At 41.1% G+C, this 144179-nt stretch overlaps 6 protein-coding genes across 6 annotated transcripts in view; 2 read left to right on the forward strand and 4 right to left on the reverse strand.

Moving 5' to 3' along the window:
- The first annotated feature begins 1757 nt into the window (after positions 1 to 1757).
- Positions 1758 to 77750, forward strand: MGAM2 (maltase-glucoamylase 2 (putative)). Its single transcript, XM_068549828.1, is given in 51 exon segments — positions 1758 to 1863; positions 3959 to 4038; positions 11745 to 11868; positions 11986 to 12095; positions 12415 to 12569; positions 13439 to 13610; positions 14785 to 14884; positions 15642 to 15754; positions 16987 to 17112; positions 19259 to 19335; positions 19337 to 19388; positions 19481 to 19579; positions 21810 to 21923; positions 22789 to 22845; positions 22847 to 22874; positions 25700 to 25817; positions 30670 to 30841; positions 31385 to 31501; positions 33510 to 33635; positions 33637 to 33668; positions 33814 to 33898; positions 34833 to 34893; positions 35116 to 35236; positions 35992 to 36080; positions 37060 to 37113; positions 39008 to 39174; positions 40245 to 40309; positions 40372 to 40540; positions 41505 to 41601; positions 42052 to 42164; positions 42613 to 42756; positions 44295 to 44423; positions 45688 to 45795; positions 47473 to 47535; positions 48347 to 48481; positions 50006 to 50090; positions 51294 to 51426; positions 55165 to 55167; positions 55374 to 55510; positions 55792 to 55826; positions 55931 to 56047; positions 56638 to 56786; positions 56892 to 56976; positions 57392 to 57448; positions 57870 to 57994; positions 59232 to 59320; positions 66364 to 66413; positions 69955 to 70128; positions 71444 to 72077; positions 76961 to 77089; positions 77701 to 77750. Coding segments are annotated over 51 exon segments (5730 nt in total).
- A 1895-nt stretch (positions 77751 to 79645) lies between these two features.
- LOC137768348 (putative DBH-like monooxygenase protein 2) lies at positions 79646 to 87755 on the reverse strand. Its single transcript, XM_068549829.1, is given in 14 exon segments — positions 79646 to 79684; positions 79686 to 79895; positions 80195 to 80309; positions 80845 to 80975; positions 82087 to 82146; positions 82274 to 82370; positions 82656 to 82747; positions 83069 to 83235; positions 83430 to 83532; positions 83720 to 83887; positions 84720 to 84803; positions 85045 to 85206; positions 86421 to 86567; positions 87474 to 87755. Coding segments are annotated over 14 exon segments (1857 nt in total).
- A 15364-nt stretch (positions 87756 to 103119) lies between these two features.
- Positions 103120 to 113381, reverse strand: PRSS58 (serine protease 58). The gene is made up of 7 exons (XM_068549831.1): positions 113373 to 113381; positions 113186 to 113268; positions 112241 to 112299; positions 109328 to 109466; positions 108849 to 109108; positions 103353 to 103489; positions 103120 to 103269 (listed from the first exon to the last, which is right to left on the reverse strand). The coding sequence occupies exons 1-7, from the start codon at positions 113379 to 113381 to the stop codon at positions 103120 to 103122; spliced, it is 837 nt and encodes a 278-aa protein (XP_068405932.1).
- Positions 113382 to 114279: 898 nt separating this feature from the next.
- Positions 114280 to 119553, reverse strand: LOC137768748 (probable inactive serine protease 58). The gene is made up of 5 exons (XM_068550324.1): positions 119514 to 119553; positions 118539 to 118695; positions 116687 to 116937; positions 114821 to 114957; positions 114280 to 114429 (listed from the first exon to the last, which is right to left on the reverse strand). The coding sequence occupies exons 1-5, from the start codon at positions 119551 to 119553 to the stop codon at positions 114280 to 114282; spliced, it is 735 nt and encodes a 244-aa protein (XP_068406425.1).
- A 7488-nt stretch (positions 119554 to 127041) lies between these two features.
- On the reverse strand, positions 127042 to 131081 carry LOC137768593 (trypsin-like). The gene is made up of 5 exons (XM_068550134.1): positions 131042 to 131081; positions 129437 to 129596; positions 128423 to 128676; positions 127731 to 127867; positions 127042 to 127191 (listed from the first exon to the last, which is right to left on the reverse strand). Exons 1-5 carry the CDS (start codon positions 131079 to 131081, stop codon positions 127042 to 127044), a joined length of 741 nt encoding a protein of 246 aa, XP_068406235.1.
- Positions 131082 to 134296: 3215 nt separating this feature from the next.
- LOC137768350 (uncharacterized) overlaps positions 134297 to 144179 on the forward strand; it is an 18147-nt gene continuing 8264 nt past the window's right edge. Inside the window, exons 1-3 of the mRNA XM_068549832.1 lie at positions 134297 to 134336; positions 137259 to 137312; positions 142999 to 143091. Coding sequence (XP_068405933.1) covers positions 134297 to 134336; positions 137259 to 137312; positions 142999 to 143091 — 187 coding nt within the window. The remainder of the gene's footprint in view (positions 134337 to 137258; positions 137313 to 142998; positions 143092 to 144179) is intronic.

Consider the following 144179-nt stretch of genomic DNA (forward strand, 5'->3'; position numbering starts at 1 on the left):
GGTTGATCGTGCAAGAGAGAAGAAGGATATTTGGTGGAATAAGATTTTTGAGAAATTCACAGGCTTTGAAATCTAGAGAATAGATACTAGGATTATACTTAGACAAGAAGAGAGAAAACTCTTTCATTGAGAAGAGAGGGGAAAAAATTAGAACTTATCTAAATATGGATAATTTTTATAGAGAAGCTTGGGTTGAGAAGCAGGAGGATGAAACAGTTTCTGCAAAATACTTGTCTGTGATGTTGGAGATAATATTGGCTGGAGTAAGAGTGCAGGTGACAGAGGTGGGGACTTGAAAAGAAGGATCAGTGTTTGAAATTTCTGCTGTGAAAAATGAGAGGAGCTGGCAAGATTGTCAGCCTGCAGGCCCAGGATGTTTGGGAGATTATAAACTCAGTGGCATTTACATTGGGCCAAGTGCATAAACCCAGAGGGCAGATATTTGGATGGATGGTTCAGTATAGCAGATTAAGGGAGCAAGGGAGATGAGAGCAATAATAGATATTGAGGTCTTAGGTCAGTTAGGGGTGAAAGCCAGGAGGGGCTAAGAGATTAAAAGGAAATGAAAGAGAACAGAAGCTTTAATGTGATCAGAGAATAAGGAAATGATACAATGAGAAGTTAAAAAGACATGAGCTTCTGACCAGTAATATATATATATACCTATATGTATATATGTGTGTATATGTATTATATATCTGACCAGTAAACAGGAGGTAGAGGTTAAAAGTTCAGAAGTGGAACCATTCTGGGGGATGATAAATTCCAGGGAATAGCCAATGTGTGGGGATGATGGGAATGGAGTGGTGACGAGTCGCTGAAGTTCAGGGCTGTCACGGAATTGTGAGGCATATATATGTATATGTGTGTATATATATATGTATTTATATGTGTGTGTATATATATATGTATATATACACACACATATATATACATATATATATATAAATTAGAGTGGAAAAATGAATACCTCCAGAATCTGACCTCATTTTGTAGATTAGGAAACACACATCCAAATCGTTGAAATACCCATCAGTCAATATAAAACTAGGGCAAGAATTGAAGTTCTTCAATTCCGAGTTCAGTTCACACCCTCCAAAATACCAAATATTTTAAAACTTGGATCTAGGCCTGATCTTTAGAGCTACTGTGAGCCACTAAATGTATATGGGTTTGTGTGCTGTGAACATACAAGGAAGCATGATGTTGAAGATCAGGATTAGGTTCATTTTTGTTACCAGATTCTTAAAAGGGTTAGTGAGCTCTAAACAGTTAAACACCTCAGCATCATGGCATGGGAATTGGAATACGAAGACCTGGATTCAGGTTTTGCTACTTTTCACCTCCATGAGTGGACATTCCTCTCTCTGCCCAGGGAGGGTGTGAAGATCAAAGTGGCATCTAGAAGTGCTTTGTGAGCCATCTCAACCCCTCATCTCTCTTTCTCCCATGCTCTATTCCATTCCTCCCTTCCTCCCTTCAGTTCTTTATGTCTGATATATTTTTCCTTAGACAGTACTCAATCCCTCTGCCGACAAAAAGGACAAGAGTCCTGCAGGTGTTGGATGCACTGACTAAAGTTAATTGGAGACACTGTGATGAGTGAAAACAAATACTCTCTGGATTACGTAAAGAGTAAAGCTGATAATCAACTCATCTTGCAAAGGAGTTCACATTGTAATCAGGATGCCTGTCTGTTCTTCTGGATTGGTGGGGTTTTGTGGCATACTTCAATCCTGTTATCTATGTCCATCTAGATGGCGAGGAGGCTTAGTGTATTGCAAGTCCTTCTGATCATCTTCATCCTAATTGTATTGGCTGTAGATATCCTCTTGCTGCTTTTTGTGTTGGAGAATCCTTCAGGTAAGGGAGATGCTTGTGGCTGCTGGATTGGAAGGATTGGAACAGAAGTCCCCTCTGGATGCCAAAGGCATCCTTTTATTTCTTCATTCTTCAGCGTGCCACCACATTGCATTATTCAAAATATACATCCACAATTAATTTAAATAAATTTCCAAATGGTGTGTTCTTTTTCTGCAACTAAACCTTGAATGCTAGTGATATTCGAGGTTTCACAAGTCCCATTTGATGCAATTTTAACAAGATGAAAAATTAGGCTCTTCAGAAGCCTGTTCTTCAACCTAGAGTCATGTCATAATAGAATCTTCAAGAAGAAAGAATAGTAATGGTGCCCAGTCACTTTACATTACGGAAAAGGAAATTGGGTTACAGGGGAGTTAAGGACTGATTAACTTGACCTAAATTTGACAATTACAATTAACCTCCAGCCCATATTCTGATTAAATAGCTATGATTTCTTCATAGATACTTTTGAAACTCTTCTCTCACAGAAACATCAAACAGAATGTCTTCTCCTTCGTGCACACTTTATACTCTAAATAATAAAATCATATATGCAGTACAAAAATCTATTCTTAAAATGAATTTGAGGTTTATTTTGCTTGATAAACTCACTTTATAAATGTAGATTTAGCATGCAGTGAAAAGGAACTGTACCCAGAGCAGAACCCTACCTGCTCAATCTGTTTTCACCACTCTTCACAGTAAACATTAAGGCACTTTCTAGGAACATTACTATGACTCTGTAAGATGATATGAAAAATACAGCTCAAAATGGATCACAGGTCAAAATGTAAGAGCCAAAACTGTAAAACTTTAAGAAAAAAAAAATAGGTATAAATATTTGTGACTTGGATTAGGCAACAGTTTCTTTGATATGACACTCAAAAAAGCATAGCAACCAAAAAAAAAAAAATAGGCAAATTGGACTTAAAAATCAAAAAATTTGTGTTTCAAAGGACCCTATCATGGAAACAAAAAGACAACCCACTGAATGGGAGAACATATTTGCAGATGACATGTCTAATAATGGTCTGGAATCCAGAATACATAAAGAAATCCTGCAATTCAAAATTAGAAGAAAAATAATCAAATTTCTAAAATGAGCAAAGAATTTAACAGACATTTCTTCATGGAAGGTCTACAAATGGCCAATAAAAAACTAGTCAATATCATCAGTTATTTGGGAAATGCAAGTCAAAACGAAATACCCTTCACACCAACTAAACTGTCTATAATAAAAAAAGACAGACAATAACAAGTGTTGTTGAGGATGTGAAGAAATTGGAACCCTCATCCACTGCTGGTTGGAATGTAAAATAGTGCAGCCACTTTGGAAAAGAATTTGACAGTTCCTCAAAAAGTTAAAGTTAACTATATTACTTAGCAATTCCACTTCTACCTATATAATCAAGAGAATTTAAAATGTATGTTCACACATAAACTTGTATGTGAATATTCATAGCAGAATTTTGTATAATAGTCAACAAGTGAAAACAACCCAAATGTAAATTAACTGATGAATAGATTTTGAGAAGTGTTATATTCATATAATGGAATATGATTCAGCCATGAAAAAGAATAGAGTTACATGCTGCAACATGGATGAACCTTGAAACCATTATGACAGGTGGAAGAAACCAGATGTGAAAGGCCACATATTTTATGATTCTGTTTATATGAAATGTTCAGAATAGGCAAATCCATAGAGACAGAAAGTAGATTCTTGTTTACCAGGCACTGGGAGAAGAGGGGACTGGGAAGTGACCACTAATGGATGTGTGCTTCTTTTTGGGGTGATGAAAATGTTCTGGAATTAGATGGTCGTGGTTGGCTGCACAACTTTGTAAAATACTAAAAGCCATTGAATTGTACATTTTAAACAGGTGAATTTTATGGCATGTGAATTATATTTAAAAAAAAAAAAAAACAACTCAACAAAAAGTAAATGTGTTTAACCCTTGGAGAAGTGTTAAACATTCTACGCAGCTACTAGTGATCACTGACTGGAGAATTGGCTGAAAGTCTGGAACTGCTTCCTTCCTGGAACTGTAATTACACTACTAATTTTCAACTTTGTCCTTTAATTTCTGTGCAGATACTTCATTTATTCCGGAGTGCCCAGAAACCCCCGAATCAGAAAGGATAGACTGCACCCCTGGCCAGGCGGTGACAGAGGTCAGAGAAAAAGGGTCCCTGCTGTTGGTCTGCTGGGTTTTATTGAAAAGAAATGAGTATGTGAAGTGGGGAGAAGGTGGTGATGGAGTGGATATGGGCCTCTGATTTGTTTGGAGTTCTTTCTTTCTTGCCTGATGAAATAAACAGCAACACTAAGAAAGTTAGGGAAGCAGCCTGGGGTAAAGGGAAGAGGAGGAGAAACTAACAAAAGTGTTGGCCTGTGGGGTCTAAAGTCCAGAGTGGAGGGAGAACTCTCAGTGTTGCTAAATGTGTCATAGTGTGATTCCAAGGATAGCCATGGAAAGGTTAAATGTTTGAGGGCTAGACTATGTATTTCTTGAGAATAGAGGCCATCAAGCACATATGGATGGCTGAGTCACTTGTAGAGCTCAAGTGACTTGTTATAACAAGAGTCATCTGAAATCATGTTATTGGCAAGCCATCCCAACGAACACGTGCTAAAAAACATAGGTTTTCTACCTGAGTAGCTTCCACAAGAATATCAACTATTTGAACCCTGCTTCGTTGTGACTTAATGACTTTATCATAAAGGTATACATATTTAGATTGTATTTCTTTATTCTATATTCTATACTCTATATCCCATAATATCCTATCGGGATATTAACTAGGACTGCATTAAATTTTAGGTGAAATATAGGTAATAATGACATAATAATTTTAAATCTTCCCATCTTAAAAACATAGAAAGTCTCTCAATTTCAACTCTTTTTTTATATACATGCATATTTCTCAACTGTTTTATGTTTCTCTTCATATACATTTTATTACATATGCATTATGAAGTTTTCTTCCTAGATATTTCATATACATAGTTTCTATGTCATCCCATTCATTATATTTTCTAACTGGTGCTTCTTTTATTACTAATGATTATCTTATATTTATTTTATATTATATTTATATATTTATATTATACTATATTATGTTAATTATATAATTGACCAACTTAAATTTCCTGTTGTTTCTAAAATGGTTTGTAGCTCTTTTTATTGTTATTAAGCATACAGTGATATCCTAGGCAAATAATCATACATAAGAATTAAATTTCCAGTTCATACATAGGGTATGTACATGTTTATCTTTGGTGATATTGCAAAAAAGTTCTTTCAAAGTATTTGTGCTAATTTACATTCAATTTACTCTAGCATTAAATATGAGTTAATTTGCTCTACATCCTAACCTACTCTTGGTGTTTTCTCCTTTTTCAATATAAACATTCTGTGGTTTTAATTTGTATGTTCCTCATGACTAATGAAGTTAAACACCTTTTCATATGCTGATTGGCTAGATGGATAATCGTATTTGTGAAGTGTCCTTTCCATTTCTCTTTTTGTCCAGTTTTTTTTTATTGGGCTGTTCATATTTTTCTTATTGCTTTGTAGTATTTACATATTCTGGATGCAAATCTTCTGTTTATATAAATTTTAAGTATCTCCCTATGCTGTTGTTTTACTTTTAACTCTCTTAATGGTGACTTTTGATGAAAATTAGTTCTTAATTTTACCAAACTCACTTTATCAATTTTATATAGTTAGTGCATTTTGTATTCTATTTAAAAATTTTTGCCTACTCCAACATTAGAAAAATATATTCCTATTTTTTTCTCTAAAAGCATTGTTGTTTTATCTTCCAAATTTGATCTTTAATCAATCTAGAATTGGTTTTTGTGTATGGTATCAGGTAGGAGTCCAGGACATTTTTTTTTCTTGAATTTCTAATAGACCCATCACCACTTACTGAAATTACCATCTTTTCCCCTCTGCATTGTAATGCCACCTTTACTAGAAATCATATGTTTTTATATGTGTGGATCTGTTTCTGGAATCTCTATTCTGTTCCATTGTTAGTTTGTCTGTTCTTTTGCCAGTACCACACTGCCTTCATTACTATAGCTTTATAGTAAGTCGTGATATATAGTTGTGTAAGTCCTCCAAATTATTCTTATTATTCTTATTATCTTATTATCTTATTATTATTATCTTATTATCTTATTATCTTATTATTATTATTATTATCTTATTATTATCTTATTATCTTATTATCTTATTATTATCTTATTATTATCAAATTATTCTTATTATTCTTATTATCTTATTATCTTATTATCTTATTATTATTATCTTATTATCTTATTATTATCTTATTATTATCTTATTATCTTATTATTATCTTATTATCTTATTATTATCTTATTATCTTATTATCTTATTATTATCTTATTATCTTATTATCTTATTATCTTATTATCTTATTGTTAGTTTGTCTGTTCTTTTGCCAGTACCACACTGCCTTCATTACTATAGCTTTATAGTAAGTCGTGATATATAGTTGTGTAAGTCCTCCAAATTATTCTTATTATTCTTATTATCTTATTATCTTATTATTCTTATTATTATTCTTATTATTCTTATTATTCTTATATCTTATTCTTATATTCTTATATTATTCTTATATTATTCTTATATTATTCTTATATTATTATTCTTATATCTTATTATTCTTATTATTCTTATTATTCTTATTCTTATTCTTATTCTTATTATTCTTATTCTTATTATTCTTATTATTCTTATTATTCTTATTTTTCTTCAAGATTGCCTAGCCTATTTTCTTCAAGATTGCCTAGCCTATTTTTGACTAGCCTATTTTTGACTAGCCTATTTTTGACTAGCCTATTTTTTCTTCAAGATTGCCTAGCCTATTTTTGATTTCTGAATATATTTTAGAATCAGCCTGTCAGCTTCCTCACAAAACCTACCAGACATTTGATTCTGATCACATAAAAGTCACAGATTAATTTTGGGAGAATTGACATCTTTACAAGAGTAAATATTCTAATCCATTAATGTGGTATATCCCTCTATTTATTAAGATTTTTAGTTTTGAAAGTTTTGGTATAGAGGATGAAATTTTTTCCAAAATCTTTCTAAGTACTTGATGTTTGATTTTATTTAAATATTATTTTTAAATTTTAATTTTTCATTTACCTGTTGGCATATAGATTTAAAATTGATTTTTTGAATATTTATTAATCTTGTAACAGAAATCATATTAAATTTACTTATTAGTTCTCCTAGTTTGTCTATAGATTCCTGGATTTTCCTTATACAACAATGTTACCTGCAAATAATGACCATTTAAGATTTTCTCAAATGTGCACTTTTTTTCCTTATAACACTAAAGATGCTTTTTCCTTCTAATTTTTCAATACAGTTTGGGATATCTTATCTGAAAATCAATATGCAACTTTAGTAGGTTTTAGGGAATGGAACCTTCCGGAGACTGATTTTAAATAAACCTAAGAAATAACTTTTCAGTAAAATATTAACTCTAAAAGAGAATTTCTAATTTTAGAAGAAGTTGGCTACACATGATTCACAGAATTAAAGCGTCTATCAGAGACTTTACTGAAAAAATCCTTGCATCAAATGGAAGTTGGATTAGATAATTTCCAAGTCAATTTTCAGTTCTCAAGTTCTATTAGTCAATAATTTCTGAGTGGAAAATGACATAAAAATCTATTTGGAAGGCAACTGGAGAGTATGCTTTAGAAAAGCTTGGTATTAAGGAAAGAGTAGAGATAGAGACTTGTTATGAGTCAACTGCCATAATCCAGGCGTGAGTTTATGAGGGTCTGTGTTATTGTGTGACTGTGGAAAGGGAAAAGAAAGAGATATGTATATCTCAAAGGTTTGACTTTTGGTGTCTGGGATACAGGTAATGGCTTAAACCTGAAATAGGAATGTTAGGGTAGACTGAAGGCGAAAGTGTTATGTTTACCTGACTGTACTGGATTTCTTTTGTTACTGTTGTTTTTTTTTTTTATAGAGGTCGATAAACTTTGGAACAATTTATGGCAATCCAACTGACCTTTTAAACTTTACAGACCTCAGACTCAGAGGTAGAAGGGGTACTTAAATGTCTGCCTCAGATTTAGGAAAATCAGCTACCCAGAAGTTATCCAGAACCCCAAAACTCTTTCTCCACTGATCCCCTTCAACTTTTTTTGTTATCTAAAGAGGAAGAGGCAGGAATGTCAGTTATATATATGTGGAGAATTAGTAAGTACATTTAAGAAGATTGTATGGTTGTAATGTAATTGCTTTGTTTATAATGGGCATGAAACGTTGATTTCTTATATTCATATTGTGGTTTTTCAGAGCAATTACATTAGATGTTAGCATCTAAAATACTTGTCAGAAAAAAAGACAGGAAAAAAAATAAAATAAAATGCTTGTTAGTACTTTATCTTTTCCAAATGAGTAGTATTGTGACCTATTCTTTTGTTTTTTAAATCACAAAATCTATACTTGGATATATTACTTTAATAAGAAGGATTCAGATGTTATAGTTAGGTACAGAAAAAAATAGGAAAGTCCTTATGCATAATGCTTTCTCTCTGCCTCCAAATCACCTACCCAGAATCAGGTCAATAGCTTGGTATGTATCCTTCTCTTGATCTTTCTATGCTTTTGCATACGTTATTTATATATTTTGCACATATATTTATATATTTTGGTTTTGTTTTAACATAAATTTAACTGTGCTATATAGCTTATTTTATAACTTGCTTTTTAAATATAGAGCATTATTTTAAAAATTGCTTGAGATGATCATATGATTTTTTTTTTGGTCAGTATTGTAAATTACATTAAAAGATTTCTTAATTTTGAACCACTGTAGCATTCACTTGACATAACCCTTACTTGGCTATTTTGCCTTAATTCTTTTAATACACTAATTAATTCGTATTGCTAACATTTTATTAAAATTTTACACATCTATGTTTTTTTAAGTGATATTAGCTTATATATTTTTATTTGATTGTTTACTTGGACTTTCCTTGTTTAGTTTGTTGCCAGAATTATTCCAGTTTAATAAAATGAATCAGGAAACTTTCTTTTTCCACCTTGTTCTGAAAATATATATATATTATATGAGAATATTTTATTCCCCAAATCATCTGGGCAAAGTATCATTTTTTTAGGGAAAGCTCTTTGACTATTTATACAATTTTCATAGTTAATGTCATTTCAGGTTTTCTGTCTCTTCTTATCTAATCTTGATTATCTAATATTATACTATTTGAAGATTTGAATTACAGTTTCACATTTATTGGTAAATATTTGTATAAATAGTTTTCTCATAATTCTTATTTATGTTAAGAAATCTTATGTACCTGTTGTCATTCTCCTTTTTTGTTCCTAATCTTATTTGTCTCCCTCCTTTTTAGTCAAAATAGGACGTGATAAGGTTTTGATATTTCTTAGGTCTTTTCAAAGAGTCTCCTTTAGATTTACTGATCTGCCAAACTAATACCAAAACATATCCTCACACTATAGTAATTATCAGTGTGGCATTATAGCAGGAATTGATACATATGCCGTTCGAATATAATAGGAAGTCCCCAAACACATATGCATATTGTGCATTTAAATTTAGTTTATAATAAAAGTGGAATTTCAAATCAGTAGTGGAAACAAGGTCTATTTCATGTGGTGTCTGGCTTACTTACTATGCTTGCTGACAACACCATAGCGCATGACCTTAGATGAATTTCATGTTTGAATTAACGGTTGTAGATACATGTTTCTTTTCTCTTTCATTAATTACTGCTTTTACTCATTAGTTTTTCATGTAGCTTTTATGGATTTATTTTATCCTTTTCTAGTTTCCTGTGTTGTATATTGAGTTGTTCATGATATATAACATTACTTTCTTTCCTTGATTCCCCCTTCCCTCATCTGTGTTCTCTTTTCACTCCTTTTGGAATCTTTTACTTGAATGTTGCTGTCTGAGTCCATTGGTCACTTGACTTACCCTTTCATACTTCCATTTCTTTACCTTTGTGTATTATGTTCTTGGATAATCCTAAACTTAATTAAAAATATTTTTGTTGCCTTGACACTTTTTTCTTTTATTGTTTCCTTTTTGTTATTCAGTCCAAATATGAAGGAGTTTTAAACCTTGCTGTTAGGTAGCTTAACTTTCAATATTCTTTGTTGCTTTCCTTAATGGAAGCAACAGCTGTGTATCTCTTCTGAAGGTGGTAATTATTTTTATTTTGAAGGCTCGTAATGTTTATTTCTATTAACTGCTTCCTCCAATTTGTTTATTATGTCTGTTGCCTTTCTATCATGATGTTGGTTTCTCTCAAATGTTCGGTGGTTCTTGACTGTCATCTTTCTATTTCCTTATGTACGACTGCCTGTCCTATTTACTTTAGTTCACACTGAGTATTTAGGAGAGAAGGAAAGGACTGCTAGAGAGAAAAATGGACACTTGCCTGGGGGTGGAGGCTGGGGCGGGGGCAGTTTATCAGCTACTGCATCGCCATACCTTCTGGCTCCCAGAATCTCTCCTCAGTCCTATAGCCTATGAACAAATACTTCAGATGCCCACCCATTAGCAAGAGCTGACCAATAGCTGTAAGGAATGTCTGACTGGCTGGCTAAATGTTCATTCTAGAGCTTCCCAATTAATTCTCCAAAACTATAGCCCAGGTTCCCTTCCACTTCTCCACACCTACCTGACTTGGAGCAGTTCTTTTTCTTCTCTTGTGTTTTAGGCTATGAATATATGTTTTCCCTAGAGTTGATAAAGTCGATTTTCTATGTTTCAGGAATTTCATAACTTTTTTGGTCTGCTGTATTGAATTATATTTTGCTGTTCTAAAATGGATTTGTCGTCTTTTTCTTAATGGTACTTCTCTCAATTCATGTAAATTTAGTTGGGTGGAGAGATGGATGCCTGTGCTTATTTCAACATTTTGGTTCAATTTGCCATTTATTTAATTTATTATATTATAACAAAACAAATTTTTATATAAATTAATCTGACATTTGTAGGATCTTTAGAAAATATGTCTCACCAAATAATAATAATTTAGAAAACCTATAATCAAACCACTCTGAGAAACCACAAAGTTTATTTTTACCTTGTGGACACTGTGAATTTTTTGATGTCACTGTCTGTCCCAGTTTGATCTTCATTTTCTCTGTTTTGCTTTGCTTTCCTTTTCATACTTCTTAGAAATGCATTTCTCTGTGCCATATTGCAAGCCATTTCCATGACTCTTCCTCATGAAAGTGCGAAGCGCTTGGTCCGGCATCCAGCTCACTGGTGGTGTGGATATTGGGTGCCTCCCATCTCATTTCTCCTCCTCAGTGTTCTTGTCACAATGACCTTGTGGGTTTTCCGAGTCTGTCATGCATTGCTGCTTCCTCTGCTTGGAGTGCTGCTCTGCTGACCATGGGTCTAACCCCTCCTGGTACATGAGGACTGGACTTACCTTTCACTTACCTGGAAGCCCTCCCCACCCCACTTACAGCCTTCGAGGCTGGATCCCATGGCTGGTATGTGTGTGTGTTCCCTTAGCCCCTGGGCACACTCCACTGCAGCACGCATCATACTGAGATTGTCTGGATTTACTACGAGACTGTAAGTTTGCTGAAGGCAACAACTGTATCTTATTTATCTGTATTATTAGTTCCTTGTTTGGTAGGTAATAAATGCATATTGGATGGCTGAATAAATGTATGAATAAAAAAAGAATAAATACATGACCGAATGGAATTATGACCTGTCATAAATTCTTCTTGGAATTTGGTTATAAGTAAGTAGATGACCAATACTTTCCTTCTTCCATTTCATGTAATGCTAATTCTGTGCCGTTGTTACAGGAAGCCTGCAGATGGAAATATAAGTGCTGCTAGAAGTCTGTGCCAGATACTGATGTCCCCTGGTGCTTCTTCCCCAGGAACTGGGGCTATGAAGTCAGCAATTGGGTTACAAATACAAGCACAGGTGAGCACTGCCCTAATGTTGCCCCAGGGAATAACTTTGTATGAACCAGATGAGTTAACTGCAAAATAAAGGCTAAAAGCTCCTCTCTCTCTCTCTTTCTCCTTCCCCGACCTCTAGTGTACACTGCCCAGTTGAGAAGGTTGCCATCCCCATCTCTGTTTGGACATGATATAATCGACACCCTCTTCAGAGCTGAATATCAGACATCCAATCGTTTTCATTTTAAGGTTAGTTTGATAGTTACCATTGAAGACATCTCTGCAGAAAGCACGGCCTCTACTCTGGGTTCAGATCATTTTTCTTTATGCACTGCATTCAGCTCTGGAGGCCGGAGGTGCCTCTGATTCTCTCTGCAGCACTCTCCCGATGGGATGGACAGACAAATTTTTATTTGATGGGGGACATGTGATTGGGTGATTTCCTTTTTACAAATCAGGAAACACAGGGTCGAGAATTAGAAGCTATTCTTTTTGAGGGTTATTCGAGAGTGAAAATCTTTTGTAAAAGCTCTACAAGGAAGTGTCCCTTCTGTTTTCCATCTGACAGATCACTGATTTCAACTACATGTGCTATGAAGTCCCCCATGAAAATGTTAAGCTGTTTGATGGGACTGCCGATACCTCCAATTTGAGCTATCACGTAGAAGTCATTCATAAACCCTTCAGCATCAAAATAATGAGGACCAGCAACAAAAGAGTCTTGTGAGCTTTTCAACACTCTGTATGTCTTTGAATGTACTTACTTCCCAGTGTCACTCATTCTGACTTAACTGCGGTCGGGTGAAGAGATTAAGTATGACTTGGGAAAATGTTTGAACCTGATGAAATGTCAAAGCTTTTGCTGTAAATCATTAACACCTTTAATCTGTCACGACTGCAGAACAAAGAATACTAAAATGTGATGTGCTCACTTGCTCAGTTATATAAATACACTTGTGATTCACATATACTATGAAAGAGGTAACTTTATTATTGATATTTTGGATTACTATTTACACTGGAACTCAGCTTCACTGTTTATCATTCCAAAGTATTATTTCCTGAGAAACTTACCATCAAGCACCTAAGAGCAGCTTAAGCTTAAATCATAAATTGTACTGGAGAAAATACAAGGATGATGTCAGTGAAATCTGTATTCAAATCCTAGCACACGTGAATCACCAGTCAGCTGTGTGATATTAGGCAAATTACCTCACCTCATCAGTCTCCATTTCCTTGGACCTAGGAAGAGAATCAAAATATCCACTGCTGCTCTGTGTACTGAGATGATATTCATAAAGCATCTAGAGAGGTGCCTGCAGGAAGTAGATGGACAGCAGATGTGAGGTTGCATTTACTCTCTTCCCTCAATCATCCAACTTGAGTTTCTGGCCTCACGTCTCCAATGCTGTGCTCCTCAAGAATCAAAGAATCCGAGACCCCTCAGAAAGCGCTTCAAAGGTAGCATACACGTGGACGATGATGACACAGAAACAGCTGTTCTCCGAGTGTACAGGGAAAGGAGCAGACAGTTTGCTGGCAGAGAGGGCTGTTTGGTGACTCCCGCTCTTGCTCCGTGGCCCTTTCTCCAGGTTGGACACCGGCCTCGGGCCCCTCCAGTTTGCCCAGCAGTTCCTGCAGCTCTCCATCCGACTGCCCAGCGCCACCGTGTACGGGCTGGGAGGACACGTGCACCAGCAGCACGGGCACAACGTGGCCTGGAGGACCTGGCCCGTCTTCAGCCGGGATGCCGCCCCCACCGAGGTGAGGTTCCCTTCCTCCTGCTGGCCGCCTACAGTGAGGAATACCTGCTCTCCTTTCCAGAAGGTAACCTGCAGAGTAAAGTATACCATCGAGTAAAGTAGCCTACAGAGTTATGTATTATTTTGCCCAATTTAGATCTGTTTGTGTTGGAGAATATTTGTTCTTAAGGTTTATAAACTCACAATCAGTAATATATCGATTTTTAAAAACATCTCACTATACCAGGGGTTCAGTTTCCGACATCACACAGGGATCTTTCGTAAAGCTTTCTGTATATTATGATCTCCATATCTTCTGTTCTTACAGCACCTACATTTATACACATTCTCTCTTTTTATACCAGTGCTCATCACAGCCCTGTGACAGATCAGTATCTTTCTAAAAATTTGAAATTTTTATACTACCTATTATATGTTAATTATAGAAAAATTAGAAAATACAGTTAGGCATAAAGAAGAAATTCAAAATTGCTCATAATATTATCATCTTCTGCCAACACTTTGTTGTAAATCATTGCAAATATTTTCCAATTAAAAAAATAATTCGATGGAAGTATAATTTATATACCATAACATTTACCTGTTTAGTGTACAATTTAATCGTTTTTAGCACATTTACTGAGTTGTGCAACCATCATCATAATCCAGTTTCAGAACATTTTCAGCACCCCAGTAGGATCCCTCATTCCCTTTTAGACTTAAACTCATCCCCATCCAGTGCCTACTTCAGCCCCAGGCAGTCGCTAATCTACTTTCTGTCTCAATAGATTTGACTTTTTGGACATTTCACATAAATGGAATCATGTAATATATGGTCTTTTGTGTCTGTTTCTTTCACTTACCGTAACATTTATGAGGTTGATGGGAATTCCCTGGCGGTCCAGTGGTTAGGACTCCGAGCTTTCACTGCAGGGGTCACGGGTTAGGTCCCTGATCGGGGAACTAAGATCCTGCAAGCCTTGCGGCTTACTAACAGTGTTCCATTGGGGGGATATACCGTATTTTGTCCATACATTTGCCAGTTGATGTTACTGTTTCAAAACCTTTTTGGTACAATACTAGACTACATCGTGTTGACAGAGTACGTGTTGTGCCTGGCTTTTTATTTTATTTTAGGGTGAATACAAATATTTTCAACATATACTACTATTATTTCTTTTCATTTTTGTTGTCAGGGCATGATTAATCTGTACGGAGCTCACACATTCTTCTTGTGCCTTGAAGACACCCGCAGCTCCTCTTTTGGGGTTTTTCTGATGAACAGTAACCCTATGGGTAGGAAGCATCTTTTTCTCTTGGCAGGAATATGTCTTGGGATGCTGCTTTTATAAAAACGATTTTCGTAGTGAGATCAATGTTTAACAGAAGGTGTATTGGACCTACAATACTCTGTAGAAATTGGAACCCCAAAGTAGGTTAAACTGTTTACGAATCCAGTTCATGCTGGAAGCTATTTTCATTGAAAACTGCTTCAGGGTTCTCTTTTGATGCAATGTTTCCCATAATATTTTGTAGGTAATAGGCTCCATTGATAGACACCTTCCAAAGATACCTGTAGATTTTAACATGTAAACCATGCTGTCTGTCTGTAGGCAACATGGCTGTATTTTGTAGGGTTTCTCATAGCCCACCCCTTCCCTACTGCAGAATTTCCTTCCTCCAGCTTCTGGACTAATGGTGCCGTAATAAGAGTTTATTTTTATTTTTTAATTGTAGTTAAGCTCATCTAATAAGGTTTTTATAACTTTTCCTTTAGGTTAAATCACTCACAAATCCCAGACATTTGTATTTTTATATAACCAGATTAAAACAGAATTTGTCCTTCTTTTTCTTAAAAAAAATCAATTCTTCATTAGTGTTTTACTCATTTAATATTTTGATAAACTTCAGCAATCAACCAAAAAAAGGAACATGTGTGATTTTCATCTCTTTAAAAATGAGACTGAGCCTGTTTTGGATAACTCAGGTATTCGTATTTCAGAGACGAGGACATTTCCAACTATGACGTTCTAACAAGTCTTAATCCTTTCAGAGGTCACCCTTCAGCCCGCTCCTGCTATCACTTACCGCACGATTGGGGGCATCCTTGACTTCTACGTATTCTTGGGAAATACTCCAGAACAAGTCGTTCAGGAACACCTGGAGGTATGAGCTTTCTGTTTAGATAATCATTATTTATTGCTGTTATTTCATGTACTCATTATAAATTAACAAGAGAAAAATAAAATTTATGAGTAAACTATAGATTCCAAATGCTGGGATTGTGAATCTTTCATTAGCTGTATGTTTATTTTGATGCACATTTGTTGAGTGCCTTCTGCACGCTGAAGAGGCACTGTGCAAGGCTTGAGAAATGCAAAAATAAGTTAGATGCCATCCATCCTGTGTTCAAGGAACTGATAGTCCATCTCTGTATGATCAGATATTCCAAAGATAAGATCTAAGGCCACGAATCAGCAAACTTTATTCAATTCATTCAACAAATAAAAATTTAGTGAAAAGAAACTATGTAAAAGGGACTGTGCTATTTATTTTTTGATTCAAACTGCAGGGCAGGAAGGAATTTTAGACACCATTTAGCCTAAATTTCCTACTTTACAGATGAAAACAATCAGGTACAGAGAGATGAAATGATTTGTTCAAGATGACACAATAAAACGTAGGAAATGTGATTCCAGTTACAAGTGAATTTATAATCACATAGGAGAAATATGACATAGCCTGAAATAATTATAATAGGAAATGCCTTATAATAAATGCTATTAATGAGATGCACATGCATTGTATGGGGATTTAGAGGCATGAGAGAGGACAGGGCAGTGACTCTTAGGGAACATGTAAGACGGGGCTCTATCTGGAATCTTCTCAGAATGTTGGCTTGAGCAACTTGTAGACTTGGATTTTAAACATAGTCCAGTATTTCTTCACCCATTCCACTCTTAATCCTATCAGCTCTGATTCGTTTATGCTTAGCACATACCACTGTCTGAAATTATGTTAGGCACTGATGGGAAAGCAGGAATCACGCTTGCATAAAGCATGCTTGCCCTTGCCACATCGGCAACGCTTAGGAAAGATTTACTGAGTGAATGAATGTTACCTCTTTCCCTCCCCCAATGCTTGATACTGTTATTCAAGCATTTTCTGTAAATCCCATTATTTTCTGATATTGCAGTTGTCAGGAATATGTTTAGGTAGTTATTAAAGAAAGATGTGAGTTGTAGAATTCTGCCAATTACCCTAGGAGATTACTCTTGGCTCCGACATTTTTAGATCTGAGTACTTCATAGAAAATGAAGTGGAGGCAGTGTTTCCTGTGTCAGACATGGTGCTACAGTGTGTGTTCTAAATACTTAGACACTTCTTTCTCTTTTCAGCTTGTTGGACGACCATTCTTGCCTCCCTGCTGGAATCTTGGGTTCCAGCTTAGTCGCAGGAATTATGCTGGCATTGACGGATTGAAAAAAGTTGTAAACCGAAATCGTGAAGCTGAGATCCCATATGTAAGTTGAAGCTTCTCTTATCATGTATAAGACACCATTTCTTATCTTTTATTTTTTGCATCTAATTTAATTTATTAGGAAAAAATACAGATAGATGGATAGGTGGATGGATAGATGGATAGACAGATAGATAGATAGATAGATAGATAGATAGATAGATAGATAGATAGATAGATAGATAGATAGATAGGCAGGCACACCTACTGTCAGAAATTTGCATGGTAAATTACCTATCTCATCATGGGAAGAGCACAATTTAAGGGCAGAAGAACATGGTTTTGAATTTTAGCTTTGCTCTTGCTGGCTTTCTGCAATATTGGGCTGATTAATTAATACCTCTGTGTCTTAGTTTCCTCCTTTATAAATGAGAATGTAAGACTCACTTTGGTGGGCTAATAGTGAAGAACGCCTTATACTATGCATGGAAAGCATATAGCATAGAGGATGAACTCTGTCAAAGTTAGCTGTTAATTTATAAGAGAAAGCAACACCTGGGATGCTATGATTACTAAGAGCTGCTGATTATAATAATGACTTACAGTAAGTGAGTTTCTCATAGTGACCTTGTATACTCCTCCGGATCTAGCCAACCCTGATTCTGAAAGCTCTATGGTTGTAAAGTATTTATGATGTTCAATGTCCCCTAACAAATAGATAATTTTAAGCATACAGTGTTTGATAAGGTTCTTCAGGAGTTGCATAACGTGGTTAAGGAAATTATCAAAGCAACTTATTTTGAGCTAGATCTTTGGAAGTGTGCTGCAGGCACAGATTTGTTTGGCATCTGAAGGAAGACTGTATGGGTGGAAATGACTTTGGCCTGATCTCAGAATTTTTCAGTCCCTTCTCAGAGTAGCAATGAGGGCAGGCAGGATGAATTGTTCCTGTGAGAAAACATGCCCACTGCGTTGTCCTGGTGTTAAGGGGAAACTGCTCATGTGTTTCATTTTACTTTGCCCATATCTGCTATTTGTAAAAACCCAATTCCAAGAGGAATCAGATCAAATCTTGTCATATCTTTGTTATTTTACAAAGTGCTTTCACATTTGTGGTTAACCCCCATTTATTGGTATTTTGTAGGTGAGGAAATGGAGACACTGCATGGTTAATAACTTTTCTAAGGTCACTGCAGCCAGCTAAGTGGCAGGACCAGGGTTCAAAAGCAGTTCTTTTGACTACATGTAGTGCTGGTTTCAATCTGTCCTCGTGCTTCTGATGGGAAGGGCTTTTTTGAGGTGTTGCTGATTCAGAAACAAATGAGCTTTCCTTCCACGGATCGAATCTTTCCCACCATGGGGCTGTGGAGGACACCTGGGTCCTAAATGCCGGCCCAGTATTACAACAGATGATGCTGCATTGGCAGCGCTCTAGAGCCACGTTTTCCTTCAGGCCTGTAGGCTAGAGCCTTCGAATGCATGCCTATATGAGGAACACTTACTTAGAAAACTTTCATATGTCTTTGGAGTATGTGGTAGATTGGAAAACAAGAGCATCTGGAATCCAAGAGCCTATTGCCAAAGCCCCAGCCCACCCCCATCCACCCATGCACGTGACCTTGGGAAATGTCACTTAACCCCTTCACACTTCAATCTTCTCATTAAGAATAACACCTGCTCCTCACAGGCTGGTATGCAAACACAAAACATATGCATGCATGAGAGTTTGGTTAATTAAAGCTCTATGCTTTTGTTATTTATCTTTATTAATTACGAGCAGTTTTATAGGGCAAGAAGACCATTTTTCTCCTCTTATGATCTATTCTAGCTTGATGTTTAGGTTCCAAGTTAGAACATGGTTATAATATTACTAATATACTCATCCACACACACATTTAAAGAGCACCTGTTTCGTGTCAAGCATCCAAGCTCTCAAGTTATAAGAATGAACAAGATCCAGTCCCTACCTCAAGTTCTTCCCAATACCTTATAACACGCCTCTATCAGGATGAAAAGGTAAACCTGCAACCTAAGAGTGCCAGCATCTTTCAAAAAGTGTTTCTTTACTCCTAGAGGGTAGCCAAGTCTGGGAAGTTCCAGGATCATTAAGAAATATGGCTTCAGTTTTCATGATCAAGGACCAGAACTATAATATTTTCTATCAGCATGGTCTTACTTTTCAGTTCTAACTGGCCAGCACTATCTTTCAGGATGTCCAGTCCTCTGACATAGACTACATGGATGGAAAGAAGGATTTCACTATTGATGGAGTGGCTTTCCATGGTCTCAGATTTTGCCAACGAGTTACATAAATATGGACTGAAATACGTAATTATTATGGTATGTTCAAACACTTATTCTGTTGCCTAGTTTTTCCTTTCAAAGTGGAAAAAGGTTACAAAACAGTATTTATTATTATATTCATTTATTAGAATCCTGGCATCTTAAATAACATTGACTACCAGCCTTATGTGAATGGAAGTAAAAGCAGAGTGTGGATCTTGGGGGACAAAGCCTTTGTCGTTGGACAGGTAATTTGTCAAGAAAATCAGAGTAAATTTCAATAATTTTAGGGAGTTTGTATTTTTGGTATGAAGATGGGTAGAAGGCAAGCTACAGTATCATTACTGTTTTCATGACTTTAGAGTTTTATTATTATTTTTAGGCCAGTAGATGTAATAGTGGAATGATTAAAATTCTGAAGGATTTATTTTTTTAATTGAAATATATTTGATACATAACGTTGTGTAAATTTAAAGTATACAACATGTTGATTTGATCCATTTATATATTGCGAAAGGATAGCTATCGTAGGGACAGTTAGCACCTCTATCATGTCACATGTTAACATTTCTTTTCTGTGGTGGGAAAAATTAAGATCTAGTCCCTAAAAAGCTAGACTCTGACCCTCTAATACTACAGATAATTGAGAAGAAATATATTATTAGAAGAAAATTCATTTATTCTTAAGGTCCTCCTGCCTCCCGATTTCTATCTCTTTTCCAAGACAATAAATTCAGCTATGATAGTATAGTAAGATCCTCTTAGGCTCATGTGAAACCTATTTCAGCTAATATATTTTTAATTTACAGGAGACTTTTGGATAGAGCTTAGTCTTTATTCCAAGGTTGCAGTTTCAAGCACTGGAGTAGGCTGCCTCGGGGCCTATTTTCAGGGCAGCTGAGCTTTTGAGAGTATTTTAAATCACGTAGGCAAACTTCTATATCAATTGTGGATGGGGTCAGCCCTAGATGATTGGATTATGTGGGATTTGCTAACACTGGTACTTAATCTAAAAGTTTATGTGACTGTAATTCTTGTTGCTCCTGAGCTGTTTACTTTGCTAAACTGTCTCTTCAGGGTTATCCATGCCCTCTTGCTTAACTGCTCACTTAATACCTATCATTGACTTTGTTGTTTACAACACTGGATTCTATTTACTTTCTTTTTCATTGATTCTAACTTTTCATGAAGCAATAGAGAAGTTTCCTTCCTTCTCCAAACCAATTCTTTGCTTTTACTGTATTGCCGGAAGTGAACTCTGTCTCAATTGAATTTCTAAAATAGCAGGTAGACTGATATTCATGTATAAGTACAAAATCAGAGGACGTGGTCACAGAAACTTTATTTTGGTTATCTAAAAGGTAGATTAGCCAGCCCTGTGAGTTGTTCCAGTAGTACTTATATTTGAGTGGTATATAATTAGGAATTTTCATATAATTCTAGTTACTTCCACTGGCCAATAAATAACACGAGTCATTTGAGCTAAGATGTTGGCAGAGATAGTTGTAGTGGAGGTATTTGGGGTTCATTTTAAAGGCATTCGGTTAGAATAAAGTTTGCTCACCCTGCTCTGAATAGAATGTTGCTGCAGGTGACTTTGCCACAAGCTCGTTCCCTGAAGTCTCAAATTACCTCTAATTATTATTTGGTGTCCCATCACCTAAAACAAAGGACCAGGAGTTCAATCCACTTAAAGGGGGAACTTTAAGCTCTCATCTTGAGGTTTAAGAGGTCTCTGCATATATATATATATATATATATATATATATATATATATATATATATATATATATATATATATATACACACACATATATATACACACACATATATATATAAATTATATATACATTATGTTACTTGAGTGTAAAGTTGTCTCTAAGTGACAACCTATAAGTTTTCTGGGAAAATGAGCAAGAAAATATACACAAAAGCTGGTATCCCATCAATTCAGAATTTACAATAATTTGGCTATAGCTATATCTTTGTCCTATTTGTGCAACATGTTAAAAGCTACACTTTGATAGGAATAGATAGGAAGAGAAGATAGGGTAGATCGTTTATATGCCAAAACCAACATATTATTTATAAACATAATTATTCAAAGTGGGTTTCAGATGACCTTTAATTGACAGCACATTAAACAAATTCAATCATTCTCTTCCAGAAGGTTGTGTAGTTAGATTTCCAGTATTTTAATGAGTTCTTCTCCCAATTGGCCTGACATAATGAAATTTTACATTTTTTTAAATAGGAAAAGACATTCTTATCTATTTAATCAGTTGTTTTTCCTTTCCTTTTTTCTTTCTTTGGTTCCTTGCATCTATTTTACTATTTAGTTTTTGGAAGAGAGTCACAAATTTTGATTCTTAAATGATAAGATGCATGGGGCTTCTAGTAGAAGAAATGGTAGCCAGCAGTAAATCCATAAGTAAACCGTCAAACAGACTAATTGCCACAGCCTTCTTTGTTCTCTAGGGGTATCCTGGATGGACAGTTTTTCCTGATTTCACTAATCCAGTTTGTACTGAGTGGTGGAGAGAGCAGTTCAGTGAATTTTATAAAGCTCTGGAATTTGATGGAGTGTGGATTGTAAATTGTTATTTCAGGATCAAACTTCTCGTAGAAATACATATTCCAAGTTGTGAGATGAACTTTGACCCTGATCTGTAATAAAATAGTTTGCTTGACATAGTGGTATTTAAAATCCTTTTACTTAATGCTGAATTTATATGCAACAAATTAGGCTCCTCAAAACTCTGAATTTTAATTCTGGATGTGCCACTAACTGGTTATTTCTTTTTGAGAAAGTCCTTTGTTTTCTCATGGCTTCAGCTTTTTCCTTTATTAACTACATTTTAACTTAAAAATATTGTTGTGTTAGAAGTTATAATTGTTATTATTTGTCACACTGACTCATCAAAATTTAAAGTTAATCATTAGAGAATAATTTAATGAGACTTATTTTTTAGGTAGGGATAGCTTGTGGGTATATTTCTTTCAAATTTAAAAAATTAACTCTGTTTTTCAGTAAAATTAGGCATCACCTATTTTTAATCTACTTTAGAGAAATAGATACAATCTCAAATATATCTTCTTCTTGCCCCACACTGAGCGGAATAAAAGAGAGAGGAAATTATAAAATAGAAATATTACCCTATCTTATGTTTTTTATAAGAATACTGAAGCAAATAACAGCAATAATAAAATCACAATATTTATAAGGTAAGAATTAGCCTTTGGAATGGTATTTCTTAATTAACTGATTGAAGTCAAAATATAAAAGGTAAAATGTGCCTGATACCATTTAGAGTTGGAAAGCACCTTAAATACAATCTAACCGAAAAGATGAAACGGAGGTCAAGGAAATTTGGGGCTTCTAGTTCGGTAAACGTTACTCAATAGCTAACTGTATATCAGTAACATTTTCCATTTTGTGTATTTTGTGTCTCTGTAGGAAATGGATGAAGTACCTAGCTTTTTCCAAAATTCTCATCATGAGTGTGAAATAAACCAACTTGAACTTTCCTCCTTTCATTCCTCGTAAGTTTTCACCTCTTCCCTAATGATGTAGGCATGAGGCATGTTTAAAACAACCTTGGTAGCACTCAGTGTGGCCAAGAGCAATTCTACTTCTCAGTTCGAGGGACTCCCCCTCCAAACACCCTGGCCACCCTGACCACTCCTCTGCTAGAGACCTTGCTCCACTGTTTGGTCTCTGATTACCTTTTTGCTGCCATAATCCAAGGGCAAGCACGTGGTGGAAGCCATACCTCCCATGGCTGTAGAGTTTTACATTCTTCCAACCTTTTCACCGTCTCCAAACCCCTCATACAAGTGGTTCAATGTTAAACTTTATAATCAGAGAATATCAGAATATATTAAGGTACAGACTAGCAGTAAATCTTTAATTTTGTTAACTTTTTTCTTTCTTTTTTTCTTTAGCTCATTAGCAACAGTTTAAAGCATGAGTGATTTCTTTTAAGTCCTCCTATTTTTTTTTTTTTTTTTTTTAATTTTTTTAATTTATTTATTTATGGCTGTGCTGGGTCTTCGCCTCTGTGCGAGGGCCCTCCCCAGCCGTGGCAAGCGGGGGCCACTCCTCACCGCGGCGCGCGGGCCTCTCACCATCGCGGCCTCTCCTGCTGCGGAGCACAGGCTCCAGACGCGCAGGCTCAGCAATTGTGGCTCACGGGCCCAGTTGCTCCGCGGCGTGTGGGATCCCCCCAGACCAGGGCTCGAACCCGTGTCCCCTGCACCGGCAGGCGGACTCTCAACCACTGAGCCACCAGGGAAGCCCCCAAGTCCTCCTATTTTTAAGGGCCATTTCTAATCAAAGTCAGTTTTCCAATCTCTGATTTTGAAAGAATGAGTGTGTGTGTGTGTGTGTGTGTGTGTGTGTGAGAGAGAGAGAGAGAGAGAGAGAGAGAGAGAGAAATAGTATAGAATAGATTATGCTGGAATCTGGAAACAAATGAACCCCAATATCTCAGTGGGTAAACACAATACAAGTTTACTTTACTCATATAATACTCCAGTGTGGGATATGTGGCTCTCATCCAAGCAGTGACTCAGGGATCTACTTACTTCCATAGCCTGTTTCCCCATCTTGGAGTTCTTTGTTTCCAGCTTTCCAGGTGAAAGAGAGGGTAGAGGGAGTCTTGTGGACACGCCAGGAAGTGAGGTGTATTTAATATGCTCACATCCCTTTGGCCAGAATCCAATACCATAGTCTCAGCTTAATTTCAAGCGGAAGTGTGAACTATACTCCCAGGAAGAGAACACAGGCTTGGTGAGCATCTGGCCAATTTCTGCCAGTTTATTCTGGTTTGTCCACTTCATGTGCATCCTGGGACCAAGGTGCAGCTCTTTCTTTAGCCCCTTTTGGTCACTGCAGGAGTGGAGAACTTTTTCAGGTGGAATCTTGACTTTAAACTATTTAACTTTTTGCAAAATCTTCTGTTTGCTTCCCCTGCTTATTCTTTTATCTTTCTCTGTCCACTCTATGTTCCCCCAATTTTTTTCCACTGTGGATCAGTTTATCATTTTTCTCTTTTAATCTCTTAATCTTCTTCTTAACCAAAACTGAGGGTTTTTTTCACAATAGAAAACTGCAATCCCATCACCTCCTGCCTACTTCTGTTGAGTACCCCATTCTCTACCTGCCAGCATTTTGTCTACCTACATATTAATAACCAGGAGGTTTGCCTCATAGCTGGTCTGCTTCTCACATTTTCAGGATTAGACAGTATACATTAGCGTGATAAAGATTTGGATAGATTAACTTTGACCCTGGGCAAATTTTAATGTCCTTTCTTATAATTGAAGTAGTTGTGAATCTCATTCCACCATCTGAACTGTGCCAGAAACAGAATTTTCTTTATGTTTTATGATTCAACTTAGTTTCTGACTCCAAACCCTGATTCTCTTGGGCTGGTGGGAAAAACTCACCCTCAGTGTTTGCTGGTTCCACCACTCCCTGGAGTTGTGCCTTATACTGAGGTCCTATGTGCAGGCAAGACTTCACGAAGGAAGGCCCCCAGTCATTGGTCTTCAAGGATAAGGGAAAAGAAGCGATTGCATAAATTAGGAGTTTAGGATTAGCAGATACAAACTGCTATGTATAAAATAGATAAACAACAAGGTCCTACTGTATAGCACAGGGAACTATATTCAATGTCTTGTAATAAACCATAATGGAAAGGAATATGAAAAAGAATATATGTATGTATAACTGAATCACTTTGCTCTACACCAGAAACTAACACAACCTTATAAATCAACTATACTTCAACAAAAAAATTAATAAAAAAAGAAAAAGAAAAAAAGGCAATTGCAGATCACAAGGCAGAAAATGTTGAGCATTTTAGACATGAGAAAGGGAAAATACAGTAATAGTAGTGATTTCTAGAGGCAGGATCTGAATTCTTATTCATGAAACCACTCAAATGTCTTATCTCATTTTAAGAAAACAAGTCTACTGGAGTGTGAATGCCTATAATATGAGTGCAAATGTTCCCTGCCCTCATATCTGTTCTCAATTTTTCTCGACTAAATGCATGTAGATAAATGCAGGTGCTTTGTTGATATTTAATCTCAGATTAACCATTCCTCTGAACAGGTTTCCTCACTTGCCCCCACTTAGCAGCATTCTTTGTGAGCGCACGGAAATGCAAATTAATTTGAAAGATCTATCTCAGGGTAGGCCCCAGATAGGAAGTAGCATTTAGGATATTTAAAATCTGGAAAGTATTTTTTCAGGTGAAGACTGGCGGGGAAGTTACGTAACCAGGAAGCACACGATTAGGTAGTCATTTTGTTAAAGTTGGTTGATAGGGATGTGCCTCTTGGATGGGTATTTCCCACAGGCGTTCTGGACGGCTTGCTTTTGGCGAGAACCCTCTGCATGGACACAGGGTTTCAAGGGGACTTTCACTATGATGTCCACAGCTTGTATGGCTACACCACGGCAAGAGCCACAGACTCGTAAGCACTTGGTTTTCCTCCTAATTCCAGATTTGGGGAGGTGGGTGGTGAAGGGTTTCTGTTGTCTTTCTTGTCTTTCTTAAGTGTATTTTTCAAATATTTTTTGTGCTTATAGGGATATAGAAACTCAGATCTTACAGGCTACTTAAGAGATTTTCTCATATAACCCCTTGGTTTCTGTGCAGGATTATTTTTGATTGGCTTGTGACTCAGGGACTTCATTGTTTCAAGGATACTCATAGGCAGTAACATACAAGGTATTTAGAGGCCCCAGGTGGACATCAGTCCTTGCTTGGGTCCTATTACTGAACGTACTAGGGTCATCACAGTAGGGTTGCCTGATTTAGCCAATAAAAATACAGGCCACCCCGTTAAATTTGCGCTAGACTTATTTATACTAAAAATGAGTTATTGTTTAGATGAAATTCAAGTTTACCTGAGTGGGCTGTATTTATCTGGCAATGCTACACCACACCCTCCCGGCTTCCCTCCCCCACTCCCTACACGCTGCCTGCTCCAGTCTCCCTTCAGTTCTCCCCTCTGCCCCAGAGCACATGCACACCACCACCACCAGCGGCACCACTCAATAGGAAAGTCTAACAAAGAGACAGATGTTCCCTTCAGTCCTTTTCGTACCTTGCCAGGTGGATTTTTTGCTGATGACATTGTAAATTGAGGAATAGCTCCCCGCAAACTCCCTCCACCAAGTTCCTTCCTTGGAAGGTGGTAAAGTACAATCATTATACCTAAGAGACCAAGAAATTCAGGGCTAAGCAGGCTCTAATTTTAGATTTGCAAAGCAGACAAGGAAACTAAAGTATCTGAAGAATTGTTGGGAATCTTCCAGTGGCTTAGGAAAGAGTGTCTTAGTCTTTCTCTGTTTCTTTCCTTTTGCTTTGGTGTTTCGAGAACTCCATGGTGGGGATCGGGCAGGGAGGTTTGATGTGCTTATTGGACATTTCTCAGCCCTTTTAGTACCTGACTTCCCTGAATCCTGAGCACTCTGTTGAAACTTGACTCCTTTGGTTCTCAAGCCATCACTCCCTCCTGGCACCCCTGCTCTCTTCCCAGCTGCCCATTCTCAACCTCTAGATCTGAATCTTTTTCATCTACTCTCTCACTATTGATAAGTCTTAGGGGTCAGGCTTCTTCTCCTGGTTTTTACTGTAATTTATTCTGATTTTTTATTTATTAAATCTATAATTCTACCTTAGAGCTCTCCCTGATTTTCGGACCCAGATATCCAAAACTACGTTCTGACCTTCTCTAAGTACTTCCGATACCATTCACCTTACTCTGTCACCTGTTTCTGCCCAGCTGCCACACTCTGGCTAATCATTTTTGAAGCTGTTAAATTCCCTATCTTGGCTGGTAGCAACACCATCCCCATCACCCAGACTCCCAAGGGAGAAACTTGGTGTCATCCTTGAGTTCTTTCTTTCTCTCACACCCTCACATGCAATCGGTCTTTGATCCTTTTGATTCTAAAACATTCCTATAACCATCGCCTTTCTTCCCCCCACCCCCAAACACTTCTTAGTTAAGGTCATCATCACCACTCACATAAAGCACTACACTACTCCCCTGACTACTCTCCCTTTCCTGACTTCAGCTTTATCTCCCACTAATCTACCCTCTATTCTTGCTACTCAAGGTGTGGTCCAAAGACCAGCAACATTAGCATCACCTGGAAATATATTAGAAATGCAGCATCTCGGGCCTCAGCCTAGACCTTGGAAATCAGAATCTGCATTTTAACAAGATCACCAGGTGTATTGAATGTATGTTAAAGTTTAAAAAACACTTGTCTATATTACTGCCAAAGTGATCTTTCTGAATCACGGTCTGTTCATTTCACTCCCGAACGTAAAATTATTTGTGGCTTGGTATTTTCTATACAATAAAATCCAATCACCTTAGCAAAACCTGTAAGATACTTTATAACCGAACCCCTTCTTCGACTCTTTCTTTCATCTTTGCCACTCCTCGTATTTTATGCTCTGGTAATATGTAACTGCTTATTGTTCCCAAATCAAATGCTCTTTCCTTCTTCCATGTCTTTGCACGTGCTGTGCTTTCTGCATGGGATGGCCTTCCCTGCCCTGTCCATTTTGCAAACCTACACTTATCTTTAAAGCCTCATGCAATCATTAAAAAATAAATTAATTAAAAATTAAAAAAAATAATAAAACCTCATCTCAGATATTAATGCTAGAAAAACACTGTCTCCTCTCTTCTTGTGCTGCCCTTCTTAATATTGCAATATGCTTAATATGCCAAAATCTTATAATTTTGAGGTATTCATTTTTTTTCTTGCTGGACTGTCAATTTCTTGAGGGCAAAGTTGCTCCTGTATCCGTAGTGTGTGAACTAAACACATGCTTGTTGAGTAAATGCCTGGCCTGAGAAAGAGAAGAAGGGCAGGCTGGGCCCCCAGGGGACCTAATTCTAGAGGCAGAGGCTGTGCCAATTTTGATTTCCAGCACCGTTTTTGCCCTCATGACTTTGTATTAATGCTGGATGATCCAGATGAGAGAGAATCCTTGTCTAGTAAATGCAAAGGTTTTTATTTCAATGAAAGAAAAGCTTCAAGAAGAAGGACACATGCTTCTGATTTTCTGTCTTGTCTTTTCTGGCTTCTTTCTCTCTCACTCTACCTTTCCTGGGAATTAAAGTAAATGAATAAGACTCAGTTTCCTCATTTTTTCAAATGAGAGACTTGAATTAATGTTTTCTATGGTCCCTTCCTGTTCTGATCTATCTGGACCCTTAGATGCGTCTGTCTAAGAATGGAAGGTAAGAGGGAGAGTGGATAAATGGCCAGGGCAGAAAGGAAAAGTAAGGAAGGGCAGGAAGAGGGAAAGAGAGTTTAAATTGCTTTATTGCTAGTGTCTCCATGTAGCAAAGTGCTATAACATCACGATGGGACTGATTAATACATTCTACTAGCTATGGTTAATAGTTAAAAGGTAACTATGACTGAGAAAGTAGTAGGTACCCTTCTTACTTCCCTGGGTCAGGCAGAATGGCCTAAATTCCCAGAGAACAGTGGAAATAACCATAACTTGGCCTTTGGGCGGGAGGCAAAGTTCGCTAAAAAACAGGTAAGTCTTTCATTCAGTGGGATCTGGGCATCAGGAGAACTAAAGTCTTAGATCTGATGAATATTTGACTCCACCTTAGCTGGAAGTCCAGTTTGGGGACAGAAGTTACTGATCTACCCAAAGGATGAAATTCACCTCCGCCTAGGCTGAAAGCAGAAGGCCAGATCCTCTCAGAAATCAGAACCTGACCATAAATAGGTCAAACCTGAGGGATGGAAAAGAAAAATTTAAGGATCTCTGAATAAGGTTTTATCTCTGAGCTGGAAAAAACAGTTATCTCATCTGTGTTACCATAATGGCCCGCCTCTAAGTAAACTGTAACCGCAGATAACTTCACCCCTGTTTCAGTTTCACACTATAAGCTAAATGTGTTTCTTTCATGACTGATGATTGCAGAATGCAGTAAACCCTCTAGCCAGCAGTAATAAAGGCAAAGTATCTGCCAGTCTATACCAAAGGAGAGGTGAGGATGAGAGCTGAAGAGTAGGTCCTCTCCTCCAATCCCCCATTTTTTGGTCATTAAATTGTCAGAATGGAACACTTCTCTTTCATAAACCAGGCTTCCAATTCAGAATTTTCTCCCTTTTGTCATTATAAGTCACTCTGCATTTATAGACTCTCCATAAAATCCTTAGGAATATGAAGCAGGGAAGCATTGGTGGTTGGGCTAGTGTCTGTGAGGAATTACCTGGTGCCTGGTGGTACCCTTTTCTCAGACCATGTATTGAAAGGAAGGATAGAAGAGCTTGCTTGCAGAGAGCTAGCTGTAATTGTGGCTCAAGTGTTACTATCTTGTAGTTGTATTATTGTTCAATTTTGGAATCTAAAGGAAGATGTGAACTGTTTAGTGTGGAAGGAGAAGGGTGGCAGAGGCCTTTTAGTAAAGTATCAATGTAAAAGAGTGTGCAGAATAAGAAAAGAACGTAGCCTACATCTAACTATTATGTTATCCCACCCCATCCCCGCATCCTGAAGCAATTATCTTTCTGAATTCTGTTTTTAGTTCCTTTGCTTTCTTTTCAGTAGAGTTTTATTTCATATGTAATATTTTATATGTAATACAATGAAAATATTCTATATTTTAGTTGTTTTTAACATGATAAAGGGTGTCGTATGTCATCCTTGACATTTCACTTGTCATTTCATTTGACATTTCATTTGTCATTCTCATTTCAATTAATATTATTGATGTTTTTGCATAGATTACAATTTTCTAATATTGGGGATTGCTAATAATAAGCTCTGAAGCTTCAGAGGAACCCAGGTGCCTGGAGCCCAGCTGGTGTACAAACTCTCTTCTTGGGCAAGCAGCGGGTACAGATTCCTGAGCTGGTGTTGTGCTGAACAGGATTATTGATGAGCAGCAATGCATGGAACCAAGGGACACTGGGAAAACTCTGTCTAGAGGGAGAAGGTCGGGCCGAGAACCCAAAACATGGTTCCAGGGTATTTTTGACCCAAAGAGCAGAGCACAACCAGATCCAACAAGATAGAGAAAAGATAATCAAGAGGACAGGGGTCTAGAGAAATTCCTTGGGGGGAAGGACTGTAGAGGTTTGTACTGTCATGTGAGATCTGAAACTTTATCCAGAAGCGGGAAAGAAGCTCTTAAAAATGCTAAACTTGTTTGCTTAGCTGATTCATGATACTTTGGTGTTCCTTCTGAGTTTGGTTGGAAAGCCCATTACTGCCCTGGGTATAGGTGAGTCCTAGACATTCACAGCTCCCTTGACTGTATTCCTTTTCAGGGCCATGGAGAATATCTTCCCCAAGAAAAGAAAATTCATCTTATCCCGTTCTACTTTTGCTGGATCTGGCAAATATGCTGCTCATTGGCTGGGGGACAGTGCGGCCCGACGGGATGATCTCTGATGGTCCATCCCCGGTATCCTGGAGTTCATCCTATTCGGCATCCCCATGGTGAGTTTCATTCTCAACCAAGGAGCTTTCACCCTTTGTCCTTTGACATTGTTTTCATTACCAGTCTTTGAGGGTGTCTGAAAACCAAGGAGCATATATTTCACTGTGATATGTATTGGAAAAACTAATTTTTATGTGTCGTGTGAGCTGCCTCCTGAAGGTCGGATGGTAAAACTATATCATTGGATTGTCATTCATGGACTCTCTGAAGTTAGGAAGGAGACACCATGAGTAAAATGTGTTACTATCACAGAAAAATCTCATCAGCAGAACATCTGTAAATACCAAAGTTTGAAAGTGGACGCTGAATATTGAGGAAGAGCCCTTAATACAACAATCAGTCTTCCTCTTGTCAGTAGATTCCTGATGCATACTTGCTTCCTTCTCCCATTTGGCTGAAGGCTTTCCCTGAAAGCCTGGGACTTCCTTAAACATGGAAGGATGGGAATAAGAGATGCTCTTTTTCCTTATCATATAGGTACACAGTCAATGCTCTCTCCTCTCTCACTGACCACTGTGCTTGTGTGTGTGCTAATTCTCCAGGTAGGTGCCAACATCTGTGGTTATACAGAAAATGTCACAGAGGAACTCTGCAGAAGGTGGATGCAGCTTGGAGCATTTTATCCACTCTCGAGGAATCACAATGGGCCTGGGTTCAGGGTAAGGTCCCAAGAGAAGTGATGGAAACTTCTTGGATTGTATGATCTACTTGTACTCAAAGAGGGATTGAAGAAAATCCTACAGGGTGGCCCTAAGTACAGGAGCAGAATAGATAAATCTTGGGTGATAGGCTTCAAAAGCAGGGTATCGGGATGAGGGTATATGGGGAATGGAATGTATATAACTGAATGGTTCCATTGTTGAAAACTCACCAACAAAGGTTGTTGTTAAAGTGTCTATGGTACTGCTATCGCTTCTGTTATCACCTTACATAAGATGAGAAAATGGAGTCCACTGGTGTTTTACTTCGGTTAATACAAGGGAAGCACCTCCAAGATAAGGGAGAGCAGGGAGGAAGGATTTAGGGAGGGACAGGCCAGTGACCTGAACGTTTTTTTCACCTTGTTACACATTCTCTTTCTATGAATGGTTTGGGAAATCACCCCCACTGCTTCTCATGACTCATCATGCTTTTATCCTATATAAAGCCATAGTTTTGATGGGCAAGTATATAGCTGTAGTTTCACAGTCCTTCTTTTTTTTTAAAAGTATATTAAATTTAATTAGATGTCGCTAGACTGTTTTCCAGAAAGACTGTAAAATTGACATTTCACCTAGTAGTGTGAGTCTCCTTTCCCCCTAAATTCTTTTTTTTCCATTGGAGTATAGTTGATTTACAATATTGTGTTAGTTTCTGCTGTACAGTAAAATGAATCAGTTATACATATATCCACTCTTTTTAGATTATTTTCCCATATAGGTCATTAGAGAGTATTGAGTAGAGTTCCCTGTGCTATATAGTAGGTCCTTATTAGTTATCTATTTTATATATAGTAGTGTGTATATGTCAATCCCACCTCCCAATTTATCCCTTCCCCCCTTTCCCCCCGCCCTGGTAATCATAAGATTGTTGTCTACATCTGTGACTCTATTTCTGTTTTGTAAATAAGTTCATTGGTACCATTTTTTTAGATTCCACATATAAGTGATATCATATGATATATGTCTTTCTCTGTCTGACTTACTTCACTCTGTGTGACAATCTCTAGGTCCATCCATGTTGCTGCAAATGGCATTATTTCATTCTATTTTATGGCTGAGTAATATTCCATTGTATATATGTACCACATCTTCTTTACCTGTTCCTCTGTCGATGGACATTTAGTCGAAGGCCCTCTTAAGGAGATGTTTATGGTAATACCAGGAGTGAGTAAGGTTTCTTTTACATCTTTCCAATTACAATGAAAATGAACATAATGAATGCCCATCATTAATGGGAAATTTCTGTTTCTGGGGCCTAAGAAAATTAGATCTCCCATCTAAAGCGTTCTTTCTTTGCTCTTTGACAAAATCTGCTAAAAACTGCCCTCATGAATTTTTTTGCACATGGTATATTGAAGAACAAATAGAGGTCACTGTCTTTGGAATAGAGAAAATAAAACATATTTTGATGGTGAAAACATTACAGACAAAACTAGGCATAAATTTTAAAATTGCAAATTTCTAAAAGTGTAAGGAAAGGGAGAGATGGATTGCAGATCATGGTGGTAGGCAATGCGGCTTAAGGCAATGGGTTTCAAATTCTTTTTCCGTAGTATTACAACTTTATTGTGTTATATGCCAAATGAAGTATTATCAGAAACCTTAATAAATAACATAAATTGGAGGAGCTCTAGAGGGAGCAGGGCCCACTATAGCCCCTTTATCTCCGTGGCAACTTCTGTGGGCTTCTTTTTCACCCTGAGGCTGTCATAGACTGGCAGATGTGTCAAATTTAAACTCTGCCACTTGCTTGCAGTTTTACATTGGGAAAGTCATGTAATCTTTGATACTATTTTTTTCATCTGTAAAATGAAAGAGCAGAACCAAGATCCTTTCAGTTCTGGAAATGCTTTGACATCCTCCAAATTGGAAAATATGACTACTGTCATCTGAGAAAGCTTCTTATCATAAGGGAACTTTAAAAATTTGATGGAAATATTTAGTAATTGCTTACATTTCCTTCTAGGACCAGGATCCTGCTGACTTTAGTGAAAACAACTATATGCTGTTGAATTCCTCCAGACACTGTCTGAACATCCGCTACACCCTGCTACCCTATCTCTACACCCTTTTCTACCGAGCTCATACCCTGGGGGGAGACCGTAGCAAGGCCCCTCGTCCATGAGTAAGCTTCCTGACCTGCAAAGAATCCCTTTCAGACCATAATTTCACTTACCTTGTTAGTAGCAACAAGGTTAGTTAGGACCCTGTTGCCATACAATGTGCTGCTGTCCTGTATTGGGACTTCACCTGCCTTCTCTGTTTTCCAGGTTCTACCAGGACCCAGCTACCTTGGAGGTGCACGAGCAGTTCCTCTGGGGGCCTGGACTCCTCATCACGCCTGTTTTATACAAAGTGTGTTTATAATCTAAACAATGGGGTGAACGCTCACACTTGTTCTCCTGGTTCTATAGCTGAATAAGCTGGGTACTGAGTATCTGTGGCTGCGTTTAAATATGAGTATAAATGAGAGAGAGAGAGAGAGAGATCGTGAAAGTTTGGAAATTTGAAAAATAGTAATTCTTGATCTCACTGTTTGCCAAGCAAAACAATCCCCATTTTGCAAAATTACCTTAAAGCTTGTTTCCTTAAGCACGTGGCCATGGTATTGATGGGGACTTTGAATGCCTCTGAGTTTGGGCTGGCCATCTGTCTGTGCTTCCCTTTGACCAGAGGGGATATGCTCCTAAAGTTGGGGTGGAGAAAGAGAAGAGGTGGGGAGAGGAGAGTGGCGGGAGAGAGAGGTGCTGGGCAAGGGGAGGGTGCTACTCTGGAGTCCCGGTATAAAGGACCACACCTACCCTTCCTAAGTGTGACTTGGGGCAGGGGTGAGTGGGGAAGAGTAGGGCGGGGTCAGGATTATGCGGATCCATTTATAAACATGAGAGATGGCCCAGGGACTCACGTCACAGGCCCTTGGAGCTGACGGTTCAGCCCCAACGTCTCATGGCAGGTCCTGCTAACTAGCAAGCGGTCCCCCTGCAAGGCTCTCCTGGGGGCCTAGCTGCTTCATTCTCCTCCCATCTGTCAGATTACACAGGTAACTCAGGGAGTGAACTTCCTCTGCTTCTCTCAGGAGCCTCCAAGCAAAACAAACTTCATTTCTAGGAACAGGTCTGCTTTGGGTAATCTGCCCAATTTTTCTGAGTATCTGTGTTTTACTTGTAGGATGGGATGATCCCAACTATCTCTCAGGATCGATGAGATGAGCACATGCCACCACGTGGGAAGGTGTTGTGTAAATTGTAAAGGGGTGTGCCAGTGTTGCTCATTATTGTTGTTTCCCTAGGGTGTGGACCACACAAAAGCACATATACCGGCCGCCATCTGGTACGACTGTGACACGGTGAGTGAGGCAGCCCTGCTTGGCTCAGAGACCTGCCTCTAGCAGAGAGCAATTCTAAGGCAGCAGTCCTGGGAGCTCGGGGTAGGATAATAGTACTAGGTTTTAAATTTAGTTGCTTGTGGGTACTTCCCTTTAAAATGAAGCAACTGAACTTGATAATTTCCAAGGTCACTCCTAGCCCAAGCAACATATTATCTGATCTTTTTTCCTTTTGTTGGTTAAGGAGTAGCCATAGAATGGAGGAAACAATTTGTGGAGATGCTACTGCCAGGTGATAGGATAGGACTTCACCTGTGAGGGGGCTACATCTTTCCCACCCAGCAACCAAACACAACCGCAGAGACCAGGTGAGCTCCTCACCCTTCTGAGGGGTGACTGCTCCGGTGCTCTAAGGGGCAGGGTGTTATGGGAGAGGCAAATAGGGACTAAAATTGGATAAACTAAGGGAAAACATCTCCAGTCAGTAATCTTCACTTCCTTTCAAGGTCGGCCCCAAATTGGCATCTTAGTCTTCATTAAGCAAGGGATAAATGTAGCCTTGGTTCCTTTACATTCCCATTGTCTTTCACTTTTAGATTGCATCAGATTAGAAAAAGAGTCAAAATAATCACTTGTGAGGATTCCCCTGGGGTCAGAAATTGTTCTCAAGTAGATTCCTTTAGGAATGAGAGAATGCAAGTTAAACAGGAGATAAGCATTAATTACCATATGAAAGTCAACATAGGTTCAAGGTCAAGAGCCAGAAAGTTTTAGAGTTATTAAGAGGGTCAAATGAAATATAGAAATGATTTAATGTATATAGGACACATAGAAGAGTGTTTTCCACTTGGTAAGCACCCAGTAAGTGCTAGTTGTTAGTATTATCACAAACCCAGTTTTCAGCAGGGACTACCGCCTTCTACTGGTCTTCTCACGCTCATTCACTACTAACCTCTGCGGTCACCCACACCCTGCTTCTGTGTTTTCAGACAGAGTCAGTATCTACTCAGTATCTGGGATTGACTCTAATACTGTCTGTCCCTGTGGCATGAAGGGAACTGGTTTAACATCGTTCTTTCTATCCCTTCTTCATTCTCTGAAACTGAGAATTGCTCTTTTACAGTTGGAAGAATACCATGGGACTCATCATTGCCTTGGACTATAAGAGAGAAGCAAAAGGAGAGCTGTACTGGGTTGATGGTGTCTCTAAAGGTAGACTTCCTTACGGTACCATCACTGTGCTTCTCAGTGAAAATTAGTCTTTGCAGGCTGCCCAGTATGGCACTAACCCTATTATCACCGATGCTCGTTTCTGTAGCTTAGAATCAATTTATTCTTAAAGTCCCGTTAGCCAAGCACATGCATTAAAATAGACCTCAAATGAGCAACTTCTATGCTATTGACTCTACCAAAGCAAGACATTATTGGATTTAGTTTATTCTTTTCTCTGGGTGTCATTATTAATGCCAAATAACACGTTTATTATAAATTTATTTATTTATTTAATTTTTGGCTGCGTTGGGTCTCTGTTGCTGCACGCAGGCCCTCCCCAGTTGCGGCGAGCGGGGGCCACTCTTCGTTGTGGTGCGCGGGCCTCCCACCACGGTGGCCTCTCTTATTGTGGAGCACGGGCTCCAGGCTCTTGGGCTTCAGCGGTTGAATAACACATTTTATTAATAGATTTGTAAAGTACTGCCTTGGTGGCTATTGAAGGGCAAGTATCTAATTTGTTTAGTGTGTTTTTCCACTGTGAGATTTCCATATAAATACCTCACATAAGCCTCTGGTCTCATTATATAAAAATCCTGCCCTATATAGAATTAGCATTTATTCATATTTATTGGCTATTTATTATTGTGCTGTGTGCAGGGCATATAAAGATGAATAAGACATAAACATTGCCCTGAGCAAGTCCTGGTCCAGCAAGATAGAGGGCATGTGGATGATTACAAATGCAAGTCAAAGTATTTTAAATGCCGACAAAATGGTACTACAAGTGCCATGGGGTTTAGAGGAGGGAGCAGTTGCTGGGGGTTGAAGTGGTCCAGGGAACCTCTGTGGAGATTGGCAAAAACAGGTAGAACTTGGGTGAGCAGAACTAGGTGGCAGAGACATTCCCAGGGAAGAGAAGAACACGCCCAGCTGCTCTGCTTCCTGTAGCAACCAACCCTCTTCCATCTTTCTCTTTTAGATGCTGTAACTAAAAAGAATTATATTCTGTATGATTTTTCTGTCACCTCTGTAAGTACTGCTTCTGAGGAACCCACAGTGCATGTTCTTTTCTGTGACTGCTTTTTGAGTTTTGGGTTTGCCGTAGATGCTTGGTCTTGTGGACTAAGGGCAGTGCCTCGTTGCCATGGTCCCAGAAAGGATTAACGTTAAAACGAGTTTTTAAATCTGTGTTAGATACATAAGCCTATAGAAAGTCAGTATGAGTTTGGTGAAGAACTTGTTTTTTTCTGGAAAAATAAATTATTGCCTTTGAGTTTTATATGCTGAGTCTGGGCTTCCAAGATATGTCCTTATTTGAGGGGTTGCGAGTGTGTAGGACGTGTGGGTCAGGGGTGATGAGGTGTGCAGTACCTTTCTGAGGTTCTTCCATCATGGCCTTCCTTTCCAGAGTCACCCAGTTTCTCTGCATCAAAACCAGCATTTGATGTTGTCACATTAAAAAAAAAAAATTAGCCATTCTGATAAAGGTGTAGCAATATCTCATGTGGTTTCAATTTGTATTTCTCTGGTGTTTAATGATGTTGACCATCTTTTCATGTACCTTTTCATTTGCCAGCTGTATATTCTTTTAAGTAAAATGTCTATCCAGTTCTTTTGCCCATTTTCTAATTGGATTGTTTGGCTTATATTTGAGAGTTTTGAAAGTTCTCTATATATTTTAGAAACCAGTCCCTTCTTGGATATATGGCTTGTGAATATTTTTTTCAGTCTGTAGGCTGCTCTTTTCATCCAGTTAACACAGTCTTTCACAGAGCAAAAGTTTTTAATTTTGATGGGTCTAGTTTATCATTTTTTCCATTTATGGATCATTCTTTTTGGTGTCTAGTATAAGAACTCTTTATAGGTCTTCAATATTTTCTCCTATTTTTTTCCTAAAATTTTTATAGTCTTACTTTTACATTTAAGTTTATTATCTATTTTGAGTTAATGTTTTTAATTAAAAAACTTTTTTTTTTTTTTTTTTTTTGGCTGCGTGGCTTGCGGGATCTTAGTTCCCCGACCTCGGATTGAACCCGGGCCATGACAATGAAAGTGCCAAGTCCTAACCACTGGACAGCCAGGAAACTCCCAGTTTTGAGTTAATTTTTATATAGGATTTGAGGTTTAGGTTGAATTTCATGTTTTGCCTATGGATGTCCAGTGGCTGCAGCACCATCTGTTGAAAAGTCTGTCCTTTCTCCATTGCATTGCTTTTGCAAAAAATCAGTTGGGCATATATTTGTGGGAGGCCTAATCTTTTTAAACATCAAAGCGTCCCTTTTTTTCTTCAGTCTTCAGTTCTACCTTCTTTGTCATAGCTCAACTTTGTCACTTTTGAACTGTGGTTCCCTGAATAAGTTATCTAACTTATCTGGGCTTCAGTTTCCTCATCTGAAGAGTGGGGATCATTACAGCCTCAACCTCATAGTTTGCTGTGAGAATTGAATGAGATAACACATGTAAAATGCTTAGCACAGTACCTGGCACACAGTTAAGCATTCATAAATTTTAGCTATCATCATTATTGTAAAAAGAAAAAAAAATTATTTGGGCACTGTTTTGTGTGTATGTGTATGTCTATACCTTTGTGTGCCCATGGGTCTCTGTGTGTATTTGTGTCTTTTTGTTTGCTTTGTGAGTACCCATCTTGTCTGCTTGAAAATTCCATGATGTCAGGAACATATTTTGAGTAATAGAACCAATAAATAACCAGTAAACCAAAGCAAGCACATAATATTACTAAAAGAGTACAAAAAGACTGTTAAGAGTCGCGCTTGAAAAATTCCCTGGGGACCATCTCCTGGCACCATTTAGAACCTCAGAGGTAAAGGATCTCTTAGGATCTCAGGAAGAAAGATACAGAGTGGTATTTGGGCACAATTAGAATGTGATATACCTGGTCTCTAAACTGACTTTTTTTCCCCCAGACCGTGTACAGGCAAAGATTATAAATAATAATTATATGGACCCTGACAACCTCACATTTACAGGTATCATAATCTTGGGAATGGACAAGGAACCTACTAATTTTACTGTCTTCCTTAATAATGCTGCCACCTCCATTTCAAATGTTGTCTACACTCATTCAACAAAGGTGGGATATTGTTCCGTCCTGTGTTGCCCTTGCCGGCAGCGGTGGCCTGAGCTTCTGACAGCCAGCTTGCCCTTGCTCTGTTGACTTTGGGCGGTCACGGAGACAACTGGCTTGCTCCAGCAAAAAGCTCCAGCACTGCGATGTAAGCACAGTTTACTTGGTTCTAACTAGAGTAGTTCTAGATCTAATTACAGTGGCTCTCATTAATGCAAGTGAAATATTAATCTTAGAGACTCTATGTAAATATGTTAAACAGAGAGTGTATCTATTGCCCCGACTTCAATAAGGATTTTATTTTCTATTAGTCCTTAACAAGAAAAATTAATTGATCAAAGGTTTAAAAAAGCTAATTAAGTGATGCTTGTTTTTAGAGAAAGGAAAATACATGTTCTATTCATTGCTCTCGTTAAGTAGAACAGGAAACTCAATTTAATAAATACAACAGATAACCATATAGAAATCAGTTCTATATACCCTCATTAAGAAATAATAACAGAAGAGGCAAGAGAGAAGGGCAAAGATTCTGAGGAGAGTGAAATGGCTTCTTACAGCCTTTGCTTCTATTGAGAGTTTAGACTGAAAGCCTTTTCACAATGTTAAGCACGAAAGGAGCTGTCATTTCTCACACCTTATCCTGCTGCTGAGTGGAATGCAGTGAAGGTCTGGATTTTGCCTGGGGCTGAAGTTCCCCATCCGTGTAGAAACTGTCACCTGTGTGTGCACATGTGCCTTCAGCTCTCTCTGACTGTACGTCTGACTTTCTGTCTGTTACCTTCTTTGGTAAGAAGTTCTTTGGCCAATCCAGAAAAGTCATTCTAAGAGTTGCACGTTTTCTATTGGAAAATTTGCTTCTACCTTATCCATTTATTCATACATTTATTCAAGCTGATATGGCAGGCAAAGAGAAGTAGAAATACAGAGATGAGGAAGATGTGGTCCTTGTCCTCAAGGAGCTCACGATCCAGTAATGGAGTTCTCAGTCTTGCAAAAGACAGAGCACAGATAAAAATGCAAACACAGGACCTTGGCAGTGAATTTTGGCCATTGTTATCACCTGGGTCATCTCACAGTATTTGAATGTGGATCCAGATGTGCAATCACTCAGGAAATTTCTGAATCAGCTGAACATCCCCATGTAGCCCGTGTTTACGCTGGCCTGTGCCCAGCTCTGAACTGACGTCTGCCCTTGTGTTGCAGTTGGGACTCCCAGCTCCCCGGCTTCACCTTCCATGACATGTTCCTTTCCATCTCCACGCACCTCCCCTCTCAGTACCTCTATGGCTTTGGGGAAACGGAGCACACAACTTTCAGAAGAAACATAAGCTGGAACACGTGGGGAATGTTTGCCTGAGATGAGCCACCAGCGGTAAGCACAGAAGAATAAGATTATCACTAGTTTCTCTCTATGTAAATTTATTTTAAACCCTATGCCCATGTATTCATCAGCTCCACCTTATATTGATACTTTCTGCTCTCAGATGAAATACACCATATGTTATGGTCTTCTTTCTCTTCTGCCCTAAACTATTTATATCTATTTCCTATGGACTATGGATTTTACTTATTTCATAAACTTTTTTTAAAAAATATTTATTTACTTTTTGGCTGCGTTGGGTCTTCATTGCTGTGCGCAGGCTTTCTCCAGCTGCGGTGAGCGGGGGCTTCTCTTCGTTGCAGTGCGCAGGCTTCTCATTGCGGTGGCTTCTCTTGTTGCGGAGCATGGGCTCTAGGTGCGCGGGCTGCAGTAGTTGCAGCTCACGGGCTCAGTAGTTGCAGCACACAGGTCCTAGAGTGCACGGGCTTCAGTAGTTGTGGCTTGCAGGCTCAATAGTTGTGGCTCACGGGCTTAGTTACTCTGCAGCATGTGGGATCTTCCCGGACCAGGGATGGAACCCGTGTCCCGTGCATTGGCAGGTGGATTCTTAGCCACTGTGCTACCAGGGAAGCCCCTATTTCATAAACTATTATTTAATATGTTTTACGTGTCAGGCACACATAGAATAAGACATTGTTTTATTTAATAAAACACTATCTTTTTCTCCAGAGGCTTGTAAGCTAGTAAGAGAGAGAGATGCAGAAATAATGGTAACACAATGTAATCGGTGCTATAATAGAATCATATGATAATAAACAGGGAAGGCATAGGGGGAGAGGGCATTTAGGTTTTTACTTGGGATGGAGGGAAGGGTCAAGGAAGTCTACAAAAGACATGACATTGTACTGAATCTTCAGTACTGAGTAGGAGTTTGCTGTTTGGGTTATGATGTGAAAATTATTTCTTGGATTTTCTTTTTTTGATTACCCACCTACGCTCCCCACGACTCTACCAGTACAAGAAGAATTCCTATGGTGTCCACCCCTACTACATGGCACTGGAGGAGGATGGCAATGACCATGGAGTGCTCCTGCTGAACTGTAATGCCATGGGTAAGACAGAGACATGTTCCCCCGTGTACCACCATGAAGAGCTGTGACCACTTTTTTGGGGATCTGGAATATCAATAGAAATAAACTCAAGGGCAAGAGAAATGACCTTCCATTCGTTTATTTTTCAAGTTTTACTAAGAGCGCTAGGCCAGGTATTAGGGGTACAATTTTGACTAAACATTGTCCCTACTCTTGTATGACCTTATTTTACTGTGACACTTCAGCTCTCTTTCACAGAGTGATATAAGTTGTTGAGACTGAGATTATGTTTGAGGTACCTGAAAATCCGTCTCTGATTCCACTGCATGAGAGAGGACTTTCTAGAGGAGGTGGGCATTAAAGTAAGAGAGTGAACATAGCAAATTTTAGAGCAGATTCCCTATCTGGGTGATTTACAGTTCCAAGGATGCTCCTCATCTTCTATCTTTTTTTTTTCTTCTTGTTTTACAGATGTGGCATTCCAGCCTACTCCTGCCTTGACATACCACACCACAGGAGGGATTTTGGACTTTTATATGGTTTGGGGGCCAACCCCTGAGCTTGTAACTCAGCAATACAAGGAGGTTGGAAGTTATTCTATCCATTGATAAATCATCCAGTGTTTGTTAGGTATTGCCACGTTCTTAGCACTGAGAAAGGCCATTTGTTTTTTCTTAAGGCCCTTGAGTGTCCCTACTACATTATTGCTGTCTTTTCTGAAAGTCAGGATTTAGTGTTTAGGGGCTATAAAGGCATACTGACATCCCATACTTCTCTTAACTATTTGCTAAATAGCCTTTCTAAGAATCTCTAATCAGTGATAATCACTGAGTTCTCAGGTTTCCTAGAGTGGATGCTGTAGAATATAGGGAAACTTTCTATCATTCTGCATTTCTTTGACTTTATTTTTCTTGAGTGAGGCCTCTTAGATCAGACAGCTTCATAGAAGAGCTCAAGTTGCTTCTAGTATGAGCCAATCATCTTTTCTTTCCAAAGAAGCCTACTTAGATCCATTTTTCTTTTTTCTTTTAGTTGATTGGTTGGCCAGCAATGATTCCCTACTGGGCCCTGGGATTCCAGCTGAGTCGCTATGGATACCAGAATGATGCTGAAATCTCCAATTTGTATAATGCAATGATGGCAGCCCAGATTCCCTACATATGAAACCCTCACTCAGTCTGTGGTTTAATTAGTTGTGGGAACTTGTGGCTAATTATAGATTGAAAAATCTTCATAGAAATTACCGATGACTACTTTGGTATAAAGAAAATGTAGCTGTGGAGTTAGGAAACATTGCTTTTTAAATTTATTTCATGCTACCCTTTTAAATCAAGTGTTCAAAATTGAGAGTTGCATAAATCCTTCAGCAGTTTGAGGTGTGCTTGGGGGACATTGTTCCTGCCTCTTGGCAGGAGTATCCTGCAGTAGCCATGGCTGGACTTTAAGGCGTGACTTTGGGGACTTGAAAACCATCTCAAGGTTATGATCATTTTAGGAAGTTGTACTGTGGCTATTCTTGGAGAGGATGGATATAAAGTGACAATATGAAAGAAAGTGAAAAGCAAGCCTTCACTTTTTCCTAAACACATACATGCACGTAAGCATATCCTGCAATGACAACCTGTCCCCTAGATAAACCCCTCGAAGTACAGTCATTTGCTCTCAACAGGCAGAATTCCATAAATAGCACATTCTTTCTCCTCTTAAAATGATCAGTTTCTCATCACGCATTCTCTTTGTTCTCAGTTCACCTCCTGAGATTTTGGAGGACAATTAATGATTGGAAGCTGAGAATAAAGTAAAGTGTTATGATGTTCTCATCAAAGATAATTTGAAACATTCATCCAGGCTTAATTTTTCCTTTTACACACTACTATTCTAGATACTTATTAAACATAAATTAGAAAAGACAGGAAAATTAAAAAATTTTAAGAAATCCATAGATCTACCTCACTGAGACAATTAATGTTAATAACGTGTTGGTTCATTCTTTTCCAGGCCTTGGCTTATGCACAAATCTCTGCTCCCTTGAACAAGTTTTACCTAGAGTCTTAAGGCAATACAGGTGATTATCACCTTCAGGTTAAAAAGAAGCATCTTTTCTTCCCCCAACTGAATACTAACCACTTTAGCCATTATTCAACAATCATGGATTGAGTGAATTTCACGTGCCGAAACCTGGTACAGAGAAGAGGGAAGACAAGCTTCTCACCTAAAGGATCATCCAGTCAAATGGGGATGGCAGAAGTATATACATTCTAAAAAACTATTAAAATACTGTAGTTCTAAATGTGAATAAATTCAGTCAGGTTTACTGGAGGGGAGAAAAGAAACAGATACACAGTCTTTTCTGTTTCTCAGGCAAGTCTGGCTTTCTACCCTTGAACATTTAACCACCCTTTGTTTGGTAGGCTCACCGAGTTTGCAATTTGAAGAGTGGAAAAGCCATAAATTGAGGGAAGGAATGGGGGGAATTCCAGTTGGAGGAACAGAAGGAGAAGGAACGGGGACAGGTGAGCTGGATGCAGGAATCAGAAAGTAGTTTCCATCAGCGGAATTGAAAAGTCAGCCTAGGGGAGAACTGAGATAAGAAATTCAGGGAGGCCTGGGCTGGGGCCAGCAAGCAGCAGTACTGGAGCCTGGCCGAGCAGTCCGTGTGCCCCGAGGAGGCCCTGCTGCAGGATCCCAAGCATCTTGCTTGTTCCTTTCTTCAGCATGTCCAGCATGTAGACATCGATTACGTGGACCGGAAGCTGGACTTCACCCTCAGCCCCAACTTTCAAAATCTTGGCCTCATGATTGAGCAAATGAAGAAAAATGGCGTGAGATTTGTTCTTATTCTGGTAGGTATTTAGAAAGATTAGATCCCGTTTTCTGTGTCTATGCTCATGGTTCAAAGATGGTACCACCGAGGGAAACTGGATGAAAAGTATGTAAGATCTCCCTGAACATTTTTGTAACTTGTAACTGCCTATGAATCTACAGTGTAAAATAAAAGTATTAAAAAGCAAATAAACAAAGGAAGAAAAAGAACAAATGAAAAATGGCTTTAAAAAGATGATACATAGCAATATTTAGTTTTCATAACTGAGTGTCACTAGTATGTAATTAATAATTACTGTTCTTTCAGTAGAGTTAGAAGAACTGTGGACTGAAACACTACATACAGCAAAAAAATAAAAAAAGAGCTTCACTGTTTTAAGCTGTGTCTCAGAGGGAATAGCTATATCTTAGTCTCATCTTTACCTTAGGGGGTTCAAAAACCTCTTCAGTTACCATTACCATTACTCAGGAATTGTGAGGCTTAGGGGACTTATTTCTTCTTAATTAAACTCACAAACAACTGAGTTAAGATCCAGAAGATCAGTTTATTATTTCGCATTGGAAGCTATATCTTGACAAACACAGAAGTAGTTACCTGCAAATCGCCCTCCCTTCTAGCTTTTAAAAATTACAGCATTGTTTTCTGACTTTTGTTCATTCGTTCAGTCAAGTATTAATTAAACACTGGGTCTTTGAAAATCACTGTTCTAAAAAATGTGTGTGTTTGTGTTTATAATCTAAATAAGAAACATCGTTTTTCTTATAGGGGTTTTATTCTGTTGGAGGGAGACAGCCAATAAATAAACATTAAAAAAAGATAGTTTCAGATATGTAGTGACAATTCCTATGACAATTGTGAAATAAGATACTATTATAGAGAGCAGTTGGGGGTATGGGATGGAGTGAACGGGGAAGGCCACTTTAGATAGGTAAGCTGGCCCACAGAATAGAAGAAAGGCATTTCATGTTCTTAAGGACTATTGCTATTACACTGTGGAAGCACAGTAAATTGGTTTTTTCCACCTGAGGGTAATGTCTTATTAACCTGGTTTATCTCCAAGAATTGTTTTCAAACATCAGCATACTTTTTTCCTGAAGACTGTTATAGAGAAACATCAATATATTCTTTTAGCTCTCAATTATCCATGGTGTGTGTGTGTATGTATGTGGTGTTGTATTGAGGTTCACCATTTCTTTCTGCACTGTGAATTGTTAAAAATTTGGAGGGGAATTTTCTTGGGGATGTTTTTCTCATGTTTGCTGTTTTAAACCCTTTCATTGCAGGATCCAGCCATTTCTGGCAATGAAACCCAGTATCTCCCATTCACCAGAGGGCAGGAAAACAATGTGTTCATCAGATGGCCAGACAACAGTGATATTGTCTGGGGAAAGGTAAGGCTTGGGAGAAGGTGCCTATAATTAATCAGTATCACAATGTCTTGATTAAAAGAGGCTAATAAATCTTGGCAAACTATATTGGGTAATTTACAAATTATGAATGAGTAGAAATCTGATACTGATTAGCTCAATAAACATTAATAAGACCAAGATTTCAGGTCTAATCCTCTAAAATATCAGTGAGCTTTGTTTTATCGTCTGGAAGTATTCCAGTGCCACACCCGTTATGTGTTCCAGCTGGTCATTTAACAAACATAAAGAATCCCTTTGAGAATGACTCTTTTTTTTTTAAAAATAAATTTATTTATTTATTTATTTTTGGCTGTGCTGGGTCTTCGTTTCTGTGCGAGGGCTTTCTCCAGTTGCGGCGAGCGGGGGCCACTCTTCATCCCCGTGCGCGGGCCTCTCACTATCGAGGCCTCTCTTGTTGCGGAGCACAGGCTCCAGACGCGCAGGCTCAGTAGTTGTGGCTCACGGGCCCAGTTGCTCCGTGGCATGTGGGCTCTTCCCAGACCAGGGCTCGAACCCGTGTCCCCTGCATTGGCAGGCAGATTCTCAACCACTGCGCCACCAGGGAAGCCCTGAGAATGACTCTTGAAGTCTATCTCCCAGTCACTCGCTCTCATCTTTGACCCGGGATGCTTAATCAGTATCTAAATAAATCACTAAATGCAACAGATTATTCTCCTTCTCTTATCTCCTATCATTCCCTTTTGTGGCCTCAAGCCTCATCCTCATTGTTCGATTCACAGCAACAAGATTTTAAGTGAACTTCCCGACCCCAGTGACAGTAGCTCTTAGCCAGGATTCAAACTGCTCTGTAATTATCCAACGCTACTTCCTCTTGCTCCGGGTACATGCCGTGCTCCCTGTGCCTTTGAATGTTTCCTCCCCAGTTTACCCAAATAGTGTCTGCACTTCAAGACCAACTTAAATATTCCCTCTCAGGAAGCATACAAAGACTAGTTTCATTCTCCCTTTTTTTCCCTTTTCTATATTGTTGCCCTCAGAGAGCATAGCATACAACTTAGCACTTATGTTCCATCTGTGAACTCTGAGAAAACAGGACTATTTCTTACTTAAACCTCAGCAGATACAGATCATAGAAGAGTGCCTGGCATATATAAGTGATCACTAAGTGTTTGCTGAATGAATGAATTAATCAATGTATATAGTTAATGTCCTTCTAATTATAGATGAAATTGGTTGATCCTATGGATATTTTAATGCTGCATATACCTGGGGTCCCCAGTAAGTCATGATGCTGCTTAAAAGTATTGAGGCCAAGTTTATGGGTTGTGAGCAGAAATCAATCGTATTCCTTTAGAGTCACACACTTAACGTTTGTTTTTTATAAGGGGAAATTTGTTATAGGTCTATGATAGGCATAGCAGCGAGAACTGAATAATCATTTGCAAAGTGATTTTACAGAGGATATGCTTAAAACGGATTTAGTTATATTAAAAAATAAAATTTAAAAAATTTATGGAATGAATTGAGAGACCCCAACCTATTTTAACCTAACAGAATTTCATATATTCAGACTTTACAATTTAATTAACGGCAAATATCCCCCAGAATTGTATGGAGATGCATGTCTAACATGTGAAACATCTCATGGTCTGTGTGCAATGCCTTTTAAAGGTTTTAATTTTTCTTCTTTTTTTCTAGGTTTGGACAGATCTGCCCAAAGTGAATGTGGATGGATCCCTTGACCATGAACCTCAGGTTAAGGTATAGTTACACACAGATTTTTGTCTACATGGACCTAAACATCTGGATACTTACACGTTCTATCCTGATGTTTGGTTAAGTAGCTCTAAGTTGAGTGTACTTGTAAACTGGTAATTTGTTGGCAGAAAAAGATCCTCAAATGGAAAACTCAACACACAACTAAACTGGAAATGTGTAGAAGGAAATCGTAAATGAAATACCTTCACGTGTACACCTTTAATGGATTGTGTTTTGTTTGAATTTAATGTTGCCTGAAAAATAATGAAGCAGAGTCTAGAATATTTTTACTGGAGAGGTTACAAACAGATTGGGTTTTAAAGAATTGTCTACATGTAAAAGAAAATGTAAGCCAGTTGAAAGGAGTCATGGCCTTGACTCAGCACTTGATGCCACGTCGGCCAGGGCATCCAGCATCCCGCCACACTGCAACTCGTGCTTCCCTGCATGACTGATCTCCTTTATTTGGCCAGTGTAGAAAAACCATCTGTGCTCTGAAGTTTGATTGTTTAGACACTGACGGTTAACTTTCCAGTTCATATGATGAAATGCCCAGTCGTAAAACAAATCCCATGTTTAAAAGGGACTTAAGCCTATCTAACCTTCTAGGAAAATAGAGAATGAAGTCACCTTCCCTGATGTCTTTGTGTCCACAGTAAACTCTGTGCAGTCGCAGCTGCAGACCTGAGGTTAGGGCACCCACTGAGTAGGCAGTGCCTTGCACAAATACCTGCTGGTCTCCCCTTCCTGGTCCCCACACGCCCCTTCCTGGACAGGGTGAGACCCCACGTGACAGCACGTGTCACCCTTACAGCTGTACAGAGCCCACGTTGCTTTTCCTGACTTCTTGCGGAATAGCACGGCTGCCTGGTGGAAGAAGGAAATAGAAGAGTTCTACAGAAACCCTCGAGAGCCAGAGAAGAGCCTGAAGTTTGATGGACTGTGGATTGTAAGTTACCCTGAGTGCTTTTCCTTTGGAAATATTTAGCAGTCAGAACACGGGGTGACAATTCAGAGCCTAGCAAAGCAGTGAGCTAGGGCTGCAGCAGTGGAAGAGAAGGATGCTGTTACAGAACTGAGGTGCTGGGACCACCGGGAAGAGCAGAGAGGATCGCATGTTTGCCCAGGGACATACTGCCTGATGGAAGTCGGAGCCCATGGAGGCAATGTGCCACTGCTGGAGATGCTGCCAGAGAAAGAAAGAGGGACAAATACCCTGGCTTCTCTTAGCCCCACCCTCTAACCTCTTGCCAGTGCTTCCCATTGGCCAGACCTACACAGAGGCCAATGCTAAGGGAGCCTGAGAGCCCATCCTGTGATACAGGGTAGAGCCGGGGGTGGGCAGGGCACGAATCAGAGGAAACAGATGTTCACCAGAGCGCTGGTAAGACTCCTCTGAGGAAATGGCTTCAAAGGCCTGTTCAGATGCTCGTCAGTTGGGCTTAAGAGCAGGGCTTCCTGAGATGTCTCTGGGACACGTGTTCAAAGGCTCCTCTATTTGTGTTTTTCTAGGGCTGGGAAGATATCAGTGTCCCAGTTTCCTCCTCCACTGTCCAGTGGCCTGAGATCCCACGCATATTCTGGGCCAGCTCTGAAGAGCTTCTCAGGTCTGGGCCAGGCTGAAAGAAGCCTGCGATTCACCCAGAGACAAACCTCTCAGCCCACTGGCAGCCCTGGGGCCGCCTTCAGGATAGGTAGGCACAGAGCAGACACAAGAAAGGACACAGATTAACCCAAACTGTGAAGAGATGGGGGTAGCTCTGAGGAACACAGATCCTGATAGCTTTGTGGTACTTGTTCCACCTGGGGGAAACTGGTAGCTGAATACCTCATATAGCCAACAGTTCTTCTAAATAACTGCCTTCCCTTTTAGTTTGTCCTATTTAAGATAATCTAATATATAAAAATGTAACTTTTTCACTGATAAAGTAGGCAGTGAGCAGTCACCTCAGGAATTGCTGTTTCTTGCGTTTAAGTAATAAATCCCTGCAGCTATTATTTGATTTCCAGATTTGTTTCTGAGTTACCTACAGCTTTTTAGGACTGTGTCTAATGCAGAAAGCAAGAGACTCCTCCTTGTGTTGGGTCCATGCTGATCTCAGAATCAGTCTAAGCTATTGATAAAGAGTAGATCATAGTAACCATAGGCCACGGATAAAAAGTGAGTCGTCCACGCAGAGAAAAACAAAGATGGGTTTGTTGTGTGGGGAGATGAATCAAGAGGAGATTTTCTTAGGTCATGATTCCAGCATAATTTCAGTATTTTGCCACTATCAAACAATCCTCACGAGTCTAGAAATGCCAGGTAAACTAGGAGTTTAACGCTCTTCTTAAGTCCATTTGGGCCGACGCCTGAGATTACACAGAGTCAGTGAAGCAACCAGCTGATGTGAGGTTGACCTCGTCAGTGTCATCCATAGCAAGGGTGACATTCCTCTGACATGACGGAATCTGTTTTGCTAACTCATTGCAGGACATGAATGAACCATCAAACTTTGTGAGTGGATCTGTCAGGGGCTGCAGTGATGACATTCTTAATAATCCACCCTATGTGCCACGTATGCAAAATGATGACTTCATCAAATTACTCCCCTACTCAAAAACCCTGCAAATTTTCCTCTTATTGTCAAAGTGAAGCCTAATTTTGGCAAAAAAACCACTCTTCAACCTGACATAAAATCCCAAATAGAATAACCTTGAATAAGTGCAAATAAATAACTAATCAAGCATAGAAATAATGACATGATGTGGTATGAAAGAAACCAAGCAATGATGTGCATCTGATTACAGAGATGACTATGAACTGATTGCTGAAACTCCAAATAACCCCCTACACACTACCCACCTACCCAACTGCACCACACACACACAGCACACATACACAGCACACATACATACACGCACACCACACACACACCATACACACCACACACACACACACATACACACACACACACACGCTCTTTTGATTAGAGGTCAGAAACCTAGCCCCTGCATTCCTTCTGCCCATGTTCACAGGTGCTTCATGAAAGACATTCCCTGGTCGTCCTGTGGTACAAACAGAAACAGAGAATGTTAGGACCTTGGGTTCAAAGGTGTCTTAGAAGGCTGAGCTCTCTCACCTTACAGGAATCTAGGGAAGGAAGTGACTCACTTATTAAAAGCACTGTACCAGTAATTCGTGGGATGGACTGTGGAATCCAAGTTACTTGACGTGTGGGTCACAGTTATGCTTCCTATTGCTCACTGTCTCCTCCCTCCCTCCCTCCCTCCCTCCCTCCCTCCCTCCCTTCCTCCATCCCTCCCTCCCTCCCTCCCTTTCTTCCTTCCTTCCTTCCTTCTTTCCTTAATTTAATATTTATGTAACAGGCAAGTGCTGACAAATTGGAAAGATTTAGCAACATTAATATCAATACAATGACCGAGGTAAGACCCATCCCTTGAGAACATTACCATCTAGCGGAAGAGACTGTCTTAACAACAAAAGAGTTTATCGTGTCATAACTGGGCTATGACGCCCTCCATAAACGTCAGTGTTGGAGCAAAAAGAAGGGTGCCTTTCTGGGCTCCATACCCTGTTCTTACCCTTCATTAATTAAAAAGCCACAGGACACTGATTTTATAGACAAAAAATTCTTGAAATTGGAGCCGTCACTGGTAACAAGGTTGTTGATTGAAGAAGAGAAATACCAAGGTGATGGGCATTTCTAGTGAATCTGCAAATCACATTTTTTAAGAAGTAACTCAGCATCTCCTCCCAGATTTGGAGTCCAGGGACAGGGGCCTGACCAGCAAGACCCTGTGCACGGAGAGTCAGCAGCTCCTGCCTGACGGCTCCCCGGTGCGGCACTACGACACGCACAGCCTGTACGGGTGGGCCCAGACCAGACCCACGTGCGAGTGAGTGTATAATTGGCAGCAAGATCATCTTGCACATGGTTACTTTTACCTTGTCATATACACTGTGCTTGTATCTACATGATGCCGGTCAAAATATCAGGCACGGGTGCCCAAGCAACCAAAATACCTTTAAGTGTATTGATCCAGTAAGTTGCTAATTTCACCGATTTAAACAGAGCAGGTGCTGTTTATCGCTACAATGGCAAATGTATTGCAATATGTAAATGTACTGAATTAGCATAGTTTACACCTTAAATTTATACAATGTTAAATGTAAATATATTGATACTTCAGTTTAAAAAATACAGTGAGCAGTTAGGTTGTGTTTAGTATATTCACAGATTTGTGCAGCCGTCACAGCAATCAAACTTTAGAACATCTTCATCATCCCCCAGAGGGAACCCTACACCTGTCAGCAGGCACTCCCCACCCTGTCCCCACCCCCTGCGCACCAGCAGCCACTGACCTGCTTTCCGTCTACATGGTTGCCTGATCTGGACATTTTATAAAAATGGAACCAAAAAATATGTGGCCTCTTATATTCTTCTTATTCAAGATTGTTTTGTCTCGTCTGGGTCTCTTATACTTGATATGAATTTTAGGATCAGCTTGTCAATTTCTGAAAATAATAATGATTTTGATAGGAATTTCATTGGATCTATAGAACAGTCTGGGGAATACTGCCATCTTCACAATTTTAAGTCTTCTGATCCGTTAACATAAGATGTCTTTCCATTTCTTTACATCGCCTTTAATTTCTTTCAGCGACATTTTATAGTTTTCAGAGTATAACTTTTTGGCCATTTTTTTTTCAAATATTTTTCTGCCCCTTTCTCTTTCTTTTCTCCTTCTAAGTTTCCAATTATGTGTATGTCGGTACATTGGATGGTGTCCCACAGGTCCCTGGGGGTTCTGTTTACTTTTCTTCATTCCTTTTTCTTTCTGTTACTAAGACTGGATCATGTCTATTGACCCATCTTCAAGTTAGCTGACTCTTTCTTTTCCTAGCTCAAATCTGATGTTGAACCTGGTCCCTCTAGTGAATTTTTCATTTTACTTTTTGTATTTTTCAACTCCAGAATTTCTATTTGTTTTTCTTCAGTAAGTTCTGTCTTTATTGATACTCTCTATTTAGTGAGACATTATTGTTGTCATGCTTCTCATTAATTGTTTAGATATGCTTTCCTTTAGTTCTTGAACATATTTGTAATAGCTAATTTAAAGTCATTGTCTACTAAGAGCCCTCAGCAACATTGTCTGTTGGCTGCCTTTTCCCCTGTTTATATGGCGTCTTTCATGTTCCTTTGCATGGCTGAATTTTTTGTTGAAAACTGGACAATTTAGAAAATAAATTGTAACAACTCTGACATAAAATCCCTCACTGACTCCCAGCAGGTTTGTTGTTGCTGGGTTTTTGTTGTCGTAATTTTTGTTGTTTTTATTGTTGTTATTTATTTGTTTAGCAACTTTTCTGTCTCATTCTGTAGATTCTATATCCTCCTGCAATGTGTGGCCACTGAGTTCTCTGATATCGCCCCTTTTTTAGATCTTTTATTTTTTTAAGCATTGCTTCCTTGGGGACACCCCTGGATCAGTAGAATTCGGTGGTCAGCCAATGATCAGTCAGAAGATTTCCTTCATCAAAGCAAAACTTAACACTGGACAAAGTTAAACAGGCAAGGGAGGCTTTATTAATGCTATTACAATAAGAGAGAGAGAGAGAGACAGAAATCAGAACTTGGTCTGAGGTCAACTCCGTTGAAACAAAGGTCTGGAGAGTTTTTGAGAGCTGGGGTGGGGAGTTTCTAGGCCATTAGTAAAATTAGCTTTTACTAAGTTGGCCTTACTCAGAGGAAAAAGTAACTTTTTCTTATCTTCCATAACAGAGGTAATTTTACAACTTGAAGCAAGGAGACCCTGCTGAAGTTAGGCTCCTAGCCTCCTAGGGGACTCTGGATGGGGCACTGTCCTCCTTGCTGATTACATTTCAAAGGGATGGCTCCCAGGTCCATGACAAAGATGTTCAAGGGCTGGAAAACTGGGGAGGCAAGAGGCTTTTAAAAAGATTTACATCTCAAGGGGCAGAGAAAGAATTTACAGTTAAATGTATCTAAAGTAATGCTCTAAGAAAAGGGAGGGCAGGGTCCTCAAGTCAGGAAGAACCCAGCCTAAAGCTTAGTCAAGCTGAGGGCAACAGTAAGGCCACCTTGGGCACCTTAAATGCCTTGTCTCTATATCTTGCCTCTATGAGAAAACATACCTTCACACTTAGGGAAGTTTGTGAGCCAGCCTCACCTTTCACTCCTGCTCACTTAGGGGCTCAGGGTCAGCCAGAAGTGGGTCCTGGAACGTTCTTTTATGGTTCTTTTCCGAGCGTGTGCACAGCCTTGTGGATGTATATAGTCTAAGAGCTTTTCCAAGTTCTTCATGGTTCCAATTTTCCAGGATTTACTTTTAAATTCCCAGCCATACTTTTCTTTGCCTCAACTGAAGCCACAGACTGAGCGCCTGGGATGTTGCCAGTAAATGGTTACAGTTTTGGTAATTTCCTGGTTGGAATTATTTTCTCCCTGCTGAGTTGAGCTCTGAGGCAAATCAAGTGGCCATAACACCCTGGGAATAGAGATTTTTCCTGGGGACTGGAAGTTAGGAAAAAAGTATTTATTGTGCTCTGGGGATAGTGCTTTTAACAGAGCTCCAAAAGAGGTCAGAACTCTGTTGGCTGCTGGCTTTTGGTGCCAGTGAGCTAGGGATGGGGCGGGCTGGGACTAGCCCCAAGTTAAAATCCCAGAGACCTCACTATCTGGACAAGATTTAGTAGTTTTTCTTGGATAGACAATTTTCATTTCTTTCTATGGCTGGTAAACTTCTAGAATTCTGACATGGCCAGTGACAAAGTTCTTTGCATCATTCGCATCCACCCTTACTCTGTATCCCTGCCTTATATCAGACCTTCATTACCTCTCACTGTGTGAATGTGTGTGTGTGTGTGTGTGTGCACACGCACGCACTCACACATCTCCATCCATTTTTGGATTTATTTGGGTGTGAAATATTGGAAGTAACCTAAATGGATTAGTTTTCACTATAGCTAGCTTCTTTTCCTGACATCACTTATTGAATAACTTATCTCTGTCTATTGATTTGTGACGCTTTCTTTAGCAAATATTTGGTTACATCATATACTAGCATCTATCAATAGATTTTCTCTTTTGTTGCATTGATTTTTCTCTCACACATTGTTTTTATTTTCTGCCTAAAGCTGCATACAGAAGACCGACCTTCCATCGGGAGAGATAAACATCTTTTATGTGTATTTGCCCCGTGTGCAAAATTTATCCTACTTTTTGAGGAGTAGCTTAGTAGAGAGCATATTACCAAAAAGAGCCATAGTCGTATATACTTTTATTTATTTTTAGTATTTATGCCATTTTATTTTATTTTATCTTTACAGTAGGTCCGTGTTGGTTATCTATTTTAAATATAGCAGTGTGTACATGTCAATCCCAGAAGTCATATATACTTTTATATGGGTCTCAGATCTGCCTCCTTGCTCTTTAAATGACTGACAAATTATCTACTTTGAGTCTCAGTTTCCTGACAGTAAAAGGAGGCCAAGGTTGTAAGACCGTACACATGAACGTGACCAATATAATACCTGAGATAGAGTAATCATTCTATAAATATGTTCTACACGTCATCCCACCCCTCCTCTTACCTAGAAGTAGACAGCTAGTTAATTAGACTTTCTTTTTCAAGAAAAGAAATCCACATATTAGGTGATGCTCTATCCCCATTTGTTCTCCTGGGAAGTTCACTGGGACTCCAAGCATCACTTTTAAATAGCAGATGCTCCAGGCTGAAGCTGCTCTCTGTGATAAAGTCCCATGGCTGTCCAGCCTCAAATTCACCTTCAGCTCAGCCCCTTGTTCCCCTCCGAGCACAGCTGTGCTGGAGGTGACGGGACAGCGAGGGATCGTCATCACTCGCTCCACCTTCCCCTCTTCTGGCCGCTGGGGAGGACACTGGCTGGGTGACAGCATGGCCGCGTGGGACCCGCTGGAGAAATCTGTCACTGGTGTGTGGGCTTATCCCAGGGCCTCTCCTGGTGGGGGGGGGGGTACTGGGGTGTGTGCTCTTCAGCCGCATCGGTTATATCTAGTCATCATCCACGTGGTCAATAAACGCAACAGGAGCTGAGTTCTCTGTGGGTGTGAGTCTTAATCCACACCCATCTTTTGATATTTTCATCATGGGTGGCCTAGAGCTTTCAAATGCGGTGTGGAAGAGACAGGTCAAAACTACCCTTCCAAAGGGCTGCTCTTATGTGCCCAACAGAGCTGTATCTTCTCATTGCAGGCATGATGGAGTTCAGTCTCTTTGAAATCTCTTATGTAAGTCCTACTGAGGCCATTACTAATTCCCCAGTCAGATCTCAGTGTGTCTGCAACCCACAAAAGTCCCACCTAAAACGTGCTCTGATTCTACATCTTCTCAGACAGGAGCAGACATTTGCGGATTCTTTGGAGATGCTGAGTATGAGATGTGTGTTCGCTGGATGCAGCTGGGGGCGTTTTATCCATCTTCCGGGAACCACAACACATTCGGGACAAGGGTGAGGGAAGCAGGTTATGTTGCAGGTGTTCTGTGTCCTCACATCACAACTTCCTTTTAACCCTCAAGAGCATCGTACTTATTTGTATGATGAAAAAATATAAAAATCACCAGCAGCAGCTCCATTGCTTGTAAAACTCTCAGAGTTCAAAACCCCAGAATTACCAACAATTTTCAAGAATATACTTTTTCTCATCTCTCAGGGGATTAATGCCTACAAGGAGAAAAGTGCTTATGGCTCTCTATGGGGCTAAAATAAAAGAGGCTCCTTTTGCTTTTAAGAACAATGGATTTGTATTTTGCTTAAATCTATCCAAGTTATGTCAGTGCTGTGTAGAGACCCATCTCTCTACACATGTGCGGCGCCAAGGCTAGACCTGTGCAGATACTGAGGGGTCCATGATGAAGGGGAGGAAGCAAGGAGATCCAGTTTAGAAAGAGGGCAGATGTAGGGAAAGAGGAAGCTAGAAATGAAAGGAGAAAGGATGTGTAACCTACATATGGGATATGTGCCTGCGCTGGTCCTTTTCTCATACCGCTAGGATGGAGGAAAGAGGAGGTGACCTTTCACGTGCTCCTTTATCCTTTTAGAGACAAGATCCTGTGGCCTGGGACTCAAACTTTGAGATGTTCTCAAGAAAAGTCCTCCAGACCAAATACACCCTGCTGCCTTACCTCTATACTCTGATGCATAAAGCTCACGTTGAGGGCAGCGCTGTTGCCCGACCCCTTCTCCATGAGTGAGTAGAGCCTGTTACCCAAGCGGCAGGTCTGGGATATCTTGGGAATAACCCCCTGCACCTGTCATAACAGTATGGGTGGATTTTTCATATTTATTCTTTAAGGTTTACAGAAGATCGCACAACATGGGATATAGACCATCAGTTCATGCTGGGCCCTGCCATCTTAATCAGCCCTGTGCTGGAAAATGTGAGTTTTTCATCACAGATCAGACACCCTCCAATCACATAATCTAAAGTGCAGGAAGGGCATTTTACAGATTGTCTTATACAGCTCACTATTTTCAGGCAAATGCATTTCTAGAACTTCTAAGGGAGATCTTTATCTTTTTTTCAAGGTCTCCATTAATGGAAGCTTTACAACCACAATTGATTCTCATTTTAGTGTCTTGTCACTTTGCATCCTTGCAAAATCTACCTTTTTAAAAATTTTATTTTTCTGTGTGTTTAAAGAAGAATTTCCTAGGTTTTCTCTATAAAACCTTCCAAACTCTTAAAGTCATTAATCAAATTCCTTTTTTAATCTTAAGTTACAGAGGTACTTTTAAAAAGTTAAAATTAAATTATTGGAATATTCATAATGACATGTTGATTTTATGTTTCAGAACACTTTTCAGGTCTATGCTTATTCTCCCAGAGCCCGTTGGTATGACTATAGCACGGTAAGAACCAACATTGTTTGTGAAGAACCAGGTTGGTCCATGCAGTCAGAGAGAGGAGCCTGGAACTTTCTCCTGACTTCCAGGCACATATTTTCTAAGGCAATAATTTCCAGCCTTTCGGCCATGCAAGGTTTGCTTAAATAAAAGTATCCATAAAGCCTAAATAGGTAAAATCTGACACCCATGTTACATTGACTCGTCCCCAACTCCCCACCTTTTCTGGAGAATACAGAGAAAAGACTAGATTTTTGAGGTTTTAGCAAAGATGAAAATCAGAGATTTTCTCCTTAGATTTGCAGTATTTTGCTGATTTTCCAACACACTTCCTTGGAAAGGAAGGACTTGTAATAAAGCATGCATTCATTTTATCTTTTTTTTTTTTTTTTTTGTCATCATTCCTTGCCTGTTTTCTCCCTTCTAGGAATCTGGCAATGAATCGGCCGGTGAGTAGAAAATCCTGGAGGCTCCCCTTGACCATATCAACCTTCATATCAGAGGAGGCTACATCGTGCCTTGGCAAGAACCTGCGATGAACACTCACTCCCGGTAAGGAAGGGAAGCAGTGTCTGATGGCCTCACTTTGCCATAATGACGCAGCCTTACGGGAAGTGGCCCACCTTGATGGAGGCTCTGTGGATAAACTAAATATGGACGGTTTCATTGATCTGATTCTGTGAGTACCTTCCAAATGGGATCTGGGGGAGAATGAATTCATGAAGTCATCCTTGGGGAGAACTCTGATCTGTAGCTCTGTGTCAAAGGTCCGGGATGAAAGTTTTCCTGAGGGTAGCAGCATGTACCTCTTTACACATTATTTTAAAAATTGGGAATATTAATAAGCTCTTTGATTTGTGATGTCTACCCAGGGTTTTAGTGCTCATATCCAGATCTACTTTGGTGAACTCAAGGAGAGATTATATATACATATATATTGGATTGGCCAAAAAGTTCGTTCGGTTTTAAGTAAGACTAAAACATATATTTTCATTTTCACCAAGAATTTTATTGAACAAGGTATTCACTAACCGAACGAACTTTTTGGCCAACCCAATATATACACACACACTTATACATAATAAATTAAAGAGAGCATGTTATATCAAGAGAGACACACAAAACAAGGATAGTAACAACTCAAAAAGAGAGAAGTTAACTTTCACCCTTGTGCTGTAAAGCATGGTTTCCTAAGAAATAGGGCTCTGAACTGAGTCTTGAATAATAAATAGAATTTGAATGTATGAAGACAAGAGAAAGAGATGTTCTGGGAGGATTAAAGAACTAAAGATGAAAAATGAGTTGAATTTGGAGGATAGTAAACCATTCAGTTTAACTGGAGCACTGATAAGGGAGAGGGATAAAAAAAATAAAATTCAAGGAGGTTAGTATCAGGTCATGGAGGGTTGTAAATGCAGGATAAATACATTGCATTGTGTTATGTAGCAATCTGGAAGCTGCTAAAGGCTTTTTTTTTTTTTTTTGCAGGGGAGGGTGGTCTTCTTCCTAAAGAAGAAGTAGCTTCTTATATTGCTTATAATATGTATATAAGTAAAGTGTATGTATTTGATTTTTGCAAGTTGAAGTTTTATCAGATATTTCATTAAAGTGTAAATGTTTTATTCTGTTAGCTTTTAAGTATCTTTTATCTCACCTTATCTGTTTTTAGAATTTTATGTGTATTTTTAATGCATTTACTTTTTTCTGGATGAATAATATTTTCAACAGACACTGTCCTTCATTCTTACAACCTACAATCTAGAGAAAAAAATAACTCTTTTTTTTATAGCCGACAAAAATATATGGGATTGATTGTTGCTTTGGATGACAATGGGAGAGCTGAAGGTCAGCTGTTCTGGGATGATGGACAAAGCATTGGTGAGTATGAACTTCCCAGGACCCCCATACAGCATTCAGCAAAACCATACCATAGAGGCTCAGGATATAATTGTCATGAACTGAAAACCTGTCTCTATTTCTACTACTATTAATAAAGCAATGCTGTTGGGAGAATTTTTGCAACTTTTGCCTGCTCATTTATATTACGTTGTAATTGTAATAGAAGGGTATGTGTTCCCTAACTTTGTAGGTTCATCAATCTGATGTTATGGGTTCATCCAGGGTGACTTATCTCTGTATAACTGTCTTGCTATGATAAAAGAGTGTGGGTGCAAATATCAAGCTGACCATCCTTTCTCAGTGGTTCATAGACCTGCCTCTATTATTTGGGCCAGCCGTCTAGAACCAGGCACCCTTTTCCTCCTAAGTAGGCCCACTCAGGAGACAAATTAGAGCTTAGAAAATTTCTTGGTGTCCCAGAAATAAGGAATTAAATATTGTCAGTGGATACTTATATCAATGAAATAGTGCTTTGTATGCTTTCTTTCCCCAATCTAGGGATATGACAGTTTTACCTTAGATAATTGGTGATCATCACTATAGTCAGAGCACCCTCTTCCTCAGGCATTTCTATAGATTTACAGACACACTGTCACCAGCTGATGTCCATTTGCCAATACCTGTTACTGTGGACCAGAACATTCTAATCTTGTAACATGTAGCAGTTACTGAATTTATATCTTATTTTTCAATAGTAAAATATTTCTAAAGGTTTCCTCCTTTTGGTTTTCTTCATTATAAGGGTAAATATAGTCTCATGAAAGAAAACATTTTAAAGATAAAAAATTAGGAAATATCATTACTTAAAATAATCCTTAATTTTCTATATTGCTGAAAACATACTGCATACTTAATTTGTGAATCCTGTTTCTTTGCACTTAACATAATGACACAAATGTCTAGATACTATTTTATACACCTTATAAATACCCTTATGATTATCACATTCCGTTGAGAGGGTATACCATAATTTATCTAACTTTCTATAGTTTTTCCCTATACAGGGTACAGGGTGTTCTCAGTTTTTATTGTTATAACAACCATGAATATTAACCTTTGTTCATACTTCAGATTATTTCCATAGGGTAGATTCCTAAAAGTAAAATTATTGTTTTTTAATCAACTTGATTGTGTTGTATTTACGTAAGTAAAGTGTATCCATTTTAAGTGTACGGTTCTATAAGTTTTGACAAATGTATACAGTTGTTGCATAACCACCACCACAATAAAGGTACAGAATATTTTCATAACCACGAACCCCTTTTAATTCTTTCCAGCAAACTGCCCCCCACTCCCAATCCTCATTTCCAGGCCCTGACAACCACCGGTCTGCTTTCTGTCACTATAGATTAGATTTGTCTTTTCTAGGTTTTATGTAAATCGAATCATACAGTGTGCGCTCTTTATGCGTTTAGCTTCTTTCGCTTAGCAAAATATTTTTAAAAATTTATCCATATTATTGCACGTAAAAGTTCATTACTTTTGACTCCTGAATAATAGTCCATCTTGTGGGAGTACCCCAATTCATTTATCCATTTACTTATTGATAAATATTTTAGTTGTTTCATATTTTTTTACCATTAGGCACAATCTGCCGTGGTTATTTGAGCGTAAGTTACAAAATGACCATATGTTTTCACTTCTTTTGGGTGAAAACCTGGAAGTGGAATTGCTGGGCTGGGTCATATGATAAGTGTATGTTTAACTGTTGAAGAAAATGCCAAATTATTTTCTAAAGTGGCTGTACTATTTCCCATTACTAACAATACTAATTTAGAGTTCCAGTTTTCTACATCCTCACCAACACTTGGTGTTGTCAGTTTTCAAAATTTTAACCATTCTAGTAGGTGTATAGAGCATCTGTTTATGGACTTGATTTACATTTCCTTAATGTTGAGCATCTTATAATGTGTTCATTGGCTATTTGTATACCTTCTTATGTGAGGTATCAGTTTAAGTCCTGCATCCATTTTTTATTGTGTCATTTGTCTTTTCATTATTGAGTTCTACGAGTTATGTATTATACCAGTCTTTTATCAGATATATGATTTGTTCTCCCTGTCAGTGACTTGCCATTTCAATTCCATGATGGTGTCTTGCAAAGAGTAAATTTAATTTTGATAAAAATCCATTTATTCATGCTTTTCTTTTATGATTTGTGCTTCTTGTGTCTTGGCCTAAAAAGTGTTCTGGTATCAATTCCAACATATATGTATGTGGGTGTTTCTCCACACCAGCAAGCAATTCTGGGACACCAGCTGGATGTACTACAATTCAACTCAATTCTGACACTAATTACCTGGAGATAGTGTCAGATCCCCCTGTCAGTGCCAGTCAGTTTCACAAGACTTCCTCCTCCTGCCTTCCCCTCCCACTTCTGATGCCAGTTGCAAGTTTAGGTTGTCACCTGTGCTTCTGACTGACTGGCTATAAATCAGAGGTTCCCATGACCCCCTCCTCAGGTTTGATTAATTTGCTAGAGTGGCTAACAACCTCAGAGAAACATTTTGCTTACTAGTTTATGGGTTTAGTATACAAGAATACAACTCAGGAATAGCCAGACAGAAGAGATGCACAGGGCAAGGTATGTGGGAAGGGTTGCAGAGCTTCCCTGCCCTCTCCAGGTGTGTCATCTCCCCACATCTCCACGTGTACACCAGCCCCTAAGCTCTCTGGATCTCATCTTTTGGGGTTTTTTTTTTTAAATTTTTATTCGAGTATAATTGCTTTACAATGTTTCTGCTGTACAGCAAAGTGAATCAGTTATACGTATACATATATCCACTCTTTTTTAGATTTCCTTCCCTATTAGGTAACCACAGAGCATTGAGTAGAGTTCCCTATGCTATACAGTAGGTCCTTATTAGTTACCTATTTTATACATAGTAGTGTATATATGTCAATCTTTGGAGTTTTTTTTGAAAGCTTCATTACATGGCTGTGGTAATTAAATCACTGGCCATTGCCTATTGATGCAATCTTCAGCCTCTCTCCCCTCCCAGAAGTCTCAGGATGGGACTGAAAGTTTCAACCCTCAAACCACATAGTTGGTTCTCCTGGCAACCAGACACCATTCTGAGATGCTTTCCAAAAGTCATCTCGTTAACATAATAAAAGACACCTTGATTGCTCTCATGACTTGAAATGCCAGGGGTTTTAGGGCTCTGTACCAGAAACTCTGATGAAGACCATATATATATTATTTATCATAAATCACAACATCACCTGGCCTAACCCAAGGTTACTAATATTTTCTCCTATATTTTTGGAAGTTTTACAGTTTTAGCTTTTACATTTAGAACCATCATCTCTTTAGTATTAAATTTTGTATGTATGTAATACTCAAGGTTAATTTTTTCCCCCATATAAGTGTCCAGTTGATCAAGCACTACCTTTTTTTAAAAAACATATTTATTTATTTTCTTTTATTTTGTTGGCTGTGTCAGGTGTTAGTTGCGGCATGCGGGATCTCTCCTTGCAGTGAACGGGCTCTTCACTGAGGCGTGCTGGCTTCTCTCTAGTTATGGAGTGTGGACTTTCTCTCCCTAGTTGTGGTGTGTGGGCTCCAGGGCACGGGGGCTCTGTAGTTTACGGCATGCAGGCTCTCTCGCTGAGGCACGCGAGCTCAGTTGCCCCGCGGCATGTGGGATCTTAGTTCCCCGACCAGGGATCGAACCAGCGTCCCGTGCATTACAAGGTGGATTCTTTACCATTGGACCACCAGGGAAGTCCCCAAGCACCACCTTCTTGAAAACAGAATCTTTTCCCCTATTGTATTATTTTGACACCGTTGTTAGCTATCAATAGGTTATACGTGGTTGAGAGTTTATTTTTGGATTATTTGTTCTATTGATCTATATGTTTATCCTTATGCCAATACCATACTGTCTTGACTAATGTAGTTTCAAAATTGTTTTGTCTATTGTAGCTCCTTTGAATTTCATATAAATTTTAAAGTCAACTTGTCAATACCTAACAAAAAAACTTGTTAGAATTTTAATTGAAATTGCATTGATTCTAAAGATAAATTTTGGGATATCTATCTATCTATCTATATCATCTTAAATTACTTAGGTATTCTTTAATTACTCTCAGCAACGTTTTGTAATTTTCAGTGCATGGGTCTTACACATATTTTAAGTATATCTTAAGTATTTCTAAGTTTTCGATGTTGTTGCAAATGACACTTTAAATTTCTCTTCTTAGTGTATGGATAATACATTAGATACATTTGTTGTTCATTTATAGGTGGAACTAGCTAAATGGAGGGATACAAAGGAATTAGATTACTTCTGTTTTCAAAGTTCCATTCAGTCTTTGGACTTTTTTTTTTTTTTAAGTAAACTCTGTGGAGAGATATGTGACATGTTGGAATTTAATAGATCTGGCTTTAAATACCATTTCAGTCATTTACTAGTTGTATGTCTTTTGGAAAGCTTTACGGCTGTATATCTTTCTGCCTACATTTCCTCAGCTTTTAAAATCTGCAAGATACTACTTATCATGTAGATTTTTTTATGCGGATTTAGTTGATTTAATATAGAGAGAGCATTCCTGGCACATGGGTGCTGAATAAAATGTATCATTAATGTGCAAGATAAATAATAAAATTCCATTACAAGCTTTTAAGATATCTTACATTGAAACCACGGTGGTTAACATAACAACAAAAAGCCCAAAAGTCAGAGAAAGGAGGTTAACCAGCCACCCAAACCAGGCTGTAAGGGAGTGGGACTTGAACCTTATAAGAGAATAATATGCCCCAATGCCAATTTTTAAATTTAAGAACTGTATTTATTAATGGGCTAAGGTGTTCCCATCTATTAGGAAGTACATATTTTTTCCTTCAGTGAAGTCTATGTGAAAGATGAAATTTCAATCAAGAATTTGTTTGGTGAGCAAAAAATTATAGCAAAAGGAGTTAATGGCCAGTACCACACTGTCTTGATTACAGTTGCTTTGAAGTAACTTTCGTAATCAGGAAGCAAGAGTTCTCTAACTTTCTTCTTTTTTAAGAAAGTGCCTTTTTTTTTGAGCAGGTTTTCTCGACCTTGATCATATTGACATTTGGGGCTAGATAATTCTTTGTTATTGGTGGTGGCTGAACTGTTAATTATACAATGTTTAACAACACCCCTGCCCTTTACCCACTAGATGCCAGAAGCGTTCCCCCAGCCCCATGATGTTAACAACCAAATATGTCTCTAGATACTGCTAAATGTTTCACCAGCAGAATTACTGCTGTTTGAGAACCAATGTTTTAAGGGAATCTAGAGTCCTTTTATATAGCTTGAGCTGATTAGACTAGATGATTGATATTGTATTGGATTTATAGCACCACAGTTAGTGTGTAAAATCAGCTCCCTATGAGCAATATACTTGAAAAATATGAGGGAAAAAACCAATTTTCTATAAAATTGTAGGTTCCTACAACAAGTATATTTTAGCCTCAAAGTTAAAAATCAATAGTCCCTGAAAGTTTTAAACTTTTTACACTTTTTAAGATCTATAGAGAAGCATTTTGCCCTTTTCACCAGACCTAGAAACTAAAATTTAAAATACGAAGATACAGTATAAGTATAGATTTGATTTAATTTTTCTCTTAACTGATTTGTAATTATTTGTTAAACTTTACTTAGATTTAAGGAGATTCAATAGCTAGGTCAAGGTTAATCTTAAATCACCTGTATTAACAGAATCCCATTCTTTAAAAATTTTAAATTAAAACTGCTAAAAGAGGCTATGGTATTTGCTTAGGTTATATTTTCTAGCCAAAGCTAAATTTAAAAATATGGGTTTATAATTGTTTGTTTCTACAAGAGTGTAGGTAAGTTAGAAAACAAAGATCATTATTGGTTCAGGGAGAGACTATGCTGGAATATTGGTTAGAGATGGAATGTTGACAAGGGCCAAGAATAGAACATGAAAGGAAAATGACTTCTAAGAAACAGGAGTTAAAGGAGCCACATGAGGAGAATGAGTAAAGTAGACATCAACTAAGGACTATTTCAAGGAGGAGATGTGTGGGCAAAGAGGCTAAAAATCTTGAACATCATGATGAGATATTTAAATTTAATATACTCTGTCACTGGTGATTTTGAAAGGACCAGATTTGGTGAAAAAAAAGAAACACAGAAGCTGAAGAGTGGTCGTTATAGGATTGAATTATGAGTTGAGCACCCAGACGTAACAAGCAGAGGCTACCTTTTTTGAGACATATGACACTAAAAAGGAGATGTCATGGTAGCTTGGTATAGAGAGCATCAGAATGGAGTGCTCTGGAGTATAATTGGGACCTGTAAGAGCAGCAAGAGTATGGGGAAGAATTGATGGCATAAGTTATATACAGGGAGGGGGGCTTAGGATCTGGAACACTGTGGAAGGATGAGCTAAGAGTAGGGAGAGAAGACTAAAGAAGATGAAGATGATGATGACTTTGGTGATAATCATGAAACAACAAATTTTGAGCACTTATTCTGCACAAGTAGCATGTTGTAGACCTCATTGCTATGAGCTAGGTGCTATTATTATCTCCATTCTACAGATGATGAAATGTTAAGTAACTTGCCTGAGTTTGCACAGTAATACAAAAGTGGAGATATGAATCCATGTCAATCTGACTTGTGAGCCTGAATTCCTAACCACTCTCCTCAGCTTTGAGCCTTTCTCATCACAGCCATGTGAATTCTCATGGCTGTGTGCTTGCCGTGTAGGCACAGAAAAAAGCAATCAGTAGCCTCCATGCTTTTTCACCTATGCCGTCTCTTCTTAGTTCAATCCAGATTATCTTGTATTTACAACCTCCTGATGCTCACCTCAAAACACCCTCTTCTATATGTACATCCCCACACTAACCTGGGGTAAAATATTCCCTCAGCTACTATCTTTAGTGCTCCTCAGCGAGGTCATGATTATCTTGATCAGTAATTGTGATCCCACTGAAATATTTTCTGACTGTATGCAAGATTATCTGCTATTGTTGAAACAATGAGTAGTTGCTTATTCTTTCTTCTTGTTTGCAGATACCTATGAAAATAGAAACTATTTCTTGGCAAACTTTATAGCAGCTCAGGTAAGACTGTTTTATTGAATTTTATAAATCCTTTCCCAATTAGCTACAGATTAAACATTATCAGTGAACTGTATAAATATAATATCCCCCATCTTCCTGCCTTTACATTTATAAATCAGGTCTGTTGACATTAAAATAAGGAAGAAACAGTTCTTATTTTGACAATTGTCCAGTATACCATCACTCTATAAAAAGAAACTTGTAATTCATATAATGCTGGGGAAAAACTGAGTCCTTAAATGTATAACATGTTTTTAGGAGATGAGACATTTTCTGGCTGATAAAATTTTGAAGGATAAATGCTAGATCAGCTATCTGTTGCACAACAATGGTGCATAAAAAACAACCTCAAAACTTCAGCAGCATGTAACAATTAATGCTTATTTAGCTCATAAGTTTGCAGCGTTCAAATGATCTAAGCTGGACTTGGCTGATCTTGACTGGCTCATATCCATGTGCAATCATTCATGGGAATGTTAGGCTGCTTGGATGATCACCTGTCCGGAGGGGGCAGTCACATACTGGAGAGTCAGCTGGCTCTTGGATGATCTAAAATGGCCTTATGGGCAGGTCTGAGCGTGACCTATTCATGATTGTGCAAGAGGGCAAAAATAGAAGTGGAAATGCCTGAGTGCTTTTTAAAATCTCCATTTGCATTAAGTTGACTAATAGGCAAAGTCACATGGCCAACCCCAGAGACAAAGGTGGGATAGAATACCCCATCCAGAGAGGGAGGGCATTGCAAAATTACATGGAAAAGGGTATGGATAGGGAGGGGTGAACGATTGGAGACAATAATACAATCAATCTACCAGGCATGTTAAATGATTCCATGGATAATCTATATAGTTCCAGTTAGAGTAGGAGGATCATTCTCTGTCAAACCAATAATCTGCTTCTCTGTAATTTTTTTTTTTTTTTAATAAATCTATTTATTTATTTATTTTTGGCTGCGTTGGGTCTTCGTTGCTGTGCGCAGGCTTTCTCTAGTTGTGGCGAGCGGGGGCTACTCTTTGTTGCGGTGCACGGGCTTCTCGTTGCCGTGGCTTCTCTTGTTGCGGAGCACAGGCTCTAGGCGCGCGGGCTTCAGTAGTTGTGGCACGTGAGCTCAGTAGTTGTGGCTCGCGGGCTCTAGAGCACAGGCTCAGTAGTTGTGGTGCACGGGCTTAGTTGCTCCGCGGCATGTGGGATCTTCCTGGACCAGGGCTCGAACCCGTGTCCCCTGCATTGGCAAGCAGGTTCTTAACCACTGTGCCACCAGGGAAGTCCCGCTTCTCTGTAATTTTTACCTGTGGATTTAACTAAGGAATAGTATAACACAAATCTATTGGGTTTTTTCTACATAACCGTGCTTCAAGTATCTGCAGGTATCTGTCATATATTTATTCTGTCTTCTCTTCTTGGAATTACACATCTCCAGGCTAACTTCATACTTCCTCTGTTTTGTGCTTATACTGGTTTCCAGATTTGATTATTCTGTCTGGACTAAAATTAGTCTAGATTTCTCTTAAAGCAGGGTGCCCAGGATTGAGAGATTATTTTAGAGCTACACTATGGTATACAATAAGATAGCCACTAGCCTCATGTGGCTATTGAGCATTTGAAATATGACTAGCTTAATTTGAGATATTTAAAAGATTATAAAATATCTCATTAATATTTTATGTTAAATATATGTTAAAATAATAATATTTGGGATATACTGGGTTAAATAAAACATATTTTCAAATCAGTTTCTCCTATTTCTCTTTACTTTTTAAAAGTGTGGCTATGAGAAAATGTTAAATTACATGTGTGGTTTGCATTACACTTATATAGGACAGCATGGACTTCCTACTGCAAAAAAGACAACCTCAAAACCTCAGTGGCATGCAACAATAAACACTTACTTAGTTCATTGCCTAACTCTTATGTCCTTTTAGCTAGACTCTGTTTTCTTACTGTTATTGCTTCATACTATGTTAATTTTTTAAACACATGTATCAAATTGTTTTCATAGACATGATTATTAGGTCATGCCGTCTCCATCCTGCATTTGCCTTTTTGAAACTAAACGTAAGACTCTGTATACTAATTAAGCATGTAACTTCTCTGTTCTCAATTTAAGAAAAGATGAATTGAAGATTATATGTTTTTCCTCTGAACATATTGTTTTCTAAGGTCTATAATGTTGATCTGGAAGTCCTGAATTTTAGTTCTATTTCTACTGCTAAATAGTTATTCAACCTAGGGAAGATATTTCTCCTGTTTAATCTGTTTCTTAATTATAAAACATTAGGTTTCCCATAAATGGTGTTTACCTCTAAAACCCCTCCTTCTGTTACTCCAAAGTAGTGATAAATGGATTCTTATTTCTATGTGATATTTGATGGAATTTTTCCTAAGGATCAGTGGCTTGAAGTGAAAGACAGCTTCCCTTGGGTGTAATTGTTATCATCAATGGTATTCTGGCTGGTATGAGGTTATGGGGGTTGGGGGCTGATTTGTAGCATTCACTGATTTTCTGTGGTGTAAATACTCCAATCATTTTAGCCAATTTCAAGCTACTGACTGGCTTGCAAAATTCCAGGCAATTATAGGCTCTCCCAAATCACTAAGAGCTAGCTCCAGCATACCCATTTACTTCATGTTATATTCCCTTTTCTTCATTTTCTCTAGCTTGCTATCAGAGTGGAGGAGTTTATAGCTTCACTCTATTACAACTGGCTCCTTATTGATTGCCTAAAATCTTCATCATCTTATCTTACATGCTTAACCAGTAATTTCTCTGCTTAGCACCCTTTGTTCTGTGCCTTTATTCAGTGTGTCTGTGCCTCCCTCCACCTCATTCCCTTTTCCTATTCATTTTGTCTTTATAAACTCCATCCATCCTCCCAGGCCTTCTGAAGTTGCATGTCCTTCCTAAGTCCTTTCTTGACAACCCTATTCCCACAGTGATTTTTTTCTTTCTCTTAACACCCATAACAAATATTCATGATGATTTTCATTTAGGCCTTAATCATGCACCACCTCATGACTTCTCTCACATTACTGTAACCCTTGCGTCGATACTTAAAGCAGTTCATGATTTAGATAAGTTCCTATATTTGTTGCAAACTGTCCTTAGCCTAGGGACTGTTTGCCATAATTCTTTGTTCAACCTGTGTTAACTCATGCAGTACTATGCACATAGGCCCATCATGATTCCAACCATATAAATGTCCTTTAACTATGTGGCCTTGACCTTCTCATTTCTTCTCCCAGAGCCTCAGTTTCCTCATCTGTAAAACAAAAATAATGATGCTTTCTTTTCAAAATCATTGTAATAATTAGTAATAATATAGGTAAAATATCTTTCATAATGTTGATACACAAACCTATTTTTGGCACCTCAAATTTATTGTCACAAGTACTCAAGAAGTTGGTCTCCATGAAATATTTAAGAAAAAAAACAACAAGCCAGTACAATAGTAATTTGAGATTTTTAAAAACATTTTAATGTGGAATAAAGTCTATTGACTTATATATTATGTACTTTTTCCTCTTTATACATTCTTTGAAGAATGTATTGCAAACCCAGACTGTACACAATAAGTATCTGAGTGACTCTAATTCACTGAAAGTTGAATATACTAGAATCTGGGGCATAAACCCTACTTACGTAACACAAGTCACTTCCACCTATGACAACCAACAATTCACAGTGATAAATTTCAAGAGTGACCCTTACAATCAGGTATATCTCAAAGGAATATTATCATATCATACACTAATTTTATTTTTTTTGCAAAGTTATTAGCACTATTATTATCATTGTTATATTTACTTATATTTGAAAGGTTATAGATATGTGCAATAGATATGTAGTTGCAAGTGTTGAACCGTATTGTAACATGCACATTAGTGATCTTCCCAGTATAGTCCAGGGATCAATGATCAATGGGCTGATGAAATCCTTCCCATGTGTGTCCCAAAGAAATTGTGCTATGTGTTAAGGTTGGTCTCCCAGGCTAGTGCAACAAAACTTACTTATTTCTGTGACAGAGGCTAAAACAAAGGAAATAGTGATCCTCTGAAATTGTTGGAGATTTTCCCCCACTTTTCTAAAATTACTCATATCCCTGGTCGAATCGATAGATCTTATATGTTTGTGAAAATTGGCAGTAAACTGTGGTAATCATCAAAATGAATATGTTCCACCAGTGGTGTGAGATAAGATTATCTGGTTAGTAAAACAGAATGACATAAATAGCAGACCCTACTGGGCCCTCTAGGGGGAGTCTGCTTTGGTTACTAGAGCCAACTAATGGGAAGATGAATTACCCGTAGAGGTACCCACAGAGGTAAAATACCCCACTATAGAACACTAGACCTATTATAAATATGGTTCCTAACACATAGGGGGTAGTCTAGAAAAGTGACAAGCGTTAGTTCCTGTTTTCTAAAAGGTGAAAAAAAGAGTGTCCTGCTGATATTTGGAGTTTGGAAAATGACCCTCTTGAATACTCACATAGATTTTCTCTCCATGGTCTCTTCTCGTTAGGTACTTCAAAACATTTTTCCTGAACTATACTGAATTCAAAACCACCCATTGCAAGTTATTACTTCCAGTTAAGATGATGCAGAAAATCTTTCAATACCTTTTTTTGGGGACACTTTGTAGCATGTCAGTTGCCTATTATGTGCTAGGTTCTATATTAGGTGTTGGGATGATGAAACATGAAAACAGGCAGGTTAAATCTAGTGACAAAATAAAGAGACTTTTATAAACATTGGTTTCAATCAAAACTGCAAATACTTGTGAGCAATATGGTTCTGAATAAATGAAGTGGAAAGAAAGATTCCAGCATAGGGATTATACACACAGCACGTGTCTCTATATTTATCTGTCAGAACCATTGGGGCCTGAAATGGAATCTTCATATCCTTCTGTTACTGTCTGGGAAAAGAATGAATACATCTTTTTTTGTTATATTGTAATTTGAGGCATAACTTAAGTGTGATGTTTAAGAAGTTCTAAAATACCAACTTTATCTCTTCTTTTCTGGCAGACACTAACTATTCAATTGACTGATAAGATTATCAGCCTGGAAAAGTTAACTGAGGTTGCTTGGATTCACGGTGGTCCTATAGTTTCTACTACACCTATGACAAATACCTTCCCAATGAGTTCTTTATATCCTTCTACTACTAAGCCTACTACTTCTGAGACTATTAACACTAGTTCTTCTACTTCAAGTACTATTACTGAATGCACTACTGTTACTCTTCCTGTCACAACCGTGCCTTTCCCAACAAGTGCTGCTGAAGTTTCAACTGGTACTACTGTTCCTAATACCACTACATCTTCCCCTGCAAATACTACTGCTGATAGCACTAATGTTACTCTTCCTGTCACAACCACTCCTTTCCCAACAAGCGCTGCTGAAGTTTCAACTGGTACTACTGTTCCTAATACCATTACATCTTCCCCTGCAAATACTACTACTGATAGCACTAATGTTACTCTTCCTGTCACAACCACTCCTTTCCCAGCAAACACTATTGAAGTTTCAACTGGTACTATGGTTCCTAATAACACTACATCTTCCCCTACAAATACTACTGCTGATAGCACTAATGTTACTCTTCCTGTCACAAACATGCCTTTCCTAACAAGTGCTGCTGAAGCTACAACTAGTACTAGTTGTCTTCTATTAAACCAGACATTAAACAGATTTACAAATTATAAAATAATGTCATTCTTTTCACTAACTTTTTTTTTGCTTTGGAAAATATAGTGGTCTTTCATTAAAAATATATTATTTGTGTCAACATGCACTTGATTTTTTTAATAAACAAAGAAATAAATATTTTACTAATGACTCAATTTTAATTTCGAATGCAGCAAATATTAGTAGATATAATCCACCCAAACAAGGCACAGGGTCTTCACTAAATTTGAAAGTAAAGAGATCCTGAGACCAAAGAGTTTGAGAATCACTTCCCTAGGACAAAAATATCCTAGTTTCACTCTCAGGTCCTGGTCAAATATACTATGAAAATGAAACAAAACAAAAATCATCATTCTAAACTTTATCAATGGACTTGAGCACAGGCTCCCTCACTTGTATGTTTACTGAGGGAGCTCCAGGGCACTTGTCTTATTGGCACCACAAACCATGATCCCGGACAAAGAGCTCTGCGTCCTAAGGCACACGGGATCCTGCTGCCAGCCCACCACACCGGAGCAGATTCATTGGCTAAAGGCATGCCTGAAGGCACTTGGGATTTGGAGCACCGAGGGGGAATTTGTTCAACCATAGTTCTATAGTTACTGAACTCCAGTCCCTTTGTGTATAGAAATGGGCTGTAACCGCACGTGTGGAATTCTGAAAAGGGAAGTACTCCTGAAAACAGAACAACAGCCAACAACAAAAACAACAAACAAAGAGCTTTATTTAGAATAGATAATCAACAAGGATCCACTGTGTAGCACAAGGAACTCTGCTCAATATTCTGTAATAACCTAAATGGGAAACGAATTTGAAAAAGGATGCGCATGTATACGTGTAACCGAATCACTTTGCTGTGCATCTGAAACTAACCCAACATTGTTAATCAACTATATAAAATAAAAATTAAAAAAAACAAAAATGAAAAATTATGATCACAACAACAACAACAACAAACACACACGAAAAAGAAGACCCGGGCTTACTTCAGACATTTGAAGAAACTTGAGAATTGAAACTCCAGGCCATGTACAAGATGTGGCCCTGGAACCAGGTTCAGAAAACCGGGAGAGGGAAGAGGTGAAAGCAAATGTCAGTTTGCTGCGTCTGAGTCTTGAGCTTTGCTGGTGCCTGTGCTTACGTTAGTCCCTGACACATACGGTCGCCTCCATCGGACCAGTTCTAAGAGCACCACCTGTTCCAAGTTGGCGCAGAGGCCACTGCTTCAGATGGATTCCCCTTTCCTTTACTTGCCTCAGATTCCCCATCTACCAGGTTGAGTAAACATTGGAACTGCAATGTACATGGAAATGCTTTTCAGTCTGTAAAATGCTATACAAAGGTTTATTATTATTATCATTATTATATAATTGCCTTGAGTGTTCTTATATCTAAGCTTTTTCTTCTTCTTCCCCTTGGATTTCCTGATAGCAAAGCAGTTTCTCCTCAGTGCAGATACTTTATAATAAGGCTATTCTATTTTTAGTTTTTTTTTTTTTTATAAATTTATTTATTTATTTATTTATTTATTTTTGGCTGTGCTGGGTCTTCGTTTCTGTGCGAGGGCTTTCTCCAGTTGCGGCGAGCGGGGGCCACTCTTCATCGCAGTGCGTGGGCCTCTCAGTGTCGCGGCCCCTCTTGTTGCGGAGCACAGGCTCCAGACGCGCAGGCTCAGCAGTTGTGGCTCACGGGCCCAGTTGCTCTGCGGCATGTGGGATCTTCCCAGACCAGGGCTCGAACCCGTGTCCCCTGCGTTGGCAGGCAGATTCTCAACCGCTGCGCCACCAGGGAAGCCCTATTTTTAGTTTTTTAAGGAACCTCCATACTGTTCTCCATAGTGGCTCTATCAATTTACATTCCCACCAACAGTGCAAGAGGATTTCCTTTTCTCCACACCCTCTCCAGCATTTATTGTTTGTAGATTTTTTCATGATGGCCATTCTGACTGGTGTGAGGTGATACCTCATTGTAGTTTTGATTTGCATTTCTCTAATGATTAGTGATGTTGAACATCCTTTCATGTGTTTGTTGGCAATCTGTATATCTTCTTTGGAGAAATGTCTATTTAGGTCTTCTGCCCATTTTTGGCTTGGGTTGTTTGTTTTTTTGATATTGAGCTGCTTATAAATTTTGGAGATTAATCCTTTGTCAGTTGCTTCATTTGCAAATATTTTCTCCCATTCTGAGAGTTGTCTTTTCATCTTGTTTATGTTGTCCTTTGCTATGCAGACCCAGCAATCCCACTACTGGGCATATAGCCTGAGAAAACCATAATTCAAAAAGAGTCATGTACCACAATGTTCATTGCAGCTCTATTTACAATAGCCAGGACATGGAAGCAACCTAAGTGTCCATCGACAGATGAATGGATAAAGAAGATGTGGTGTTTACATACAATAGAATATTACTCAGCCATAAAAAGAAATGAAATCAAGTTATTTGTAGTGAGGTGGATGGACGTAGAGTCTGTCATACAGAGTAAAGTAAGTCAGAAAGAGTAAAACAAATACCATATGCTAACACATATATATGGAATCTAAAAAAAAAAAAAAAGGTTCTGAAGAACCTAGGGGCAGGACAGGAATAAAGACGCAGACATAGAGAATGGACTTGAGGACACGGGGAGGGGCAAGGGTAAGCTGAGATGAAGTGAGAGAGTGGCATGGACATATATACACTACCAAATGTAAAATAGATAGCTAGTGGGAAATAGCACAGGGCGATCAGCTTGGTGCTTTGTGACCACCTAGAGGGGTGGGATGGGGAGGATGGGAAGGAGATGCAAGAGGGAGGAGATACGGGGATATATGTGTATGTATAGCTGATTCACTTTGTTATAAAGCAGAAACTAACACACCATTGTAAAGCAATACTCCAATTTATACTCCAATAAAGATGTTAAAAAATATATAAGGCTATTCTGAGTCTCCTTTTTCAAACTGAAGTTTTGTAAAGGAAAGGTGTTCTCCAGATGTTCCCCAGATGTGTCTCTAGTATGTCCCAAACTGTGCTTCTGGGGAAAAGGTTTTGTTTTTGTTTGTGCTTTTTTTTTTTTTTTTAGCTGGGACAAAATGTTTCACTGTTAAATAATGTCCATCTTTCCTCACTTTACAAAATAATAGGTTAATGGATATAGTTATCCTAATTTTATAATATTTTTTCTATAATTTTTCTTAAGCTTTTTATACTTGCTAATATTCACATGTTGCCTTCTAAAGAGATCTAGCTGAGAACAAAATGTATGAACAAATAACAGACAAGAACAATTTTGACATAGCCAGTATAGTTCATACGGACTGTGTGTGTGTGTGTGTGTAAGTTCATGCACATTATTTTATATGGGAAACATCATATTTTCTGCCAGTGAAATTAATCCAAGGGTACACTATAGCTTGCAGACTGGAGGTTCTCTGCTCAGAGTGGTCAAAAACTCTTGCTTGGAAAAGCTGACATTTTTCTAAATTGACTTTTTTTTCTAGGTAACTGTGTGCCTTTAAAAAAAAAGTTGCTCCATTTTCATACTCTTTTTGTATAGATCTTATGCTTGTTTCTTTTTTTAAAATTAACATATTTATTTTGAAATAAGTGTGGAGAAAAGTTGCAGAAATAGTATAAAAACTTCATTATATTCTTCACCCAGATTTCCCAAATATTATCCATAAACTATAAATTATTTACCATATTTCCTCTCTCACACACGTGCACACGTATGTATAATTTGAGAGTTTGTAGACACAATGTCTCAACATCACAAAATGCTTTAGTGTGTATTTCCTAAAACACAAGGACATATTCTTACATAACCACAATATAATCAGCCAAGTCAGGAAGTTAACGTTCATACAATGCCACCATCTAATGCACATATGTTAGTCAAATTTCACCAATCATCCCAATAATGTTCTTTACAAAAAACACTAAACAACAACAATGACAACAGCAACAGGTAGTAATTTGGATGAGGAGCACATGGTGCATTTACTTTAACTGGATTTTTGTTTTTCAGTTTGCTGTGGAACTATACCTCAGCCCCTCTTTTTCCTTCTTGATTTTGACATTTTCACAATTACAAGTCAGATCTTTGTAGACTATTCCTCATTTGGGGTTTGTCTAATATTTCCTCATGATTATACTGAGGTTGTACATTTCTTGGACAGATATAACATAGAATTGATGTTATGTGTTTCCTGGTACGCCTGTCAGGAGGCACGTGATGTCTGTTTGTCCATGATTGGTGATGTTAATTGGCTTACTTCCTTGAGGTGATGTCTGCCAGGCCTCTCTATCGTAAAATTACTATTTCCTCTCATCATAATTAATAAATATATAATGAGATACTTTGAGGCTATGTAGCTATTGGGTTACTCTCCTATTTTGTCACCCATTGATGATTCTTGTCTGATTCAATTTATTACTATACATTTATTAAATGGTGATTTTCTAACTTCACATTTTTTTCTCTATATTCATTACTTGGCATTAAAAGAGCTCTTCTTTCTTTGCTATTTATTTTTTGAGTGATGCTTGGTAGATAACTTCTTCCCTGAGCACCCCCAGATGCACCCCTTCTCTGAGATCCCCACACACCCTCACAATCCAGCAACTAAAAGTCTAACTCTTGGAAATCAGGGGGCTTCCAGGGCTCCTCTTCACTGGCGTTCACTTGGACTGGTCAGTGCCTGTGCTGTGGCTTCAATATGTGAAGCCAGAATGGGATTCCTGCCCATCCAGGAAATAGACCAGTTAAGAGCAACTGAACTTCTGGTTCAGTGGTCCTCAATCTCGGATGCATATTGGAAGCACCTGGAGAATTTAATCATTCACTAATGCCTGGACGCTTCTCCCATCACCCAGGTGACTCTGATATGCTGTCAAGGTTGGGTGTCACTGCCGTGGTGGAGCAGTGGAGCTGGGGAGCTTTCTTGTTCGTCTCAGCTAAGTATAGCAGGAATTTAAACGTGATGAGAATTCTAGCAAACAGGAGTAAGAAACTAAGTTATCAGCTTCATGAAGGAGAGGGAGACAGAGAGACAGGGGAAGGAGGAAGAAGCAGAAGGAGGAGGAGACAAATAGAAGAGATGGGAAGAGAGGAGAGAGGGAGGGAGAGAGAAATGGGGCAAAATATAAACAATGGATAAAGCTCATTATAGGGCATATGGGAATTCTTGCGACTTTCCTATAAATTTGAAATTGTAACAAAATATTCTTATTCCTCAGGAAAGACCAGATCCTTGTAAACATTAGCCTGTGGGTCCTCTGGTCATCACAGAAAAAACTAATGAGGGAATAAATCCTTTATTTACTCTCCACATTTAAGATGGGGTTTTGAGTAGAGGAGGTGAGATGGAAAAAGAGTTACAGTCTCAGAGTCACTCAGAGCTGACCTGAACTTAGAGACCACTGAGGGATGAGGAATGACAGAGACCCATCGGCCAGAAGGTTCTAGGAGGAAGTTGGGGTCATCCCTTTCCACCTCAACTCTGAGCCCTTCTTTTTGTAGCGTATCATTAGGCTTTCTGGAAACTGCAATCACAAAACACATGAACTGGAAAAAACGCTTGAGGTCATCTGATTCACGCTCCTACCCTGTGTAGGAATGTTTTCAAACATTTCCCCAGAAGTACTGTCTAAGACCCCCGTCTAATATATATGCATAATATCAATATAAATGCATCCCTTTTAAATATAGAAACAAATCATTCTCCATAGGTTGATATAAACATAGTTCCTCTCTGGAGGCAGTCAGCAGCGGGGAAAATGATCCGTGGCACTGGGAAAGACTCAGAGGCGGATGCTGTGAACCCAAGGAGAAAATGGCCAGCCGGGGGCACATAGAAGCTTCACCTCAGCTCCACAAGGGCGGGGGGGTGCTTGTCCATTTCCTTTTCATTTTGGTGGCTTCCGTTCTGACCTAACGTCAAGCTCACGGAGGATGCTCAGTGAATATGTGCATGGCGACTAAATGCTGAGATCAAGAGATGGAGAGGAAAAGAAAATGAAAGAAGGAAGGCTTAATAAGAACCAGAACTTGAAGTGGGTACGGAGGAGAGGAACTGCACAGGGCCATGAGCTATACAAATGGAGCATTAGAAGATTCTGGCTGCAGAACCTTGGAGTAGCTGCCCAGCTGACTTGAACTTGTCAAGACAGACCCGAGAATAAGGCTGTAGCACAGACCGAGGTTTGTCATCAGAAACCCAGCCAGGACGTTCTTCTTTTTGTTGTCTTTTTGTTTTTACCTAAAAGATCGAGGTTGAAAGAATTTGCTTGGGGGGCTTGGAGTAACACAGATTGGAATAGAAATGTCAGACTTATTTGTTAATTGGGCAAACCAGAGAGAAAAGGTCTCTTTCGATTGTTTTAAGTTTCTATCTAGATTCATTTTTATCTGTGTGTTTCTTCATGCTGTAGAATGTAATTTGTGCACTTCAAACTGCTGCCAAAGGGCCTCAACCATGTTTTAAGATTATTACCTAAAGGAGAGCCTTCATTTCCCTTGAATGATGACAACAGAGAAGCCCAGCAGTGAACCCAGATGATCCCTCTGGCTTCGGGTAAGCTGTGTTTTCTTCTTTGCTCGGCCCCTCAAGCAGTGGCAAGGAGTTTACGGAGGCTAGATCCCTGATCTCCAGGGAATTAGGATCCCTCTAGATACCTTGGAATATTCAGGGTAGGGGTCCCTTCCAGAAGTTAGGAACCATGAGCAAGGCAGTTCATGGACTAGCATGCCCTTGACCTGTTCCCAGAGCCCAAGTCAGCCTCCCTGGCCAGTTAGGCTCTTGACACCTGGTGATCTGAGTGTTGAGAAAGTGATACTTGTTGAGTAAATAAAGATCATCTGACAGTGGAGGTACAGGTGAGGCAAGCAAGGCCTGCATTAGATGTTGCATTTTGGGCCACCAGGCCCTCAGATGCCTTCTGGATGCCTTATCCTGAGCCATTCAAGAGACCTCCCAGCTGCCTCTCCTGGACCGAAGGCTCAAAGGAAAGAGATGGCAACAGGAAGCGGGTTGAATTCTATTTAATTTGGTGTCTTGAGCTTTGTTCCTTGTAAACAGAGCACCTTCCTTTACTGCAAATCACACATGTGGCTTGCTGCCTCTGCCTCACAGGGAGGGTTGGACAAAAATGTCAGAAGAAAAGAGAAACCGGAGCCCCTTCAGGGCCAGCATGGGCTGAGGAGGGTTTACAGGGCTCCCCCTCTGCATTCAAGTCCCCTCCTCCCCACGCGGCATCCCCTCAATCAAGCTGGGGCACTGGACTGCTCAGAGATCACCCAACCTTGAATCTAGATTTTGTTAGAAAATGTGTGGTCCCACCAATGCTTCTAAAGCTTTAAAGGATGGATTGCCGAGCTTGTCATGGGAAAGGCTTTATGGACTCTGTGCCATGCCCAAGCCTGTAGTTTCATGGCCAAAGTCATGAGAAGGGCACAGATGGGGGACTTTGGGGGCCAAAGCAGAGGGGAGTTTCTGTGTTTGGTGATAAGGGGAGGCCTGAGCAGGGAGGGGCCTGAGTATGTGACATGAGGAGATGGTATCAGGCTCCAGCCCGCAGGGTGGCTAGGAGCCAAGACACGGGCCCCCTGACCAAACAAGAGGGCAGTCAGGGGGAGGCGCCTTGGTGTGGCATTGCTGGAGCCCGAGAGGGCCATGGGGGCAGCCCTGAAGCCTGCAGGGGTTCTGTCCTGGGGCTCCACCAGGAGGAGGCCTCTGGAGGACTCCAAGCAAGGACCCCGGGGAGCAGGGATGATTTCCGGAATCCAGCCTGTTGTGTTTTCCACTAGCTCCTGCAGGAGAAGGGAGAAAATGCGTGAAGGTGGAAGCATCCCCACCTCCTTTCCTCTCCTAACACCTTACTCGGTAATCCCCAGTCCTTGCAGCCTCACAGGCTAACTGGGAGACTACCATCCACACCCAGAGCAGCGTCGGCCCTCTTTCTGCTCCCTCAGCTTCTCCTTCTCTGACCCAGCGTTCCTGCCATTGTCATTCATACCCCTCATTCTTCTCTTTTCAGGCCACGTCCAGTACCCTCCCACACCCCTCCATCCCTAACCCTGGGAGCGTGGTGTCTCCTGGGACACTTAACGTCAATGGTCTTTATTATCACTGTCTGCTGGGCCTCCTTGCAGGGCTTCTCAGCCTTTTTAATGTTCTCCGGGGTCCACTCCACCTTGTTCATGGCCATCATGCCCTCCATGGAGCTGTCATGGGCAGGAAGAACAGACACTAGTTGAGGGTTGACTGAAAGCTTTGGCAAAATGTGTATAAAGTAGCCTCACTTTTGTTAGCATGAGCTCCATGTTGGCATAAACCATAAGGAATGTCTTACAGCTCAATGGCACAACCGTGAGCTTGGCAGAAGGAGAAATATCATCAGAGCTCAGAGAAGAAAATTTTTAAAAGTGAAAAAGAGAAAGTTCTGACTCTTTAAAGAAGTGTTTCTTAATCTGGGGGCCATGAAGTCCAAGAAGGTTGATAGGGTGACTTCAGGGAAACTATAAATGTCCTGAAATTATATGTGAAATAGGATGTGTCTGCAAAGATGTGCATTTTTCTTGGAAAGGAGTTTCAGCGCTTTCATCAGAGTCTCAGGGAGGCCCCTTAGTCCCAAGTAATTAAGGGTCACTACTTGAAAGTAAACAGTCTTTGAATCAGGTAGTGCATGAGAAAAAGGCAGACAAGTGATCTAACTTCTAGAGGTCACTCTTGAGGGTCTTATCTTCCAGGATGACTCGCTCTGATGCCTCCTCCCCCAGCTCATGGGCCACGTAGATGATGTCAGGGTACCCCATGCAGCTGGAGATGTTGTTTTGGGGATAGTAGAAGAGAAAGATGAGGCACATCTCATTAACGGTGTTGGGACCCCCCTGGAGAAGAAGAGAGAGAGAGAGAGATGGAGAGACAGAGACACACAGGCATGCAGAGAGAGGGGAACAAGGTAGGCAGAAACTAGATTAGGTGATCATTCTACCAATGACACTGTTTTCCTTTTCCCTTAACCTTGAGCCAGCTCACTAATTGTTATTTACTACTTCTCACCACACTTGCTTTCTCCTCCTGTGATTCTAATTGGTGGACAATTATTGATATTATTTCCAAAGAAATATCCCATGTATCTTCCCCATCCTCTACATTTCCATTGCTCTTGCCCTGGTTTGAGAAAAGATGGTTGAGAAGATGAGATAAGATACCAAGTTTCCCGAAAAAGCCACTCCCTTTGAGCTTCCCTGGAATTCCCCATCTCTACATGTCAAAAGCAGGACCCACTGAAATATGTCACATGTTCAGTTCACTGTAATAGGACCTGATGATTTTTTTTCCCTGTGAATTCCCCTAGTGCATTTTCCCCATTCTTCTCTTACGGTATATTTTACTTTCTAACTTGTGTTGTAATCATTTGTATGGCTGTATTTTCTTCCTTGGAAGCGTGCAATCCATTTTGAATCCTACAGGCACTGAGCCATTCCTGACACACAAAATATGGGCTCCTTGTGACCATAATAATAATAATAGCTAACTCTGACAATCTACAAAAAGTCGGGCAATGATCTAGATGTTTTAGGCATGTTAATCAACTCTCCCCCAAATCTTATGAGGTAGATAGTATTAATTCTTTTAAGAATTAGGAAACTGAGACACAAGGAATCTGAATAATTTGTCTAAGGTTATAAAGTTATTAATGATCATGTTGACATTCAGACCTAGGCAATCAGGCCCAGAGTCCACGCTCTTAGACACTATCACATGCTTTTCTTTCATAATCTTAGTGGGTCGTTGACAGAGAAAACGGGAATCCTTGTACCCATCTTACAGTCATGGGGATGCGAGAGCATGAAGCCCCATGTGCCTAGGTAATACCATTGGAGAAAGAAAGGGGCTTCAGCTAGAATAATCTGAGTCACGTGATAGCCAAGGCCAGGGATGGGGCTCTATTCTGAGGCTACCGTCATTGACCATGATGGGGAGAGAGGTACTTACAAAAGTCAAGGAGTCGCGGTCCAGCGTCTGGTAGTGACACTCTACCAGCAATTCATCTCCCTGTGCAGAGCGAAACAAAGGCTCAAAGTAAGACACAGAGGGACTGGTACAGTCCTCTTGGCTAACAGTAGTGAGTGCTGACCCTGGCTTCCCCCGACGCCAGCCATGCCTCCCCCCAGGCTCCCACCGGCTTGATGGCCACTCGAGAAGGTAAATCTCGAGTCTCCTGCAGATTGAAGTCATAGGAATCATCTTTACAGATTGTTTGGAGTTGTGTTCCATTTCTGGAAGGGGACAAGGGGAGGGGACAGGAATAAGGAGAGGATGAAGCAGGGAGGGGGTCTATCAACAAAGAAGCAGCATGTGCGGTCATTCTGTGGGCACAGATTGCCCGTAAAATGAAAAAGCTCCTCCCTCCACTGTCATATTCCTGTCATCACTACTCTAGGGATAGTTCTAGCTTCTCCGACTCCCAACTGAGCATAACATCATGCCGCAGAATAAATAATTATTGCTAACATTTATTTCCAAATACAGAAGGGAGAGCTTCCAATCTGTGTCTTCCTTACCTGTATTGCACAGCCTGCAGAGTGAGGCCAGCCAAGTGGGTGTGGAGCAGGTAGCCGCAGACCTGGATGTCAGGCGCCGGGGCCCCGTTCATCTGTGGCAGGGAGGAGACCACCTGGCTTGTTAGGAACTCTCGTCTGGCCCCGCTCCTCGGTTTCCTCCTTTCATATCTGACACCTTCGTCTTATGACTGAGACACACACCCCTTTAGTCCCTACTGGACCTCCTGGCCCCTCTTCCTGCCCCGCAGCCCTGCCTCCTGGCTCCCCCGCCCCATTCAGGTGAGCGATTTTCCTGAGCACCGGGCAGTGGTCATTCTCCAAGTCTGGGGCTCAAGCTGTGCCTGGTGGGTCACACCAGATTTGCGATGGGGAACCGGGAAGATCAGGGGAGGAGGGGTGCCTCCCGGCTTCACCTCTTCGAACTGCTCCGTCTTACACAGCCCGTAGGACACGAAGGACTCGGCGCCCGGGGGTATGAAGTGGATGGGGAAAGTGAAGAAGCCCAGCTGTAGGACACCCATGTCATATTTGCGCAGCTGCGCCGTGAGGTACACTCGAATCCCCGAGGAGTCGTACACATCTGGTGCAGGAAGGACCAGTCACAGGATGCAGGAGACCGTGTCGCACGGTGGGGAGAAAGAGGCCCTGGGAAAGCGGTGGGGGGGCGTGCTGCAAGCAAAAGGAGTAGGCGTGCACCCTGCATCCCCTTCCCGACACCTAGAGGACTCAGCCAGCCTCACCTGCTGCTCTCCCGTAAATGCTCTAGGTGCTCACCAGGAAGGCTGTGGAAATTGCTGTAGTGAATCTCCAGTCGGACCCACTGGGGGTCCAAAGGCTTCCCAATAGAGATACCCACGTCACCTGGAAACTGGTAACTCTGTTGGATGGAGGGTGACTTGGCAGCAAGAATGGCTGGGAAGTAGGTGCAGGGACCCGGGCCCGCCCTTGTCTTTTGGCCCTCGTCTGAGACCTCCCATCTCCCCACCTTCCATCAATCCAACAATCCCAGTTGCCCAACCACACGTGTCCCCTTAGCCGCTGATTTCTCTCATCACACGACTCACTGTGCCCCCGACAGCCCAGCCCACGATGACCTGCGAGCAGAGGGAGAAGGCGGGGTGGGCCCCGTAGCAGTCGCTGATGCCCTTGGGGAGAGCACTGGCCTTGCCGCAGGCATACCCCACGATGTGGTGCACCATCGTCTCCTTGTGATGGACCAACTTGGGCTCAAACTGGGCGGGGGACGCAGGACAGAGTGTGGTCAAGATCTTCTGGGTCATGTCCTTATGCCCCCTATTCCTTTTCCCCAAATAAAACTATGCCCAGTCCCCACTTCTCTCTCTTTCTCTTTCTCTTCTGTTTCCTCTGTTTTTTTCCTTCCCCAACCTATCATTTCCCCTGCACTCAGTCTGACTCCTCTCTCAGCCCTCACCCTTTTAAAATCCCTTCCTGAAACCACAACACACTTGATCCAGCCGGGAACATCCCAAGACTTTCTACTTTCCCTTAAGAACCTCGTCAGTTCTCTATATTTGAGCATGTGATTTGCCTTGTTGGATTCACTCTCTAAAGAAAACAGTGGCTCCCACACATTTGCCACTCATTGTAAGGTCATACTTTTATTTGTTCGATCAAAATTGAAATCACTCAAATGTGAAGTCAGGTGACCAATTTGAGTTTCCACTAGCCAGACTTTCCCGACTTGACAGCCTTTGGCCGCGTTTCCCAAGCCTGCACCTCCTCCTGGGCTAAGAGAACACAATTCTGGGCCCAGGGCAGGACTTATGCTTTGTTCTTTGCAAACACTTATTAACCAATGAGCGTCATCAAAATCGCTGCTGCACTGTGGGGCGTGAATAAAACAGTGCCGGGAGCTATAGTTCTGGGCTCAGGAAATCATGAAACTGACACCTTCAGCAAACCTGGCCTGGCCCCCATGTTCTCCTGACCACCTCCTTCCTGCATCCTCCCAGCAGTTTTCTGAACACCATCTCTTCAGAGTGAACCATGCCCACTGCCTATCTCAACCACCTTGACAATGTCCTGAAGTCTGTTTCATGGTACCTTGTAGATATGGTGCTTCTTGCTAACGATGGGGAGAGGGAGGAAGGTGCAGGCATACGTGGTGTCATCCTCTGGGATGAGGAACTGGAGGAGGACACACAGAGGCTGAGCAGGTGGTACGGAGGCTCCCGGAGAAACAGGGGAAGGGACAGGTCGGGGAAGGGCGGCCACTTGAGGGCCAGTTTGACCATCCTCGGGGGACCGAGGGGAGTCAGAGGAACCTCAGTTCCAGGAACATACTAATATTGGGTGCAAGAGGAAGGTCTGGATTGAGAGGAAGATGGGCAGTGGCTGGAGGCGGCTGGGTGGGGAGGAGGGGTCTTACATCAGTGATCTCCAAGTCATGGATGATGGTGTCCTCGGGGACATCGAGATCATCGGGGTGGACGATTTGGAGCAGGAAGATGGACTTCACAAAAGTACACTCCCAATCCAGCTTCAGAGTGGCATCTGGGCCGTAGGCGGCAAGCACCCTCACAGTGTCACTCTGGGGGTGTCAAGGGCATCGAGGTGCTGCAGCCCTTGAGCAGCACTTTGCACACATCCACACCCAACCACCGACACAAGCCACTTGCTCACATCGACAGTGGAACTTATAGGGACAGAGTAAAGGGACAAAGTAGGTGATTAAATAGTTAATCCCACAAGGGGATTGTAAGTAGAGAAAAAAGTATGGCGGACCCCCGTAAGTTAATGATTACTCAAGAAAGCAGGTTTACTTAACCACAAAACCAAGCAGGCTTGCTTAGCAACAAAACCATGCCACAGAAGCATGAGACATGCCCCAAAACAATAAAACAATGGTGACATGAGACCCACATCCTGCCCAGTGAGCTCAGTAAGTTAATGACCCCTAGGACATGCTCTCTGCACGCATAAAAAACAATTTATGGAAAGGTGACATTTCAAAGTGAAAGACCCTCACGGTACTGAGACCTGAAATAATTTTTCCTTAGTGCCATGACAGTCCTGGCTTGACAATGTAGGGACAAGAAAACTCCCCTGCCCAACCTGGAGGAGGAGCTGATGATGGAAGCTTGTGTCTACTCAAGAATGAGGAAGAAGTTGGTCTTCTCCCCCTCCCCACTTTTCCTTTGATTGTAAAACTGTAGACCACTAAGTTCTCTGGGGCGGCACCCTCTCGCCCACCTGATGGAAGCCTCACAAGCTTCCTATTCTAATAAGTCACTTCTTATCTATCACTTTGCCTCTCCCTGAATTCTTTCTGCACTGAGACATAAAGAACCAGAGCTCCTTGGAGCCCCCCCAAAACGCCACCTAGGGGTTTCAGAAAGGAGAACGCTTCAGACTGGGGGTCAGAACTAGTCAGGTTCCAGTTCTGCCTAGAGGCTGACTTGCTGGAGATGTTGAGTAAGTCACACCCCCTCTCATGTCCCCTCTCTGAGCCTGTGTCCACATCTGGTTCATGACACTGAAGTTCAAGGAGATCAGACAAGGTTCTTCAGGAGGGGACACTAGGGAGGGTGGCATGGGGCTGTCAGTGGGAGGCCACCTGTAGAGGGCTGGTGGAATCAGAGGCGGCAGGATTGGGGCCGTGCCTGGGAAGGCTGAGAGAGACGAGGTCCCTGGAACCGAGACTGGCTGCCTGACAGGCACGGCCATTCCAGATTGGGGGTGACTTCACCTCCTAGAAGGAGAGGCTGCTTGTGAGCAAATGCTCCTCTCTCCTCCCTCTTTTACCGTGATGTCTTGGTCATGAGGGTCACAGGAGCGGAAGGGCCTGGAGAAACGCATGGTGGTATAGACGGCGTCTTCTGTCAGTGCCAGCAGCTCCGCGTCCTGGCTCCCGTCCTCCTCCAGAGCGTCTTCGTCCACCAGGTGCTCATCCTGGGGTCCAGGGAAGGTCAAGCGGTAAGAACCAGGAGCCCTAAGTGGTCACGGATTCCGAGTAGTCTGGGTCCATTTAGCCCCCCTAAAGTACCAAATTAGCAGAACCCAGGTCTGTATTATTTATTATAATTTGCTCCTAGGACAGAGCATGGCATTGAGGGGGGATTCGTGGGGAAGAGGGATGGACGGTGTCTGATGGAGTTTAACCACTTGACCTTGCTTTACTTCTCCCATTTCAAATCTCGTCTCCATAAATCCTAATATTCCTATATCCCTAAGTCTTAAAAGCTCACTTATTCTCTGACCTGTCTATGCTATTCCTCTTCTCATGGGGGCTCTTAACATGGACACTTCGCCATATAAATGAAGTTCAGATTGAGTGAGACTGGGAGACGGGTGAGCTGCGTCTTCATCTGTAAAATGGGGTAAGAAACCTCATGGTGATGCTGTGAGGTTTAATGTGCAAAGAATTTGGACCAATGCCTGCTTAACCAAAAATGAGTAACAATTTTAAGCTATTATTGTTGCAGCTGCTGATGTTGTTATTAGATTATTTTATGCTGCGGTCTATTTGACTGAGCCTAAAGGTAACTGAAGATGAGGACTGTGTACCAAACAGCTTTGACTCTCCCCCCAGTGACCTGCACCGAGATCGTGGTCCAGGACTCGCTCTCTTTCAGTCCAATGGCTCCATTCCCTCGGCAACTTAGAGACATGCAGTCTGGAAGACCTAGCTTCAAACTCTCCAATGGACCATTTCTGTAGGGAGAGGTCAGACATCAGTTGGTGCTCTGGGCCTGTGCCTGGATGTGTTTGGAAAATGCGGATCCTTCCAGGACTCAGAGCCACCTTCCACCCAGCAAGAGACCCTCACGCTTGGGAGGGAGTCACCCTCACACTCACCGAGAAATAGACATTGCCATCCGGCGAGACTCCTCCAACAACCAGATCGCTTCCCACTCTGGTGTAGCGATTTGTGATACCCAAGCCCACCCAGCCAGCTGTCCGGACCTGGAGCTCAAAAGTGATGATCTCAGCCTCAAAGTCCCAGTGCAGGAAAATGACATTAGAAGGATCTAGGAACGTGGAATAACGCAGACGCGATGTGAGGCCCAGGTGGTTGCCTTGAGAGGAGGTTGGCAGGGCCGTAAGTAGGAGAAGCCAAAAGAGAAGGGCACAGGCCATGGCTCCTGGGGTCTGAAGCATCTCTCCTTAGATGGACACTCAAGAAGTACAGACTTATATGCAACCTCTGCCTGTGCCAGGCACCGTGCCACGGGGGAGGGACAGACTGGGGCTCTTCTGATCTGATTATCTCTGGGTTCAGAGTGGTGCCACTTACATAACTTGGAGGTGTAAGGTGCCCAGAGAAGGTTGCCCTTGCCCTGGAGTAGGGACCTGGCATGAAATTCTGGGGAATGAATCACTCAGTCTCCTCCATCCTGACCCAATACCAGTGTCCTACCCATAGGGACCCTGCAGAATCAAGGAGGTTTTGTTTCTCCCTGCCTCTCCCTCTATTTCTCTCTCTTCCTCCTTCCATTCTCTCCCTTTCTGCCCCCACCATCCCTGTATCCTTGGATGTTCTTACTGAGCGCTCTGGCCTCTGGCACATGTCCCTCACCCCAACTTCTTATGGGCATTTTCTATTTTGTCTCTACATAGAAGTGATGCCCAGACAGGGAGTGGGGGTGGGGCTCCAAGCGGCCCTGCCTTCCAGCCTCCCTACAGTTCAGGAGGAGAGGAGGTGTTGGGAGGGGGGAGGGGAAGGCTGTGATCTCCGTCTCCTGGAGGAGTCTTTGCTACTAATCCCTGGAAGGACATGTCGAGGTGAAGGACCCATAATCAGCTTTCCAGATGGGCACGTCTGGGGCAGCTTCGAGTTTCTGCACATCGCTGGGGAGGGGCAAAGAGGAGGAGGAGGAGGTGGGGAAGGAGAGGGAGAAAATGGGGAATAAATGTGAATTTGCCTTTGGGATGCTCTGCACTTTGCCCTTCCTCCCACAAATTGCCATTTGGAGAAGTCACATTCGGGGACCCTCCACTGGAGTCTTGGCCCACTTCCCTGCTGGCAAGCTCTTTGGTACGAGGCAAACAGTAGAAACGCAGAGGAATATTAAAATATCAGAACACCAGAGTGAAAAGGAACTTTAGATCCACTTGATTTTCCAAAAATTCCAGTCCACTTAATTTTTTGATGAGGAAATGGAAACATCAGGGAGTAACATGCATAGTGCCTGAACCCCCGTCCCGTCGGTGGCAGAGCTAACTGCGAGACCATAGGGGCCCTGCCCCCAGGATGGTGCTCTTTCCATTATTTCCTTAGGTCACAGACACCCATAAGACACGCAGCCCCCTGGAGGCATCTCTACCATGGCTTGTCCCGGTGGAGGGAGCTGGTGTCATTTGCTGGCTGCTCCTTAGGGAGGGGACCAAAGTCTCTAATCCTAGACTTCTTTCTTCCAGTGTGAGTGACAGAGCTGATAATCATTTGACCCTCAGTGTTCTTCCTCCATCAGACAGTGGAGAGGATCTGAAAAATTAACAAGGATACATGCCTCGAGGGCCTCCTCCGTCACAGAATCCGGACCACACATCTCCACACAGGAATCCAGCTTAAGTGAGGGTGGGAAGAAGCTGGCACCTCTGTTTACGCCTCCATTCAGGCCACGCCTATTCTTCTCATTACCTGTGGAGCCCATCAAAGCTGGTAAGGATCCAGCTGAGGTTGCTTGCAGCTGCTGTGAGCACCTGAGTAGTAACTGGGGCGCGGTGGGGAGAAAACACCGTTCCCAAGAGGGCAAGCATACCGCCCACCTCTGAGCAGGCAGAGCAGGTAGGAAGCTAAGCAGCCACCTGGAAGGAAGAGGCTTACTTTGGCCCAGGACGGGAGCCTGGCCAAGGCCAGAGGAGGAGCCTGAGGAGGCACCGACCTTGAGGAACCGGAGCCGGGGAGGAGATAACAGGGGTGTCAGAGACACTCTGATCCCAATCGCACTTGGGGATTAAGACAAATGCAGAAGGGGGCCGGGAGATAGGACTGCCAGCCCTGTAAACCAAGATGGGCCCAGGATCCGTTTTCCTGCAATCTGCTCACCGGCCAGAGTGCTGGCCTCAGGGAGGACCAGTGACCACCACAGCTCAGGGAATCTCTTCTCCTGGGTCCTGTCTGTGTGGCTTTCCATGGGGCTTTTGCCGACTTTTTCTCCTTTTCTTCCCCAGTTATGGCTTTCTCCCCTCTCCCAGCCCCCTTTCCTTTCATCATCCAAATCCCAGAGTTGACTCCCTCGGCAGCAAACCTCAGGATTAAGTGCACGAGTCTTGTGAGGACACACCATCTCGGCGTGTCCTTTGGTCTGGTGTTCAAGAGGTGTGATTTGGGCAATGCTTCACAGAGCTCATCTCTCTCCCTCTCTGGAGTGACGGATGCGGCTGGGAATAGGTAAGGGGGCCAAAGACAAGAGTGACTCAGCACATGAGATCAGAGCAGAGGTTACCTGAGGGGAAGGGGACACGGGGGTGGGTGAAACGGGTGAAGGGGGTCAACTGCACGGTGATGGATGGTAACCATACTTGTGGTGGAGATCACTTTGCAGTGTGTACAGGTGTTGAATTATAATGCTGTACACCTGAAACTTACATACAAAAAAATCAGATTCCCGCCTCCCCCCCAAAAAAGGGAATCAGCACATGTTACTTAGAATGTAGTGCAATTGACATTTTGTGCGCATTTAGATTATGCAAATTTGAAAGTGTGATATAGAAAATATTAATGAAGTTACACACGGAATTGTACATAATGAAAATCTGTATTTTTAAAAAATCAGGAACCACACAGTTTCAAAGCTAGCGAGCCAAGTGAATTGGAAACTGTATTATGCCATCACCAAATGCCATCAGTGACTGTTATGTTTTGCCAGACTCATGTGAACTGTATTGTTGCATGTATTAAAAGTCCAGCAGATTAGAAAAAATGGTGACTCTGGGAGGCACAGACCCCCAGGATGCCAGGCCGCTGCTGGGCCCCGACATACAGACTCTCTCGGAAGATGGGTCTGCGGCCTCTCCCTGCTCTAATTCCCTTCTCCATTTATGGAGTGTCCTGACACCAACTTGAATGTTGTGCAGCCCCAGGTCCTGAAAGAGTAAAGTTTGGTTGCTAGACCCCTCTGTGTCTCCATAGTTCTGTGTATAAAATGCTGAGGTTGTAGCCACGATAGGTGTGGGTCTTTTAAATCTCATTTCCCAGATCATTGGTTACCAAAACACGAGGCCTCTCATCAATGTTAAAAAGTTACGAGAACTTGTGATTTGAATCTCAGTTGATTACTAAGTGATAGGAGATTAAAGACCAATAAAAGCCACTATAATTATGTTTTTATCGGAAGTTTAAAATTGCAATAATAGAGGTCAACTCATTAAGCGATTAGTCTCTGCCAAGTTTTATCCTCAGAAGTGTTCATGTATGAATCCACTTACTCCTATGAAATGGCTTTCATTATTATCTTCGTCTTACAGAGGAAGAAACTGTAGTCCAAGTTCACACTGCCAGGAAGTGACAGCACTGTGAGTTGCTGGGAAAATACAATTAAAAACAAAATCCCCTCCCAACTCAGAGAATCTCTCCACAAAGGTAGAAGAGAAAGAAAACAGTTTTATTATTGAATAATCATTAAGTCAGAATGTGATACACATCACAAGCATTTTGTTAAGAGATTGCAGAGACAAAAAGAAATTTCAGCCTATCATACAGGCCAGCAGATCAAAACCACTACACACGTGTTCTCAAGATAAGCAATAACTAGTCCTCAAATGAGAGGACTCGACAGGACCTTTTGTTAATCCACAGTTCATGCTGAAGTCACTTGGTAATTGGGCTGTCTGTCTGTGTTTGCAAATTGGCTTTACCAAAGGAGAAATAAACATGTTATATCTTTATGATGAAATCATTTTGCAACCCGGTGCCAGCCATCTGCTTTAGACTAAGTTAAGCTCATCTTCCTTGATGTTTATATTCTGAAGAGATGGTTGCAGGTCCTTGAGAAAGATATTCCTGGGTCTTAATGCTGGCAAGAGGTGATTTAGCTTTTAAGAAGAGTGTATGCATTTCAAAGAGACAGAGAAAGAACTTACAAGTTTTCTAAAGTAAATTCTCTAAGAAAATGGAGGGGAGGGAAGTCTCTCCCCTTATTTTCAACAGGAGAACTGAGCCTCTTCCGTTTGGTTTGTATTTGCTTTTACAGAGGAAAACACAGGTCACTGGAGATGAGTGTCCATTGCCGACCGCCCAACACTGACCCGCAGCAGCCTCTATGCCTATGAGAAGATTTCTGTTCAATCTGCAAGTGTGGCTTCGTTGCAATGAGGTATTTTAATTCCTTGCAGAAATTTGAGGCACGGATTCAGTTTGGAATCTCTGCGAGGCAGCTGAGAGGGTGCAGGGCCAGGTACCTTCACTAAGGCCCTCAGTGAGCCTGGGGGGTGTGTACGAGTGTGAGTGTGTGTTGGGTGCCGAAACAGGAAACTCCAGTTTGAGGTTTGAGCCTCAGTGAGAAGATGAGATAAGATATTGAGTTTCCTGGAAAAGCCACTCCCTTTTGAGTGTCGGGCCCAGAGAGTCTCAGACACTAATCGCCACCTTACAGGCCAGGATCGGCTCTCCTGCCTAGGCTGTCCCTGTCCCACGGCCCCCCGTCCCACTGCCCTGCTGGAGAGGCCCGGGAATGGCCCCGTTTCCTATCCTGTGGGGCTGGGTTCTCATGGCTGCAGTGAGCACAGGTCAGAGGCCAGGCAGAGACAGCCACTCGGTGCATTGAGGGGGGGAAAAAGGGACTGGGGCACTGGGGCCCCTGTAGGTACAGAAAGTTTTGCTCCCTGATCCCAGCTCTACGAATCTCCTCGCCCTGTGAGAATACCTGTCCTGTTCCCAGGAGCCTCCTCTCGGCCTTACTCATAGGACCCCCTCTTCAGGATTTGGCTGTAACTAGTTATTTCTGACAGTGACCACTACCCCCAGGACCTTTAGCCTGGCCTGCTTGTGTGTTTCAGACGCCGACACAAGCTTGGTGGAGCAAAGCCCCAGGTGGGTCCTGGTACCTCGCGGACAGGCTGAAACCCTGCGCTGCATCCTGAAGGATTCCCAGTACCCCTGGATGAGCTGGTACCAACAGGATCTCCAGGGGCAGCTACAGGTGCTGGCCAGTCTGCGGAGTTCCGGGGATGAGGAGGTCATATCCCTTCCTGGAGCAGATTACCGGGCCACGCGGGTCGGTGACAGAGAGCTGAGCCTACACGTGGCCAACGTGACCCAGGGCAGAACCCTATTCTGCACCTGCAGTAAAGACACAGTGAGACATCCTTCTTGGGCAAATGAATAAAAACCACCCCTGGTTCCCAACCACAGACCCAGCCTCCTCCTCCTCCTCTGCCCTGACGGCCCTCCCCAGCCTGCTTCCTCCCCACCCAGAGACTCCCTTCTGGCCTCTTTACTACAAGCAGACCTCCCCTGCCACTTTCCCATTGCGCTTCAGAGACACTCGGCCAAATGGGCACAGCAATCGACCCATGGGCTCTGCAGGGCTGGGGGCAGCCTTGGCTCTGCCACTTGGGACTTTGGGGAAGACCTCATCTCACTGAAACTTAGTTTCTGTGTCTGCAAAGTACAGACAGTAACTCTACCCAACTCAGAAGGTTGCTGCTAGGATTAAACGACACAGTTCAGGTGAAGCCTTTAGGAAAATACAGAGGCATGTTGGAAGCACTTAATCACTGTTAGCTATTTTCTCCACAGTACGTGTGTATAAAAAGCATATTGCATTTCAGTACCAGAGGGGTGCTGAAAAGAAACCCCGAGAAATTCTGGGAGCTCAGAAAAGGGGTGGAGTGAATATCTCAACGTATGACCCCCCCACTCACACCCCTGGAATAAATAAGCACACGGTTTTTCCGATTAGATCCACATTCTCGGCACTCAGCACTGCCTAAATTTCTCACACCTCAATCTCAAGTCGATCTTTCTAAAATTAAGATCCACAGAGAGGGCCTGACCTAGAAAGGACCAGCGTCTGGGTTCCGTAGCGGAGGACTTACCAAATATTGACCTAAAAGCCATGGCTCAGAACTGGGTCTGCAGCCTGAGGAAGGGCACACGTGGAGTGAGGGCCGAACGTGGAGTGAGGGCCGAACGAGGAGGCTCAGCCCCAGACAAATGGCCGGGAACCGGCGGGAGAGGTGTTATGAGAGAGACCCCCATCCTGAGACCCCTGCAGAGATGGGAGACCGGCCTGCAGCTAATCCACTCTGCTTCCGGCTCGGAGCTTCTCCATCCCAGGCGGTGTGGACCACGTGAGCAGGTAACTGGGGTGCAAGGTGGGAGGGAGTGAATAAGGAGGCACTTCAACGGCAGCCCCGTCGCTGATGGCGGGGTGGGTGGGTGGGTGGTTTGCGGTGCAGAGCTGCAGGCACTTGCTCTTTCCTCAGTGCTTGTGGGCAGTGAGAAGTTTTTTCCATCAGGGAGCGCCATCTGCCCACGGATCTCCGCGACCTGCACCAAGGGCATGGCAGCAGCCATAGGTGTTGGTCTTCTCTCAGCCCCTTTCAGGTGTGGTGGCGGACACCTGCCCGGCTCTAGAGGACAAGGACAGGGCTGAGGAGGAGGTCGAGAGCCTGGCCCAGAGCCCTGGGGGCCTTTGGATACCTGTATTCTCTCATTTCTCCAGGAAGGGTACCTCTGTTTGAGAATATCACTGCGAGGTCCGCAGTCAGAGGCCATCAAGAGGCGGTTTAATACAGAGGAGATGGTAGGGCAGGGAGGCCCTGGGCCACCGGCTCTTAAAGGAAAGCTGGGGCCCTCTGCTGGCAGTTCTTAAAACAACTACAGCCAAGCATCTGGCTGGAGTGATGGAAAGGACCATGGCTCTGATGGGTTCCCTTCACCCTCAATCCCTGAGAGCTCTCTGGCGACTTCCTGGATGCAATTCTCTCTCAGACCATGAACTATGCCTTAATACTATTGCCTGTATCCTTGATTCCATGGTGATGAAACTAGCCCTCGTACAATGGCAGATGGTAGGGGTTCAAATGATGCTTTTTGACTGAATGGATAATGTTATTCCCTGGTTACTCAGATAGGAAATATTGATCAATGTCCTGTGAGTCTCCCGTCTTCAGGTTGATAAGAGTGATTTGTCCGTGTCTTTGCAAAGTATATTTAACTTCATTTTCTCCTTCAGTACTTTCAAATGCTCTATTAGGCAAGTACATACCACCATTTTTTTAAAAATAGGGAAACGGATGCTCAAGAGTTTGGGTGACTTGCCTGATGTCACATAGCTAATAGTAGTAGAACCAGGTCTCAAAAAACAGGAATTCTGATTCTACGTCTAGGACTCTCAACACCTCTCTCTGCATAATGAATACATTACTACTGGGATGGGGGAGGTGTTACCTGGCAGGCAGCTTTGCCCCCCTCCAGAAAGCCGATGCACATAACATTGCTAGTGATTTGGGAATTCCCTGGTGGTTCAGTGGTTAGGACTCAGTGCTCTCACTGCTGGGGCCCAGGGTTCAAACCCTGGTTGGGGGAAATAAAAATCATTGCTGGTGATGCCATCAGGAGAGGCTGTTTGGCGAATATGGTCAGAGAACGCAGGGAAGTCTACACACCACATGGAGCAGGTCAGGTGAGTGGCCCGAGAAGAAGAGTGAGGAAACGGCCAAGCTAGTCACCCAGGATTCAGGATCAGACTGGAATAGACAGAATTGTACTGATTAAATCTAATCACTTGGAGGGAAAAGTAATGTATGTTCTGATTGTGTAAACCAGCTTCTGCCCCATAGTTATCTTCACGGTTTGGATTAGTCTGAAGATCGTGGAATTGAAGGACTGGCACGTGAATACAGTCACCAATGACAGCCGTCTACTTGTTCTCCTTTGTCTCAGTCACTCTCTCAATCAATCCATCAATGTATAAAAATGCCTGCTCAGTTGTCAGTATTTGACTAGATAGGGTGTGACTTTCAAGGAGTATGAGGCATATTTCCTCTTTACTTCCTCCAAATTTTACCCCCTTACTTCCTTCCTTATTCTTTCATTTAGAAGGTCCTCAGAGAGCAGAAAGCATGAGCTCAAAATTTCGCTTGTAGTTCCGAGCAGCAAAGAAAGGAGTTATATATCTTTGTGTAACATCTTGGTTATAATTCAGACTCCTGAGCCCCAAGCAGAAACACAGCTAGTATTTAAGACCCATATGCCATCGTTTCAGGGCCCCTGAGTAGGGGAGCAAGAGGGGGTCTAATGTGAAGGTAGGGGATTAAATACAGGTGGGCTTGGGGAGAGGGGAGTTGATAATGAGTTAATAATTGTTAGGGTTTCAGGATCCACGCAAGGGTCCCTTGAGCTTAGGCATACACACAGAGTGCCCTGGTGGGAGCTTGTTGATGATAAACTGGGATGAACTGGATAAACTGGGTTTGGGATGAATCCTGACATGTTTGGACATGAAAATAGTTTTCATTCTTTTTTTTTTTTAAGATTTTTTTTGATGTGGACCATTGTTTTAAAGTCTTTATTGAGTTCGTTACAATATTGCTTCTGTTTTATGTTTTGGTTTTTTTGGCAGTGAGGCATGCGGGATCTTAGCTCCCCGACCAGGGATCAAACCCGTACCTTCTGCATTGGAAGGCAAAGTCTTTACCAGTGGACCACCAGGGAAGTCCCAGCAAATAGGTTTAATTCTAATTGAAGAAATAAGCACAGATGTAAAGAAATGGTGACAGATTCCCAGTCATCCCTTGGTAAAGGCTTCAGTGGAATTATGATTTCTTGAGTGCCTACTATGTGCTAAGTATTATGCTACGTGCCTTACATAAGTTATTTATTCCCAACAATCCAGAAAAGTATTATGGGTCCCATTTGAGAGATAAATACACTAAGGCAAGAGAGGTTAAAGTACTTAATTACTTGCCCAAGGACACACAGCTAGTAGCTGTTGAAGCTAGGATTAAATACCAGCTTGGATCCCAAATCCACACTCTTTCAACTACACTAACCCTAGGTCACTCTTTGGGGGAATCTAGAAATTAGATGAACTTGCAGTGGAGGGGCAGATGGTAGGAGTCAAAGAGGGAATGGGGGTGACAATAACGGGGGGAGTCAGCTAAGCTAACACCAAAGCGTACTGAAGTGAGGGTACAAGGGCAACCAGGCAGGCTGTCAGGGCCAGGTGGCCAGTGGAGGCATGGCAGGCCAGGGAAACTAAGTGTATGGCAGGCACTTAGCAGCAGGACGTTCTGACAGCAAGAAGCTGGCCTCTTATGGGTTTCTAGCACCACCTGGGGAGAGTAAGGCAGAGTCCTAGGCTTATAGGAGCCAGAGAATCAGACAAGGTTGTCAAGTCAAAGACAGCATTAATGGAACTGGGATACAAAGGGTGACTTTACTGCAGGAACAGAACAGAAACCCAGTCATTAGGACTGGGCCTGTTAAGGTAGAAAAATGTAATAGCAAGTTTCGCTTGGTGATGAGTCACTTGAATAAGGAGGGTGTTTAAACTCCTTTCACAAAGGACAGCATTGGGCCCAGGTCTTGGGCTGCTGTTGTAGATGGAGCTCTACGGATTATAGATGTGCCAATTAAATTGATCAAGGTAGGGGTTTGGGGCTTCGGAGAGCCAGGGACGAACAAGTATAGACTGGGAGAAGGACAAGGGAAAGACATTTGTCTCTATGGCATATTGGTTTAGTTTTGGTCAGAGTAGCTGCCAGAAACCCCAGAGTAAGATAATCAAGCTGCCTAGTACTGTGTGAGTTTTCAAAGGGCCTGGGAGTGATGGCCTTGGGGTTTCTTGTCAGTGTCCTCCCCTGGCCCAGCTTCTCAAACCCCCATCTTTAGCTTCCGGTGGGCAATTTGATTCTATTCCAATTGTTTGAGCCAGTGACTTTAAACCAGGGCTTTTTTTTTCCCACCCTGGTTCCCTATTGAACAGAGCTCATTTTATGGTTTCTCAGATCCTCCCATCCTTGAAGTAAATACACAAAGGAAGAAATTCTAAATTAAATTCTAAGACGTCTTGAAAGTCTCATCAGTGCAGTAGCTGGTGTTCATTTCTGTGCACAAGAACAAGCTCTAGCCTAATCTTCACCTAGTTTTTGTGAGACCCTATCCATTCACATTTAGCTTTTGGGACCGTAGCTTTTCGGCCTTGAGAATGGTGGTTATAGGGCGTATCACCAATGGAACAACATGCTCTGCAAATCCTGACGTATTGTTAGGATTTGAGGAGGCTAATGAGTGACACCCCTATTTTCTTTACATAAGTTCTGAACAAACTGAGAGAGATAAAGGAGTAAGGCAGATGGAGAGGGAAATTTCTAGCAATGTTACTTGTGGAGCTGAAAGAGAATACGGCTTAGATATATGACAACAGGATGCCCAGTGCTGCAACTTAAAATGAGAAAGACTTATCCCACCCTTCAGGATACTGAGGGGTAGCCTCCATCCTCTTTTCTGTTAAAAACACAAAATGCAAATGAACAGAGAAGCCTTGAAGGAGGATGTTGTAGGTGTCACATTTTCTCCTCCTTCAGTGTCATTTATCTCCTGCTAAAGAACCTTTTACATTTTTTAAAATTAATTAATTAATTTATTTTTGGCTGTGTTGGGTCTTCATTTCTGCGCGAGGGCTTTCTCTAGTTGCGGCAAGCGGGAGCCACTCTTCGTCGCGGTGCGCGGGCCTCTCACTATCGCGGCCTCTCTTGTTGCGGAGCACAGGCTCCAGACGCGCAGGCTCAGCAGTTGTGGCTCACGGGCCCAGTTGCTCCGCGGCATGTGAGATCTTCCCAGACCAGGGCTCGAACCCGTGTCCCTTGCATTGGCAGGCAGATTCTCAACCACTGCGCCACCAGGGAAGCCCGAACCTTTTACATTTCAATGTAACTTGCTGAAGGAACATAGACAATGTCACGTTATTAATTTCACCTGCTTCTCTAACTCTTAAAATGGAAATGAATGATATTACATGATGATGTTTGGGGACTTGAAGAGGATTCTCTCAAGGGTTCTCCGTAAAAACGGGATCCCCGGGAACGAAATTGACAGGAAGTTCAAGTTCTTATTTGATTTACATTATCAAAAAACCAACCAGAAAAAACACCAGCAGATCTGATAACAGTGGACCGATGTGAGTCAATATGCTAAAGTATCACAGCCTTCTCTCTCGCTCACAGATCCGTTAGTTATATTAACTGATTCAATGCCCCTTGAGCGGAAGGGAGCTGGAGAATGGACTCTATTCTAACACTGAGAGTCTTCGAGCTTATAGAAAAGTGACCAGTGTCTGTTTACCTGGCGACTTGCACTCCGCGGACAAGAACATAGCTTAATTTTTTGAGGGAACCTGAATGAGTTCTAATTTGTGGTGGTGGGGAAGACATGGTTCGTGCCATCCTCTGATCAGAGTGGGCCTTATGAAAATTGAGGGATTCATGGATTTTTTTTTTTAACCTATGTCTTTCCGAGAGCAATTCAATGGGGCTCTGAATTTATTTCCTTATTTCCTACGTGTACCATTGTCGGGGGAGGTGCACTTTTTAATCTACAACTGGTAGAATTGCTACAACTATTACAATCTCTCCCTGGCCTGTGACGTGAGGGCTTTTGTGGTAGAAAAGGCTAAGAGGAAGTTGACAGAAACTTCCTTTAGTAAATCTAAAGCATGAGCGAATTGCCGAGATCAGTACCACCAACACAGACTTGAACTGTGCTGGGTGGTAATTTCTATTATAATCCTATTCAGTTCTGCAGCTTGGCCCAAGTCAAAAGAGTAGTGGGGAATGATAGTGTTCGATTATTGGGTAATCAGGTGGTAGTACCAATTACAGTTGCTGTTCCATACGTAGCCTCCTTACCAGAGCAAATAAATACAGTCCCTCATTCTTGGTATGCAACTATTCACCTAGCAAGTGCATTTGTGTTGTTGTTGTTTAACAGCTTTATTGAAATATAATTGTCATACGATAAACTGCATATATTTAAAACGTACAATTTGATGAGTTTGACAGGTTTGTTAAACGTGATTAAATCGTCACCACAGTCAAGATAATGAACATATTTATCACGCGTAGAAATGTTTCCCTTTGCGTTACCTCTCCCTCACTCCACTTTCTTCATCCTTGCCTACACTAGACCACTTATCTGCCTTCAGTCACTGTAGATCTGTGTGCTTGTAGATAAAACTGGAGTCATACTGTACGTATTCATTTTGTCTGACTTATTTCACTCAGCTTAATTATTTTGAGGTTATCCATGTTGATAGTTGTATCGAATGTTCATTCGTTTATATTGCTGTGAAGTATTCTATTGTATGGCTATACCACAACATTTTTTTATCTGTTTACCCATTTATGATCACGGCAAGTGCATTTTTGTACATTGTCTTTGAGAAGTTCAGAATTACTTAGCTTTCATTTGGCAGAAACAGCAGTATATATTTTACCTCCAGAGCAATCATGATTGCTCTGGCCCTGTACCTGAATGTAATCTTTAAGGGACTTGGCAGTCTCAAAGGGTACCATACTGGTCTGCTTGTATTGATGATATCATGTCGATAGGACCAGACAGCAAGTAGCAATTTTCCCAGATGTCTTGGGAAAACAGATGTGTGGTAATGAGTAGGTGATGCAACAAGTAAAAATAGAATCACCTGCTTCTGCAGTGAAGCTTGTGGGTGTATGGTGGGTTCCTCCACTGAAATGAACGCATTGTTGAAACTTGTGCTCTCCACCATTAAGAGTGATGTCCGAAGGTCTCTAAATTTTATGAGCAACATATATCTCATTAGGATATCATGCTCTGAGCCATTTAATGAGTGATCTAAAAAGTTGCTAGTTTAGGGAGAGACTAAGTCAGAAAAGATTCTCCAGCCTGCACAAGTTGAAGTGCAGTTGGTTCTGTTTCTTGGGTTTAAACTCTGTAACTCCAATGGTGCTAACAGTATTTTTAGCAACCTAGATGAAGTGTATGGCAAAGCCTAATAAGAAAATCAATACAGAGACCCCTAAACTAGGTAGCAAAGTCATGGTAGCTTTTTGGGAAATAGCTTCTGGTTTGCTACTAGGGTCAGGTGGAGATTAAATGCCAGACTGCTGACCACCAGTTGACCATGAAACTTGCTCTAGGTGGGGCTACCTGCCTCTCCTTGTCATTAACTTGGATATGCTCAGTAGCATTCCATTCTCAATTAGAAACGTAAATGGAGCAGAGGTAAATCAGGCCCTGGGTGTCCAAATTAGTTGCATAAGCAATTGCTCTGGGCAACCTTTCCTCAATCCACACTTATGACCTCAAAGAGATTTCTCCCTGAACAGTTCGCTGAGGGTGAAAAGACTTCACCTTGATTATGCATAACTTTGGTTGATATATTGGTCCAATTGCACGTGTACTGTTGTGATATTAAAACCCTTCAGAGGGATGCCATGAAGGAAAAAGGAGAATTGAATTCTTCTCAGGAGACAAAAGCTCAATCAACATATCTAGTTCTCTTTCTTGAGGTCAAGATTTATTTGAATTTCTTAGGAGTGGCTGGTGGTCTTCCCTGGTAGGCAATCAGAAAGAGCAAGACGGGGGAATGGAGATAAGCTATTTGAGGAAGAATTATGTACAAGCATTCTTCAAGGTCAGCTTGGAGCAGGAAAATGTGTCCCATGAGAATTCTCACCAAAATGCTCTCACTGCAGAAGACTTTAACGATCAGATAGACAAGCTGGTCTGTTCTGAAGTCCTTCCTCATTGTTCTGAGTGGTTTTTAAATGGCTCCACAAACAAAGTGAGCAATGGAACCAAACGGAGCATATGCAGAGACTTCTTGCAAAGACCCAATTTGCCAGTGTCGGTGACCAATCTCACCCTTAATATAATGATGACATATCACTGGTACCCCAGGTCTCCCACCAGCCATGTGGTGGGAGATGAGCCCCTTTTTGTCACGGAGGGAGTAGCTATTTATTCTCACTGCACATGACATATTCTTTTTTTTTTTGGCTGTGCCACGTGGCTTGTGAGATCTTAGTTCCTCGACCAGGGATCAAACCCACACCCTCGGCAGTGAAAATGCAGAGTCCTAACTACTGGACCACCAGGGAATTTCTGACATATTCTAGATTTGGATTTTCTTTCTTTTGCCATCGTCACTCTCAGCACCACCATCCTTGAATCCCTTATATATTCCACAAAAATGGAATGTACTTTCCAACCAAGGAAGTTACCTTACTTACCTTACTGGTAGCAGTGAGACAGTAGGCTGATGCCCATGGAATTCAGTGACCTTACCATCTGCTTCATCACCTAGGATCAGTTGGCTTTGTAAGACATCAGTATGATCTATTGAAACTGTAGCACCATTTCAAACTGGGAAACATCTACAGAGGCTGAGGTGCTTTCCTGCAAAAACCATCTGTTTCTTCCAAAACAAAAAAAAAATTCAACGAATAACATACATGAAGGTGAAGTGCTCGCAATAGCACTGAATAATCCACACACAATGTTGCTGTTCAACACCGCAAGCTAGGCTTTATTGACTTAGAGGTTTTAGAACCTAGTGAGCACAAGATTTTCTGCTGGAACTTCTGCTTCCTAAGAGGAGTTCTCTTCTTGCCTAGCTAGACCGTAAGGGTGTAATAGTCCACTGGTAATGGCCACAGACAGAACTCTCTAGAACTCGGTTTTGTTTTTGTGGTTTTGATCCTCAGTCAACTGACCAAAGGCCACTCCCCATAGAAAACTGTCAATTAAAACTCTCAGGTGGTAAATGGAGCTGCAGAGGTGAAATGAAAAGAAAAGGAAGGAAGAAAAAGGCAAGAGTGATAACTGGGGGAGAATGCAGTTCCCGGGGCAGCTGGCATAGTAGAAAAAGCCCACGTGCACGTATATTGGCAAAATCCAACCTGGACTCCCTGTTCATCTGCTGTGTCCTAAGCCCCAGTTAACTTTTGTATTAACCTCTCAGAGCGCAAGTCCCTACTGAGAATCCTGCAAAATGAATGTCCAGAATCTGTGTCTGGTGCTGAGAGTTGTGTGGGCAGGGAGAAACCAAGCACCATTCCTCCAACAGCACCCCTCCTTAAACCCTCTCCCTTCCCTGGGACTTCTATGTAGCTCCATCCTTCTCAGACTTCCGTTTGCCATGTGTAACTTGCCAAAAGCACATGCTATTGAATTCTGTGCAAGTAGTAGGGGTTTTGTCGCCCAAGATGGCAATCGAGTGGCCTTTTTTTTTCAATAAGTCAATGATCAATTCATTAGAGAGAACACAATTGCCACTCTATAAATTCCAACTGCCTAAGGGGTATGGAGTTTGCCATCATCATCATTAGGTGAGGAGGGAGGGCTGCCATGTATAATCACAGTACAGGTAGGTACCAGTCACCCACTCTGTGGGGCAGGGGTGAGACAGGTATGTGTGATGCAACTCAGGACACTGATTAGATTTAATTCTGAGGCTGGACTTGGGGACAGGTGGTGTCATATGGTCTAGAATTCCCATCATGAGAGAGCTCAGTTGTTCTGGATGGTGTTTTCAATCCAGGGTATGTAGTTAATGATTCTGGTATAGATGCCAACATCGGCTCTCAAAACACATCCATCTGCAAAAGTCAGGATTCCTTGAAGTACCCCATCGCACATGGCAGGGGCAGCTGTGACTTCCTGCCAGGAAAACGGAAACCGGGTTATTTTTCTGGCAAAGGGCACAATAAAATGGGAAAATTAAGGCACTGAGAGTACGTTACCTTGCAGGGCAGCCTCCTTCCTGGCACGATGCCCACGCACATCATACTATCTCTGATGTAGGTTTTATAGGCTTCGCGCCACTCAGTCTCGGAGATTACAGAGATATTGACATTCTGCAGTGAGTCGGGGTCCTTGTCTAGAGGAAAGAAAGAAATAGAACTTTAAGTGTTACGAGATACCAAACTTTCTTTTTTCCTTTCCCTCTTTTTCAACATATTTCATCTCCTGGTAGAAAGGAAGAGTTCAAACACTGAGAGAAATCACAACTATGACCACTACGACCATAGGAAATGATCAGATTTAACAATTTCTCATGATACAAAGTGTCTATCTGCTTATAAAAGAGATTAAATACTTGGAAGTTAGATGTAAATATAAGACATTTCTGCAATGAAATGAAATAAATTACTTAAAATTTTTCTGGCAATTCAGACATTTAAAAAGTGTCCTTTGAGTTGGAATTTTATTCATTCAATTTTATTTTACTTTTTGAGCTTCCATGTTTTTCATTTGTCCCATATTTTACATTAATCACTGTCTCCTTTCTAATTTTTTAAATTGAAATATATTGACAAGAAACACTGTATAAATTTAAGGTATATAGCATATTGATTTGACACATTTGAATATTGTAATATGATTGCCATTGGGGCAATAGTTCACCTCTCCCACCTCATATAATTATCATTTCTTTTTTGTGGTGGGAAAAATTAAGATCTAATACCTCAGCAAGTTTGATTGTAATACAATATAGCTAGCTATATTCACTATACTGTGTATTAGATTTCCAGAACTTATTTATCTACTAGTTGCAAGTTTGTACCCTTAAACAAGGTCTCTCCTATTCTGAGAGTTTGAAGGAATTTAGTGAGCTCTAAGCCTAATTTTTCATTTAAAATCACTCAAAAAGTGGTTTTCTTAAACCCATAAAACTAGGATTTGAAACTGTCTCCTCATTCCTAATTCAAGTTATTCCTTTATATCAGTGGTTCACACGTACTATGAACTGTGCAGACCCATAACAAAATTTTTCCAATCTGCAACAAAATGAGAAAAACAAGAGCAAAGTAGTATCTCCACATATGTTAGTTTTCTTGCCAAAGATTCTTCTTTAGGAGGAAGTATTTTAGTTTAAGATTTTGTTTTTTTTAATGAGTGTGTGTTTGAGTGTCTTTATTTGAAAATAATATATTAATTCTTTAAAAGGAAATGATTGAGATTCTTTGCCTTATTTTCCAGCCCAGCAATAATTGTACAGCTCAACATTTCTTTTGGGAAGTTTTTTTTGGAAATGCTTACTTAACTACTTCATGAGCCAGATCAAAATAAACTGCATTTTTTGTAAGTTACATCTCTTTTTGACTCAAGTGACATACCCAGATGAATCAAACATACTGCTTAACAGAAGGACATTTGCCTATTTCCAAAACTCAAATTGTCTCTCAAAGGACAAGGAAATTCTACTTTTTTTTTTTATTGGAGTATAATTGATTTACAATGTCGTGTTACTTTCTGCTGTACAGAAAAGTGAATCAATTACATATACATATACTTTTTTAGGTTACTTTCCCATATAGGTCATTGCAGAGTATTGAGTAGAGTTCCCTGTGCTATACAGTAGGTCCTTATTAGTTATCTATTTTATACATAATAGTGTGTATATGTCAATCTCAATCTCCCAGTTTATCCCTTTCCCCCTTCCCCCCTCACCACCGACCCCTGGTAACCATAAGATTGTTTTCTACATCTGTGATTCTATTTCTGTTTCGTAAATAAGTTCATTTGTACCATTTTTTTAGGTTCCACATATAAGCGATATCATATATTTGTCCTTCTCTGTCTGACTTACTTCGCTCAGTATGACAATCTCTAGGTCCATCCATGTTGCTGCAAATGGCATTATTTACTTCTACTTTATGGCTGAGTAATATTCCATTGTATATATGTACCACATCTTCTTTATCCTTTCCTCTGTCAATGGACATTTATGTTGCTTCCATGTCCTGGCTATTGTAAATAGTGCTGCAATGAACATTGGTGTGCATGTATCTTTTTGAATTATGGTTTTTTCTGGGTATGTGCCCAGGAGTGGGATTGCTGGATCATATGGTAGCTCTATTTTTAGTTTTTTTAAGGAACCTCCATACTGTTCTTCATAGTGGCTGTACCAATTTACATTCCCATCAACAGTGTAGAAGGGTTCCCTTTTCTCCACACCCTCTCCAGCCTTTATTGTTTGTAGATTCTTTGATGATGGCTATTCTGACCAGTGTGAGGTGATACCTCATCGTAGTTTTGATTTGTATTTCTCTAATAATTAGTGACGTTGAGCATCTTTTCATATGCTTTTTGGCCATCTGTATGTCTTCTTCGGAGAAATGTCTATTTAGATCTTCCACCCATTTTTTGATTGGGTTGTTTGTTTTTATGTTATTGAGCTGCATGAGTTGTTTGTATATTTTGGAGATTATTTCCTCGTCAGTCGCTTCGTTTGCAAATATTTTCTCCCATTCTGAGAGAATGTCTTTTTGTTTTGTTTATGGTTTCCTTTGCTGTGCAAAAGCTTTTAAATTTAATTAGGCCCCATTTGTTTATTTTTGTTTTTATTTGCATTACTCTAGGAGGTAGATCAAAAAAGATCTTGCTTCGATTTATGTCATAGAGTGTTCTGCCTGTGTTTTCCTCTAAGAGATTTATAGTATCTGGCCTTACATTTAGGTCTTTAATCCATTTTAAGTTTATTTTTGTGTATGGTGTTAGGGAGTGTTCTAATTTCATTCTTTCACATGTAGCTGTCCAGTTTTCCCAGCACCACTTATTGAAGAGACTGTCTTTTCTCCGTTGTATATTCTTGCCTCCTTTGTCATAGATTAGTTGACTATAGGTGTGTGGGTTTATCTCTGGACTTTCTATCCTGTTCCATTGATCTATATTTCTGTTTTTGTGCCAGTACCATACTTTTTTTGATGACTGTAGCTTTGTAGTGTAGTCTGAAGTCAGGGAGCCTGATTCCTCCAGCTCCGTTTTTCTTGTTTTAGAGGATGTTATACTGGGTGATATAAACCAGAAACAGAAAGACAAATACTATCTCACTTAAATGTGAAACCTAAAAAAGCCAAATGCATAGAAACAGAGAGTAGAATGCTGGTTACCAAGGACTAGGGGGTGGAGGATATAGGGGTATGTTGATCAAAGGGTACAAACTTTCAGTTGTAAGATGAGTAAGTTCTGGAGGTTCAATGTACAGCATGGTGACTAGAGTTAATATTGCTGTATGGTGTACTTGAAATTTTCTAAGAGAACAGATCTTTTTTTTTTTAAACATCTTTATTGGAGTATAATTGCTTTACAATGGTGTGTTAGTTTCTGCTTTATAACAAAGTGAATCAGTTATACATGTACCTATGTTCCCATATCTCTTCCCTCTTGCATCTCCCTCCCTATCCCACCCCTCTAGGTGGTCACAAAGCACCGAGCTGATCTCCCTATGCTATGCGGCTGCTTCCCACTAGCTATCTATTTTACATTTGGTAGTGTATATATGTCCATGCCACTCTCTCACTCTGTCCCAGCTTACCCTCCCCCCTTCCCGTGTCCTCAAGTCCATTCTCTAGTAGGTCTGCATCTTTATTCCCGTCTTGCCCCTAGGTTCTTCATGACCTTTTTTTTTTTTTTTTTTTAGATTCCATATATATGTGTTAGTATACGGTATTTGTTTTTCTCTTTCTGACTTACTTCACTCTGTATGACAGACTCTAGGTCCATCCACCTCACTACAAATAACTCAATTTCGTTTCTTTTTATGGCTGAGTAATATTCCATTGTATATACGTGCCACATCTTTATCCATTCATCTGTCGATGAACACTTAGGTTGCTTCCACGTCCTGACTATTGTCAATAGAGCTGCAATGAACATTGTGGTACATGACTCTTTTTGAATTATGGTTTCCTCAGGGTATATGCCCAGTAGTGGGATTGCTGGGTCGTATGGTAGTTCTATTTTTAGTTTTTTAAGGAACCTCCATACTGTTCTCCATAGTGGCTGTATCAATTTACATTCCCACCAACAGTGCAAGAGGGTTCCCTTTTCTCCACACCCTCTCCAGCATTTATTGTTTGTAGATTTTTTGATGATAGCCATTCTGACTGGTGTGAGATGATATAAGAGAATAGATCTTAAGTGCTCTCACCACACACACACACACACGCAAGGTGAATATGTGAGGTGGTGGACAATTAGCTTGATTGGGGCTATCATTTTACAATGTATCAATATATGCATATCAAAACATGAATTTTTATACCTTAAAAATGTACAGTGCTTATCTGTCAATTATACCTCACTAAAGCTGGGAAAAAAAGAATTTCTACTTTTGTGATATATTCAAGGAAATGTATCCCAAGATCTGAAGGTATTTATCAAAAAGTAGTTTAAAAAGGTTTGAGTAATGGCAGCATTGTTAGGATAAGTGTGTAGCCACCTCTTGGCTTCTGTAAAAGAAAGTGGAAGTGGATGGAAAAAATGTAATCTGATAAGCTTGTTAAAAATTAATCTCCTTTCCATACTATGATGTCTAGTGTATGCTGTATATTAAATATATTCAGACTTACTCATGAGTAAAAATGTATTAATTTTTCCTAAGGGACTCTATCATAGTTTTTTCTTATTGTTACTCACCTCCCCCCACCTCCAGTACTCACTGCCATCTTGATTAATAGCTAGGGACAGTTGATTAGGATTTGCATGAAAAATATGGAATGAGATAGTGGGAAGAGAGAAGACAGACACAAAACTTAGAAAAGAGAAGGCTGTCTTCGTTTGCTGAAAGTTTTTTCATGTAGTCTGAAACACGTGACATAGGAGAAAGCTTAGGTAGAACATGAAATTCAGTAGTTTTGAATTATATACGGAAGACTTCCACTGAAAAAAATGATAGTCGTTTTCCAACTTCCTGAAGAAGTGAGTGAGTGTTCATTTTCAGAATGTTACCAGTTAAAAATACTTGAGAAATATTTTCTTAAACTTTTGTTGATCTGTATCACAATTTTGCATATGGAAGTTCTGCATGATTTAGCACAATATTATGTATTTATCTTACGTTTAACACATAAACATTATTTCATGCTATTTCAAGCCTTTAAGTTTCTTTATTGCCTGAAGTGGTTGGAAACCATCTGACACAGTTTGTGCCATATTTCAGAATTCAGAAAATTAAGGCTCCAAATGTAAAGTGACCGACCAGCTGTCATACAGCAAATTAAGACCAGAATACAAATGTCCTGTTTCCACTAACACCACGTCTATCAGATATGAAGGCAAAGATGTAGAAAGATACAGTGGGAAACAAAAGATTGCAGGACTTCTGCAGTGAGGCTCTAGGGAAGGGAAAGGAGATGAAAGGATGAATGAAAAGGTTAGAAGAGAGCTCAAGGTTAGAAGAAGCCAAGAGTGGAGGCGGGAGAGATGCATGTCTGGTTCTGAGAGCTACTCACAGAGATCACACACATTGTAGGTCCAGGTGGAGACAGTGCACATGGTGTCTTCAGTGGCAGGTTCTTTGGCCAGGCTGGCCAGTTTCACATAGTCATTGAGTTCTATATGGGTTTGCAGCTTGATTAACATGAAGTTATGCTCAATAGAAGTGATGGAGAATTGTGGATGATGAATCATCTTCTCATAACCAACCACTTGTATATGCTTTTCTTCTTTTAGATTTGATGGTTTTGTAACCCCCAGTATTAACTGAAGCTTCCTGGAGCAATAGGGATATTCATGAGAGGACTTAACAGACATGGCTTATCCATCCTTATGGGCCTTTATTAGCTCCTCCCCAAAGCCTTTTCTCTACTACTGAACATCCCCAGAAGGCCTCTCTAATCCTATTTAATTGGGTGGATCCCAGGCAGGATTCTGGTCTTTACCCAACCTGAGAACACAAAATGTAGGTTGATGTTGGGGGCTTATTACTCACAGTAAGTTACAGTGTGCAGCTGTGATCCCCCAAAGCGGGTGGATCAGGCCTCCAACACAAGGCAAGTAATCAGATTTCAAGTAGATCATGTAGGGGGGAGTGATGACATCTTTGTAATCTGGGTCAAAGGTCAAAGCAACTGGAGAGAGAAACATAGACCGGAAATGCTGAGATTGTTTTTCAGGTATCATTAGAGAAAACAAAGGAAGCTAACTCGATAGACTCAAGTTCCCCCACCCTTCTCTCCAGTACCTTTATCTGTAAGTTGAATTTGTAAACTGAATTTCTTTGTTCTAAAACAAGAAAAAATGATAGAAACATATCTATTTCAAAAGATAAAAGGTGTTTTCTCTTTTAGTTGTCCATAAGCATTCTTCAAAGTAAAATACAACCTTCCTTAAATACCTTCCATGATTCAGTGGACATATGTTAAATCAACTCATTTTTCTACCATTTTTAGAATGCTTTGACCAATCTTAACCCTTTCTCCTGACAATGCTAGGCTGAGTGATATGTGTCATTTAAAGAAGAGAGCAAATGCTAACTGAGTCTGAGAGGGAGGAAATCATTCATTCAACAAGTAAATATTAAGCATCTAGTGTGTGTCAGGCTCTAAGGGCTTGTGCTACATAGTGAACAAAACAGAGAAATGTTTCTGAACTCATACATTCTAATGAGTGGAGACGTTCAATAATAATAAATACAGGAACTTCCCTGGTGGCGCAGTCGTTAAGAATCCGCCTGCCAGTGCAGGGGACACGGGTTCATGCCCCAATCTGGGAAGATCCCACATGCCGGGGAGCAAAAACGCCCGTGCGCCACAACTACTGAGCCTGCACTCTAGAGCCTGCAAGCCACAACTACTAAAGCCAGCACGCCACAACTACTGAGCCCGTGAACCACAACTACTGAGCCACAACTACTGAAGCCTGTGCGCCTAGAGCCCGTGCTCCACGACAAAGAGAAGCCACTACAATGAGAAGCCCGTGCACCGCAATGAAGAGTAGCTCCCGCTTGCGTGACTAGAGAAAGCCCTCGCGCAGCAACGAAGACCCAACGCAGCCATAAATAAATAAATAAATAAATAAATAAATAAATAAATAAATAAATAAATAAATAAATTTATTTTTTAAAAAAAGAAGAAGTAGATTACTCAATGGTATAATCCAAGTGGTATATACAGGTATATGCTGTAAAATTCTTTCAGCTTTGTTTTATGTTTGAAAACTTGCATAATAAAATGTCAGAGAAACATTTTTAAAAACGGAGGTATGTGCCTCAGAGCATACCATAAGAAGTGAAGACGTTCACTTCTACATTGTGTGCAAGGAAGTATTACCCAGAAGGTAAAACTTATCTGGGTCTTAGAGAAGAGAAAGGAGCTTGTCTGACATAAAAAGAAGAGAAAAACTAATTCAAAAAGAGGGAAAGGCTTCTATAAAGGCATGAGTACGTGAAGCAACGTGGTGTGTTTGTGGAAATACTACCAAGTATTATAGGGGGAATGTTAAGAGCTGGGTGGAGACATAAGCAGAAATTAAAGAATGAGAAGCCTTATCTTTTAAGTCTTGTATATATAAGACTTGCATTGTCTTTTATCGCATAGGAATTAAGGAACCAATACATTCATTATTTCACAAAGTTCTATTGAATGTTGTAGAGGATAGAGCCGTGCCCCATTTCACACCCTGCATAATCCCCAAGTGCCTCCCCTTGAGTGTGGGTGGGACTTGGGACTTGCTTCTAACAGAATATGGCCAAAGTTTTGGGTTGTCATCCCCATGATTATGTTAATCTATTGCATTAACATTGTATAAATACCCATCTTGCTAGTGTGCACAAGGGAGATTCTTCATGCTGCTGGACCAAGTAGGCAGCCATGTTGAGGGAGCCCAGGTGGCAAAGAACTGTGTACGGGTGACCTACCTGTACCAAGTACAGCCTCAAGGCCCTGAAGACAGCTTTCAGCTCACAGCCAGCAAAAAGCAAGGGTCCTGTGTAATGCAACCACAAGGGAAGGAATTCTACCAACAACCTGAATAAATTTAGAAGCAAATTCTTCTCCCAAAGACTTGCTAGACCCTTGAGGAGAGGACCCAGCTAAGCCAGGCTTGAACTCTTGACTCACAGAAACCATAAGATAATAAAGGTTGTCTTAAGCTGTACAATTTGCGGTAATGCTTTTACACAGCGATAGAAAACTATTACAAATGTACACTAGGTGCTGGCACTTTATTAGATGACTGAGTAAGAAGGGGGAGGAGAATCTTGCCCGCATAGATCGTGAAGACTAATAGGGGAGACGGAAGTTATAAGATCTACTATCATGAATGTCACAATGTGAGAAATAAAGGGAGGTAGAAAAACACATAGTTGGGACCCTAAGGCAAGGGTCAGAAGAAGACCTCCTTGAGGAAGTGCTGTTTGAGGCTTGAACGATGAGTAGAAGTTAATCAAATGGGGAGATGGGGAAGAGATCTCTGGGAAGATGAACAAGGACTCCAAAGAGAGCAGAGCACACACAAAAGAATACAAAGAGAGACAGAGAAGGATCATACAAAACAGACCTTTCAGTAATTGCCAAGTAAGAACGGCCTGCAAACAAGATGAGGAGGCAACCAGAGAGCAGATCAAGGGAACGTGTCCTTGGGCATGATATTTTAGATGGGAGAGGCTTTATCTTGCTTAAATGGTGACAGGAAGAATCCAATTGATAGGGGAAGTTGAAAAATACTGAAAAGTGGAGATAATAAAGCAAGTCCATGAGGGTGTCAGAGGAGAGGAGATCCATATCACAGGCAGAGATAGAAGCTGTTGATAATAAGGCTTCATTTACAGGAAGGATGGGAAAAAAAATAAGAAAAAAGTCTAAGTATGTTTTCAGATTGGGGGATGAGAAGTGGACTGAGGTACCTTCTGAGGGTTTCAGTCTCTCTCCTCCCAAACCAGAGGTCATCTGCTGAAGGCGAGCCCTGAAAGTTGGAGGAAGAGAGGAGAACATTTGAAATGGTCGTTATGGAGAATGTTATAGATGATGATTTGGAAAATATAGGATGGTCAATAAGTGCTGAAGATGTAATTTAAGAGTTACATGAAGTTAACTGAATCACTTTGCTGTACCCCTGAAACTAACACAGTGTTGTAAATCAACTATGTCAATTAAAAAAAAAGTTACAAGAAGTGATCAGATGAGCATTTTATTAAAAACTCTGGAGCAAATTTAGATGTGATTCAGTAAAGGGAGCAGGGAGCATTGGTCAGTGAATCAGAGACAGGAAGCAGGGCGTAACTAGGGACAAGCCCACTGGAGAAGAAAGGCAAACACAGGGGCTTGTGGTTCCGATGGGCCAAAGATTACAAGAAAAAGAAGTGTAGTTGAATTAAATGGGCTTAGTGTCCAAATTTGAGGATATGGTTTTTCTCTATGTGCCAGGATAAGCGTGGTCTTAGTCATAACCCAGATGGTTTTTCTGTTTTGTTATTGTTGTTGTTTTGTTTTGCTTTGCTTTGCTTTGGTAGGAGAGAAAAAGCATCCATGCTCAGAGTATATCAATGACCAAAACCCAACCCACCTCAGCAATCTCTACAGACACACAGATTCACCACCTCCCTCAATCTCTTCACTCTTTGCAGAGTCTTTTTCTCCTGTGGCATGATTCTCTCTGCTCATCTCACTGGCCCTCTCTGTTCCTCTTTCCCGTTTTAACAGGTAATCCCATATCACACTGCCCCTCCCCTACATGTAACTCCATAGCCTCTCATATATCACTTGAGCCCCTACTTTTGGGTCACTCAGCATCCTCTCAATTCTGTATTCTTAGGTGTCCTGGTCAATGGGTTTGGGATGCATCTCCTCACTTTATGCCAGTGTGAGAAGCACTGAGCATCCACCAGAGCTCTTCCCAATAGCACAGAGCTTTACTAAGGTCCGCACCTACTACCTGTAAACACAGAACCCACCCCGTTGTTACTATTTGGATATCACCTGAGAGCCAGATCTTTGTCTGCTTGAAACGACCATCTCTAGTTCCTTCAAGGATCTCACCGATAACATGCCCCATCTCTCTGATTCATAACTGTTGTTCCTGATCCATTACACATGAAAACATTGCTTCTCTTTATATTACTGTTTAGAACCACCATCTAGGCCGTTGTGAAAGTCAGAAACTCAGCTGACTTTCCCTGACTCTGCCCCTGTTGTTTCTACTCACAGTCAGTATGTCTAAAATGTACAGACTCTGCTTCCCTACATCTCCCAATTCAGAAGTTTGACAATGTTTCATTTACCATGGTGGCTTTAATGACACACCCTCTGATGCCTACAAGATAAAAATCTAAATTCCATTACCAAACAGGTCAGGCCCTTTGCTATCTTAACACTTAACCTGCTATAAATAATACTTTTTTATCACATTCTCTATCCCCCTCTGCAAACAATTTTCTACCCTCCAGTATTACTTATTTACATATATTTTCTAGAACACATCACAGTTTTTATGCTTTTCTGACTTTTACTTAACTAAACCTCAGTTTTACAATATTCTCCCCGAATTTGTCTGCCTCTTGGGTGGTACCTCCCGTGACTCTGATACCCTAATGTTTTTTCTTCTATACTCCCATGGAACTTATTGCTCATTCCATTGTAGCAATCGTCACAAGGTATTGGCTAACTGATGGCAAAGTCTGTGTCATAATGTATCCCTAGCATATGCAGTACCTACCAAATAGCTGATATTTCAATAATTTTTGAATGAACAAATGGTGAGGATGTTGCTGAATTTCTCATCATGTTTACAGTTTATGTGATAAAGAGATCAGGGGCCACAGCCCAAGTTTTTAGTGTCATTTTTTTTTTTAATGAATTCTGTTCAAGAACAAGAAAGATAGAGTTGTGGATCCAGTGTAGAAATCAAGAAGGTACTGCACTGAAGGGATGGAGGAACAGAGGAGCCTCAGTGGCTTTCAATGACACTCATGATCCATCTTGCATAAGGATTAACTTCTGTGAAGAATCCTTCACTTCCCAGGGTGACACTTCCTTTTGCCCAAGTCAAGATGCCATGCAACCTCCCACCACAGATGGCTGGAGCTGCTGAGACTTCCTGCCAGAGAGAGGGAACAGGAGATCAATAGTGCTTTGTCCTCGTGGAACAAGAATTAATTGCAAGAAGTGGCACATTATAGTAGCAGAAACATCTAACGGCCTGGAATCATTTTTCTTGAGAGGTGGCAAACCTCTCTTCACATCCACGTAGGGCTCACCTCTCTTGGTTTGAATCTGACCAAACTGAGAGCAAGTAGGAGGAGAAAGGACAAATGGCTCTCCCACCGAATCTCTCCCACTGTAAAGGAAGGCAGGGGAGTTGATGAGAAATCCAGAGACTGAGGAGAAGGGCTCCAGGCCTTCTTGATGGGCACCATTTGGTTTCCTATGGGCACCTCTCCTCCTCATGGACCCCTTGCTATCTTCCTGTCTGGGGAAGGGAAAGATACCTTATTTTCAGATAAGGTCTTTAGAGGTTGTCCCACACACATGATGTTTATTGCCATTCTTTCATCTTGCATATTCTGGCACTCATCGTAGGGAAGAGTATATTGGTTTATCCAAGTCAGCATGTCAGGGTCACTAACTGTGGAGAAGAGAAATGAAGTCCAGGGTTACTCTCCTTATCACATATACTCTTGTGATCAGCCTCTACTTTGTGAATACATTAATACCCGAGAATATTTATGGCAGGTATCAGACATTCCATCCTTCTTAGAGTCCCTTGTTCAGTGTCTCTGTGTCAGAGCAGTGGATTCAGAGCATTATGTGAGCCTTACGTCAGATATCATCAGATCTATAATTCTCTCTGTAGCGTGCATAGCTTAGAAAGCTTGAAAAACCCACAGGAAAATTATGAATGTGAGAAGAGAGAGACACAAAGCCATTGTCCCCAGGAAACCTTCATTTTTGGCACTTAATTCATCATCTTTACATTTAATCATAAAGGTAGAAAACTATTTTTAATGTGTCTAAAGATGCTTTTTTAGTGAGATAATTTATAAATGGATTATTTATAAGTGAATGTGAGTGTGTATGTATAAATATACATATATATTTTCCCCTAAGAAGTAATATTGCTCATCTCACTCATAGCAGTTGTTACTATACTGTTAACCTCAGGATGCAAGGAGTCTAACCAAGGCATTATATAATTTTAATCTCTGGTAGAGAGTAACAAGGAGGAAGGAAACAAAAAATTAACCAGAGATTGCTCAAGCTAAGCCTAGTGTTACTTATAGAGAAGGATTTTTCTGATATATATCCAATCTAACATCTTAAAGCAGATTAGACCAGAAAATGTCAAGTCCGAAAAGAACAAGAAGAGTTATGTTCAGTTTTAAGTTTTTATGGAAATTGAATTGAAATACATAGAACAAGCTAGGTGAAAGTAACCTAGTTCCTTGAAATAATGAACTCAATAAATATTGGGAGGCTGGCACCAGAGAGCTTGTAGAATTGGTTTGTCACTATGATTCTGACATGCAGAGCCTATGGGATAAAACATTTATGTAGTTTTATTTTGTTTTCAAATGGTGTGTAATGAATTACTTTGTAAAATGTGATACAGTTACTTTGAATAAGACTTAAAATCTTCTATTTGTTCAGAAAATATATTCACTTAGATTCCCTGGAATGTTGCTTCTAAATTGAAAATGAAGTTGCCAAATATGGAGAATACAAAAGTTCCCACTTTCTACTTTTGTTTTCACAAAACAGACTGATAGACAAAACAGTCTCCCACTTTTTGTTTTTACAGAACATACGAATTGTTCTGTAACTACCAGAGGAGGGTTTAAACCTGATTAACACCCATGGCAATTTGCCTCAGTGAACAGGCTTTGGCAAGCCAATCAATCAATGTCACTTTTTAAAGTCAGCAAATCAGACCCGCCTCCAATAAACATGCTGAGTGCCAACCAATCAACAACAATCTCACCCAGGTAACCACGCCTCTACAGATGACGTCAACTTTCTTAAGCCCCTGAAAGTCTTCCAAACCCTGTAGGGAAAGCTTCCCACAAACCCCACGTAAGCCTAGTACTCTGCTCCTTGAGACTGTGTCAGCTCAGCATTGCTCTTCTATAATAAGCAATAAATTTAGCTTTATCAGTTCATTTCAGATATCGAGTGGTGGTTCCAGCATCCTTTGATAATACTGAAAGAGAGTATAATGGTAGTAAAAGGCCCTGCAGTAATCCCTCTAGGGTCAAGAGCATTACCTCATAGCAGCTATTTCCTTCAGGTATATCCCTCCACATTTTCCCCAGCGCCAAAACCTTCTCAGGATGAAGAACACAGAGTCAAACACTTACGGTTTTTATATTTACTCCAGGTCCAGGTTGGGATAAAGCAGGAATCATTAAATGATAAGGGTTCCATAGCTATGGCTATGGTTCCCACTTGGTTGTTGAGTGCAGCAGGCTTAGACAGTTTTATCATCACCAAGTCATTGTTCAGAGATCCTGCGTTGAATTCAGGGTAGGGCACCGTCATTGAGTAATTCCGTACCTGCTCTTCCTTATTTTTGATGTTGGGTTGATAAACTCCCAATCGGATTTTAACACTATGGAAGAAAGGAGGCAGGGAGTTGGAAAAGAACAGGGTCACAGAATGTCAGAATTGCAAGAAGTGTCAGAGGTGACCTCCTCCAATCATTTTAATTTTATCTCTTAGACCTGAGAACTCAAGTGACCGGCCTTGGTCTGTAAAACAGTAAGAACAATAGTTTATAGGACTGTTGTGTTAGACTCAATGTATATACATAAAACCTGACATGGTATCTGCCACCTAGAACATACTCAATGCAATCTAGTTGTGATGATGGTGGTGATGGTGATGATGGATGACCTGAATGAATAGGGAACAGAGATGGCACCACAATCCATTATTCCAGAGGTCTTTGCCTGCACTACACTGTCTCAAGCAACTCTTGAGCAAGCATATTGTACCCTTTGTTTCTGGATATTCTTAGGCCCTTCCCAGCTCCTCTTGGGCCCATATCATTGTATTTACCATGTGCTGCCTACACTGATTATAGATTCACAAGACTCTTAGTAGTCTATCAGGACTCCCATTTACCATCTTCCATTATATTTCCTGGACAAATTCAAACCCACAGACTTCCACTGTCAGGAGGGCAGTCACGGAACAGATACAGGAGCCACTGCCTACCAGAAACAGTTCATGCATTAGGCCTGGCTGAGAGAAGAACATCCAATTTACCAGCTCCAGTTCTTGGAGGGGATGAACTGTCTTTATTTCCTTTGTATTTCTCATTAACACACAGAGCACGGCTTCAATCTGGGTCTGGGTAAACTGTCTTGAATGACCAGATGGCTGAGAGTTCTGAGTTAGAAATGACCCTTATATACTCCTGAAACTCTGGCTGGGTCCCAATCATACAACAGTTTCTCACACACAACAGAGACACTGAGGTCTATAAGCATCATCTCGTGCAGAGTTCCTTTGCCCTTCTTCTGTTACCTGCATCACATGGCTTCTGCTAACACTTCGACCTCAGCCTGTGAACACCCACCCCTACTCATTACACTCACTCAGCGCTGGTCTCTCAGTTCGGCAAACACTCAATTATCTTTACTGCTTCAGAGACTCTGTACACTATTCCCTCTGCCTGGAATTTTCCCCAGGATTTATTCACTTGGTTGCGTCCTCCTCTTCCTGTTGGTCTCATCTCTTCAACTAGGCCTGACATGATCACCCTAAGTAAAGTAGATATCTTGCTTTATTCCTGTGTTTTACAGCTTGGCACTCTTTTTAATGTTTTATTCTGGGACATTTATTTGTTTTGGCTTACTTCCTCTACCAGAATGTGAGCTCCATGAGGGATAACTAATTTCTGTCTTGTTCCCTTGCTGTTTTTTCAGTGCATTAAGCAGTCCCTAGAATATAGTAAATGTTCAATAAGTATGTTGAATGAACGAATATTATTTACTGTCCGTGAGAAAGAGTCTTCTGACACCTTCCTCTTCATCTCCTCCTAAACCACCCACGTGTGTATTATTTTCCCCGTTGGGAAGACGACCCTCTCTCTTCCTGGGTCTTCTAATTCCCTAGGATGCCATTAGAACTTGCTGGGATGCCTCATCAGACCTGATTTTGTTCGAATAGAACCCTCATGGCTCCCAAGAGCAAACAGATACTTACGGTAAGGGGCAGTGAGCAGCGGTCAGTACCCACTCAGGGTGAATGAGAGACCCCACACAGGGTTCCGGGAAGGACTGAAGATAGACCATGTAAGGAATAGTAAAATCTTCTGCTACGTACATCTTCTCAGTGTTAGAATCTTGGGCCGGAATGACTCCTAAAGAATCAGTGGGGTCACAGGTAGAAGGAGAGACAGGGCAAGAGGTGAGAGTTGACTAGGATAGTTTTTCCCACCTTAAGGTTTTCAAGGACAATGTCAAGGTCTTCAAATTGTTTTTAAATAGTCTTTTAAATCAAAGGGCAATCATGCATGTCACCTGAGCTCTACACATGAAGAAAACTGACACATGTCTTTGCTTGAGATGGAGGTATATTAAAGTTCTGTGAAACTAATGCAAAGGTTTATCTGAGGCTGATCAAAAACCCTGATTGGCAGTGCTGTGTATTATAAAAATGAAAAAAAAAAGAATTACTACTTTAAAAATAATAGTTTAAATTAACTTTTGCCAGGAATGAAAGGAAAAAGTTAAATACTACCTGACTTTGGTGGTGAAAGGAGTGGAAAAGCTTGGGGTAGGGCCACGAGTCTCTCAGAGCCCCTGACCCAGCCCCCCTTCCTTTCCTGCACTCACTCCTCCAAAGTCCATCTGCCCAGAGAAAGGGAAGATATACTTTTCTGGTGTCTTTCCAGGAGACGCGGCAATCTAGGAAATCACACACTCAAGAGTCCTGGGAGAGTGCAGGGGACTTACAGTGACGTATCCTAACATGCTCACAGGCACCGGAGAAGCTCAGAGAGACTGCTGGTGTGGTAAGCTGTGCATCAAGAGTGGTTCCTTTCATTTGCATCAACAGTTACTTGAAGGAAATGCCCACCAACTCCTCTCTCTTCAGTTGTGGCTAGCTACTTCCCTCTCTGACCCTCCCACACACCACCGCATCTCTCCCTAAGCAGCAACAAGACCCCAGACTCACCAGCTGCACTCATGAGTGCAAAGATGAGATACCACTTCATGGCAGGCTGGGATCTCACCAGGAGCAGACAAGTCAGATCCAGCCGTCAGCTGTCTCAATTGTCCTTGGCAAGAACAGCGGGGGAGAGAAAATATTAAGTTGGGGGGTAGGGGGAGAAGCAAGGCTTTTAGAGATGTCTTCAAACGAGCCCTGATCAAAATCCATTTACATAAGGCACACCTGAGATCTGTCTCTGATGTGGGTGAAAGGGAAAGGGGCAGACCAAGTCCAGCCCCTGGTGCCTCTTCTTGGACCCTAGAAATCTCAGGTGTACCTGCTGACATTCTCCTCCCCTCTCTGTGACACAGTCTTTCTTTGTTGTCCTCTCCTCCCTTTGTGACTGTGAACCTCTCTCCCTGCCCTCACTTGCCATCTCCCTTTTCCCCGAGAGTCCCTCTGCCCCTCCCAGAGCCTCTTCAAACATTGGGGTATGAAATAGATTTAACAAACCATCCTCCCCTCGCCATTTTAGTGACGAGGATGCCGTAGGCCTCGTGGAAGTTAGCAGCCAAGTCAGGACTCGGAACGGTGTTTCCAGATTTCCCCTGATGTGTAGAACTTTACCTGAGCCCCGTGCTTCCAGAAGACAGCGGTGGGTGAAAAATTCTTGGAGATTCTGTATTCTGAGAAATGGCTTATCACAAAGAATGACCCTTCCCCACGTGAGTTTGAAAAGACTCCGTCCACTCTTTCTCATGGCTCCCATAAGACTTTGGATGACTCCTTCGTGGACGTGTGACAAGGTCAGCCACAGACCTTCCCGCTTTTGCCTGAACCACGCGGACCCTCCAGCTCCCCATTCTTTCTCTCATCAATGATTAGCTGAGCTTAGAACTGTTTCCCCCCCGCCCCGCCCCGAATCTAACTAGAACTAGAGATAAACACTTCCTGTTCAGCTAACTGAGAATTCCCCTGATTGCAAAACAGCCTCAACTGTTAATCTCCCCACCTGTAACTTGTCTACATCTCCCTACAAATGTCTTAAGGCAAAAGCATCCTGCTGAGGCACCCTGATCTCCAGATCTGGGATGTTCTTCTTATTGCAGTAATCTGAATAAAATCAATCTCCCTACCTGTTCAGTTTCTGTGTTTGACAATTAGTACTCTTTTTAATGCACCCCACTGCTTCTTTTTATAAGTTAGCCTTAACTTTCTGACTGCCCCCCCAACCCAGAGATATGTAACAAATAGTGGTTTCAACCATGGATATTGGTCTATAGTTTTCTTGTGTTGTCTTTCTCTGACTTTGGTATCAGGGTAATGCTGGCTTTGTAGAATGAGTTGGGAAGTGTTCTCCCTTCTTCAACTTTTGGAGGAGTTTGAGCAGGGCTGGTGTTCATTCTTTGAATGTTTGTTGGAATTCTCCAGCTAAGCTGTCTGGTCCTGGGGTTTTCTGTGTTGAGAGGTTTTCGATTACTGACTCAATCTCTTTACTCATTATTGGTCTGTTCAGATTTTCTATTTATAAAGTGCTTAGAACAGCAAGTTCTAATGGTAAATAGTAAATGCTATATAAATGCTTGTTAAATAAAATAACTATAACCTTAGGATCCCCATATTTTCCAGGCCTCTGGGAACACTTTTTTATCTATGTCCAAATATTGTTGTAAGCCCTTAAATCTTTGTAACATTTCCATGTTTATTAATAGCAGTGCAGAGCATAGACTCAGGAGTCAAGCTCCTAGGTAGGGTTCAATTCCTGGCTTCAGGACTTTCTAGGTGCCTTGTCCTGATAGAAACATTTAACCTCTTTAAGCCTCAGTATTCTCATTTATAAAATGGGAGGAATATTAGCACCTAATTCATAGGATGGACATCTTGTTTGCTTCCAGGTTTTGGCAATTATAAATACAGCTGCTATCAACACCCATGTGCAGGTTTTTGTGTGGAGATACATTTTCAACTCTTTAGAGTGAATACCAAGGGGTGTGATTGCTGGATCGTATGGCAAGAGTATGTTTAGAAAGTTTCCACAGCTTAGATGGAATATAAATTAAAAAGGGATTAGACTGAGCTACTCAGAAAAGATGGATATTTTTAAGACTAAATAAAGACTTTTGTAGTTGCATTTTTTCAACAAGGCAGACATTCTTACTTGACTTTTTTTTTTTTAATATATATTTATTTATTTTTGGCTGTGTTGGGTCTTCGTTCCTGTGCGAGGGTTTTCTCCAGTTGCGGCAAGCGGGGGCCACTCTTCATTGCGGTGCGCGGGAGTCTCACCGTCGCGGCCTCTCCCGTTGCGGAGCACAGGCTCCAGACACGCAGGCTCAGTAGTTGTGGCTCACGGGCCTAGCCACTCCGCGGCATGTGGGATCTTCATGGACCGGGCCACGAACCCGTGTCCCCTGCATTGGCAGGCAGATTCTTAACCACTGCGCCACCACGGAAGCCCCTCTTACTTGACTTTTAAAAGTAAGGCTAAAATCATACCAAGATAGTCAATATCTTTATTTTTTAAAGGTCTTTTAGAATTTGATTTTAACACTAAAGTTACTTGCCATAAAAGAAATGATTAAACTAGTTTTCATTTAAATAATGAATTAAATAAGATTTCTAGGGCAAAAGAGGCTTCTATCTGTCTTATTAAAGCAAATATTCTTCGATAAATTCATCTTGAGTATACCTTGAAATTTTTTGCTCGTTAATGGGAAAACTAACAGATTATGGAGTGTACCAATCTGAAGTGAAGTTACTTCTATCCAGCTTATATAGCCCATGTGAAAAAATATTTACATAAGTAGCTAAACTTCCAAGTGCAAATATTGCTTTATTTTACATAGCTATCAAAGGTCCTAACCATGACGTTGACAGTTGAGAGCCGTCTGAGAGTTTTCAGAGCAAGTGATAAGTAAATTAAATCTATCTGTTACTGTAATGAGACATAGCAAGCAAAAAACTCTTCCTGATCTCAGACTGTTACCTCTTTACATTGCCTTATTTTTGCTATGAAATATCATGGCTTCCTGGATTTTATTGAATCATGAATTAGGTATTTATTTGTAGTAAATATCTTTTGGTGAGAGATACCTCTTCTGACTACAAAATGGGTTTTTAAATCGTAGTATGCTTTCACAGGTCTTTTGATGTTTTTCTTTTGATTATACTTTAGAAGCAGATCTTTGCTTTCCATTCATCCATTCTTTGATCCAGTTTTCTTTTCCTGTGGCATTTGCATTGATTAGCATTATATTCTCTAGTCTCTATTTATTTGTTTTCTGTTTACACAATCAGAATGAATACACCGTGAAGGCAAGGTTTTAACTGTTTTCTTCCCTGTTGTATCTTTAGTGAATAAAACACTGTTAGGCACGTAATAGGCCCTCAATAAGTTAAATGGTTGGATAAATAAATAGAATAGTTACATTGTCTCCACTGTACAACATACCAGGTTTATTTAATCAATCCTCTGTTAATGACTGAGTTATTTCCCGATTTTCAGTGTTATGTAGACGATACATCAGTAAGCATCCTTGATTACTCTGGTGGAGACTGTGGCTGCCTCCTTAAAATCTACACCTCCTTTTCTTTTTTTTTTAATTTTATTTATTTATTTATTTATGGCTGTGTTGGGTCTTCGTTTCTGTGCGAGGGCTTTCTCTAGTCGCAGCAAGCGGGGGCCACTCTTCATCGCGGTGCGCGGGCCTCTCACTGTCGCGGCCTCTCTTGTTGCGGAGCACAGGCTCCAGACGCGCAGGCTCAGTAGTTGTGGCTCACGGGCATAGTTGCTCCGCGGCATGTGGGATCTTCCCAGACCAGGGCTCGAACCCGTGTACCCTGCATTGGCAGGCAGATTCTTAACCACTGCGCCACCAGGGAAGCCCCTACACCTCCTTTTCTTGATAGCTAACCTTATAATTACTCCGTTAACCAAATATATACCAAGTAGGCCATGTTTATTGCAAAATGAAAAGGTTATGTGTGCTCTGATGGTGTGCCATGTAACTTAATTATAAGTTCAACAGCATAATCCTCTTCAGTTATTGGCTCAGGGATGTGAGAGTGACCAAATTCAGTTAAGGAGACACAATATGTTTGACAGGGGGCTTCTGGGCAAAAAGCTTCTTTCTCCCTAGATACAGGCAAGGGAGAGTATGGCTCTGACAGCTGTCTTGATCACAAGGCTTTATCCTTAGGATAAAGCTGACAGTGATGCAGAGGGCAAAGACAGAAATAAATTGGGTCCCCTGATGGCATTTTTGAATTGCTGAATCAAACCATCCTTGCTGTTCTCACTATTTCTAAGCTTCCACTAGAGCATTTTAAAGTACATGTTAAAGTATGAGTTGGACATTCTGTTCCTTGCAACTGAATGATTCCGAAATGATACACTCACACTTACACATTTTTGTTTTTATAAGCACATTTTAATAGGATAGGATTCTAGAAGTTTAGTTGCTGGGCCAAAGAGCATATAGATTTCACATTTTAATATAATTTCACAAATTGTAACAAGTCAGATTTTAAGTAAGAGATAGAAAATGCCGAGATATGCTGAAAAGGGACTGTTGGATGGCATCCAGAAAAATGATTTATTTGCCTTTTCATACTTTACTTTGGGCCTGCCCTGATCTCTCATCTTTTATGTTATCTCACTTATCCTTTCAGGTCTCTGAATCTTCCCTCTACCTGAGGTGGTTAGGTGAGTAGGTGTATATTGGTGATGGTGATGGGTGAGGTAGAAGAACATTTCAGAGGGAACAGGGAAATCTTTAAACTCATTTGTTTCTGTAGAGAAGCCTGAGATGTTTATTTAAGGTAGATACAAGGTAACATTTAAAAACAAAAAAAGAGGAGTTATATGTGAAATTATTTTAGGCCATAAGCAAACATAAAAGCAATTCAATAACAACTAAGGAAATACACAGGGCAGATTAGTTATAACTGAACATTTAAGAGCCCTGAATGCAAGGCTAAGGAATTTGGGCTCCATCCTAGTGGCATGATAAGGTAATATTAAGGGCTCAGGACTGCTCCCTACAAATGTGCCATCCAGAGGTATACAAAGGTATAGAAAATTGGTAATAGGGGAATGTATCTTCCCATACCTTCCTCTTCTGAGATACCTGTTATGGACTGCATATCTGTGTCCCTCACCACCAAAATTCGTATGTTCAAACCCTAACACCCAAGGAGATGGTATGAGGAGGTAGGGCCTTTGGAAAGTTTAGATGAGGTCATAAAGGTGGAGCCCCCATGATGGAATTAGTGCTCTTATAAGAGGGAGATACTGTTACCTAACACAAGTCTGTGTGCCTGACACACAATGAGGCCAAACAATACCAAAACATCAGAGTTCGGAGCACAGAAAGGTTTATTGCAGGGCCATGCAAGGAAACGGGTGGCTCATACCTTAAAAACCCCGAACTCCCTGAAAGCTTTCAGCAAAGCCCTTTTATAGGAAAGCTGAGGGAGGGGCGTGGTTAGTTGTTGCAGATTTCTTGGTGTCAGATCCTTTGTTCTTGAGGTCAGGTCGCGGTCAGGTCACGATGTTCCTGTAAACCTCCACCAAAACAAATGTTGTTCTGTGTTCTGACAAGAAAGTGCAAGGTCCCAAGGCTCGACTTTCACCCTCTGAGGTCCAGGCCCTGGCTAAGAGGAGGGGGTCCCTACACAGGAGGGTTACCCTGCCCGGGAGTGCTCGTGCAGCACCCAGGCCCCGCCGAAGAGGTAGTTCTCTGCTGACGGTGCCCTCAGGGCCAGATCCCCAGACCCTGCCCAGCTGTCATCACGGAGGGAGCCAGGCGCCCAGGACCCAGCCAGCGCTCAGGCTCCTCAGGCCACCCAAAGCGGGGCTGGGGAGCAGGTCCTGTGGACCCATGCAGACTGCTGCGGCCATTAGGTCGCAGAGGCAGGGGCGGGGGAGAGGTTCCCCCTGCCTCAAGGTCTGGGCCCGGCCAGTGGGTGCCGTGGCGAGGGCTCTGGAGCTCTGCAGGACACAGCATCCAGGCCCCCCCAGCTCACCCACCGGCCCGAGGCGGGAGGGCCTGGAGGGGCCCTGGGAGAAGACCTTGATACACCTCTTACCACACGCACCCCACCCCGCGAGGACCGCGACATGGCCAACCATTGGCCAAGGGCGACCTCCACCCGCCAGGTGAAGGTTCTCCTGCTTCTGATCTCGCAGTAACAGTTGCTCAGTAACAGGGTAACGGCCGCGTGCTACTGGCTGCACGCCTGCCCCGCCCCTATTACAATACTAGAGTCAGTTCTCTCAGCCATGTGAGGATACAGCAAGAAGGCAGCTGTCTACAAGCCAGAAGGGGGCCCCCACTACCTCCTGTGTCACCTTGATCTTGGACTTTCCAGCCTCAAAAACTGTGAGTGATTAATGTCTATTGCTTAAGCCACCCAATCTGTGGTTTTCTGGTTACAGAGCACCAACTGACTAAGATAATACCCATCCTTCACCGTATCACGTTATCCTACTGGGGCTACAAACATTTTTACCTTTCAGAACTCCCCGACCTATTCCAATGCTGTTATGCTCAGACCATATTGTATCTTTCATCCTTGATTCATACCAGATACACATAGGAATCATGTACTGGGACCTGTACTCCTAATCATCCTCTAGATGATCCAAGGAAAAATGAAAAGTTGCAGGGAACAACACTGAAGAGCTAAAGCGGGGTGTCTGTGTTGCCTCGCGGGATAGGGCGGAAGAGAACAGAGAACACCACCCCTATAGTCAAGACTTTTATGACCTCAGGGTAACAGATCAATTTTCCACAAACTTATCTGCATTTGCACCTTCTTTTGCTTACAGTTCAAAATAGTACATACGTTGAGCTGGGGTTTGGGCAGTCTAGTGTGGGAGAGGGGTACAGATTACCGGCAGAAATCATGCATGCTGTAGCAGTAAAATTCCAGATGGAAAACAAGAGTATCTTGGAGAATAAAAGAAATAGGTAGATGAAACCTTGGAAATACAGGATCTGTACTTTTTAAAACATTCTCCGTGTAGCCTTTCCCCTAGTCTAGCCTCACAGAGTTTCAGGTAGATTAGAGACAAAGGGAGAGCGCAGGGTCACAGCGGCAGCAAAGCGATGGGATAAGAATGGCTGGGGCTTCACTTCAGCTGCACAATGAACTAGTTGAGTGACTTTAGGCAGTTGATTTTAACTTTCTGCATTTTAGTGTCATTATCTGTGTAAAACTACAGTGGTAACAGTGATGGCTAACCTTATTCATCGTTATAGCCCAAACATCCACACGGAATGTGGCATCTAGTAGGTGAGCAGTAATTTATTTTGATGAGGCTGAATGAATGACTAAATAGCCTTTCAAATTCCATCTTCTTGTAATAGTTCAACTCTATATCCACCCTCTTCTCAGTAGCCACATTGAAGAGAAAGTACACAAACCAAGTAAGGACACTTCTTGGATATATCTGGTACGGGAGAAAATGTTTTTATTTAGATACTGTTTTCAGGATGGGAGGAAGGTGAAGCTGACTAACGTGGAGGGCATGAAGAGATGAAGCTGTTTAGTTGGCAGCGATGGTCTTCTGAATCCATTTCACGTATTTGCAGACCTTGGTGTAGACACCAGGTTTGCCTTTCAGAGCACAGCCGTAGCCCCAGGAGACAATGCCCTGGAGCTGTCCATTGCAGACCACAGGGCCACCAGAGTCACCCTGGGCAAGAAGGAAGAGCCAGTTAGAACTCACAACTGTGCCCACATGGGAGAAAGGCTCAAAGGTATTCCTCCTTTACCCGGGGACCACCTTCCCAGGCTGCTGACCCTCCATGAAGCCCTTCTCTTTCCCTGGAAAACCAACCCTCAGTCTCCATACTGGACCCCTATTCTTTCTTCTCCCTCCTTTGAGCTCCCTCTTTCCTTAGTTGCAGGGCTGTAGTGCCAAGAAGAGGTGAGGACTGGGCAGTGCAATGCTGCCCATCTAGCCCTGCTCCTTTCAAAGTTTCCTTCTGCTCTAGCCCTCCTCAGAAGCCCACCTGGATGTACTGTTTGCACATGATCTTCTGTGTATCTTTTCCCCTGATCCCTAACCATTAATATGGCAAAATGAATTTATCATTTACCCCAAATCTATCCCTCAGCCCTCATAATCAGCCCCAGGGACAGCTTTTCAATTTTCTGAGTTTCAGGAAATGGGAAATACTGTGGAGATATGTGAGGCTGAGCTGGAAGGAGAAGGCGTGCAAAGCAACTAACCTGGCAAGAGTCCTTTCCGCCCTCCAGGAAGCCCAGGCACATCATGTTGCTGGTGATCTGCCGGGGATAGGCATTGAGGCAAACGCTGTCAGACAGGATGGGAGCTTTCAGACACTGCAGGAGCTCAGGGAAGCTGGCTGTTGGGAGCAAGAGTGGAAATGGAAGAGGATTACCCATCCAATCTGGGAAATTTCTTTCTCAGTATCTCTCCCCCCTCTTCCCAATATTCCTATCCCTTCTCTCAGTTTGCCGGTAACTTCTGTTTTGGAAGAACAACTTATATCTGGAGGGTCTTCCAAACGGTTTTCATCAACAAATTGTTCTCTCTCTGACACTAGCATCAGTGACCATAGATCTCAAATCTAGAGACTTTATTTCTGAAGCGGGGCTATGCTTTGAAAAGTTCCAAACCTCTTAGTCTCTGTTCTGTGTACCTCCTCGCGTTTTGGTTCCCTGCAAATCACTAATCACATTTTAGTTGCATACCTGGCAACTTTACCATAGTCCTTTTTTGTTGTGTTGTCAAGCAGAGGGATGTTATGCATTTCAATTAGTATATTCTAAGACTCCATAGAACCCCACTATTCTCTGGGAACATTGCCTTGAGTGACAGCTAGGGCTAACTGACGCTGAACACGTTTTTCACCTCTAGGATTCTCAGACTTGGTGATTCTGTTCCCGGTGACACTTACAGCCACTGCTCTTGGTGTTGCCCCAGCCAGAGATGAGACACTGGGTACCAGCAGCTGCACAATATCTTGGCAGAGAGACAGTGGCTACTTGAGTGTTGAGAGTGGCAGGTTGGCTCAGTTTAATCAGCATGATGTCGTTATTCAAGGTTTTTTTGTCGTAACTGGGATGGACGATGATCTTGGCTGCACTGATGAATTGCTCGTTGCCCTCAAGGACATCAATGTTGTGTGCTCCCAGACCCACCTGCATTCGGCTGGATTAAAGGGTTACAAGTTCTCTAAGACTCCAACGTCAACGTGAGCTCCTCCCCATTCCATTACAACTCAGTCTTGAGCATAAGCACAGACAGAAGCCCCCTGAAGCCCCCCTCACATACACACACAGGTTAGTGTGCACTTAAGGCAGTCCTACCACCTACGGTGCAGGTTAGAGGATTCCTTAGGTAGGCGTCACCCCAAGGCCAGACTCACAACCCAACATCTTGCTAGATTCATTAGGTATAGGAATGGGAACCAAATGATGCCAATCAAGCAGTGGGAGGTGAAAAGGCAACTGGTGTTGATTACTCTGGTTGGGATTATCAATTATTGTAGGGAGCCATGGCAGGCCTCAGAGATATGGCAGAATATGAAGGGAATAGAATGAGTTGTGTTTATCTTTAGGTTGTACTGGAAATTTCCTGTGTTTTGTTACTTGCATATGCCATGTTTTTCCTGGTTGAGCTATAATGATTAGAGCTGTTAGGGTATTCTAGGTATATTTAATCACTCACTATTTTTCTTCCTATGTCTTTATTGCCCTCATTTGGAAGGCCATCAGGGAACTCTAAGGGTATCTTTTTGTGGGAAAATCCCTCAATGCGTACAACGCCTGGGCAGGGGGGAATAATGAGGTCTTGAAATCTGAATGCTTCCCCCCTCAAGCATAACTCTGTAGTTCTCCCTGATTGTGCTTTGGCAGGGCTGGGGATGACCTGACCTCAGAGAACAGGGCTGTGAGTATTGGTTACTTACGACTTGTAGCAGTGAGCTGCAGACAACACCCACTGCCTATTGATGAGGGAGCCCCCGCAGAAGTGGTAGCCAGAGTTCAGGGACACCTGGTAGGGGACGGAATGCGCTGCACAGGTGTAGCCCCCGACAATCTTGTCATCATCGTCAATGGGGAAAGCAACTGACAGAGAGAAATTGGAGCTATTGTGGAATTTCTACTCAGCAGCAAGGTTTTGCAGATTAACCAGAAAAAAAATAGGTCACGTTTTTTTGTCATGCATAATCAGGAAACAGTGATTTTAATATAATTTTTTTCAAAATCTTATTGTTCTATACATTTAACACATATGCTACTTACACTATTAAAAGTATCTAATTTTTAATTTATGCTTTAAATTTGATCAATATACTGATTTTTTTACATATGTCACACACACACACACACACACACACACACACATACAAATCAGAGACTCCTTACGTAATAAATGCCTTGAAGACCACTAGCTGAGAATATAAAGAATACTTTTTACACAAAACCTTGCTAAGGAGGCATTTAAGTATGTGTTCAATAAAGCTTTGCAGTCACCATGATTGTGTTTATTTGTAGAGTTCAGTATAGGATAAACACCGCATGAGGTTACAGAAAGGAAACTTTTAAATACCACCTGAGAATGTTCTGGCCTGGAAAAAATGGGGAGTTTTGTACTTTTGTTTCCACAATCTCTTCTTGGTTCTCACCTAAAATGTTAACTAAATAATCTCATAGAACATTATAAGGTTTCTCTCTCTAATCTTTCCCCTCATCCCAATTATATTTCCAACATTTTTAATTTATTCAGCACTGTAAATTTTGGACCACTGATTTATTATGATTTCTAAGGACTCCAAATGTCTGGGATTAAATGATATATGCCCTATTGTTCATATATTTTAAAGTAATTTGAGATAGCCTTTTTTGATATGTAAATATGTGTATTGAATTTATTTATAACAACCAAATTCGGGAAAATTCTGTAGTAAGTTTGAAGTGTACAATAGTATTGAACAGTATAAAAACAGAAATAGTCATTTCTCTATTTCTTTTCATGATTGCATGACATGTTGTTTTACATCAGAGAGATTTCATTAGTGAAGATGTGGTAAAACCAGCCCATAGCTTTTATTCACGAGAAATAGAGTGTCTTTTCCTGTTAAGATCTCTCTTAAGATGCCCTTTAGTATAGAGGAGACTCAGGCTGTGATGCTCACAGCCTCTTCAAGAGGTACAAGATTAGTCATTAGTCCCAAGTATTAACTCCAAGTTCTTATAAAGATCAAAACAACATTTCCTTAACGTTGACTATCTTTTCTTTTTCACTCTTACTTCATAGACTGTACCTGAAATTCAGGGCAGATTCTTCCCCTTAATACTTTCTACACTGATCACCCCTGCTCCGCATAATCTTCTCCAGCAAGTGAGATTTAGTTATCTACAGACATATGTACTGTACACTGTTGTTTCAACATCTTAAGCCTCTTGAGTACAGAGATTATATTCAGCATTCATTGTTGTCTTCCAGAGTAGAAAGTGCATCCTTAAAAGAGTCATAGACACCTACTGATCACTTATTGATCAAGACTCACCAGCGACTCCCAGGAGAGCAAGAAAGATGAAGGTCTTCATGGTTGCTCCCCGGATCTGGACTAGGGACTATGCTGAAGGGTTTCCATCCACAGCTATTTATACCACCAGGTTTGTCACTGACACCCATGGCCACAGGTGCTGGAAATGTGATTTCACTGGAAAGTCACAAATCCAAATTTAGAATTCAGTTCCGTGCCACATTGAAGATGATTCAGCATCCAATTTAAACATCCACTTTTGTCCACTTTTCCAGAAGGTTATGGGAATGGAAAAAATGAGCCCACCTGGTAGAAACTGTTCCCCATAATAGAAAAGTAAGTTGGAGTAAGGTCACAGAACAGGGCTACAGGTGTCCTGATTCCCAGAGAAAAAATTTAGGTACTTGGTTGTCTCAAGCATGAACTTTTATGCTGAGGATTATCTTGAGAGCTATACCCTTTATGTAATTAACACTGCCTGTTTCAGAATTACATAATTTGTTTTGTAGTAGCTCTGGCCTTGTATACCCATGTTAATGTTTCATTATTGAAAGGAACACTTGTTCTCCTAAAAAAAGAAAAACATTTCTGATTTGAAACCACAATAGTTCAAAATAGGAAAGGGAAAGAATGAGAATAATTTATCCTTATCTGAACTTACTATTTAATAGGCATATGCTAAATACTTAGCCTATTTGTTAAATTAGTAATTCTCAAAACAAGCCTACAAGATCCCTATTATAATTCCCATTTAACAGATGGGAAAACTGAGGCTCACAAAAATATAAGGGACTTTACCAAAATCACAAGGCAAATCCATGGTAGGGTCAGGATTCCAGCCCCGGAAATCTGGCTTCAGTGTCTGTGCTCTCAAGCACTACGTAACACTTCCCTAGTCAGCTCACCAAAGTCTGGACACCAAGATAATACAGAGTTCTTGGCCAGTGAAGAGACAATGGGAATTTATTGAGTGCTTACTATAATATGTATCAAACCCTGTGGGTGGGATTTTGATACATCTACCCATTCAGTCCTTTCAAACAACTTTATAAGTATTGTGCTCTAATTTTTGCCATTTTATAGATGGGGAGGTTGTGGCTTAGAGAAGGTAAGCTTTTTTTCCTCAAATTTTTAATACTATGAGGTGACCCATACAGAGTTCAAACACAAGCAGCCTCACTTCAGAGCCCATGCCCTCCACTGTGATGCCGTACACATAATAGAGGAATGATGAAATAACATTTATATTTTAAGGCAGGACAAGAAAAATTCAACATTACATTCTCTCTGTGTCACCTTGGGCTACCCCCCTTCCTCCTAATGTGCAGTGTGCGTCTGCTTTTCATATTAAACAGAGCTCCTCAAAAGTGGGAGTGCCTGCTTGATGGTAAAGATCAACTTTTTTCCCTTTCTTCTGAAGCTAGCAATATAACTTCTTGAAAGTTTTTTCCCAGCTCTGTACGGGGTCATGATGTCTTACTGCTCACTTTGTACTTGCTTACCTGGACTGTGTTTCTTTGGTGAACTTTATGTGAAATATCACTGTGTCATTCTGATGTACGATCCTGTGTCTCAAAAATGTATACAACTGTGCCTTTGACTTCTAACAGGCAGAACAGTCTTCAGAGCTTCTTACAGTCTGTCTCACTGGTTGTAATCCTCAGCTTGGCTCAAATAAAATTTCCCTTTTTTCCCCTTAATTTGATAGTTCATTTGAATTTTTCTCGATAGGAGAAGATTCTGAACTCTACCAAATTAAGGGGTGACTACAAGGATCGTATGGAATTCTGAAATATCTAAGAAATGGGTTCCTGGAGCAAGAATTGTCATAATTAATGGGACATGGTGGAAGTATCCAGAATAAGTGAATCTGAGCGAGAACTAACCTTTAGCTAGATATAGCCAAATTCTACACCTATACAATGCATCTGAATGGCCTACCAGGATGCCATTTCTGCTTTAGCAAATTGTCACTCCTGAAGTAGGTTCTGTTTCTTCTTCATTTGAAAATTTGCTGATATGAAGATGATTTAGTAGAAGGCAGAGCTTCTCAACTCTGGCACTGTTGATAACATGGGCCAGATAATCTTTGTGGGGTGTTGACCAGCACACTGTAGGATACTTATCAGCATCCCTGGCCTCTAGTTACAAGTAGCATTAGGCCTCCTCCCAGTTATGACCAAAAATGTCTCCAAACTACCAAATGTCCTCTTGGGGGTCCATTTCATTCCCAGCTGAGAATGACTGAACTAAGGTGAAAAGATGGCAAAGCAGCTTCTAAGGCTACAGCCATGGGAAAATGCCTGTATTGTCCCTAACTGAACTCAGTAACACTGAGTACATGGTCCACAAGGCAGGAAGCTGCCATTCATCGATCCCTAAAAATTAAGAAATACTAAGGAGTAAGGGGAGAACCATTCCCAGAATGAGGAACAGGGTGTCTTCTCATCCTGTCTAATCATCTTCCATGTTGACGTTTCCACAATGAAATGTTATGTGTTGTATAATTCTACATTACCCCTGAAACTTCCCCCAAACTTCATCAGGGATCTTAATCCATATGAAAAACACAGCATCTTGGAGAAGAGTTTACACAATAATTGGCTCATATGCTGCTAAGTCCTAGAGGCCTCTCGGTGGTGTGCCCTGGGCTTTTTCTTACTTGGACCCATTCTATTAGGAAGGGAAAGAGTGAGGGTTGCCAGCTAAGGAGAGTTATGTAGGATCAATGGCAAATTCCCAGCTAAACACCTTGAGACCTGTCTGGCTGCAGTGTGATGATTCTTCACTCATCTAAAGCAGTAGTGGGGATGTGAGAAAAATGCCAAGTGATCATTTCCAGACTTCAGTAATTCCCATACAACTCTCATACATGTTGCATGTAAGCCACTTAGCACAGTGCTTGTACTGTAGTTGCATTCTCATTTTCAAATTACACTTCTTTTCCTGAGTCTCTTCTTAAACAAAGATGTTGATATTGTATGTCTTTGCGGATTTTTATCTAATGCACATTTACATGAACACATGCTATTTTTTAAAAGCTATTTAAGTAAAAATGGTCAGCCATGAACTATGTAAAATCATGCTGAGGAATTCTAATGATGCACATAACAACATGGGACTAGACAGATGGTTGGACAGCATGAAGGTGGGAAAAACCAGGGATAGCTGATGGGGGTAGGGGAGGGGGTGGCTGTGAGTGGAAAGGGTAAGGAGCAGAGTAGACCTGGCATTAAGTGAAGGAGCTTTGTATTCTAAGTGAAAGTCACTAGGAGAATGGTCCCTATTGAAGAGGCCAGTGGAATACTGGATCAGTGTGAGCTGTCTCTATATCTATGTATGTGTGTTTGTCATTTCTGTGAAGTGGGTTAACAAATCTGAAGAAAACATCTTTGAATGATTGTGTGGGAGCTTGGACCTTCAAGATACCTTATTCTTCCGAGATATTTCTGTGAAGTTTGACCCTAGGCAATTGAGTTGGGTCTCAGACTAAATAAATATTCTTGTCTGCATTTTATGTGGTTTGGTACTTATACTTCTTTTCCTAACTTCAAACACATGGTGGCCCAGAAGCATGTGTCTGTGTTCATTAATCTGTATTTGTCACCTTTATTTTCCATGCACATGGTTTAGTGGCCTTAGAGGATTATTTAAACTTGTGCCTAAATTGGGTGCTGATTGGGCTCCAGCAAACATATTGATATTTATATTGGGAAGAGCAAGAGTCACCGACCATTAAAGGTAATTTTATGCCCTTTCCTTCAATGAGTCTGTTTTTCCTTTTCTTTGGCTTCTCTAGTCACCTTCCTGGTTAATACATCACCAGTCACTGAGGCTGTGCTGTGCTGGCTCTTTACCTACAATGTGTAGGGAAATTTTAAATAAGAATTTCTCCCCTTGAAACATAATATACTAAGAAACTTACTAAAAAACTGAAGTAAACAATCAGGGCAAATCGGTGTTAGTGAATAGGATGTTCTTTCCTGGTAAAGTGAATCCTGGAACCAGGCTGCGTTTTCCTTGAGAATCCTGCTCAAGGGTGCCATTAGTCTGGGGGCATTTCTCTTCTAGCCACATGTGGTTCTCTCCATGTTTTATGTGCAGGGTCAGAAACCTCTTCTCTTTCCTGTAAAAGGCCAGATAGTAAATGTTTTAGGCTTTGCAGGCAATGTATATGGTCTCTGTCACAGCTACTCTGCTTCTGACCATGAGCATCCCTAAAGAGTACATGAATAAGTGAGTGCAGCCCTGTTTTTTTTTTGCGGGGGGAGGGCGGTGTCTGGACTTTAATATTCTCATGGATAAAATGAATACCCAGAGAAAATAATGGGGAAATGGGAGACGTTAATCTTTGATCCACATATCAGAGTTTTGTTAAAGTGCCGACTTAATTCAGTTATGTCTCTGTCAGAATTCACTTCACATTTCTCTCTCTTCCCATTCGCAGCCACATCCTACCTCCATTCCTCAAGATTAGGTTGGTAAAGCAGGCTTAATACAAGGGCAATTAAGTTTTATCATAGAGGTTCTCAGGTATGTAACCTGAGACCCACAGCTGTCAGAACAGCATGAGCAAATGCCATCTTGAAATAATTTGGAAACTTGCCACTTCTGAATATGATGGGCTAGTGAGGCATTTATTAAGAGAAAACCTTCTATTGGATTGGAAGGAAATGAGATTAGGAAGAGAAACAGAGATGGATGAAGGTGAAAATGATGCTGAAGGTCAAAATAGAGCATCACAAATGGAAAATGACAAGAAAGAGGGAAAAATTATAGTACACACCCCACATTAATTTTTTGACAAAGACAGTTTTCTTTCAGATATATTTATATCCCCACCAGGAAAACTTTTTGTGATTTGTCTCCAAGCTCCATCATCCCTACCTTCTTCAATATACCCACCTTGCTTTTATGGGATACATTTCCTAAATCAAATTACACAGATATCCAAAGAGTTCCATTACTAGGCTCAGAAATATTTTTCTATTATAGCTTTGGAAATTCGGGGATTAGGAAAAACCTAGTAGGCACCTTGAATTCCACTCTAGGAAGAAGACACAGTTCCTGGGACATAGGCTAGTGAGCAACCATTCGCAAGTGCTGTAACCCTCAAAACTCTCTGTCATTGTCACTTTCCTACTTCATCCTTGTGAGTGACAGTCATCAGACAAAGTATTTAGCAATCTTAGTAGAGAAGACAGGTTCACATAGGATAAGTCATGTCAAGCTGACCCCATTTTCTTTTGGGTGAGCTCACTAGATTGAGGAATTTGGAAGAAATTGGAACTAGCATGTCTTGTTTTCAGCAAAGCACCTGACAATGTTTCTATGGTATTTTTGCAGTTTCCATGGTATTTTTGCAGGTAAGGAGTTGATACATGCTCTTGCTGCTGTACTCCAAGGTAGACTCCCAGCTGATTAACAACTTTTTTCCAAAGTGCTGTCTCAGAGCCCATATGAGATGTAGCAAGAAGTCCCTGAGGTCTCTGATTTGAGATCACAGAAAGCCATGTAGCTGATTTGCTAGTGACCCAGAGCTGGCAAGAATCAACACCACAGGTGACTGAATCAAGGCACCAAAGATATAACATCCAATGTAAAAATCTCCCTGGTTTGTCCAAGTAGTCCTCCAATCATTTTATTCTCTTAAGTGCTACTACCAGACTCAACTTTGACCCACGATTTGATATAATGCCATTCCTAGACAAATGGAATTCAAGGAGATCAAGGCTAATGACAGAGCATCAAGTAATATTGGCCAATCATCCCCCTGGGCTCTTGTCTCCTCTCTGCTCAAGCATCTTGGCTGTCACCATTTCCTTGTGACCAAGTCCTCATTTGATCACCATCTCCAATTAATGGGTTTCTTTTGTTCTCAGGTTTTTGTGTCAATACCCACTTAGTATCCTAACTCCTTAGAAAAGTGTTCAGCTTTACCAGTCTGAAGCCAAACTGTCACCCCCAAGCCCAACTTACTGCCTTCTTTCCATCCTCTGAGGCTGACAGCCATCTTCATGGGGGGTAGGGGATGGATCTATTCCTCTCAGTCCTGCCAAAGTAGCCCCAACCCACCTTTTGAGGTGCTGGCACAGGTCATAAAAGGGAAAGAGGGAATGTGAGCTGCAGAAACTAACAAGGGCAGTGATTCCCCAAGCACATCCCCCTCAGGACCAGGGAAGTGCACTCAGAAGACAGGAACCTGGGCAGGGAGACACCGGGTCCCATCCTGTCTGAGCTGAGGAGGGCTCCAGGCTCCTCTGCTGTGTGGTCCTTTGTCTCCTGGGAGCAGGTGAGTCCTGGGAACAGGTGGGACAGCTTTGTCTTTGAACTTCTAGCTTTTTTCATGGAACTGCCTCAGGAGACTCTCTGAATGTGGTTTCTTAATTGCTCAGACCCTATGGACACTGGAATTATATTGTTATTATAACTTTTGAATTTTGTTGCAAGATTTGATTTCCTTCTCATGAAGACAACTAGATTTTGAGCTTCTGAAGCAAACATTTTGTGTTTAAATCCCCAGTTTGTAACTCTGTCTCTGGAACGGAGTAGATGCTTGAGCTCCTCTTTGCCCCTCGGGCACTTGAGCCCCATCTACAATATCCCCACCAAAGGTCATCCAGCCTCTGTTGCAGAGAGGAGATCATGGTATCTCCTCAACCATCCAGTTAGAAAATTCTTCCTTGTGTTGAACCAGGAAACGGTCTAGTTAAAGCTCTGACCATTTTTTCTTAGTCTTGTCCCTTGGGAAGATAGAACCAGGCGAGTCATAGTAAGAAAATAAGTGGTCACTAGAGGCCAAAACCAGCAGAAGATTGTGGGTTCTAGAATAGTACAAGGAGAGTCAAGATAAGCCAGGGTTCCAGTCTGTTAGAGACTCCTTTACCTCTGTATATAGCAGGAACACATCTCAAAAGGCAATCTCAGAAGTTGTTTCACGTTACTGGAGAAAGGCATGCCAGACAGTACTAGCTGAAGCTAGAGGCTAGCTTCATTTTAGACAACCTAGCAGAGCTATTTCTTAGAAAGAATAAATCAGTATAGGACTCGTTAGAGAGCTTAAAGATCTGGTTAAACTCCTCTCCTTCAAAAACCCTTTTCCAACTCTGGCAGACCCCAAATGATAACTGTTTTTTCTATATATTCTTTCAATGCTGGTAAATACAGTTTATGCCCCATTATTTTATTTTATTTATTTATTTATATTGAAATATAGGTGATTTACAATATTATATTATTTTCAGGTGTACAGAATAATGCTTCAATATTTTATAGATTATACTCCATTTCAAGTTATTACAAAATAATGACTATATTTAGATAAGCAACAAGGATATATTGTATACCCATTATTTTATGATCGGTGAAATATATAGTTATTTCTTTCTTCAGGTGCTTCATCTTGATATTGGCTCTGTCTTACTGTCTAAAATATTCACATACACCAAAAATAAATCTGTATATTCTATGGTTTTTGTTTTTTATTGTTTTATTTCTCCTTTCCACACAGAACCCATTGCTATCAGGGCACTTCTATTGATACGCATAGAATCAATATGGCTGTTTGGTGACCAGAACATAGCATGGGACCAGTCCTTGAGGAAGCTGAGACTTCAGGCAGGTTCTCAAATGCTGAGAAGACAGCATCTGGTTGTGGTTCTAAAGCCTGGGATCCTAGCAAGATGAACAGGTGGTGATTAGACTGTTTGCTCATCTGGGAGTGTTGGAAGGTAACCCCTAGGGAGGAAATAGTGAAAAGCATGTAGCGGGCTCTCAGGAATAGCTGTTGTTTCAGGCAAAAGGAGTACACCTTTAATATTCCATGCAAGACTGACAGGTAAAAAGGGGGGTTTTGATAGGAAGGAGAAAAAATAAAATAATTAAGATATGTATATTATCTTGATTGTGAGGATGGTATAGGTGTTTTCATATGTCCACACTCCTCAAATGGTACACATTAGATGTGTGCAGTTCTTTTCATATCAGTTGTGCCTCAATAAAGCTGTTAAAAATAAATAAAATAGGGACTTCCCTGGCGGTCCAGCAGTTAAGACTCCGCGCTTCCAATGCAGGGGACGTGGGTTCGATCTCTGGTCAGGGAACTAAGGTCCCACATGCCGCTCGGTGCGGCCAAATAAATAAATAAATAAAATTATGAAGAACAACATGCAGGAAATTTTAAAAAGGAATTGGAAAAAAAAAAAGATACAGCCTGTGACCTTAAAAAGAGAAAATTCAGTAGGGAAGACAAGTACCCACATGACAAAAATGTGTTATAATAGGAGGGGGATAAAAAAAAAGGGAAAATCTAGGACTTTTGGAACCAAGCAACTGGCATTGCTTCCTGGAGGACAGGGTGAAAAAAATGACAAATGCAAGTTGTTCAAAGAAGTCAGGTAAATTAAGTACACATTCATTAGCTATAATCATCACCCTGTCTGGATCTGTCTAGAGCATATGGGAAAAAGACAAGGTCTGTCTGAGGCTCCGCAGATTATGCAATAAGCATCCTGTGAAGTGAAATATCTCTGTTGTCAGAGGACTGAACTGGTGCATTTCTTTGTATCTGTGCAGGAAGGAGCCCAGTGCAAGATGACAGAGACCATGCCAAGCGAGGAGGGCATTCCTGAGTGAGTGGGGTGTTGGAGCCCAAGTAGGGTGAGGCCAGCAGGCTGGTGAAGGCCAGCAGATTGAGAAGGGCACCCACACAGGGCAGGGCATGCCTGTTGTGGTGTATCGGAAACTGGACTGAGGTAAGGAGGGTTCTGACGTGGGTAGACGCCCTGACACAGGGTCAGATCCAAGCAGAGTGAGAAGGGCATTTACAAAGGAGCAAAGGTGGCCATTGCAATGGACAACTGGGTACCTGCAAGGATCCAATATGTAAATCTATGAAAGATAACAGGAGCCAGGTTTCTCAGTATTGGATAAGGAGATTGCAAATATGGAAAGGCAGAACACTAGAATAAACCTTACAATATTGGAATTGGAAACAGAAGTATTTCTGTAAACTCATGGTTTTTCCATATGCATAGATAAATATAGAATTAAAGATACATGTAAATGTGTGTACATGTATGTATATATATATATATACGTATATTCCCTAACTCTGTCCACTGTGATGACCCTAAAGTAGTCACCCCCAAAACCCAGATGTAGTGCCCATGTCTTATTTTCTAAATACCATTATCCAACGTATTATCTATGTATGGTGATAGATGGTAACTAGAATTATTGTGGCGATTATTTTGTAATGTATAGAAATATTGAATTGTTGTGTTATGCACCAGGAAATAATATAGTGTTGTAGGTCAATTATACTTCAAAACCAAACAGACGAACAAACAAACAAACAAACTCATAGCAAAAGAGATCAGAGGCAAGAGGTTGGGGAAGAGAGAATTGGATGAAAGTGGTCAAAAGCTACAAACTTCCAGTTATAACATGAACAAGTACTGGGCATGTCATGTACAACATGATGAATATAATTAACATTGCTCTGTGTTATGTATGAAAGTTAAGAGAGTAAATCCTAGAAGTTCTCATCACAAGGGAAAAAATGTTTCTTCCATTTGGTATCTATGTGAAATGATGGGTGTTCATTAAACTTATTGTGATAATCATTTCATGATGTATGTAAATCAAATAAGTATGCCATACACCTTAAACTTACACAGTGCTGTATGTCAATTATATCTCAATAAAACTGGAAGAAAAAACACACAAAAATAAATAAATACCATAATCCACTCAAAGGAACCAGGTCTCTGCAGAAACAGCTGATACCAAGACGGAGACAGGGAAAGTACAAGACGAGACTTGAATGCCTTCTTGTGCCGTGAAGGAAGGAAATACTCAAAGAATGATGGAGACCCTGACAGGAAGGAAGGTTTAAGAAGGGAAACAATGTCCCTATTTCCATATCTCCTTTGGATAATACTTGATGCACACTGAAAAATTATTATTCTATACCTATCCTTTAAAATTAAAGAAAAAAATAGTACCAAAATCTCACCTCATGCCAGGCAAATTAATTTTTATCATTTACATTTCAGCCTTGTATCCTAACTTCCGTAAAGCCGCCAGTAAAAATACACTAACAGCAAACATACCACATGTGGAACACATTTTTTAAATGGTTAGATTGACTCATTACATATGGTCTCTTACTATTTTCCACTATATTCATTTATGCATTTGTTCATTAAATAAGCATGGATTAAGTACCTGCAAAGTGTTGAGTATAGTTAGATGAGCCGAGGACACTGGGAGGTCCCAGCACATCAGCCTGGTAAACGGCGGGTGGGGGGAGTTCACCCTGACTGGCTCATGCTGTTTCAGACTTGGACAGAGGCTCGGAGACCATTATTTCAGACTCTCCCCTCATCCAGGTTTCATGGATGAAGAAATGATAAGGTGAGAAGATGAAATGATGGAGCCATCTAAAAACCAATTATATTTTAACCTTCCTAAAATACACACTTTAAAACTCTCCAAACTATACATTATCTGAAAAACCTGACTTATTGCTCCTATAAGTCTAGTAGCATCTTGAGGACGAGAACATTTTTTTCACAAATGCTTGTTGAGCTAATTAAAATAGTCTGTGTGCTCCATGAGGGTCTGTTTTACTCACTTCTCTATTCCTAGTCCTTGAACAATACCTGGCATATATAGTACGTGTTCAACAAACACTTACTGAAAAATATTTTTTAAAAAAAGAATATGCTAAGCAAGTGTGTATACAGTGGTGGTAGTCGGCGATGTTTCGCCAGCACGTGATAGTAATAGTCGCTAAAGCTTTTCTTTGGTGCTTCAGGTGTCTCCTTGCCTGTGTATTTCCCTGCCTTAAACGTCTCTGCTTCATCCCTATCAATCATCTCTGCTCCCAGAGCTCTATCAGGAGGACTGGGGTCCCACGACTGAGATGAGGTTAACGTGCCTCTTTGAGCCCTATGAGGAGCTGTGACTTTACCGAAACTCCCGGCTAGAATTGGGGTGGGGGAGGGGAGGGAAGGTGTGTGGACAGTTGAGAGTTGAGAGCACTAAGGTCCATTGCACGTGGCACCTGCCCAACCTCAACAGCAGTGTGTCTGCTATCCCTTTGGCTCACAGCCCTCAGAAGCTTTTGTTTTGCCCCTGCATCCTCCTCTGTGTATATCTGCTCCATATTCAGGCTCAGCAACCCAAGGAGGTGAGATGCTCCCTGGGGGTACAGGTTGCAGCGTATTCCTCTTGTATTCCCCTCAGCACCCACTGAGGGGTGCTTCCTATCTAGTTAGCCCCGAATTCCTGGGTCTTAAAATGACAAACAGCTGGTTCCAGGGAGGGGCTCTGATGACCTGAGCAAGGCAGCCTGTCTGAGTTAAATCAGGATGAGGCTTGAGGGGGATGGTCCTGCATCCCCGAGAGGCAGCAGGGGAGGATATCTGCCCAAAGTGGGGGGCGGGGCTGTGTGTATGAGGGAGGAGGAGGAGCTAGACAGTAGGAAGAGGGAGGAAAGACCCCGTTATTTGTTGGGCGTGGGGAGCAAATTGCGAGCAAATTGCAAACAAAGCAGCTGAGAAACCTCCTTGGGAAGCTGGGGCTTGGTGGCGCGTCTCTTCCTCTGCCCCCGCCCCTGTATGCCCAGTCCCGCCATGCCAGCCCCGACTCACCTCTGCAGGTGCTGGCACAGGGCATGAGAGGGAAAGAGGGAATGTGAGCTGCAGAAACTGACGGGGCCGTGACTCCCCAAGCACATCCCCTTCAGGACCAGGGAAACACCCTCAGAGGACTGGGACCTGGCAGGGAGACACTGGGTCCCATCCTGTCTGAGCTGAGGAGGGCTCCAGGCCCCTCTGCTGTGTGGTCCTGTGCCTCCTGGGAGCAGGTGAGTCCTGGGAACAGGTGGGACATCTTTGTCCTTGAACTTCAAGTTTTTTTCATGGAGCTGCCTCATGAGACTCACTGAATGTGGTTTCTTGCTCCCAGAGGCCCTTTGGACACTGGAATTACCCAGACCCCAAAACACCTGGTGACAGTGATGGGGAGCAACGGGACCCTAAAGTATGAACGACATCCGGGACGTAATTCTATATACTGGTATGCACAGAATGCTGAGAAATCACTGCAGCTCCTGTTCTTCTAACAATAAGCCTCATCCAGATTGAGAAATCAGTCCAAGACGGGAGGGCCGTGGGCTAATCCCAACCCTCTGACTGTAGGCCCCCCTAAGACCTCTTACTGCCTTCCTGTCTTGGTCCAGGACAGAAGAACTGAGTTTTCCCTTTGGCCACAAGGGGGCACTGTGACTCTCCTGAGATTCAGGGAGAAGAGGGAGGGTCGAGAGAACTCCCTGGATGGGAGAGGGTTGAGAGAGAGTTCGGGTTTGTTCACAACACAGGAGAATGTGGTTTGCGGAGGCTGTGAGTCAGTGCTGAAATGTGAGGGGTTAAACGCAGACTATTGGCTTTGTGTTGATCTGCAGGTGTTTTTTTTTTCTTATTAACAGGAGCTACTTTTATTTATTTTTAACATTTTATTGGAGTATAATTGCTTTACAATGGTGTGTTAGTTTCTGCTTTATAACAAAGTGAATCAGTTATACATATACCTATGTTCCCATATCTCTTCCCTCTTGCGTCTCCCTCCCTCCCACCCTCCCTATCCCACCCCTCTAGGTGGTCACAAAGCACCGAGCTGATCTCCCTGTGCTATGCGGCTGCTTCCCACTAGCTATTTTACTTTTGGAAGTGTATATATGTCCATGCCACTCTCTCACTTTATCACCGCTTACCCTTCCCCCTCCCTATATCCTCAAGTCCATTCTCTAGTAGGTCTGTGTCTTTATTCCCGTCTTGCCCCTAGGTTCTTCATGACCTTTTTTTTTTTTTTTCTTAGATTCCATATATATGTGTTAGCATACGGTATCTGTTTTTCTCTTTCTGATTTACTTCACTCTGTATGACAGACTCTAGGTTCATCCACCTCACTACAAATAACTCAATTTCGTTTCCTTTTATGGCTGAGTAATATTCCATTGTATATATGTGCCACATCTTCTTTATCCATTCATCTGTCAATGGACACTTAGGTTGCTTCCATGTCCTGGCTATTGTAAATAGAGCTGCGATGAACATTGTGGTACACGACTCTTTTTGAATTATGGATTTCT

Source organism: Eschrichtius robustus, chromosome 8 (genome assembly GCF_028021215.1).
Source record: "Eschrichtius robustus isolate mEscRob2 chromosome 8, mEscRob2.pri, whole genome shotgun sequence".
NCBI lineage: Eukaryota > Metazoa > Chordata > Mammalia > Artiodactyla > Eschrichtiidae > Eschrichtius > Eschrichtius robustus.

Bases quoted from the DNA above. Each gene is read 5' to 3' on its own strand.
- PRSS58 (XM_068549831.1), bottom strand. The intron at 109,109-109,327 runs GTGAGTAATAAG...CTATTGCTCCAG, and splicing joins GCTGCACACTGTAACTTACT to GAAGCTTCAGTTAATACTGG. The intron at 103,490-108,848 runs GTGAGTAGCTCT...TCTTTCCTCTAG, and splicing joins CTACAATGTGTGTGATCTCT to ACAAGGACCCCGACTCACTG.
- LOC137768748 (XM_068550324.1), bottom strand. From the start codon at position 119,553: ATGAAGTGGTATCTCATCTTTGCACTCATGAGTGCAGCTG. The intron at 118,696-119,513 runs GTGAGTCTGGGG...CTGATTCTTTAG, and splicing joins TGCACTCATGAGTGCAGCTG to GAGTCATTCCGGCCCAAGAT. The intron at 114,958-116,686 runs GTAAGTGTTTGA...TCTTCTCCACAG, and splicing joins CTGGAGTAAATATAAAAACC to TTAGTGACCCTGACATGCTG.
- LOC137768593 (XM_068550134.1), bottom strand. From the start codon at position 131,081: ATGAAGACCTTCATCTTTCTTGCTCTCCTGGGAGTCGCTG. The intron at 128,677-129,436 runs GTAAGTAACCAA...CCTTTAATCCAG, and splicing joins GCAGCTCACTGCTACAAGTC to CCGAATGCAGGTGGGTCTGG. The intron at 127,868-128,422 runs GTAAGTGTCACC...TGCTCCCAACAG, and splicing joins CAACACCAAGAGCAGTGGCT to CCAGCTTCCCTGAGCTCCTG.